This window comes from Dermacentor albipictus, chromosome 1 (genome assembly GCF_038994185.2).
Source record: "Dermacentor albipictus isolate Rhodes 1998 colony chromosome 1, USDA_Dalb.pri_finalv2, whole genome shotgun sequence".
Classification (NCBI taxonomy): domain Eukaryota; kingdom Metazoa; phylum Arthropoda; class Arachnida; order Ixodida; family Ixodidae; genus Dermacentor; species Dermacentor albipictus.
The window spans coordinates 478,392,515-478,509,544 of NC_091821.1; the positions used below are offsets into that span (position 1 = coordinate 478,392,515).

At 48.2% G+C, this 117,030-nt stretch overlaps 1 protein-coding gene across 2 annotated transcripts; it reads right to left on the reverse strand.

The window, feature by feature from the left end:
- Positions 1-5,940: 5,940 nt before the first annotated feature.
- Positions 5,941-95,362, reverse strand: LOC139059566 (uncharacterized). Of its 2 annotated transcripts, none has more exons than XM_070538005.1 (13): positions 95,237-95,362; positions 89,914-90,012; positions 80,678-80,852; positions 72,099-72,206; positions 70,212-70,421; positions 67,725-67,927; positions 63,114-63,228; positions 54,042-54,248; positions 37,126-37,368; positions 32,613-32,795; positions 28,678-28,887; positions 22,110-22,286; positions 5,941-7,245 (listed from the first exon to the last, which is right to left on the reverse strand). In XM_070538005.1, the coding sequence occupies exons 1-13, from the start codon at positions 95,332-95,334 to the stop codon at positions 6,937-6,939; spliced, it is 2,337 nt and encodes a 778-aa protein (XP_070394106.1). In that variant the 5' UTR covers positions 95,335-95,362; the 3' UTR covers positions 5,941-6,936. The 2 variants fall into 2 exon arrangements, 1 of the variants encoding a protein (XP_070394106.1); XR_011514199.1 differs by having other exon boundaries at positions 7,106-7,245; positions 28,688-28,887.
- Positions 95,363-117,030: the final 21,668 nt, after the last annotated feature.

Sequence of the window (117,030 nt, forward strand, 5' to 3'; positions counted from 1 at the left end):
GGCTTTCTGAGGGAAGTTATGTCCTTTTCTTTACTAAAAGCGCATTTTTCGAATGAATTTTTTACTTCTGTGACGCGTAAATAACTTTATAGTGGTCTGGTGGATGTTTTCTTGCCGCATCCTGTTTTCCGCACGATGTATAACTTAGGACCTGAACGCAATGTGCTGAAACGCTTAAAAAAATGCCGGTTAGATCTACAGCGAAAACTTTTTTTTCAACTGCATTCTGGCACTCTCCTTGTGAAGCCATGGCTACAAAGCAAGAGCTTCTTTGTTCCGTGGTCTGTTAACTGCATCATATGTAAGAAACCTGAAACAATTGAGTACATCTTGGATTGCCATGACTCCGTTTTCTTGTGGGATGTTCTCAAACGAACTCTGAAGAAAGAACTGCCGTTAAGTCCTTTCGCTATTTAATTCTTACCATGCGCAGACACAGGGGGAGTGCCGGCTGACTTGATAATGCTTTTGTGTATGAGCAGCGTGTGGAAAACGCGTGCAGATGTCAGGAATGCCCGCGTAGATGAAAGGTCTGCGAGGGAACACCTAAATGAAAGTCTTAGGTACACGCGTGATGCCCTCAAGCACATGACTGCACCACCAGAGTGGTTTCAGGAGCTTGGCAGTTTGGTGTCTGTGATATCCTCTTTGAGGGCCCTTTAAATATGTACAGTCTCTCCAAATGATGTAATATTTTTCTGCACCAAGTGACCTGCTTTGTACGCGTTTACGTGGTGTTGTAATGAAGGTAATAAAGAAAAAAAAAGGTGATCTGTACTTGTTTTGAGCTCTTTCAATAGTAACGGCGCTGGCCACATTGACCAGTAGCAACAGGGCGGCTCCCTAGCGGTTCCCACTTTTTCCGGCCAGCTTTTCCTCTGGAGTTCATTATATTAACTCTATGATGTACAGGGACACCAGCAGGCCTCTGACCGCAGCGCCACTCCTGCTGTCATGACGCGGAGAAGCAGTGAACTACGGTGGTCGGCACACGGCCTCGGAGACTTCAGCGCGCCGGCAACGCCGGTATGAGGCAACAACAGCACCGCAGAGCAGCGCTGTCGTGCCGGCGTGAGAGCGGCGCATGCGTGCTAAAGTTTCAACCAGCGGGTGTACAGGCACGGCCACTGCTAGCGGGAACACGGGAGTTCGTGGCAGCCCTCGGCGGTATGCCACCAACTGCGCCTGATGAAGTCTTGGCAGACGACTCAACATAGTACACAATTCGACGGGCTTTTCGCCAGTCGCTTTGATTGCGCATGCGCCGCAAGACTTCATGAGGCGCCCGTGGCGGGGCTCTCCGCAGAGCGATAACACGGCTCCCGTGTTCCCGTTAGCAATGGCCGCGACTGTACATTAATGTGTACTGTTGTACATGTCTCCAATCTCTCATTCACACTGCCTTGACTGCCTGCAGCACTGCACGTGTTTGTGCACGTTTCGTCCCGAGCGCGTGTATGCCTGTGTGTGGACGTTTCATTCGAAGGACATGTGCACGATGTACACGCTTCGATCTGCCTTCAAGAATATCTGTGTGGTTGACTACTATTCTACGTGGCTGCAATGTGGCGAAAGGGCAGCGTCTGCGCAGCCATGTAGGCTAGGTGGGGCAGCTAATCGGACACGACATCGTATGTGCCGCCGGAAAAATCGTCGGCACATGCTACGCGTGTCGGCAAAGTAATTTCTGCAGTTTTCCACAAAATACCTGCTACAAATTCGTATTGTGTCTGTTGGCGACCACGGACTTCTATCGGCACCATGCGGAAATATACAAAATATATCGTCGCATAGCACAAATACGAGATGCGTACACTCCTTTAACTAGTACGTCCCCTACAATATAGAATAAAGGCAGCGTCGTAAATAGCTTTGCAATTTTTTAAAAGTGGTCACTAGACAGAAGTTGAAAGCATTAGTAATTGTTTCTGCTACAGCAATGCCGGCGCGACCAAGACGTGGCCGTGTGTCTCCCTGTAACTCGATCGATCGATGCAGTCGGGATGCAGCAGCAAACTCCGGTCAAGTTCAATGCATCGCGAACATATTCAATTTCTTGGCACGCGTGAACTCCGACCACTGCTAGCGCGTGCAACAAAAGTTATTTACATTCTTGGGCAGCGCACACACAAAAGAAACACGAGAAAGAAGGCAGGACAAGCGCTGGTCTAACAAATGTTTTTATTTGAAGAAAAAGATTATATACCCCGTAATCATAAAATTCATGTACATTACATGTAAAAAATCATCATACACGCACGAGCGAACAAGGAACGAGATCTCTTCGTTTGCCAGTTGTTTACTTACTGTTCGGCGCAATGCGCGGTAATCCATGTCTGTCGTCTGCCTTTTTCGCATCATTTTCTTGGGAGTCGGCAGAATTTCACTGGTGGCACGAGTTCGACCAGAAGTTGACTCGGAAGTACCTGCAGTTCTTGGACAACTCTCGGCCCCTTTGACTCATGGAACATTAAATGTTAGAAGCGCTGGAATGGATTTCGCCCAGACGTGCTTCATAAATTTGGGCTGGAGCTAGCGATATAACACGTTGAAGTTAAAAATATAAATGCCAAATTTTATTAATTTCTTCCCTCGCACTACTCTCACTGAAAGAACACGCCGATGTAAAACTTATGTATTAGAGCCTGTTAGACAATTCGCAGAAAATACCTGGCGAGGCCATTTCTTCGTAATCGTTCCTTTTTTATTTAGCTGTGATCAAGACTCGCGTCAACAAGCAGATTCAGTTCAGTTCAGTTTATTTTCCTTGAAGACCCCCGATTTCAGGGGTATTACATAAGGTGTGGGTACAAGATTCCAATTTACACTCGTTCAAGTAACGTTCAAGTTCAAGCGCGCATATATATACACATGCATAGTATACATATTCAAGTATATTCACACATGTATACACACATATGAACGCCTATATATGTAGACATACATACACGCATGTAAATACAAACATATATAAAGAAAAATCATGTACAACGTTTGAAGATTGACGAACACTGCCGAACACTTTCCAGGCAGCAGTGGGACGAACTGTGTAACTCAGTCGACGGCCAGATGAGAACGGGGGCAAATGGAACCTCCTCAAGCATCTCCTCGACGAGACAAACACCAGGTCCAACCAACAAGGTAACTTGGCAAGAATGCTCCACGAGGCCACGAAAGCCTCAACAGGAGACGAGGTCATGGACAAACTGATCAGCAAATACCTTCCAACGAAGACGAGCGGCAACGTCGAGTACTCGGCGTGTCGCTGTCTCCACCCTTGGCGACCTTAATGGAAGGTCCACGCCAGGTACCGACGGGGTCACAAACAAGGCCCTTAGGAACCTCGAGGACGAGTCAATCGAATTCTTCACCGACGAAATCAATCGAGTATGGAAAGCGCGGTCCCGGAGCAGTGGAAGACTGTGCGAGTCATCCTCGTACCCAAACCTAGCAAACCCCTGAGCTTGGGCGACCTGCGGCCCATGTCTTTCAAGTCCTGCGTGTGGTAGGTTGCAGAGCACGCCATACACAACAGAATTTGATAATTCATCGAGGACAACGAACGATTCCCCTGCAACATGATGGGCTTCAGACACGGCCTCTCCACTCAGGAGGCCATGAAGCTCATCAAGAGCCAGACATTGGACAACAACACATGGGACACGAGAGCCACCCTCGGGCTTGATCTCGAAAAAGCAATTGACAACATACTACAGTCGTTCGTTCTCGACGCCATCTCGAACCTCGACCTGGGCTCGTCCTTCCACTCCTTCGTCAGGTCCTTCCTAGAAGGACGACACGCCCTGCTCAAGGTCGGAGAGATCGAATGAGATCAAATCGAACTGAGCCACAGGGGCACCCCGCAGGGGTCCGTCATATCTCCGCTATTATTCAACATGACAATAGTCGGACTGTCCGAGAATCTGACCATGGTTCACAACATCGGACACAGCATATATGCTGACGATATAACAATCTGTTGCACTGGGGGGCAGCAACGGGCAGGTCGAAACCCTCCTCCAGGAGGCCATCGATTGCACAGAATCTTTCCTAAAAGATACCGGCCTCAGATGTTCACCGAGCAAATCGGAGCTACTTCTAAGATACCGGCCTCAGATGTTCACCGAGCAAATCGGAGCTACTTCTGTACAGGCCCAACAGGCGGGGTCCCAAGCCAAAGGGCTGGAAACCGGTAGCAGAGAGCAGCATATCGCTACACAAAAAGAACGGTGACCCCCTTCCCAGGGTTGAGTCAATCCGCATCCTCGGCATGACCGTGGAGTCTTTTGGCTCCAACAACCAGACAGTCCTCCGGCTCATCAAGAGGACGGATAACGCCATCGGCCTGATCATAAGGGTAGCCAACAAATGTAACGGCCTGTGCGAAGACAACCTGTTCACGCTCATTCATGCTTTCCTACTCTGCCACTTTACATACGTCGCAGCAATGCATAACTGGCAAATACCAGAACGAGTTTAACTGAATGGCTTAATTCGGAAAGGCATTGAAAGTGCCCTGGGGCTCCCGCTCTATACGCATCTCACGATATGCACACGATCTCACGATAGCGATCTCACGATATGCACACCGAGCACACAGATCTGATTGCGGAGGCTCCAGAGAGGGTGCAGATCGCCAGAATCTCGGGGACGACGGCCAGTCGGCAATTTCTCGCTCATATGGACATTCAACCAATGACGATCGAGAGCAACTTCCGCGGCCTCCCCAGGAATCGACGAGAACAAATTACCGTCTCCCCTCTTCCGCGCAATGTACACCTACAGAGCAACGTCGCAAGAAGACGAGCCAGAGCCTTGGCCCTTCTTCGCAAGGTCAGAGAGTACCCTAAAGAGAACTGTTTTGTCGACGACGCCCGCTACGGAGATAGTCGAAAATACACGGCCGTCTCAATTGACCACGCGGGAATAATCACCAACGCGGCTTCGGTCGAATGCGCCTCCTCAGACGTGCCGAGCAAGTTGCCATAGCCATCGCTGTACTTGACGGACAACGTCCAAAGGTTTCTAGCGACTCCCGAGCTGCCGTCCGAGCCTTCGTCATCGGCTCCATGACCAAGGAAGCCCTCTATTCTCAAGGGCAAAGTGATCATCCCACATAGGCTAATGTGGTTTCCAGCACATATGGGGTCCTTTGTAGAGGGTATCAACAACCTAAATGATCTGGCCCACTCTACGGCACGAGGTCTAACGTTCCGTGCCCATGGAGAATCCCCACAGCCCACGACACCCTACAATAGAGGTTCTTCCACTACGTACTTAACACTTAACACTTAGTAGGAGGGTATATCCGCTCCCACACAAGGAACTGACGAAAGTGCAGAAAATCACCCTCAGACTTTTGCAGACGGGGATATAACCCAACCCATTTTTATTACACTCGATCTATCCAGACACGTATACTAGCATTACCTGCCCTCAGTGCGGCGATTCAGCCAACTTGGAACATATGCTCTAGCGATGCCCCTTGTTACGAGGCACAGATGAAACAGACCAGTCACTGCGAAGCCCCAACTACGGTGACCAAATCTGGGCCGTCCAGAGAGCCCACGACGCGGCGGCCAGGCTCGACCTGCCCGTCCCAACGTGGGAGCGGCCCGCTGCGCGATAATCGCATATCTCAGGACTGTCAATAAAGTTTTTTCATCCATCCATCCATCCATCCATCCATCCATCCATCCATCCATCCATCCATCCATCCATCCATCCATCCATCCATCCATCCATCCATCCGTCCGTCCGTCCATCCGTCCGTCCTTCAATCAATCAATCAATCAATCAATCAATCAATCAATCAATCAATCAATCAATCAATCAATCAATCAATCAATCAATCAACACTTGCCTTAAGGCATGATGTAGTATGTGTATTATATATGTGCTCTAGAACATGATCGCCATGCCCAGCGATCATAGCTGGGCATGGCACTCTAGCGCGGACAGCTTGCAGTAGGAGACTCGAGCGTTCCGCTCGCAAGCCAGGACAATTCCATACTATAAGTTGTAGGAATCTGAAGTTTATAACGCTCTTGCAAACTGTTTCTATTCTATTTCTGCAATCAGCCCGGCACGATTGGCTACACACTTCTCGGGCCACACCCCATTCGCCTGTGTCACGCGACTACACAAGAACCGCCAAAACTCCCTATCTGATATGACGTGTGGATACTGATGATGCATGACTGGACGAAACAAAAGATAAAAATAATTATTTCAATAATTATTTCATATTCTACACCACCTAGGGTGAAGAAAGAACACTTTCTCGCTGTTTCACACAATAAACGTTCATTCCTCCTCCTCCTCCTCATATTCTACACCTTTATTTGCAATCATCATCATCATCATCAGCCTATTTTTATCTCCTTTACACAGGACGAAGCCCTCACCGAGCGAACTCCCTGCCTTGCGCTAGCTTATTCCAACTTGAGCCTGCTAATTTTCTAACTTCATTACCCCATCTAATTTACTGCCGTCCTAGACTGAGCTTCCCATCCCTTGGCACCCATCCTGTAACTCTGATGGTCCACTGGTTACGTGCCCTAGCATCCATGACCTGCCCAGCTTTTTTTTAACCCAACGTCACCTAGAATGTCAGTTATCCCTGTTCGCTCTCTGATCCACGTATCTTCGATTTGTGATATTTTTTGCCATAACCTTCCGCTAATGGTGAAAAGATTTCGGGCGGCGCCCACTTGCCCAGTCCGTCCCACGGCGTCACAAAACCGCGAAAAACACACCAAAATGTTGTTTAAGTATAAAGATGCGTTATAATATGCCGAACAAAACTGAACGTTTTCGAAATAAACAGAGACTGCCCCGTTCCGAAAGGAATAGAGGATGGCAGCCCAGCCATCGCGCGTGGAGAGCTCCCGACGATCGCCGCCTGTGCCGGCCACGCTCTCGGAACGCGTCGTCTCACGCGAGCGGGCAGACCCCGGCCTGCGCCATGCGCGACGTGGGCTCGCAGCCGAACAGCCGGAAGAAGAGCGGCGCGTTGAGCACCGCCGCGTGGCACGTGGTCCGGTCGGCGTCCGCGCGCCGCCAGCCGCCGTCGCTGCCTTCCCGCACGGGAGGACGCCGCCCGGGTCGCTCGTCCTCGTGGCGCGACGGATGGGGCGACGACGAGCTGCAGATGCTGGCGCATGCCGTGCGGAACACGAGCCGTACGCGGTCGTGCTCGCGCGGCGTCGCCAGCCGGTTGCCGCTCAGCTGCAGCGCCGAGTCCTGCGAACGCCGTTTGCGGAACGGAGTTTCGTACGTTACAGTGGCGCGCAGAAGCTACAATTAAGCGACACGTGTTATCTCCAGCTGCTGTGCGTGATGCGCAAACCAGCGTGTCCCGTACACCGTTCCAACTAACGGAAAATTGAACCGTCTCGTCCGTCTGTATTTCTGGTCGTAGACATTATGACCGTACAAAAAAAAAAAACTATAAGATGTTTTTAGTGAGAAGTTAATTTTCATAATAATTAAATAATTAGTTATTGGCTTCCTAATCTATCCACAGCCGAAACTTCGCTCCAGCGTGCAGAAAGCGCTACTCTTCTTACCTGTGAGAGCGCATTCCGCAATCCTTGTCAGCTATAAACATAGTGCCGAGAGAGAAACAAGCTTTAACGATATGCTGTAGATGTTAGCCTGGCTGTTCGCCTGACATGCTACTCCAAGTGCTGGGTGATGATTATGATACATACAGCGATAAACACTGAACAGCACATACATTCACACACACACTTACATATGTGCACTATAGAGATATTTACAAAGTTTCGTTAAGGCTGGTGGCCCGCAAGAACGTTTTCAGCGCTTTCTAGGCGCGTAACGCACAGGCGGTGCTTTGCCCATGGGCCGAGAATCTGCCGTAGTGCCAAGCTCGAGTCCCGTTGAAGATGCAGTGCCGCCTTCAAAGACTCTCTATCTGACGCGTAGCGGTAGCAGTCGCACAGAACATGTGGCAGGTCTTCAGGGCCTTTACACTCGGAGCACATTGGCGGGTCCGTGACTGCCCCTGAAGTAGCCTTGTAGCTCAAGTTGAGTCTTATGCGGTCAAGGCATGCTTGGTATTGTCTATTGAGGCCTCGCGGCATGTAAAAGACACACGATGGATGGTTACTCGCTTACCATGCTGCAGGCCAGTGTCAGTTCCTAGCCGCGGACTAGATTTTCTGAATTCCCCTTTCACCCGGGCATCGTATAGTGAGGCAGACAGAAAGTGGGCGGGAGTAGGCAAACAATGGTGTGAAATCTAAACAAGTGAACGCGGTGAGTGCCTGAATTACTCGTGAGCCGACCTAGTAATCCGCAACAGCTAAATTATGAGTGCCACGTAGTAATGGGCGAAATTCCGCAAGTGTGCTTCTCGTGCACGCCTATCGAGTCCTTCAAAACGCTAACGATTCGCTTCACGGCAACAGCGCACGCTCTGGTGCTATGTGCGATCTCTGTCTGTCGCAATACCTTGTTACTATAGTAACAAGTAACAAGGGATTGCGACAGACAGCACATGACACTCAATAGCGTCAGCTGTGCAGCACTGTCGCGAACTCTGCCACCTTTCGTTGAGCGACTTGAAACCTGTGGCATAGTTGAATTTCGCGTATGCCCAATACAAGGCGATTTGACAGATGCGGACAGCGATATTGACGATGGTAAATGCCTCCTCGTGGGCTTTTTTTAAGTTTGAAGTTTATTCAAGTCTGATAAAATTTACAGATTTTCATAATAATTGAACCTATAGCCTTAAAGGCGGGTGCGTGTTCAAGGTTATAAACAAATCAATATAAGTATATGATAATTAAGCAATACTTTCACATCTCAACAGGAAAACAGCACAACAAAAGCATGCTGCAAATCATATGCGAACCTTATGCGGGATTAGTACTGATTCAAGGTTGTCAAAGTAAGCCATAAATACCAGGAAAACATCAAGAAAAAAGGAATAATTCAGCTTCTAAACGCTATTGTGCGAAAGGAGACCTAAGTGATTACCTCTGCTCATTGTCAGACTCCTTGTGCGTCTGTGTGCGCGCACATACACAGAATTAAAAGCTGGCACCGTGTCAGTGACTTCTAAAGATTGTCTCTCGGGTTTCTATAGCATAAGATGTTACGGCTTTGGTCTAGTTGGTGTTTCATGATTCATTGGGCGAGCCGTAGCGCGAAGCAAAAGATCTGGACGACGAGTCAAAACAAGGACGACCGCTTCTTCCAGCTTAGGTTCACTGCGGCAAAACACGGAAGCATGTAGTCTACAAAAGAACAAGAAAGCAACAGGCCTGTTTATCAAAAGAATGACAAAGGTGAGAAAACGCTTAAGAACAATGCCGTCGCCTTATGCGCGCACCGTGCTATCGGACAAATAATCGAGCTTCTGGGAAAGCACCGGCGCGCGCGCAAGGTGATAGCGCTGTTCTTGAGCGTTTTGTCACCTGAGTCATGTCTTTGATAAACAGGCCTGTTCGTGTTTGGTTTGTTTTTGTAGACTACTTATTTCGTACTCAACAAACACTCGACCTTGTTCTGCTTGGCCGTCCACTTGTCCAGTTGCTTCGCGCTGCCCTCTCCCCATTTCTAAAGCACTTGTCGTTGAGGGAGTTCGCTCAACTACTCGAGCTAAATGAGATTAATGCTATCTTCGGCTGGTCGTTTCTGAGCGCTCTATAGAGCGCTCTCGCGAGCGGCGTTGTCTTCGGCTGGTTGAAAGAGGGTGCGCGCCCTGCGTTCGGCTGGTTCATCTCGATTGCTCTCCTCCATCTTGGAGCGCTCTGAGGTGCTCCCAGCCCTGTCGGCAGAGCAGTCGTAGAGATTGAAACGTCATCACAGCGCCGCGTCGCTGCTGTTGGCGACGGCCCACCGCAACCTTGGCAACCTAGGCCACTGCATGCTGGCGTCTCGACGAACGCTCGTCCCGCCGGCACGTCCGCTGTTGTGCCATTACCACAAGCCCGGATTCCGAATCTGCAAGATGCGGAATCTATCCTGCGAGCGCCATAATTCTCCCTTCACAAGTCAAGATGCTGCGCCGTCGTGCGGGAGAAGCCTCGGCGAGCAGCGTGTTTGGACGTGTCCGCGTGTGCCAGACAGCCCGGCGCCGCACCTCCCTTTGCCTGGAGGTCACCGCGCGCGCGAACTTTGAACCGGGTGGCCAGCGCGGTCGCTGGTTGGACCCCTCGGACGACCGTCGTGTGCTGACTTTGTATTGGGCCGTTTGAGTGACAATGGTCCTCGGGGATTATAAAAGCAGCGACACGCCGCCTGAAAAACAGGATCCGCCGACCTCACCGGGAGAGAGTGTCGCTCCCGACTGGGGTGAGATGTGTCACGCGTTTTCGCCGGACGTCGTCGTGCGAGAACAGTCGCGTTTGTTGTGAGCACTCGGCCCCAGTGCCGACCCGTTCATGTCCTGTATGATAACCTGTATATAATGTATAAAGTCCCTTTTGTTATTCTCATCGACGCCAGGCTCGGAGTCTTCGCTACCAACGCTCTGTCACGAAACGGGTGACGAGCGCTACGGGACCACAAAGCCGTAATCGTGGTGCAGCGGTGCAAAGTTCGTAACACTGGCGGCACCGGTTGGATGTCGTAACACTGGTGGCACCGGGTACAAGTTCGTAACACTGGTGGCACCGGTTGGGTGACGTAACACTGGTGGCAGCGGTGGGATTGACCGGCATCAGCTACCTCGGCGCGGTGAGTGCCTGAAGTTTACCTCAAACACCAGACTTTCTTTGACACAGGTTATAGTAGCTTAAGGAAGGATTTGGTGTTGCATTGTGATAACCTTGTGTGTTTCAAGCCTAATAAGAGTGTTTTGAAAACCAGGGGATGCTGAGGGGGTAAACAAGGCAGTGTGTGAAATACTTGCATATGTCTTACTAGTAGTGTTATAGTAGCGTACGGCAGGTATATTCAAAAAGGGTAAACAGCAGGAGGACAGTGTGAACGATGGAGAAGTACAAGGTGAAGGAACTTCTCGAAATTTGTGAGGAGTTGGGCATTGAGTTGGGCTCAACCAAAAGAAAGAATGCGATCCTTGAGGTCATGAGGACTGGGGACGTAACGGCTGAGGAAGCCGCAGAGGCCTGGGCGGAAATCAATGAACGTCGGGAAAGGGAGGAAAGGAGAGAACAGGAACGTCGCGAAGAGGAAAAGGAGGAAAGGAGAGAACAGCAACGTCGCGAGGAGGAAAAGGAGGAAAGGAGAGAGAGGGAGCGACGTGAGCACGAGCTTAAAATGAAAGAGTTGGAGATCCGAAATAACTCGCCGGCGCCTAGTCTCACTTCTAATGTTCCCAGAATACGCGATCAACTTCCACCCTTTGTCGTCGGAGAGGATATGGCCAAATACCTCGTGAAATTTGAGCACGTGTGCGAACGGAATAGCATTGAGCGATCCCTTTGGGCACAGAATCTGTTAGCCTTGCTTCCTGGGGAGGCATCAGACGTAATAACTTGCTTATCGAAAGAGGCGTTTGAGAGCTACAGTGATGTGAAGGAAGCGCTACTGCGGAAGTACAAATTGTCGCCCGAAGCTTTCCGGCAGAGGTTCCGGTATGCAAAAAAGGGTAAGGAGTCGAATGTTGACTTCGCGTTTCGTCTAAAAGCCGACTTGGTGGAATGGCTGAAGGGCGAAGAGGTTTACGACGACCGCGACAAAATTGTCGAATGCATCGCGTTGGAGCAGTTCTACCGTTGCATTGATGAGGATGTCCGGCTCTGGCTGCAAGATAGGCTAAAGGAGGTTAAGCTAAACAAGGCAGCAGAGTTAGCGGAAGAGTATTACACCCGCCGCAGCTTGCACAGCAAGGCAGTGCGCGTAGAAAAAGCTGATAGGAGAGATTGGTTTTCCGGGAAGCCCGACGAACGGAAGCAAATCAGGCGTCGCGAGTTTCGGGACGACGAATCCCTTACCAAAGAAACTGTAAGGGAAGGACAGAATGCATCTCAGAATGATGACGATGGTCCGAAACAGCGAAACGAAATGACGCGTTCTTTTGAAAAACGGAAACCGTTAACCTGCTACAATTGCAAAAAGCAAGGGCACATCGCTGCAAGCTGCCCAGAGAGAATTGCTTTTGCAACGATACAGGAAACTCACAAGAACATACGTCTATTGGAGCCCTATGTGCAGGAAATTAAGGTAAACGGCAAGAAGTGCCGAGCACTGCGGGACTCTGCAGCAACTATGGACGTTGTTCACCCGTCTTTCGTCTCCTTGAGTGATTTTACGGGAGAGTGCGTTAGGATACGGCAAGTGGCCGAGAAGGAGAGTGTCTGTTTACCGATCGCAACGGTTATCATTGAAGGAGAGTTTGGAAAACTTAACACCGAAGCCGCTGTGTCAGCCGCCCTCCCGGAGCAATTTTCCTACCTCTTCTCAAATAGCTCGGAGCAGCTGCTGAGGGATCAGGGCAAATCATTCTTTGCCGACGTGGCGTACATGGCCCCCACGCGATCCAAAGCGCGCCCGCTGTCGAGGGAACTTGACTTAGCGTCGGTGAGCGAAAGGCGGTGCGGCACACGGACCGATCACGGTAACTTGAGTGGCGAGCAGTCACGGGAGAGGCAGAGCTCGGAGGCTGGCCTAGACGAGCGGGTCCTGGAAGTGAGTGGGAGTGACGCGTGCAGTGCTAGCCGCGATATAGACTCGACGCCGCAATTAGGCGACGCGGGCTCCACACTCGCTCCGGTTTCCGCCAGCTGGCAGGAGCAGGCTGCAGTTGAAAGGGAAACTCGGATTCGCGAGCAACAGGAAGATTGTTCACTAGCCGATCTGAGGAAGAGCGTCAAACGGGGAGTGAAAAAAAGGGGGTTTCATTTGGCAAAGAATCTGGCTTATCGTACCGCTGCTACACGGATAAGCAGGGTCGCAAATATAAGCAGCTTCAGATTCCGCGAAAATATCGCCGGCAAAAATGAATGACCTCATTTGCTTCCTCAGAAGTATGTTTTCGGTCCAAAGCGATTTCAAGGGGACCATTCTATTCGTCATTATTATTGCTGATTGTTAATTGTTTCTATTTTGGTGTGTTGTTAATTTGAAAACTGATTGTTTGAGCCTTGTGTGCTAGATCGTACACCTGCCTCTTGTTGCAGCGGGAGCAAAAGGGGATAGCGATTTAGTTAGGTTGATTTGAATTATGGCTTTGTCTGGTGTTTGACGGGAGACAGAGGGCACTTGTTCGTGTTGGGTGTTGCCTTTTGCCGGTCGGTTTTGCAAGCTGCAGAACGACCAAGCGGGACCAGTGGCGAGAAGCAAGGTCTTAGGAACGACCCGAGCGGAGCTGGTCAAGGTACCTTGGCGACGACGCGGTGAGCAGAGCTCCTGTCCTGGCGAGTCGGACCTGGGCACGTGAAGTTACCTGGCGTCCCGACACTGGACGTGAACTTGGACGAGCCTGACGAACGTGCGCGCCTGGCATCCGAGCCACGTGGAGGCAGCTCGTCTTCCCGGCGCCTTATCTGAGGGCGGGGATGCTGTTGTGCCATTACCACAAGCCCGGATTCCGAATCTGCAAGATGCGGAATCTATCCTGCGAGCGCCATAATTCTCCCTTCACAAGTCAAGATGCTGCGCCGTCGTGCGGGAGAAGCCTCGGCGAGCAGCGTGTTTGGACGTGTCCGCGTGTGCCAGACAGCCCGGCGCCGCACCTCCCTTTGCCTGGAGGTCACCGCGCGCGCGAACTTTGAACCGGGTGGCCAGCGCGGTCGCTGGTTGGACCCCTCGGACGACCGTCGTGTGCTGACTTTGTATTGGGCCGTTTGAGTGACAATGGTCCTCGGGGATTATAAAAGCAGCGACACGCCGCCTGAAAAACAGGATCCGCCGACCTCACCGGGAGAGAGTGTCGCTCCCGACTGGGGTGAGATGTGTCACGCGTTTTCGCCGGACGTCGTCGTGCGAGAACAGTCGCGTTTGTTGTGAGCACTCGGCCCCAGTGCCGACCCGTTCATGTCCTGTATGATAACCTGTATATAATGTATAAAGTCCCTTTTGTTATTCTCATCGACGCCAGGCTCGGAGTCTTCGCTACCAACGCTCTGTCACGAAACGGGTGACGAGCGCTACGGGACCACAAAGCCGTAATCGTGGTGCAGCGGTGCAAAGTTCGTAACACTGGCGGCACCGGTTGGATGTCGTAACACTGGTGGCACCGGGTACAAGTTCGTAACACTGGTGGCACCGGTTGGGTGACGTAACACCGCCGGTTTTTCCGGCAGCGCCGGGAGCTTTGGATAGGCGAATCATCGGACGTTGGCAGTAGTCACGTGGTTTCGCATCGGCAATTTCCTCCTCCGAAAGTGAGTCGCACGTTCGGCTTGCGCGCTTGTCCTCTACCCTTGGGCTCGGGAAACGCGCGATCTACCCGACTCTGCTTCGGGGCATACAGGCGACCAGTCGAAGATACCATAAGCATCCCAAATGCACGGCCTAACCAGGAACGAGAAGCCGGCTTCCCTTGTCCGCCTCAGCCACGCCTATGCGCAACGTCGGTAGAATGGCAGCAATGATTTTATGGCAGACACTTATGCGGGTGCTCCTTATTCTGAGTCTCGCACCCTGTTCTCGGTGCTTTTTGGCTGATGAAACCGGTCGCCTCTTTCGATGCATTGGAGGCTCAAGGTCTCGGCTGACACGCAAACTGTGCTCCTCGTGCGTTCTTCTCCGCAGTTCCCTCGTACCTTCTTCTAACAGAACGCGCTGTGCGGAGAGAGTGCTGACACATATTTTTCAGCTTGTGCAAGTTCTACCGCATGTTTCCCTTACTTAAGAGGAGCACGCTGCTTTGGAGGGCTGGAGTGGCTCTTGAACCGTATCCGTTGCTAGGCTTGGGAATCTACAAAAGTTAGCCGCAGAACATGCTCTGCTTCTGCTTTGGATTTTGACTGTGGCCGTGAACTCCGGCGATCAAGCCAAGGAGGTTTAACAACCAAAATAGAAACTCCTTGGATCAGACTTGAACAAAGGCTGGACTGAAGCCAGGTGTACCTGCAAACTCTACGCGTTGGGTGACCGAAAATGAGTTTGAACTTTGCAGAGACGTTGCTGCAGTTCCTGCACTATGCAAATGTACGAGCGGTTATTTGATTTTCTTTTTTCTCCCATATACCCCAGGGAAATTTTCCCGGATTAGAGAGACATAATAAAAATGGGAAAACACCCATATAATATTTCAACTGGATGCTAAACTTTTCTCAAAGTGCGGGACCAGGCATCATTGGCATTATCCTGACGTAATGACACAGCCAAATTTGCAAACAGCTTGATGCAATAAGCATGATGGTGTTGGTAATAAATGAATATAAATAAGCACACTGCGCACATTCCTTCCGGCGACTTTTGCGTGTGGCAGCCGCAGCCAGTCACAGGAACAGAGCGAGCCAGTGTGTCATGACGCCATGACACATCGATTTCCTGGGTGCCAAAGCCGAAAGTGGTTTCCGAAAACAAATATTATCCTAAATTACGTAGATAGCTTTGCCATGTGCCGTTATTTTTTTCTTAGCTTTAGGGCGTTTTGGCCTTTAGTAATAAGAAAAATGATTTGTCGAAAGTTTTGTGTCGTATACTTATAGGAAAAAAAACATTGCAAGCAATGGGACCGAAGGCGTACTTTCAAACTTTTTTTTCGCAACAGGCCACTTAAGCAGCCTGCCGGGCATGGCATCCTACAGGCATTGCGCATACGGGATGGGGTCACTATATCTAGCAATGGCAGACCGAGATTCCCCGTCCCCAACGACACACATAATGGCTGCGGCCGTAAGCTTGCGTGGAACCGACTGACAGGCCGGCTCCAGCCTTGGCGTTTGTGCCGAGAACCATTCGATCTAGGTTCAGCCTCAGGTTCTCACATTAGAGCGTGCGCAGCAATGTTGCCTCGTAGTTCTCAACTCGTCGTGACGCCGCCGCGCACAAGCCCGAAAAAGAAAACGGATGTGGAAAGAATTTCGTTCTGTGCCATTAAGCGTGCCATCGCGGTGGAAAGACAGAGGTGTATGATTTCATCGTTTCCCTAGAGAACCAAACGATGTGCATCAGAGACCAACAGGGATAAGAACCTAACGCACTAAGAAAAGGGGTCTGATACTATTCTGGTTCGTTCGAAACACTTCACTAGGGACGACTTCTTTATTCCCGGCGATTAAACTATTACTCACTCTTCGTGTGTTTTAAATATATTGCTGGCGTTTGAAATCGCATAATATACTTCATTTAGGCAAGCTCTTTAACAAATTAGTGATGTACGCTTAAGCTTCATTTGGTTTTGTTAGTTTAGTTTCCTTGCCCTGCATTATTGTTACTAATACCGTGAGCAGCAGGAATATTCTCGCTAATGTACTCTTGTCCGACGGCACCAGTAGCAGGAACGATGATAACTAGCTCGGAAGGTCTCAAAGTGATCACGACCGACACATGTTATGTCGTGAGGCGACATATCGTTCTGACAGCAAGCTTTAGTTTAGCAGTGTAAGCACAATACGCTGTTCTTTTTTTTTTTTCATTGAGCGCGGTGATTCGTCAGTTAGTTTGCTCGCAAGCAAGGAAGAAGCAACTTCAAACAACGCTCGTTCCAGATTTGGGGCATTCGACCTGGCCACAGAGACGCTAGTTTGCTTTCCGACTATGCGAACAGCTAAATTCCATTACAACTGGTTCGATTAGTTTCCAAGTCATGCATTTACACTATAATACAAGTGACATTGCTCAAAAGAAAACCCTCGCTGTATTTTGGAAGCCGCTTGAAAGAAACGCACCTCGGTCCGATCGGTTGTTATTTACTTTTCACGTTTCTCCGAGGTTTGAGGATTCCTTCGGGCAGCGGGTGTCTGCTGTATTCCCAAGCATAGGCCCCGCCTCGAACACCGAGTATAGCGAGCATCAGACGCAGACTACAAGTTTGTCACACGGATCAGCTAACTATAAAGAGAAGGGTGCATTCCGACTCACAAAGTGAACTCTTATTCGTTTTTTTTATCTTAAGACACACTGAGCAGGTGACCTAGCAGTTTTCAGCCTCGTTCAGTCAGTGCTCAATGTCCGTATTTAGCTTCTGAAGGCGCGACAGACGTTACTGTCCATATATTGTGAGATGCTATATGTGATATACTGCAACACGAATCGCAGTGCGGAGTTGCCTATGGAGGTCGAAAATAGTCAAGTACCGTACCTCAGCAGTGGAACAACGTAGCGGACAAGTGCTTGCACTTTTCGGAGAAGGAGAAGTTCGCCATAAGCACAAACACTTCCTTTTGCTAACCTCCGGTTCGCTTGAAAGGCTCTTTGTCCTTTAAAAAATCTGATACGTCTCCTTGGGCAGACCGGACGTTTGTACGCACAGCGCAACTTATTCCGCGATATCGTCGCTGAAATACTTGAGACGGATCTCAATAAAGCGATCGGCAGCAAGGACCCTTTCGGTTTTCCCGAAACACGTCGATTCGACGCCACACAAGAGAAACTTCAGCATAGCACGCACATCACCAAAGCGAAAGAGCCGGCGTGAACCTGGATGTCGTAGCCATCTTTGTTTATTTGGACAGTGTTGCCAGCACAGGTAACGGATTCTGGAGTTGCTAATAGATTGGGGCGATGGCCAGATGTTTCAGAAGCGCCGTCGCTCTTCCCGACTCAATTTTGGCCAAAATGATGGATGCTTATGTAAGAAGTCGCAGAGGCCAGCTGAAATACTCGTTCTGGGTGCACATTTCTATTTCAGACTGGTGAGTTAAATTTATCCCGAGGTTCAGTAATTTTTTGAAATCCCATGATACGAAGACTCACCTGGAGCAAGACCAAAGCTGCGCGTAACGGACTAAATTCGGCTTCCTTCCACAGTTGGTGTGTTTGCACCATTCCTTATTACAACGAACCTGTTAAGGTGAGAATCTGAACAATTATCGTGCGGTTTAAGCTCGGCGTGATCGGCGTCAGCCATCAAAGCAGCCAGTCATAGCCCCAAATTGCGTAGCATTCTTTGGCATTCTTTGACTGCGTAGCATTCTTTGGCAAGTACCCCAGCATTATTGGAATCAAAATCATGCCTAATGCAAAAAGCATGACGCCTTTCTCATAGGAATACATAGGGCTCCACAGGAAATACATGGGGCTGTTGGTGTGGGCAAACTTGAATTTGGGAATGCATCAACCGACATCTGGGAGTGATATGGGGGTGGCCCAACCTAAATTTGGGGGTGATATGGGGTCGGCAACCTAAATTTGAGGGTGATATGGGTGTACTGAATCCAAAATTTGGTGGTGATATGGGGAGGGCCAACTTAAGTATGGGTGTGATATGGCGGTGGGCCAACATGAATTTGGGGGTGGTATTAATTTCATTTTATTTTATTATACTGTCAGCCTCATTTGGGATATAACAGGGGAGGACAGGAGCATACATACTCAAAAATAAGCACTCCTTATACAAATAACTATAAACATATAACAATGATTGGCAAAGCATAGACAAAGCTCTTTACTCTCAAGCAAGAAACAATGCATAAAATACGCTATACATACTTAAACACTAAGTCATTTGGTTTTTTTACGAAAGAAGGTACACATTCAGATGAAACAGTGGAATTCGGTAGCCTGTTCCACCCATTGATCTCACGCGGAAAAGAACTGTACGTAAAACACTCGTTGTGGTGCCTCGGAGGAGGAATGTACATGTTGTTCCGGTGCCTTCATGTTTCCCCAGTTTTTATTTCTATGTACTTTGGTCGGTCAATTTTTACTTGATCTTTAATTATTAGAAAGAGTATTTAGGCCTTTCATACTCTGTCCTTTGTTCTAGTGGTTGAATGTGAGCTAGATTACAAAGCTGAGTTGGCGAGTGTGAACGCTGGTATTTGTTAAATATTAAACGTGAAGCCAGTCTTTGTATTCTATCTAGCTTACTGCAATTACTTTTTGTATACGGATCCCACACCACCTCTGCGTACTCCATGATTGGCCGTACGAGTGCCTTGTAAGCCAAACATTTGATTTCTGGGCTGGCATTGTGCAGATTTCTCTGAAGTCTCCACAGCGCTTTGTTATATTTTGCACAAACGGAGTCGATATGTAAATTTCATCGCAGATCTGAAGTTATCCATAAGCCCTAGTATTTGTGGTGTTCGACTCTGGCAAGCTCGTGATCACCTATGGAGTACGTCCATTCTAGGATTCCTTTTTTCCCTGCAAACGCTCCTTGCAATGGATTTTGCCACGTTTATATGCATCTGCCAAATAATGCACTAGTTATTTATCTTTTTGAGGTATAGATTTAGTTCCGATTGAACAGAAGGAGACTTAACTAGATTATAAATTACGCAATCATCTGCAAAAAAACCTCTGAGGGACCATAATATGTTTAGGTAAGTCGTTGATAAAGATCAAAAACAGCAGTGGGCCCAAGACGGTACCTTGGGGATCTCCAGAAATAACGTTAGTAAATGTATATGTTTTAGTGTTGACTTGAACGCACTGCTTGCGATTGGAGAAATAGGAGGAAAACCATTGCGTTATGTTTGGGTTTTTAAACATCGTTTTTATGTTTAACAGCAGTTTAGCATGGGACATCTTATCGAACGCTTTCGCGAAATACAAAAATGTTATATCAACCTGACCCCGGGAGTTTAGTTCAGAAGCGAGATCATGATCATATGGGGGTAGGCCAACCTGAATTTAGGGCTGATATGAGAGTGGGCCAACCTATAATTGGGAGCGACATGGGGGTGGGTCAAACTAAATATGGGGGTGATATGAGGTGGGCTAACCTGAATTTGAGGCTGATATGGTAGCGGTCCAACATAAATTTGAAGGTGATATGGGGATGGGCTGGCCTGAATTTCAAGGTGATATGGAGTGGCCAACCTGAATTTAGGGGTGGTATGGTGGTAGGCCAACTTGAATTAGGAGGTGATATGGGGGTGGGCCAATCTAAACTTCAGAGTGATATGGAGTGGCCAACCTGAATTTAGGGGTGGTGTGGTGCTAGGCCAACTTGAATGAGGAGGTGATATGGGGGTGGGCCAACCTAAATTTGGGAGTGATATGGGCATGGCCTCCCGCGTCTCGTTCGTTCCACGACAACAACCTCCCACCCCATTAACAACACGACTAGCGAGCCTGCTACTTCTCAGAACGACCACCTTGCGTCCACGCCCGACGGTGTAAAACGCCGGCGTACACTTCACCAGAGTTGCATGACGTTCCCAGTCCAAGCCGTACAGATGATACAGCCGCGAGCCGTGCCTTGACGGCTGACGAGACACATATCAATACGCCTGTTCCGAGAGAGATCCCGTGGCGACACTTCGGTGAGATTGGTCCGCCAGCTATCGCGGGCGCTGCACTTCCTAGCTATGCCAGTATCGTTCCCGTATAACCCAGGTTTTGTGCTTCCACTAACAATGCACGTTCAGTGTTTTGGCTTGCAACCTCCCAAAGACACTCCCAAAGATGCCTCCTCGACTTGCGGTACTCAGCATAGGAAAACTCGCGCCAGCGCAGTCAACAGCCCCGCTGGTTCCCCACTTTTCGTCGTAACATCCACCCAATTTTCCACAGGTGCCAGGCCAGACGCTGTGATCACGCACTTCAAAAGTACCTGACATCCACACCGAACCTTTGTTCACAAGTCCAACTAACATTCAGACGACGGCATGACGCTAATCTCGATCTAGCAAGCCGGGTCCCGTCGTCCCGAGCTTGCAACCTCGTTCGCAACATCAGCAGGTGCCGGATTCAACGCTGCTGTCGGGTGCGTCTGAAGGGCCAAGGTGCCCCGCCGCAATCTTCATCCCTTGATCAGCCCAAATTAAGGCGATATCATCGTGGTCGCCACGTTCCCCGCTCCACTCCGAAGTCAACCATCCATGCACACCGACCATGCAGCATTGGCAACGTAGAGCATGAATGACATCACCCCTACGCCCTACGCTGCGCAGCAATCAACGGGGCCACGTTTCTCAAGCTACCGCCACCAAAACAACGTCCACTAATGGAGTCCTAACCAAGAACACCGCAATGAATCGCGTGCATCTCGCCGTTCAGTATGAAAGGTGGGCCCTGTATAGCGGCCATTGACGCCACAACGCGGGGAGGCTAAGGTCGGTGCTCTCAGCCGGCGCCTAGGGGCCGGCTGCGAAAGACGAGGACAGTAAAGATGGGCGGCGGTGCTCGATGCACAAGCCCGGTACGCGCAGTTCCTTCCTTCAAGCCTGCTACGCTGGTCCTCTTTTCTGACGCTCCGCTGCGTCCCCTCGGTGCCCAAGCTGGCAACCAGTTTTTTTTTTTTTCATTGAGAGGAATACAGAACATATATTCTGATGGGTGAAAAAAAGGTTACATGGGAGATAAACAATGACAAAAGCTTGTGCTCCTCAAACCATTTGTCATGTTTCCCTTAATAGTTTTTCGTAATTGTTAATCTACCATGTGACGTTTTTCTATATTTGTCAGGATTGTGTACGTATGTTCTGTATTCATTTCAATAAAGAAACCGTTGCCAGTACGCACTCGTGTCTTCGGTTTTTCCTTTGTTTACCTGTCCCCTCCGCGCTCCCATTTAAACAGATAGCTTTAAAGGCCCTTTGGCGCAGGAGGTCCGGTGTCACCGGCGTTGTTCGTGAATTCACCGAGAGTTGAGCGTGAGCGAGTTTTCTACCAATCATAACGCAGCGCGCAGCGTTTCTGCCAAACATAGAGCGGTGCTCGGTTCCTTGCAGCAGCATGTAATGGCGGTCGCCTCTGCGCATCCGCGGCAGCGGCGGCACCGGCCGCGCGGGGGAGAGAAGAAAAAGAACCAGAAAGCTCGCCTTCGTGCATGCGTTCGCCGCAAGTTCTTCCCGGTAAATATTAGGGTTGCATAAGCTGCAGTTGCCGAGAAGCGTTGTATGCTCTTAAATGCTATCGTCTTGTGCTCTTAAAGGCGGAGTTTAAGCGTCTGACCAGCTTTTTGTTATTACGACTAAAGCGAACCTCTGTGCATCGCCTTCGTGGTCATTCGTGTCATCTTTCCACCGCTCATGCTGACTTCAACGATCGACGTCTGCCCAAACGCCTACCGCGTTTCGCTGGGCCCGGGCGGCTGTGCTCACCAGTGTCACCTTGAAGGCGAGCGCCGCGGTGAAGAGGGCGTCCTTCTCGCGCAGCGACAGGCCGGTCCCGGCCTGCGCCGACAGGCACGTCGCGAGGCCCCAGCCGGGAGTCACGTCCCGCTGCGCGCCGACGATGGCGCGGGCCACCCAGAACCCCAGCGTGGCGGCCAGCATGTCCTGCGTGAGGCCACATACTAGCACGATGACGTCCGCATAGTAGTATGAGATCACGCCGCAAAAAAAAAAAAGTTCAGGCAGAACCTGTCTCGCAATGAATGTCGACGTTAATGCGGTTAGCATGGAAGCAGTGTAGCGATACACCACGTTGCCAACGCCGAAATGCGTCATGTGCGAAGCATGTGCTGTAGCCGGACTCCTCTCTCGCGCTTCCCTCTGGACTCGCTGCGCCGCCTGGAGGCGCCGCGACGACGTCCGCGCAAACAACATTCGCCGAATGCATGTGACGCGTGTTCGACTCCGTCCAGCAGCAGCGAAATTTTAAAGTATTATGTTTGTCAATTAACAGGGTGACATGCTGTTGCACGTACACAGTGCCCCAAATTGGTTCGACGTCTCGTTTAGAACCCGGTTCTCTCAACACACCGGCCCATTGCTCTAACCATTACTCAGGGACCCAAGTTGGTAGGAAAATGGTGAGAGACACAAAGAGATAGAAAGACACCGGAAAAGGCGCGAGGTATCCTAATAACGCCAAACGCATTAAAGGAAGTTGTATCCAAACGCAGAACGAACTTTTTTTATCGGGGGAAACTGCGGCCAGAAAAACGAGTGACACTCAAAGCACAACAGCGACGAGGACAGTCGTCGAAGTCTGATCTCACGGGTGAAGTTAATCCGCTACTTATACAAGTACATTCCAGAAGAATCGCTAGTGCTCGCCTAAGTTCGAGAACGTGTATACAACAGCGTTCGCTTCGCGCATGTTTGACTACGGAATCCGTGACGTCATTCGGAAATTTTCGGACACACATACAGTACGCGTGCCTTGCCCCGCTCGACAGACTGACAACAGTGCCATCCAGGGAGAAAAACGTGACCCACAGAAAGCGGCACAACGTACGCGTGATAATAGGGTGGGAAGACGAACACACACAAAGGCACAATTCTAAATTCTCATTAAAAAAAAGCATAGTGGCGATTTCAATTAATGTAAAAACTTTCGCGATCCACCTTGAAACATACAGAAAAGTACAAATGAAAATGTGCGACGCGCGAACACGTTTTTCAGGAGGCTTGTTCCGTTGCCACAAGGAGGTTTTCTTTCCGACTTTTAGGGCACATGGGGCAATCGGAGAGATGAGACCACGGATAAGAAGTGAAATCATACTAACTTAGTAGAAATCGCGACACTTGCGCATTTTGCCTGAGATTTACCGCTCAATATCTGCGAAAAAACTGTTCCGGCTGTTCGGGTAGTTTCTTTTCGCGGTGCGCGAAGGAGGCTTGTGTAAGTGCGTGGTACACCACGAAAACTGTACGCTCGAGATTTCTGTTAGGCGGACGTGGTTTCGTCGTTACCCTGCTTCATCTCTTCGCTTCCAACAAGTGCTTAAAAATAATTGGTCATTATCAAAGCTCTGCTCATTAACGGAGTGAACAATTCAATATCTTGAACTATCATGTTTTTGCAAGCCACCCAAAGAGTACTGCGAGAATGTCACTATGAAAGTATAATCCATTATGTGTGAATTCACACGCATAGTCAAAAAGCCATACGCCAGTCAGTGTCTTGTTCTTTTTTTTTATTTTGAGGACTGACGAAAAGCAATACAGAAATTTACAGAAAAATTAAAATGGGTTGGAGTGCATACGGCAGGCATTGCCAGATCCTGACTGGAAGCTCATCAGCGTCATTGAAAAGAAAGCTGTGTAAATGCATTCTACCAGTGCTAACGTGTGGGGCAGAAACTTGGAGGTTGACAAAGAAGTTCGAGAACAAGCTGAGGACCGCGCAAGGAGCGATGGAACGAAGAATGTTAGGCGTAACGTTAAGAAGCCGGAAGAGAGGCGTGTGGATCAGAGAGAAAACGGGCATAGCCGATATTCTAAATGACATTAAGAGAAAGGAATGCAGTTGGGCAGGCCATGTAATGCGCAGATTAGATAACCGGTGGACGATTAGGGTTACAGAATGAGTGCCAAGAGAACGGAAGCGCAGTCGAGAACGGCAGAAAACTAGGTGGGGTGATGAAATTCGGAAATTCGCAGGCGAAAGGTTGGAATTGGTTGGCGCAGGAAAGGGGTAATTGGAGATCGCAGGGAGAGGCCTTCGTCCTGCAGTGTACACTATTATTAAATATTATTATGACGTTGATGACGATGATGATGATGATGATGTTGAAACAATACGTATGTAACCGTTAACAAGTAGTCCGTACTTCTCACTAGTGGCGACGGTAAATACGGTATACTGAATTGACAAGGATGTGTAAAACTTAACGCACAAATTGAATTTTTCGTACTAATTAGTACTCAAATGACGCGTTCTGCGTTGTTCATCTGCACTTCGCCACGTCAATATTATCCAAGCTCTCGCACACCAATTTTTCCCATGACAATCTTTCTAAGAAGATGAGTGGGGAGGGGGGTAAGGTTAGTAGATTATTAAGTGTGGACTCTATGGTGCGGGGGCCTCTTCTACTATATACATATTACACGCAGTCAAACGAATGGAGGAAGGAATCCGTTTTTAATTGCACGTACTGAAACGTTTTTGTTGTTCACTTAACGTCACCTAAATTTCCTAATCTGGTACCATTGATTTTGCCAAGCTAATCGAACATCAACGTAGAACTTTATTTTTTTCTGTATAATTCATTTGCTTAATTTCTACAGCTATTCTGGAAGTATTGTAACATATTTGTTCATGTGCAGTGGCCTTCCTGTAACAATCAATCGTGGGATAGACGGTATAAGTAAAATAAAACAAATAAGTAAATAAAGCGCTCACCAGGCCTAGCTCTCGTGACGTCGCTTTTCATCGTTTATGTGGAATGCCTGCGGGTTAACCAATTTGGTGCACGGTGACATGACGCACTCGAACCAGGCACGGCGTGCCCTCCCGCTTTGGAACGCGTCTCCATACTTTGCGGCAAGGAATGAGGCAGGCTCTTATCGTCAGCCCTCAAATACATGCGCAGCTTCGGCATTTTTGGCTCGATACGTTCCTCATAGCGGAAAGGCCGAGGTTCACCGGCACTGGTCCAGCGGCACAAGTCACTGCTCCTTTTCAGCCAATCGCTTCCGCTTCTCGTTCTCTGCCTGCAGCACAAGCCAGGTGCTCGCCCATACGACGTCTTCAACGCTAACTTTCTAGGCTCCCACCGTTTAACTTCTGCGAATGTATAAGCGTAATGCAGAAAACTCTCGTGCAGTTAGATTTAGTGTTGAAAATATAAACGACAATCTTATGGGCATCATTAAGGAGTGAGCAATAGAAGTCGGTGGTAACTCCGTTAGACAGGATACCAGTAATCTATCGCAGGAGACGAACGATCTGATCAAGAAACGCCAATGTATGAAAGCCTCTAACCTTACAGCTAGAATAGAACTGGCAGAACTTTCGAAGTTAATCAACAAGCGTAAGACAGCTGACATATGGAAGTATAATATGGATAGTATTGAACATGCTCTCAGGAACGGAGGAAGCCTAAAAGCAGCGAAGAAGAAACTAGGAATTGGCAAGAATCAGATGTATGCGTTAAGAGACAAAGCCGGCAATATCATTACTAATATAGATGATACAGTTCAAGTAGCTGAGGAGTTCTATAGAGATTTGTACTGTACCAGTGGCACCCACGACGATAATGGTAGAGAGAATAGTCTAGGGGAAATTTAAATCCCACAAGTAACGCCGAAAGAAGTAAAAGAAGTCTTGGGAGCTATGCAAAGGGGGAAGGCAGCTGGGAAGGATCAGGTAACAGCAGATTTGTTGAAGGATGGTGGGGAGATTGTTCTAGAAAAACTGGCCACCCTCTATACGCAATGCCTCATGACTTCGAGCGTACCGGAATCTTGGAAGAACGGTAACATAATCCTAATTAATAAGAAACGGGATGTCAATGACTTGAAAAATTAGAGACCGATCAGCTTACTGTCCGTTGCCTACAAAGTGTTTTCTAAGGTAATCGCAAATAGAATCAGGAACACCTTGGACTTTTGTCAACCGAAGGATCAGGCAGGATTCCGTAAAGGCTACTCAACAATAGACCATATTCGTACTATCAATGAGGCGATAGAGTAATGTGCGGACTATAATCAATCCTTATATATAGCTTTCATTGATTACGAGAAAGCGTTCGATTCAGTCGAAACCTCAGCAGTCATGGAGGCATTGCGGAATCAGGGTGTCAGGGTGCAGACGAGCCGCATGTAAAAATAGTGAAAGATATCTATAGCGGCTCCACAGCCACCGTAGTCGTCCATAAAGAAAGCAACAAAATCCCAATAAAGAAAGGCGTCAGGCAGGGAGATACAATCTCTCCAATGCTATTCACAGCGTATTTACAGGAGGTATTCAGAGACCTGGATTTGGAAGAATTGGGGATAAAAGTTAATGGAGAATACCTTAGTAACTTGCGATTCGCTGATGATATTGCCTTGCTTAGTAACTCAGGGGACCAATTGCAATGCAAGCTCACTGACCTGGAGAGGCAAAGCAGAAGGGTGGGTCTAAAAATTAATCTACAGAAAACTAAAGTAACAATTAACAGTCTCGGAAGAGAACAGCAGTTTACCATAGGTAGTGAGGCACTGGAAGTGGTAAGGGAATACATCTACTTAGGGCAGGTAGTGACTGCTGATCCGGAACATGAGATTGAAATAATCAGAAGAATAAGAATGGGCTGGTGTGCGTTTGGCAGGCATTCTCAGGTCATGAACAGCAGCTTGCCATTATCCCTCAAGAGAAAAGTGCATAACAGCTGCATCTTACCAGTACTCACGTATGGGGCAGAAATCTGGAGGCTTGCGAAAAGGGTTCTACTTAAATTGAGGACGACGCAACCAGCTATGGAAAGAAGAATGATAGGTGCAACGTTAAGGGATAAGAAAAGAGCAGATTGGGTGAGGGAACAAACGCGAGTTAATGACATCTTAGTTGAAATCAAGAAAAAGAAAGGGGCATGGGCCGGACTTGTAATGAGGAGGGAAGATAACCGATGGTCATTCAGGGTTACGGACTGGATTCCAATGGAATAAGGGAAGCGTAGCAGAGGATGACAGAAAGTTAGGTGGGCGGATTAGATTAAAAAGTTTGTAGGGACAACATGGCCACAATTAGTACATGACCGGGGTAGTTGGAGAAGTATGGGAGAGGCCTTTGCCCTGCAGTGGGCGTAACCAGGCTGACGATGATGATGATGAATTAGATTTGGGTGAACGTTAAAGAACACAGGAACTCCATGGAGGTCAGAGTTAATCCGGATCCATCAACTAACGAAGTTTCCCACAATACCTGTGTTGCTTTAGGACGTAAAGTCCAATCAGGCAATCAGTCAATCAGTCAATCAATCAATCAATCGGCGAACGTGCGCGACACTGCCGGTATGGATGGATGGATGGAGGGAAGGATGTTATGAGCGTCCCCTTTGGAACGGGGCGGTGGGTTGCGCCACCAAGCTATTGCTATTATACTGCCTAATGTCCTACTTAGGTTAAACAAAAAAAAAGATGCTATGAACTAAAACACCCAAATTTTCTGATCCCCTATTGCGAACTGTGGTTTTGTACGTTTTTTGTCGTTTCCCTACTTTTCTTCCACCAAACCTCCAATCGCCTCTTACTAATGCCTATTGCGGACATGTTTACTTTACCACCGCTCCCGCTGAACCCAAGGGCTTCAAGGAGGCCAGTGGTGCCTAAATCGACCGCTGGGTAGCCGTCTCCACATTCTAATAAAACATGCTCCATAGTTTCCCTAGCTTTACCGCAGCAAGCACATGCGTTTTCCTTCGTATATGTCGCTTTATAGGTGGGTGTTCTAAGGCATCCCGATCTCGCTTCGAAAAGTAATGAGCTTCCCTTTGAGTTATCGTAAATTGTTTCTTTCCTGATTTCGTTTTTTTCTCTTAAGTAGTTACTCATGGCAGGTTTCCTTTCCATTGCCGCCACCCATGAGATTATTTGAGCCCCTCGGACTTTCCGCTTGACCTTCTTTGTTGCTGTGTTGCCAACCCTACAAGTGGCATGCTTACTGGTAAGCTTTCTAGTTCTTTTCCTCCACTGCGAATAAATTTTTTTTCTGTACAGATACCTGAACACTCTCCCAGCCCATTTACTTTCTTCCATATTCCTCAGTCGTTCTTCATGCTCAATTTTACTGCGAGCTTCCCCCACTTAACAACTTATCCAGCCCATATCACCCTGCACAGCTCCATTTGTGGACTTCCCGTGAGCGCCCAATGCGAGGCGACCCGCTGACCTTTGGTTCCCGTCGAGTCCTGATTGCACCCCTGATTTAAAGCAAGCAACCGCATTTCCAAAAACGTAAATCCAAAGGGCAGGCCTCTGAAAGTGGCGCCCTCTGTCCGTCGCTGGTGGTACGTACTTTCGAGTACCTCTCGTCAAAGGACGGCGGAACGAGCACGCCCAGGGACAGGTGCAGGCGGCTCTCGGTGTAGTTGAAGGTGAGCTGGGGCAGCGCCGCGTCGGCGACATCGGTGCTCGAAGCGGCCTTGCGCGCCGCCAGCTGGTCCAGCATCGCGTAGTAGGACCACTTCCACTCACCGGTCGCGTTCCTCGCAGCTGGGTCCAGGTGCTGCGCGGTAGAACCCCGAATGCTCATCAACTCGCCCGAATGAACCTTACGCATGCCTTGCGCCTCTCCGGCTTTCAGACGTTTTGAAGTTGAAGAAATGCTGCGCTCTTTCTTTTTACTCGTATATTGCACATGAGCTATTACTTGTGCGTTAGATTCCAAGTAGCAGCTTATTTATAATATGCAGAGCGCACCTAGTAACGACAATATCAAGGACGACGACGAGAGTTTGTCGGCAGAAAAGGATGGACTGACAGTTTGTCGGCAGAATACACTCAAAGATTGCATTGAATTTCAAAGGTGCCAAGCACTAAATTTAACAAGTTCTAAGATTACTTTTCGCGCTCAAACCGGTCATGACTGTGCAAAATTACTTTGAAATGCATGAACTAACACGCGCATGACTTACTGGCGCTCTGGTGCTGGCGCCAAATTCTAAAGGAAAGTACGGCTGGCAGTAAGCTTTTTTAGCGAAGAACTGGCCTAAACTTTCATCTAGCTTCTCATACCAATCCTTTATGAATGCTCGTGCGTGTGTGTGCGTGACTCTACAAAAGACGCACCGATCACTGTCGGCTCCTTCACAAGCAACTCCGCTAACGAAGCCCGCTTCTGCGATTCCCGCAGTTTTACATTGGATACCGGCAAGGGCACGGACGCGAGGTCCACGTACCACTGGAAACGCCGGCGTTGCATTCTTCTTTTGTGTCGAAAGTGAGATTACGTGACATCCCTGTGCCACGGGGATATTATCCAGCAATTCAGAAGGTTTATGTTATTTCGATTGATCATAAACGTTGCCCCTATTGAATACAGTTGTTAGAACAGAAAAACAAATTGCTAAGCTAACCCTCGGGGACCTGGAATACCAACGACAACTCGTCGTCAGGGCCAAGAGGGCAGTCGAAGCCACAGGGTTCCTGGACTAAGGAGCCTTCCCACATTAGGGTGATACCCGTCCTCACTCGGGACACTGTTTCGTACAATAAATGTTTCTTTCTTCTCTCTCGGGGCCTTCGAATCCTTTCTTATATACGCTCAAAAAGTCAGCGGCGCAAATATAGACAGCCTTGACTACTACATATTGCGCTCACCTCACTTACAATAGCACTGCGTTTTATCTTCTTTCGGCATCTGCTACGTTACCAACCAAATATTACAGCAAGCTATTGTCTGGGTTATATTGCAGTGGCGTGCATGCGAACGAGACATGTCCACGGGGCGCAGATACGTTTCTTTATCCAAGAAAGTAATAAAGGGCACGAAAGGTTTCCAGCAGACGACACACGCTGTGTCGTCGTCCCTCAATGTCCTTGTCAGTGCTTTCTCTTGGGAACCTCTGGTGCTATTTACAAGCAACGAGCTGCCGGCAAACACTATTCTCACAAGCGGTACCTCAATCATGAAGGCCTTACAATTTACGATGAATAAAAACGATTGTTCAGCCAGCATGGAAATGATGGGAAGTGCATGGATCTGTCTGACCTTCCTATAGTTGTTGATTCAGACGTTCTTGTGGCTTTGTTTATTACGATTTATCTGTCATTATTGTCCAGAATTTTAAAGCGCTCTATACTTTTCTGAGTGCAGAATGCTCTGCGAACATGCTCAATCGCTGCTAATCACAGCGGCTCAGCCTGTCGAGGTGGCCAAAGTGAAACGTGCCAAGCGCCTCAACACGCTGGCTTGCCCGCAAGAAAAATTCATAAGGGCGTTCTATGGCACTTGTCGATGCATGCGTCCGTGGTGTAATAGAATATCGGACCTCTGGGACAGAGGTCCTGCGTTGGACTCCTGCCGTCGGACGATATTGAAAATGTTTATTTAATACACAGCACCTCGTTGAAAATCATTAATTTACGAAGTCGCGGAACCGTTGGAAGCTAGAAAGACGAGGTTTAGGCAAATCCAAGTGCCTCCCATAATTCGAATGCCGACTGAACCGCCTCGATTGCAGCTCCCGTAGACACAAGCGTCAGCGTTCCCTCTAGTAATTATTGTACGAAACTCTATGACCAAAGGCAACAAGCTAACTGAACCGAACAGTGCGATATACACGTGTCCGCACGCTGTTCACACACACAAAAAAAACTTCATGAAAATAACGTAGCACCAAGTCCTCAACATCCACAACACTCATGTATGTGTTCACACCAACTGTCTGTGCACACAGCCCCCCAAAAATCTACAGAAGCTCTGAGAATTGTCTATTAATGCGTAAGCATTGTTTGGCTCGGATGTGACTTCGTTTTCTGCTTAGTTTTACTCAACTGCTTTTCCTAGCCTATGCGCGTCTACCCATGGCCTTTCCGGTGGCAACAAATGCTCAGGCTTCAGTAGACAACTGTCCGACTTTCTCGCCGCATACACGCCCTTCAGCGCATCGTACCAGTTGAGCCGGAACGCCGGGCACGAGCGCGCCTCGACGGAGCAGAGCGGCCGAATGGGGACACCAGCTGCCGCAGTAGCGCGGGAGGCGTTGGGTGAACGGAGAGTGCGCCGCCGCGATGCCACGTCACCCTCACTGTCGCTCTCGCGAGCCCGTGTTAAATGACGTGGCCCAATCCACTTTGATCGCAGCGCCGCCACAGTATATTTAGTTGTCGGGCGTCTCACTCCAAAGCATGCGCCGCCCCGCGGCAGCTCGTCGCACTACATCTTATTCTAGTACACTCTAGTAAAACTACTAAAACCTCTATGACTAAAATCAAGAGAAATTTCGCGGCGGAACGACGAAAAACGAAGCCTGCGACGGCGCTGAAGCAGACGGTCGGGCACGTGATCTAACATTAAACGTCATTCAGGCGTTGGAGGCATGGTGACGTCACGATACACGAAAGGTTCTATCGGTTCTGTTGCCTCACGACGCAGCTGTGACATACGCGAACCACATGCTCACTTCTAAAGGTGACTGTAGAGTTGGCAGCAGTGAATACGTTGGTTAATCTCAGCCTTTGCAGTGAATCACGTATTCCTGCGCTCCTGAACATTATAAATGTGTTTGGTGAACTGCGTATACTAACCTGCGTTGCTGTGACAGCCACCAGTGAAGATTAAATTTAGTGAAAGGGGCTGGTACATTACGGCCAATGTTAAAGGGCGTCTATCGTCATAAGTTAAATGTGCGTCTATCAATTACAGTTCTAGAAAAACATTCCTCTAACAAGCGCTTGAATATATTGTACGCGGACAGTACCCCAAATGGGTGAGCCACATGTGGCGAGTCATATGGGGCGAGCCATATGTGGTTGAATTACATGCAATTGAAATTCTGAACGCAACTGCTTGAAAGAAACTTCTTCGGTGGAAGTTTGGGTGCGATTCTACAAGATCCCGCAAGTCTACTGGTTATCTTTCCTTTTTTTTCTTTTTACGGAAAATCTGAAATAAAAGGTCGATAGGTGACATGCGAAATGCCGGATGCAGACTTTTCCACACTATTCGGTTGCCTTACACAATATGGCCGACTTCTCGCTCACCGGTAAATCGCTCACCACTGGCGCGTTCTACGTGCCGGTGCTACGCTTGGACGCAGTGTAGTCAAAGTAAGCAAGAGATGGCGGCGTGGATAACGGCACCTGCTCGTGCGCTCCTGCTTTATTTCCACTTCTTGAGCGACGTGCGCCATATTGTGTCGGTCAAGCAAGATGTGCGGGGGAAGCGCACTTGCGCAATTTCGCGCATCCCCTATTACGCAATGCACATTTTTCTTGCGAAAGAGGCACCTTGGATAGCTGCCGTTCCTGTTCCAGGCCCAGGGACGACTCCTCCGGTTTCCGCACGCTGTCGTAGGCGAGCGAGAGATTCCTGAGGGCGTCGGTGACGTTCAACTTGAGCTCGAATGGTGCGCTGCTCTGGCCGACGTAGAGCACCAGCTGCTGCCGCACCGCGTGCACTTGCTCGCGGACCTGCACGGTGGTGACACCGCGCGGTCGCAAATGAAGTTACTGCATATGCTACCAAAGGTAGCTACCTTTGGTAGCATATGCAGTAGAAAATTTTAGAATAGCGGCCCCAAACGTTTTGGGGTTAAAAAGAAATAGCGTCGAAGCCACCGCGCATGCGCGAGACGCAAACTGCGTTTGGGTTTTGCGTTGGGAACGCTATTTCACTGATTTAGCGGGAGCCCAAATAGCGGCCCCAAAAGCTTTGCGCCAGCAAACATGGCGGCACCCATCGAAGCGACGGCTCTAACCTAGCACCAAACTGGTTTCGATTCGTGGTAACGCGTGAAGTTCGCGAGCTAGGAGAAGTGACTGCGGTTATAGCTTTCTCTCAACTAGCGTGTGTTATAAATATTGATTCATTACACGCCGATGATTCCGAATTCGATTGTGGATTTTCTGGCTCGTAGACCTAACACGGCTAAGCTTGGCTGGTGAAGGCACGTAAAGTTGGTTTGCTCAAAACTAAGCGTAACTAATTGTTTCCTGCTTACATAATAACCTCTAAGTTGTAAATAAATGCGAATACACGCCAGCCAAAATTACTCTTCCTATCATAAAATGATATATTGTATTTAATTATTTCTAACAGCTTATCTTTGACGCCGTAGTGGCGCTGTCAGCGCAAGACGCTATCCGCAAATGCAAAGCCCGTATTCTAAAGCTCTTCACTCCTGCGTGTCCCAACGCCAACACCCGCAAATCTGTTTGGGCCCCCAACTATTGGGGCGCCTCTTTTAAAACTCTCTACTAACTCTAGTCGCAGAGGCTCTGCAGACGAGGCAGTACTGTATAGCGGGAGCACACGGGCGACCCCGGCTGAGCCACCTTGTTTTGTTAAAAGGACTTATTATTTCGTTCATGGATGAATTAGGAATTAGGCTCGCGTTTAATTGGTTCATGACTTAAGAGAAAGATTTACATCGGCAGCTCCTAGCGAAATACAATGAAAAAAAGACAGTTTTTTGTAGCATTGAGTGCACCAATTCAGATTAGATTTGCATCATAAAAAAATGGGAATTTTAATATTAATTTGCTAAAAGTAGTACTAAGTGTTCCAAGTATTTGTTTGCTTGGTTGGCTGATTGTCTCTTTTTTTTCTTACCCGCGTGTTTATTTCACGTGGCCTTATTTTTGTTGCACCCGGCTGGTTTCTGCCGCGCATGCCTTTTCATCGTTGTCAAACTGGCGATAGCGTATATATTCTTGTCCTCATGAACAAACATTTAGTTGAGAGTCAGCGCTCCCGTTATGAGCCTTATTTCGTCGTCCTCGTCTGTGTTAGCGCAGCTGTATGTCAAGTGTGATCTACTGACTGCAGGTACCACATTTATATTTAGATTGCTGACATTTTTTGCTAACTTCTTCAAGTTCGCAATGTTAGAACAAAGAAATACAGAAAACTCGTGTGTGCAGCTCAAAACTCGGCAGTAAGAACTTGCAATATTGTAACCTATGCCTAATTATACATCTAAAGCATACACAATTTCACCATTATACGCCACTTTTGCACTCGAAACTAATTTGTGAGTAGGTACCTTTGAAAAACCCTCGTAATGTATTGGGAACAATTTCAATCAAGCTGCAAACATACATCACATTTGTCCGCTATAGATGCACTGGCAGATTCAGCTATAGAAATACAATTTCTGCTTATGATGCAAAGTTACATGAGTAAACTACTGCTTTTCGGTATTTTTTATGACGTCCCGACTTTCGAAAATTTTTGTAAATGCATTTGAGGCCCTTAATCAAAATTCTACCTCCCACATATAGTAGGATTCACCTTTTGCGTTTAAGTGCAACAAGTTTCATTAAAATCAGTGTTATAATGATAACATTTCTGCGATTCACGTGTGTTTGAAAAGGGAAATCTGCATACCCTGAGCCTCCTCTTAGCAAAATAATAATCATAATAATAATAATTATCCTGGCTCGTTAACCGGTTCGACTCACGTTAACCAAATAAAGAAACCGCATCTCCTTCCTCCGCACTCTTCCGGTATGCCAGATGGGCCTATCGGAGTTAATTGCTTGATAAGCCACAAAGCAGACAAACTCTTTGGAATGCATTCTGACCAGCGTTGCAATTTCAGTGATATGTCGCTAGATTTAGCGACATTTTGGTTCGTTTAACAACACATTTATTTCTGCTTAGTGACCGCACTTTTTTTAACGACATGGCGGAACAAATGACGTCATTTTGACCATGTCCAAGCCAAGAAATTTCCTCCGATATTGACTGTCGTGAAAGTGCTGCATTATTCAAAGAGCACACAGAGGATGCCGAAATTAGCAAGGCGTGGGCTACGTGACCATGATGAAACAACGGTTGTCTGCATTCAGGAATTGAAAACTCACTGCGATGAGTTGTGCCGAAGGACTACGACATCTTGCGCCAAAAAAATACACGTTTCTACTTTTTATTGCTACCTAGAAGGGAAACTTGGGCGAATTGGTGGGGATTCATGTTTTGGAAAGTAACAGCGCTAAACAGACAAGGACTTAGGCAAAAAAGAACACGACACTGGCACTGACTCACAATACAAGTTTATTTTGCGGTATATCCCATTTATAAACACGGTGCGACAGGGTAACAACTAAGGCTACTGTACATGCGCAGCAGGAGTCATCCTGGTGAAGTGTCGAACCACGTGCGATAAACCAGTACGTCATAACAAAAATGAAAACCAATAGAATACTTTTTTTTATCAAAGTTAACAATGTACAGTGATACACTTTCTCGCAAATATTTCAAATCTTTATTACTAAGAATGACAGATGGCTTGCTAACACATCTTTCCCCTTCCTCGTCAATATGAAAAGCTTCCATAAAATCTCTCATGGTTTAATCCTTATGCCAGAACAAAAAATAAGTTTTTTTCTGGTATCGGTCGGAGCCTACGCTCTCTACAATGCAAAGGCCGGTGCGAACCCCCCGCTCCTTTTAATGATGTCAAGTACGTGCTCCGTTAATCTAATGTGCACACAGAGGCGCGGTGTCATCGTTACGCGTTTCTTGCTGCCGACGCTGCCAGGCACGTTTTTCATGTTTCACCGCTTCCAACCGCGTGGCGCGTTGCTCGGACGACTTGGAAGCGTGCAGCCTTCTGTGTGACTCGGCCTTGTGAAGACATCCTTCAGCGGCAGCGGCGAAGAGATATATCCTCATCTGCTCACCTCCCCGACCGCATTTCTGATGGTGACGTTGGCGCTCGCTCTACCCAATCCCTGCGCTCCTTTCCTCTCCACGCGCTGCCACCGCCACCGAAGCAGAAGAAGCCGCCATTGCGTTAGCCGTGGCCTCAACAGACGCCTGTATAGTTAGGAGCGACTCCAAAACCGCCGTAACAAACTTTGCGCGAGGAATAGTGGCACAGACCACACTAAAGCTCCCACAGTCAGTGTACCACAGAGAAGAGCCACGCTCAATAGAATTGATATGGGTTCCGGCTCACGGGGGGAATCCGGGGAACGAAGCGGCCCACCAACATGCTCGAGGATTCGTCAGCCGAGAGGAGAGCCTGCCGGAACCGGATACCTCAAACGAACTCTTGCACTCATATCGCGACATTACCCAATATTACCGTCTTACACGACACACTAGGCCCGCACCACACAGTAAACTAAATAAGCGTCAGAAGATCACCTGGCGCAGGTTACAGACACTCTCATACCCTAACACCTACGCATACTCGAGATAGAGTAACACCGTACTGTCACCTGTGTGGCGAGCTAGCTATGCTCAGTCACATCATCTGGTTCTGTGAGGAGGACCACCCTCCCCACGATCTCTTGGCCTCTCTCTCACCTTCAACATGGCAACAAGTACTGCTTAGCTCCAGCCCGGACGAACAACTGTGAGCCGTAGAGCGAGCCGAAGAGGTTGCCCTCGCATCGCTTGGCGGCCACCTGGTTTTCCTGACGAGCCCATGAATTAGCTCCCCACTCTGACAAGCTTTCTCTCTCTCTCTCTCTCTCTCTGGCTTTATTTTCGCCTCTCCTTGCTGCCTTTCACCTTGTGTTTTCTCGTCCCTCCCAACCTGTCCTTTCTGAGGTTTTGAACAGCGCGTCTAGCCATGATGTTTCCCCAGCTAGTCCCCGTCACAGCGTCACTACCGTCACGTCTCTCTCCATCTTATTCGAAGGTGCACGACGTGCACCTTCGTTGAAGACCTGTGGCAATATGTAGCTTGCCCTCGCATCAAAGGAGCGTGCGTGCACCTTTACGCACGGGGGCTTAGAAACCATTCATTTGAATGTATATACCCTAAAGCTGCGATGGCGCCGTTACCTGGAGGTCCTTGTTCCAGGGCTTCACCACGAGCCATAGCAGCCGGTTCCAGAGCTGCACGCGGTGCACGCGACGTAGGTCGTCGACGCACGCACCTTCTGCCCAGAAGCCAGGCTCGAACTTGCGCAGCTCGCTGCGCAGCAGGCCCGCCGTGCAGCAGAGCAGCAGGTACAGGCGCAGCGACTGCAACGGAGCCGCCTCCAGGAGGCTCAGCTCGGCCGACACCGTGTCTGGCTCGGTCACCTGCTCGAGCACGTCATGTAGCGAATGGTTGTCAAAAAGGTGCCACTGAGTGCGATGCTACACTGTAGCGACGACGGTCATTAACACGGTTCTGAAATTGCAGCCGTGATCATCTAAAGCGGCGCACGTGTCGTTACAGCGGCACAAAAGAAAAGTCAAGTGTATGCTGATAAAATGTGAAGCAGGTGCGGTAGCGTATTTAAATGTTTGCGGAGCGTTCGATGGACCGCTCTCACTCTTTGTCCACCAAAATCGACTGCGGTTTCAGTCCCAGGACCTAGTTTGTGAATATGCATGCATGCAATCATAATACTCTGGAAGAGATCGCAGAGGCCCAGGAGCGCACACAGCTCTCTCGCCTTCGGAGCAAGGAAATCACGCATCACTTCATTTATTGGTTTCCCGCACATCAGGGTCAGATAGAGGGTGCTCCTCCCAACCTCTACGAGTCGGCTCATGGGGATGCGCGTGAACCTGCCCACCGCGCTGCCCCCGTACAATGGGAAGCCAACTCCCCAGAGAACAGGGACACGTACTCCACCTTTAACGAGATTACTAAACACTACTATCTCATCCGTATAACCTACTTCGTTCTTTATCCATGGCTCAATAGAGCTCAAGCACTACAAACGAATACGTATCCCAAACCATCGCTATTACATACAATCTATCCTGATACTTACACCGATGGCACTTGCCGCGATTGTAGAGAAATAGCCACGTTAGAACACATGCTCTGGTATTGCGACCGGTCACGCTCTATCATAGATAACAGCTCGGCCAGGTGGGAGGTGGTTATCCGCAGCTCTCATCTGGCTGACCAACTCAGGGCTGTCCAGCTGGCCCACGATGCGGCCGAGCAAAAAATTCAATAATGAAGTTTTACGTGCCAAAACCACTTTCCGATTATGAGGCACGCCGTAGTGGAGGACTCCGGAAATTTCGACCACCTGGGGACCTTTAACGTGCACCTAAATCTAAGTACACGGATGCTTTCGCATTTCACCCCCATCGAAATGCGGCCGCCGTGGCCGGGATTCGATCCCGTGACCTCGTGCTCAGCAGCCCAACACCATAGCCACTGAGCAACCACGGCGGGTATGCGGCCGAGAGGCTCGACCTTCCGTTTCCCATGCGGGAGCGGCCCGCTTCGTGATGACTCACGATCTGCAGGACCTCAATAAAGTTTTACTATACCACACCATATACGATTGTAACTGCTTTTTTGTTTTATTTTTTTTTTACCATGAAGTGCACCATCCTGCATAATGTCACTGCTCCTCTCCGGCTCTGCCGGATTTGCGCAGTCTATATACCATGTGTCCTACGTAACTTGTGTCAAAACGTAAAAATCTACAAGTATAGCGTAGCTGGACCGAATCAAGGTAATACTTCTTGTTTGACATTGCTTTGAGCAAGTTAGATTATTTCGGTCGTCTAATTACGCAATTAGTTATCTATAATGAATCAACTTCATTAAATATTATATTGAGAGCAAAAGTGCCAATGCGGAAATCGCCGACCATCTTGAAAGATTGTTGATCCATGGCTTTTTGTTGCTCAATACGTGCTATACAAAAGTTTTTTTGAAGCCTGAAAGACAGTCCGCTAAACATTACCTTGGTTATGTCTAGCTACGTGGCACTTGCATATCTTTAAATATTGGACTACGCACTTAAAAAAAAGTTGGCGTAGCATCCATGTTTTGTTTGATTGGCAGCGGTAATGCGGTTAGAAATCTACGTGTACCTTAACATTGGCGTGTAAGCGGCGATGATATATTTTACATGTCACGATGATTATTGCGAATAACGGCGCGTACCCAGTGACGCATGCGCAGTGACCCAACTTGAGTCAAAGATGCTTATTGAAGAGCGCTCAGTGACAGATGCCCTGTGGCCAAATTTGGAGACAGGGGCGTTCATTGAAGAAGGGCACTTACTTGGTGACCCAAGTGAATTGGCAGGAGAAATTGTTCAATAGAAATAAATTAGATAGGAAGTATTTAGGCGGTACATGTACAACTATCACAAACATTGGCCAAAATGGAGGCCGCTCAGCGTAAACAGAAGGCACGTCGCTGACTTCATCCAGTGGCCACTGTTTTCTTCGAGTGTCAAGTAGCACAACTCCGTGGTGGCAGAAGCGCCACTTTGGCGTGTCTAAGGAGCTGAAGCAGAGGAAGCGTAGTAAAGCTTGAGGCGCGGAACTTGGACTGCGTAAGGGGACAACGGGTCGGAAGACGTATAGCCGGACTTGCGAGTTCGATCTCGTAAATGAGGTCAGTAATTTGTCCAACTACGCGGTCATCATCATCATCAGCAGCAGCCTGTTTTATGTCCACTGCAGGACGAAGGTCTCTCCCTGTGATCTCCAATTACCGCTGTCCTGCGCCAACCGATTCCAACTAGCGCCCGCGAATTTCCTAATTTCATCGCACCACCTAAACTTCTGCCGTCCTCGACTGCGCTTCCCTTCTCTTGGCACTCATTCTGTAACCCTAATCGTCCACCGGTTATCTAATCTGCGCATTACATGACCTGCGCAGCTCCACTTCTTTCTCGTAATGTCAATTAGAATATCGGCTATTTGATCCAAACCACTCTCTTTCTGGGTCTTAACGTTATGCCTAGCATTTTTCGTTCCATCGCTCTTTGCGCGGTCCTTAACTTGTTCTCATGCTTCTTTGTCAGTCTCCAAGTTTCTGCCCCATATGTCAGCACAGGTAAAATGCAGTGATTGTGCACATTCCTTTTCAATGATGATGGTAAGCTTCCAGTCAGGAGCTGACAATGTCTGCCGTATGTGATCCAACCCATTTTTATTCTCCTGTGAATTTCCTTCTCATGGTCGGGGTTCCCTGTGATTAATTGAGAAAAGTAAACGTGCTCCTTCACAGACTCTAGAGGCTGACTGGCGATCTTGAACTCTTCTTCCTTTGTCCGGCTATTCATCATTGTCTTTATCTTCTGCATATTAATTTTCAACCCCACTCTTTGTTAAGGTCCTCAATAATTTGTTGTACCTCGTCTCCAGTGTTGCTGAACAGAACAATGTCACCTTCAAACCGGAGGTTGCTGGGATACTGGCCGTCGATGCTTACTCTTAAGCCTTCCCAGTTTAAGAGCTTGAATACTTCTTACAAGCACGCATTGAATAGCATTGAAGTCTCCTTGTCTGACACCTTTTTTTATAGGTGTCTTCATACTGACACGTGTAATTCTTTATCTTTACCGGGCGACCACTTCTCACCGCCTAACAAATGTTATCGCACAGCGAAGGACGCGCCTGCATGTAAAAGAAGTTCTGGAATGTTATCGATGGTTCCATCCGCTGTCTTTCACGGCAATTTGTGTAATCTGATTGCATGTATGCGCGACGCGAATAGTGTAGAACTTTGTAGAAGACACGCGGGTCCCAGCGGTTATTCTGGAACATTCGACCATTGATCTATAAAAGCCGACGCGCTTGACCCGCTGATCAGATTTTCGACGATCGCCGACTGTGTTCGCCGCTGTCGCCGTTCTTTGAGTGTAGCCTGTTTCTGAGGGCCACAAGTTCGCCCAATAAAACGCCAGTTTCGTCTTTCTCAGTTTGGCTGCTTTCTTCACAGTCACTACCACGTGACAATACTTTATTGTGTAGAATTAAGATAGCTGTGGAATTTCTGTAGATATTTTCCAAGATAGTTACGTAGGCGGCCTGCACTCCTTGATTACGTGATGCCTTTGTGACTGCTCGTATCTGTACTGAATCAAATGCCTTTTCGTAATCTATAGAAGCCATATGGAGAGCCTGATTGTAGTCGGTGTATTTCTCAATAACCTGAATAATGACATGGGTGTGACCCATTGTAGAGTATCTCTTCCTGAAGCCAGCCTGTTACCTTGGTTGAATAAAGTCCAGTGTTGCCCTTATTCTATTGGAGATTATCTTGGTGAATATTTTATAGAATGCCGAAAGTAAGCTAATGGAACTATATTTTTTCAATTCTTTAACTTCTCCCTTTTTGATGATTAGTTTAATGTTTGCATTCTTCCAGTTTTCTGGGACCCTTAAAGTCGATAGACACTTCGTATAGACAGCCGCCCGTTTTTCAATCATTATGACTTCTCCATCTTTGATTAAATCGACTGTTATTTCATCTGCTACTGCCACTTTTCCCCGTTCCATGTCTTGCAAGGCCCTTCTGACCTCATCGCTAGTTATAGGAGGAGTCTCTGCAAACTGTTCATTGCTGCTTCGAATGGAGTTATAGCGGCTCCTCTGGGTACTACACAGGTCAATATAGAATTCTTACAGTGCTTTTACTATACCCTCGGGATTGCTGATGATATTACCCTGCTTGTCTTTCAGTGCATACATCTTAGTTTGTCCTATGCCAAGGTTCCTTCTGACTGATTTCAGGCTGCGTCCATGTTTCACGGCTTCCTCAGTCTTTCTCGCGCTATAATTTCGAATATCCCTTATTTTCGCCTTCTTGATCAGTTTTGACAGTTCCACGAATTCTATCTTGTCTCTTGAGTTGGATACTTTAATTCTTTGTTGCTTCTTCATTAGATCCTTTGTTACTTGGGAGAGCTTGCCTACTAGTTGCCTTGGTGCCTTGAGTCTCACTTCAGTTGCTGCCTCTGAAGCTAGCCTAGTTACGGTTTCATTCATTACTTCTATGTCATCTTCATCTCTGTTCTAAGGCTGCATATTTGTTAGCAAGTACCAGCCTGAATTTGTCTGCTTGTACCCTTACTGCATCTAGGTTGGCCTGTTTCTTCTTGACCAATTTACTATTTTTCTCTTCAAATTGAGGTGAATCCTGGCCCTCACTAACTTATGTTCACTGCACTTTACCTTACCAAACACTTCTACATCCTGCACTATGCTGGGATCGGCAGAAAGTAGGAAATCAATTTAATTTCTTGTTTCACCATTGGGGCTTTTCTAGGTCCATTTTGCGTTGCTACGCTTCTTGAAGAAGGTGTTCATTATTCGCAGCTTATTCCTTTCTACGAATTCTACCAGCATCTCACCTCTAGCATTCCTAGAATCGACGCAGTAGTTGCCAATTGCTTGTTCCGCAGCCTGCTTTTGTCCCACTTTTGCATTGAAGTCGCCCATTACTACGCTATACTGAGTTAGCACTTTTCTTGTCGCTAATTCAACATCTCCATGAAACTCATCTACTTCATCATCATCGTGAGATGTTGTAGCGTTAGCTTGTAGTACCTTTAATCCATACCTCTAATTAAGTTTGATTACGACTACTGCTACCCTTTCACTAATGCTGCTGAATTCGTCAATGTTGCCCGGTATATCCTTATGGTCTAGGAATCCTAATTTGTATTGGTTCTTATCTGGGACACCTCTATAGCGGAGGACATTGCCGTTAGTCAGCACTGTATAAGTATCTCCAGTTGTTCTAATCGCACTAAGGCCGATGATACCCCACACAATGTCTGATAATTCTTAAAAGAGTCCTGCTAAGCTAGCCTCACTCGACAGAGTTCGGGTGTTAAAGGTTGACAGGGTCAGTTTCCATTGGCGGCCTGTCCGGACCTCGATATTTTTAGCACTCTTTGCTGCGTTACAGGTCTGACCACCGCCTTGGTCAGGAGCTCTTCAGCTGCTGGAGACTGAGGGCCATGGGTTAATTGCAGGAATCATGAGGGAGGTAGTGGCCGAATACTGCACCAGGGAGGCCAATTCCTCTTCTGATGAGGGAGCGTCTATGTTGAAGCTTAGTGGGCCTTCCTCACTTGGTTGTACCTTCATTAGTATAGCCCCACTAGCTCTCGGCATTTTTTGCCAGTGTCAGGCGCCACTCCAAGCCTGGAGATGTAGTATGGTCTCGTGTATCGAGAAAACAGTGTTTCTAAAGAAAGCCACACGCGACGGGATGGGTACCAAAGAATGACGAGGGTGTAGCTGGGGCAAAGCGCGCGTCGCAGCGGCGCTGGTCGTAACGGTGGATATGCGTGGTTTTCTTGAGAAGTAGAAAGGGCCGACTACGAGCAAGCTGCCGCGCGCTTCCAGGTCGCGCAGAAGCTTAGCGTGAATATTCACCGGTCGAGCTGTAGCGAAAGGAACGAACGTATCCAACGGCTAACTTGGCTCACGTCCACACAAAACATAAAAATTGCGGCAGGACCCATCTCAAGATGACTCGGCGATAATGCGTTAGCATTAAATCAACATAACGACGCAACGTATTGCCGCTGTCTAAAGTAGTTACGTATGAGGCGTGTACTGCAGCGGGAGTCCTCTTTCACGCTTCCCTAAGAACACTCGGCGCCATTTCGCTTGGTCTCCGAAATGAGTGGAGTGCCGGTGCGGGCGAACGCTGAGAAACGCGTGATGCAGCAACCGGGCTTCTCTCGCACTTCTTTCCTAGAGTTACTGTATATGCTACCAAGGCTACCTTTAGTAGCATATAAGTAACTCTATTCTTTCCGAATGCGCTGTGCCATCCAGTGGCACCCCCAACAGTACGCGCATGGCATACGAGACGAGAGGCGTGGTGCGCCGCTGCCTACGAACGCTGCGAATTGTTTCCTCGCCTCCCGCAACACTCAGTGGCACACACACAGTGACCCAAGTTGCCGAGTGCGCCCTTCAAGAGCGGCAAATATCCATTGCATTCATGGGGCAGCTCGCTATAGCATTAATTGAAAAGCGTCGCATACCTAGTGCACTTGAGGCCCAGTCGGCTAATGCATCTGGTTGCTCTCCTTGAGGAACCCTTTAGACGAGAGTTAGATTCCGCTCAACATTGGAGAAATCTAATGGATCTCTTTCATCATTGCAGAGCGGCACATTCCCAGCGGCAAATATTGAGCTACCCAGGTTGGCCTCAAGACCTTCATTGATGAGCGGTACATACCTACTGGCATATACGCGGGGACCCAAGCTGGCATCTAAATATCCAATTCCAACGGTGCCAATACGTTGTGTCACTGTATAGAGTCAATGCTAATGCATTACCGTCGACAGTCATCGTGAGATGGCTGCTGCCGCATTTCTTTTCTTGCTCAATGTGGTATACAGCGCGGGCCCGGCGCCATCTTACACGTCCACCATCTTCTCCGGCGTGTCTGCGCGGTGGCGCCACTCTCATGTCGAGTATATTGCGCCATAATTATGCTATTCCCGCCAATGGCTGCAGCCGTTGTGAATGCGAAGCTGCATTAAGCGCTTCGTACGGGTGTATACGGGTAACCCGAGAACCCGTTTCGTAATCTTCCTAAGCTGTGCATTCAATTTATCACGCTCTGCCCGTTTCCATCGATGCATAGCTGCCAGTTATGTAAAGTGGCACAGAATGAACGCAAGCAATCGTCGAATGATGGTTATTCTCCTTGAGTTCCCATGATGCCGATTTGATACCGCCCGAACTAAACGAACGGCACTTTCAGTTTTAGCAATTAGCTTGCCTATAGTCTTCCCATTTGTACCCCCTGATTCAACGATCATGCCCAAGACCTTGATTGAATCGACTCTGGGTAGGCGGCACCCGTTTCTAGTATATAGGCTGATGTCTCCGTCTTCCAACGATGTCCACCCTTTGGGCCTTGGACCACGTTTTTTGGGACTATGCAGCAGGAGTTCCGACTTCAAGGGGGCGCATCTGAGACCGATGGATTCGAGATAAGTTTCGATAGTGTCTATGGTCGCCTGTAAGGCTCCGTCAACCTGACCATCTATGACTCCTGTGCACCATATTGGTATGTCAGCAGCGTACATGGTGTGTTTGATGCCTTCAATCTCGAGAAGCTTTCTGCTAAAGTATCATCATCATCATCAGCCTGGTTACGCCCACGGCAGGGCAAAGGCCTCTCCCATACTTCTCCAACAACCCCGGTCATGTACTAATTGTGGCGATGCATACTTCTTAATCTCATCCACCCACCTAACTTTCTGCCGCCCCCTGCTACGCTCCCTTCCCTTGGGATCGAGTCCGTAACCCTTAATGACCATCGGTTATCCTCCCTCCTCATCACATGTCCTGCCCATGCCCATTTCTTTTTCTTGATTTCAACTAAGATGTCATTAACTCGCGTTTGTTCCCTCACCCAATCTGCTCTTTTCTTATCCCTTAACGTTACACCTATCATTCTTCTTTCCATAGCTCGTTGCGTCGTCCTCAATTTCAGTAGAACCCTTTTCGTAAGCCGCCAGGTTTCTGCCCCGTAGGTGAGTACTGGTAAGACGCAGCTATTATACACTTTCCTCTTGAGGGATAATGGCAACCTGCTGTTCGTGATCTGAGAATGCCTGCCAAACGCACCCCAGCCCATTCTTATTCTTCTGATTATTTCTGTCTCGTGATCCGGATCTGCCGTCACTACCTGCCCTAAGTAGATGTATTCCCTTACTACTTCCAGTGCCTCGCTGTCTATTGTAAATTGCTGTTCTCTTCCGAGACTGTTAAACATTACTTTAGTTTTCTGCAGATTAATTTTTAAACCCACTCTTCTGCTTTGCTTGTCCAGGTCAGTGAGCATGCATTGCAATTGGTCCCCTGAGTTACTAAGCAAGGCAATATCATCAGCGAATCGCAAGTTACTAAGGTATTCTCCATCAACTTTTATCCACAATTCTTCCCAATCCAGGTCTCTGAATACCTCCTGTAAACACGCTGTGAATAGCATTGGAGAGATCGTATCTCCCTGTCTGACGCCTTTCTTTATTGGGATTTTGTTGCTTTCTTTATGGAGGACTACGGTGGCTGTGGAGCCGCTATAGATATCTTTCAGTATTTTTACATACGGCTCGTCTACACCCTGATTCCGTAATGCCTCCATGACTGCTGAGGTTTCGACAGAATCAAACGCTTTCTCGTAATCAATGAAAGCTATATATAAGGGTTGGTTATATTCCGCACATTTCTCTATCACCTGATTGACTGTGTGCATATGATCTATTGTTGAGTAGCCTTTATGGAATCCTGCCTGCTCCTTTGCTTGACAGAAGTCTAAGGTGTTCCTTATTCTATTTGCGATTACCTTAGTAAATAGTTTGTAGGCAACGGACAGTAAGCTGATCGGTCTATAATTTTTCAAGTCTTTGGCGTCCCCTTTCTTATGGATTAGGATTATGTTAGCGTTCTTCCAAGATTCCGGTACGCTCGAGGTCATGAGGTATTGCGTATACAGGGTGGCCAGTTTCTCTAGAACAATCTGCCCACCATCCTTCAACAAATCTGCTGTTACCTGATCCTCCCCAGCTGCCTTCCCCCTTTGCATATCTTCTAAGGCTTTCTTTACTTCTTCCGGCGTTACCTTTGGGATTTCGAATTCTTCTTGACTACTTTCTCTTCCATTATCGTCGTGGGTGCCACTGGTACTGTATAAATCTCTATAGAACTCCTCAGCCACTTGAACTATCTCATTCATATTGGTAATGATATTGCCGGCTTTGTCTCTTAACGCATACATCTGATTCTTGCCAATTCCTAGCTTCTTCTTCACTGTTTTTAGGCTTCCTCCGTTCCTGAGAGCATGTTCAATTCTATCCATATTATATTTCCCGATGTCAGCTGTCTTACGCTTGTTGATTAACTTCGAAAGTTCTGCCAGTTCTATTCTAGCTGTAGGGTTAGAGGCTTTCATACATTGGCGTTCCTTGATCAGATCTTTCGTCTCCTGTGATAATTTACTGGTATCCTGCCTAACGGAGTTGCCACCGACTTCCATTGCACACTCCTTAATGATGCCCACAATATTGTCGTTCATTGCTTCAACACTAAGGTCCTCTTCCTGAGTTAAAGCCGAGTACCTGTTCTGTAGCTTGATCTGGAATTCCTCTATTTTCCCTCTTACCGCTAACTCATTGATCGGCTTCTTATGTACCAGGTTCTTCCGTTCCCTTCTCAGGTCTAGGCTAATTCGAGTTCTTACCATCCTGTGGTCACTGCAGCGCACCTTGCCGAGCACATCCACATCTTGTATGATGCCAGGGTTAGCGCAGAGTATGAAGTCTATTTCATTTCTAGTCTTGCCGTTCGTGCTCCTCCACGACCACTTTCGGCTATCCCGCTTGCGGAAGAAGGTATTCATTATCCTCATATTATTCTGTTCGGCAAACTCTACTAATAACTCTCCCCTGCTATTCCTAGTGCCTATGCCATATTCCCCCACTGCTTTGTCTCCAGCCTGCTTCTTGCCTACCTTGGCATTAAAGTCGCCCATTAGTATTGTGTATTTGGTTTTCACTCTACCCATCGCCGATTCCACGTCTTCATAGAAGCTTTCGACTTCCTGGTCATCATGACTGGATGTAGGGGCTTAGACCTGTACAATCTTCATTTTGTACCTCTTATTAAGTTTCACAACAAGACCTGCCACCCTCTCGTTAATGCTATAGAATTCCTGTATGTTACCAGCTATATTCTTATTAATCAGGAATCCGACTCCTAGTTCTCTTCTTTCCGCTAAGCCCCGGTAGCACAGGACGTGCCCGCTTTTTAGCACTGTATATGCTTCTTTTGGCCTCCTAACTTCACTGAGCCCTATTATATCCCATTTACAGCCCTCTAATTCCTCCAATAGCACTGCTAGACTCGCTTCACTAGATAACGTTCTAGCGTTAAACGTTGCCAGGTTCATATTCCAATGGCGGCCTGTCCGGAGCCAGTGATTCTTAGCACCCTCTGCTGAGTCGCAGGTCTGACCGCCGCCGTGGTCAGTTGCTGCGCAGCTGCTGGGGACTGAGGGCCGGGGTTTGATTGTTGTGTTCTGCTCGCGGACAAATTGGTGTGGCCATCAGGGGCCAAGCTTCTGCACTAGTGTTGCTGCGATAAGCAGTCCGGCAGGTTTGATTGTAGTTTTGGGTTCCTTGGAACAGATACTGAATGGGCGCCCCTTTTAAGTGCAGTGGTTTCGCATTTGCCAAAACGCGGATTGTTAAAAAAAAGCGAAGAAATGAATGAAATTGAACACGGAGTAGTGCATCTTGTATAAATTTAATATCAGTTCTCTCTTCAATAAGACGTTTCTTTTGGTTTTCTTGCTTAAGCCAACACCGATTAGATTTTGGAGCTATTTACAGGAGTGCGATTACCTGTGCGCGCATTGGCTTTGTAGCTGTCCCCTCACTTCCACAGAAAGTTATTTGTGGGTATAGCATATCAGTAACTCACTGGCCCTTACGTCGCTATAATTTCTTAGCATAACTAGTACAGGTAAGGATAGTCGAAATAACTGGTTCGACCAGCTTGTCGCATAAACAAGAATCTACAGTTCACTACAGACCCGTAGCACGTGTTAACTGCTCATGCTCTGTGCACATTTTTTATAAAAGAGTCGCCAATTCACGAGTGAATCACAATATATGATCATACTATTATTATGGTGAAGTGAAGAAAAGAACGACGGTGCCGAAGACGACGAAAAGTCGACACAGCCTGGCTGGGCTCTGTCCGTCTCCGCGAACGTTCTCTATTTGTAAATACACCTTGTAGATAGCTTTGTACGAGTGTGTCACAGAGTGCATGCCCGCGCCCCTCTCAAGATGGCCGCCATTGCCGCAGCAACAACAACGCCGCTTGCACAGCGATGGGGAAGAGAGCTTCCCATTGTCCCGAGCTCGCACGACCTGTTTGGTCACGTGTGTCGCCTGAGCGCGGCGGAGGGACGAGGCGGCTCGGCGAGCCGGCAGAGCGGCTTGGAAGACGGAGGAGGTTGGTCGGGCACCGGGGGTCAGCTGAAGATGTGGTCGGCAGGCTGAGATCTCCAGGCCGAAGCCTTCGCCGGTCGAGCGACAGACGGTGCAAGTCCGTCAGGATTTTCGGCAGCGAGGTTGCAGCAGCCCGACGCTCTTCAGATCGGGACCTCGGCAAGCACGCCCCAGATAAGCCTCGTGTTCCAGCCCGCTCTCAGAACTTTGCGCCGGACTCTCTTTTCTAATCGCGTTTGATCTTTCATTTGTTTATCCATCGCGTGTTAATTTTTGTATGTTCTGTTAGTGTAGTGTTTGCCGCATTTATTGTCGCGTATATTTTTCATTTGTGTCGCAGATTTTTTGTTATTTCGCGAGTGTTAATGGTTCCCACGTGGTGGGCTTAGTGTCGCGCGAGTGGCGTCAGGGCGTGTGTTGTGTGACCCGCACGCCTTCCGCGAGCTAGGACCCACTACTGGAAGTTGTATGTTCTTTTTCTTTCATTATGTCTCGCGCATGATTTTAATTTATTAAATTGAATGTGTGTGTCGTACGTCGCCTCCCGTCTCATGCCTCTGGTTCACGGTCGATCAGGCGTGGACCTTATCGCCGGTCAGCAGTCGAACCCTCACTAAACGCACGCGGGGTGGGTTTGTTGTCGCCCCATCCCCTCCGGTTCGGAGAGTGCGAATTACCCCACCACCAATCTTTGACAGAGTGTGAGTGAGTGAGCGAAAAACTTTATCAGCTCTAGATTCGCTGGTCTTCTGCGGTCTTCAGATGGAATCGTCCATCTTCTAGCACAACGGTCGGTTGCCCTTAGTCCAGGGCTCCGCTGGATGCTGCTGCCAGTTGTGCTCGCCGAATCAGACCTTCTTGGTCGACCTGGCGATCGCTGGAGAGCACTCCCTCCCATTGCTCCGCACTCGGGTTTGGTATAACGGGTACCACGTCTATCTTCTGGCATGCCCACGTTATGTGGTACAGCGTGGGTGTTTCGTGGCACCAGGGGCATTTGTCATTGTATTGTGTGGTATAAATTTTGCTGAGTACGTTTAGGTTCGGGTACGAGCCCGTTTGTAGCTGCCTCCACGCGAGAGAGTCCTCTCTGCTAAGGGAGTTGTGCGGTGGTGGATAGCGCTTTCTGCAGCCCTTGTAGTAATTTAGTATCGCCGAATAGTCTTGGGGTACAGGTTCGGTCTCCTCGTGGTCGCCTACGTTGGATGCTCGGTAATAAGTGCACCCTCGAGCTATCCTGTCCGTCTCTTGGTTCCCTGCCACTCCCGTGTGTCCCGGCGCCCATACTATCGTATGCCTAATTGGTTCTTATTTTGTTTGTCGTGGTGTTATGTGGTCTCCGGAGCGGAGTATGCGGAGCGCTCCGTGCCCTATTCTGCCGCGTAGGTAGCTGCGGCACGCTGTTTGCGAGTCTGTAAGGATTGTTAGAGACCGTTTAGACCGATATCCCTCCGCTGCCGCTAGAGCGACGGCCGCTTCTTCAGCCTCGACTATCGTACAGCCTTGTAGTGATGTCTCGCGTAGGTTCGAATCAATCACCGTTGCTACCGCGTTGCTGTTGCTCTGCCCAGCTGCTCTGGCGTATGTGGCTGCGTACACGTATACCGTCGTTTCTTGGGGTGCTAGTGTCTTTTGTAGGTAATCAGCCCTCGCTTCTCTGCGTGCTTTGTGTAGATTGGGATCCATGTTCCGGGGTATGGGTGCTACATTTAGTGTGTTGCGATACTCGTCCGGAATTGTTTAGGTCCTCTGTATCTCTTGAAGTTGATCGGCGCAGCCTAGTTTCTTCAGGAGCTCCCTGCCAGATGGGGTCTGCTGTAGTCTGCATTGTTGGGAGACTAGTTGCGCCTCTTTCAATTCATCGAAGGTGTTGTGTAGTCCTAAGGCTAGGAGCTCTTCGGTTGAGGTGTTGTAGGGAAGGTGGAGTGCGGTTTTGTAGGCTTTGCGTAGAATCGCGTCCGCCTGTTATACCTCACTCTTGATGGGATTGTAGAATGGAAGGTTGTATGCCACTCAGCTGACGACCAAGCTTCTGACCAGCTTGAGTGTGTCCTCCTCTCGCATGCCATGGCGTCTGTGTAAGACGCGCGTGATCATGCGGGCCACTTGTAGGGTGGATGCCTTGAGTAGGGCGAGGGTGTTGGTGCAGCGTTGTTTTGACTGTATCCACATCCCCAGGATTCTGATGAGCGTCTTTTCCGGTATCGGCTTCCCCTCGAGGTAGACGTTGAGCTTTAACTCGTCGCTGGTGGGGACTGTGCGGTTTTGCTTTCCTCTCCAAACTCTCAGGAGCTCGGACTTCTCAGTGGAGCAGGCTAGCCCTCTTGCTCTGACGCAGTCCTCTACGCAGGTGGCTGCCTCTTGTAACTTCTCTTCTTTCTGTCTGGGCGAGCCTGTGTTAACCCAAATGGTGATGTCGTTGGCATACACGGCGTGGTGTATGCCGTCGATTTCTTTTAACTGTTTTGTCAAGCCAATCATTGCTATGTTGAAAAGCGTGGGGGAGATGACCGACCCTTGAGGCGTCCCTTTGTTTGGAGTAAGGAACTTCTCTGATCGGAGCCCTCCGAGGCCAATAGTTGCCGTTCTGTTTGAAAGGGAGGCTTTGACGTAGCCGTAGACTCTCCTCCCGCAGTTCAGGTCGTTCATGCCCGTGAGGATAGCTTCGTGGCTTACATTGTCAAAAGCCCCCTTGATATCCAATGCCATTATTATATTCTCCCCGCTCCTGTGGACGTTCCCGAGTACTTCTTTGATTTGAAACAGAACGTCTTGGGTCGATAATTTTGCTCTAAATCCAAACATGCTGTGGGGATACAGTTCGTTGTCCTCCATGTACTGTTGTAGTCTCAGCGTCACCACTCGTTCGTGCAGTTTTCCCAGGCACGATGTGAGCGAGATCGGTCTGAGGTTCTCAATTTGCAGTTTCTTGCCCGGTTTAGGAATCATCACTACCTCCGCATGCTTCCACTCCTCGGGAACGGTCTCAGCTTCCCAGTGTTTGTTGAGAAAGTCGGTTAATTCTGCGACTAACTCTTCACTGAGGTTGCGGATGAGTGCGTTATTTATCTTGTCTGCACCCGCGGCCGTGTTTCTGGTTGTGTTTCGAATCGCTGCGTAGACATCTTCTCGCGTGATGGGTCTGTCCAGGTTAACGTTTTCTCTTCCTCGGTAGCGCTCTGCGTAAGCTGCTGGGTTTGTGTCCCCGAAGCATTTAACGCGTACCTTCTCTAGGAGTTCCGAGTCTGGTCCCTCGAACTGGTGGATGAACCGGTAGATGGTTTTGTTGTTTTCTGCCTTGGTCTTGGTCGGATCTATGAGAGCCTATGAAAGCAACGTCCCCAAGCCAGCTGAGCGTCCATACTTGCAGCTCCCGCTGACACTGGCGCTAGTTTCCTCTGGTGGTAGGAACTGTATGCACACGACGGCTGCCGAAGGGAAAGCGATACAGGGATTGTGAAAACTGTCTACTAATAACTATGCATTCTTTGTCTCGGCTGTTACTTCGCTTTTGCTTAATTACACTTCCTCGCTTATGCCTGTATAGCCACCGCTTTTCCGGTGCCAAAAAAATGAAGTCCGTGTCAAGATGAGTCGTGGAGATGAGTTGCCAGGAAGCTGGCATGGCCTCTTCATACCGATCGTATCATGTGAGCCGGAATGCCGTCACGGCCGGTTTCACTACAGCTGCTTACCCGTTTTTCCAACTTTATTTTCTTTTTTTCCTTTTTCTAGCATTGAGGCGGCGACGGCGACGTCACCAGTTTTATCCTTACCACCAACCATTGAATATTATTATTATCAATCTATTGCTATTATTATTATTATTATTATTAGTAGTAGTAGTAGTAGTAGTAGTAGTAGTACTAGTAGTAGTAGTAGTACATGTACCAATGAGTTATTTTTATACCCAGCAACCCCAAAGCAGGCTTCTCTGCACACACACTCATAATGCGGAAAAGCTTTCAATGCGGCCTGCCGAGAACAATTTTCTCTCGTCAAATTTTTCATCGGGTGGAGGGGTTTGAATTATTCCTTCTCGCTTATAAAACTACCTATCATCTACATCTACGGTATTATAACGATTAAATATCCTAGCTTTTCGAATTACGCATTTTGGTTCAGATACGAAGCATTACACTTTTCACATGACAGACCGATTTTTGCTGGAGCACTCGCCAAAGAATGCTTGCGTATTAAAAATGAAACGGCGCACGCAGGCCGATGGGTGTGCGGTGAGGTCGCGTGACCGAAAGTGAGCCCCGTCAAACGTTGCACGTTGAAGCGCCGCGGGGCGGGCAATCAAAGGTGACCAGTCGATTCTGCCCTAACTGAGCTCCACGTGGCCTGCCCGCGCTACTAGGAGGTTAACACTTTGTTAACACGTAGTCAAAGAGACACTAAAAATATTGGAACTGAAATTAGTATGTAATGCTTCCTCAATAAAAAAAAAGACGCTCTTACCGTGAGAAGAGGCTTGCTAAGACGGAAAACATGCAAAAACGAAATACGGGTGGCGGCGCCGCCCTGAAGTTCCCGCACCACCCCGCCTTGACGTCATTGATTTTGATTCCATCAGCTCGGAGCCTATAGTTATCTGGCTATCGCTAGCTGTCGAGTGCATTGAATTCGAAAAAAAAAAGCCAAACACTGAACTTAGCAATTTTCAAGAACTTTTATCGAACCGCGATGGCTCAGTACGAAAAAAGAAATACTTTGAAATCTGTGACATAACACGGACATACCAACCCTGAAATTTTAGCGCGATATTCACAAATGGTACTTTTACCTTCATTTTATCTTGAAGTCATCAAGCTATTGCAGCGAAATTAACGAAAGTTTAGTTTTTAAGGAATCCATATAAACTGTGTCCTTTAGTGTTTCTTAGCGGTCAAGACGTTTTTTACTCTCCCCCCGTCCTCTTTCTTTTTTTCAAAGAGCATATTATGACAAATCTCTCTAGTAAACCTGAGGGACACCGCTCTCGTTGAAAGCGCGCTCACCCGGCAGGCGAAATCTGCCGCCTCGAGAAAGGGGACGCTGTCGCTCAGGGCGGCCGCCCACAGCGGACTGTCCGAGAGCAGGACGCGCACGTCTGTCGCGGCCCCCGCCGTGGCCGCGCCGCCCTCCGAGCCGTCGTCCGTGCTGCGGTTGCCTCGGAGATCGGCGGCCTGCTCCATCTCCCCGGTTCTGATGGTCAGCTGGAGAGCCTGCGTGCAATGTAGGCCAGCCAGCTACATCACCATCGTGTACGTGTTGAAAAAGGACGAGAAAAAATTGGACGGCGCTTAAGCTTCGCTTTTAAGAGTGGAACGCGATAGCATTCAAAGATCCCTGACTGCTGCTCACGCTTCCCGGCAACTGCAGCGTATGTAAACGTAATCTTTACCGGGAAACGCTCGCTGCGAACGCTATGAACGAAGGCGGGCTTTCTGCATGGAGTAAGGAAAAAGACAGGAGGGTGCATTACGTCACACAGCCTTGGCATGCGAACACTCTGTGAAGCCACAGTGGCGGCCCAACACATCACCTCTCGCGTCGGGATCACGGAAGAAATTCGAGATTTGCGCAGACGTTTGGTCACCGGTATTTTTATTCGGTGCGCGCTCGGCCAGCAGCTGCTAGCTGCTCAGATGCAAGCCTCCGAGGCTGCTCAATTTCTGTGCTAGTATCTTGGGTCGAATTTTTCTCTGGATGCTTGTTTCGCCTCGGTCCTCCCGAAAGGAATGTGTTCCGCACCTTGGGCGAGTTGTGAGAGGTTCACAACTCGGCCAAGGTGCGAGTTGTGTAGCGCTCACAACGTCAGCGCTACAGGCTACAGGCTATATACTTCGGCCAAAGTGAACAGACCGTTGTGAGCAATAATAAGCGATATGTATTCATCACATTTTTGACCGAGGACTTGCCCATGTGGACTTTGCCCTGTTATACGAGCTTTATTGATTTGCATTGTCGCTGGATCAGTGGCGTCTTAAGCATGAGGGTTTGCCGGCATGCGATTGATCGCATTGCGGGAGCGGAGTCGTCCTTGCAGGGCAAACGCGGTGGAGCTTGTTGTTTCAGGTGACGCCAACTCCCACAAGAAGCGGTGAGTTCCATATGCTGCGTACGTGCTATGCTGCTCTCTCATGAAACGCGGTGCGTTTTCAATTTATCTGCTGCCAAGAAAAGCAGCAGCAACTGCAAACAGCACTTGTTCCAGCTTTTGGCGTTTGAGACCGATATACGACCGGGTCATGCGGTCTCCGCTATGTTAACAAGTACTCTCCCCGCTTCGAACATTGCGTACTGCGAACACTAACAAGCGGTAGGCCATCGGACGCATACGATCTTATTACAAAAATAAAATATGGGGTTTTACGTGCCTAAACCATGATCTCATTATGTGACACGTCGCAGTGGAAGACTCCGGAATAATTTGGGCCACCCGGAGTTCTGTAACGTGCACCTAAATGTAAGTATATGGGTACTTTCGCATTTCGCCCACGTCAAAGTGCGGCAGCCGTGGTCTGGATTCGATCCCGCGACCTCGTGCTTACCAGCCCGACACCATATCCACTAAGGAACCACGGCGGGTAAAGCATAACATGCATCGCGAACGAAAGAGAAATCTGCGCTCCAACTCGACTAAACTTCGCTTTATTCCTCACCCGAGAATTGACCAGCTTACAACAGTTTTTAGCCTCCCTTTATATGCATGCTTAGCTTCTCAAATGACGACAGACTTCACTATGCAATTTACTGTAACACAAACCGCAGTGCACACTTACCGCAAAAGCAGTCAGCAGTGTAGCAACGCCGCGCACCTTGCGGTGAGGCCTGCAACATTTGCCTTCAACTCCGGACACGCCTGAGAGGCATTCTCTTTCATGCGGCTCACCGAACGGACAAGCATAGCGCAAAACCGCGATTTAATGCCACAATCCAGAAACTTGAGCGCGGCATTAGGCGATAATGCCGTGGCGGTGGTCATGTTTTTGTTTGTTTGAAGAGCTTCAAATGATTTTGAATGTCTAGCGAAAAAGAAAATCCAACCGGGAATACTAAAACCCACCGCGCTCTGATGTTTTATCACGTGTTTCGCCGCCACAACGGATTCAATCACGTTGTCACATGCTCCCTCCTATCATTTCCTTCCTCCATGGTTTTTCTGGTCGAAACGCGACCTGTTCCATGAGCCGCGATGCGGTAATTTAAGCCCCTTAAACTTCGTAAAGTAACGGCACGCTTTGGAGAATGCCGCCTCCATCTCGCGCGCTGTGGCCGAGGCGGACGCCGCGTCGCTGTTGGCCTAATAGCATCACCTGCTAATAGCATCACGGCGCTCGCGCCGTGCATCAGCGCCATTTTCGCTCGAGAAGCGTCTACGGAGTGGCGAGGAGCGCATGTTGGCGCCGTTGCAACGCTCGAGCCATGGAGCAAGGAAACTGAGGAGAGGCCCTACCCCCTCCGCGCGCTAGGAGAAAAGTGTGGAGGAAATGACGCGTTAGATTCTCTTCTTTCTTGCTCTTTTTTTTATTTCTTTGCTGTAGCGGCCACGCCTTTCGGGCCACAATGGCGGCTTTGTTATGGTTCTGTGTGCTCACAGGGGTTGCTCCGTAGGTTTCGTACCGTGGCAAAAGCGCTGTGTTGGTAGGTTTGCGTTGGTCTCCGTGTTTTGTTGCGCTGCGTTATTTGGACCGTGCTCTACCGGATGTTGCTGTGGCCAGGTGGGACAGGAGGAACTAAAGTTCGTGAAATGAACGTGCATGCAACGCTGTGCGCAATGTACCGCGCCACGGCAATGGCTACTGACGAAGGAATATCCGCGTGAAATTTAGCCCTCTTTCGCGGAATCATGCTAACGTGCTAACGATTGCTTAGCATTGCTGCGGAGCGCGCGGGTCTGAGCAACATGGTTGCGCGCAGCGCGGCGTGGTTTCGCGAGAAACGTAAACAAGAGAGGAGAGCTCGCCCGACAGGCGGAGCAACGCCATGAGCAATGCCAACTTCCGGCTTCACTTTAGCTTCACAAAGTGTGACGTCAGGGCCTCTCCTTATTTCCTTCCTCCGTGGCTCGAGTGGTGTAAGCCGCATTATGGTCGAGGAGGGAGCGCGTAAGAGAGGGAAACGAGGAGGAGTGAAGGCGGAGGAGCAGAGTGTCGCTACTTTACGAAGTTTAAGGGGTTTTAGCGATGGATGGATGGATGGTACGAGCGTCCCCTTGGGAACGGTGCGGTGGGTTGCGCCATCGAGCTCTTGCTATTATACTGCCTAATGTACTACCTAGGTTAAAGAAGAAAAAAAATACAATATGAACTCCCATAACCAAAATTTCTGATCCCCTATTGCAAACTTTGCTTTTCTACGTCTCCGTTTTTTGTCGTTTCCATACTTTTCTTCCACCAATCCTCCAATCGCCCCTTACTAATCCCTATTGCTCGGACATGTTTACTTTTCCACCACTCTCGCTGAACCCAAGGGCTTCAAGGAGGCCAGGGGTGCCTAAATCGACCGCTGGGCAGGCGTCTTTACATTCTAATAAAACATGCTGCATAGTTTCCCTACCTTTACCGCAGCAAGCACCTGCTTCTTCTTTTTTCCTATATCTTGCTTTATAGGTGCGTTTTCTAAGGCATCCCGATCACACTTCGGAAAGTAATGAGCTTCCCTTTGAGTTATCATAAGTTGTTTTTTTCCTGATTTCGTTTTTTTTCCTTTTGATTAGTTACTCATGGCAGGTTTCTTTTCCACTGCCGCCACGCATGAAATTATTTCAGCCTCTCTGACTTTCCGCTTGACGTTCTTTGTTGCTGTGTTGCCCACCCTACAAGCCGCATACTTGCTGGCAAGCTTCCTGGTTCTTTTCCTCCACTGTGAATCAATGTTTCCCTGTACAGATACCTAAACACTCTCCCAGCCCATTTCCTTTTTTCCATATTCCTCAGTCGTTCTTCATACTCAATTTTACTGCGAGCTTCCCTCACTTCAAAACTGGTCCAGCCCGTATCACCCTGCACAGCTTCATTTGTAGTCTTCCCGTGAGCGCCAATGCGAGTCGTCCCACTGACCTCTGGTTCCCATCGAGTCCTGATTGTATCCTGATTTAAAGCAAACAACTGCATTTCCAAAAGCAAGTCCTGGAACCATTACACCTTTCCACATACCTCGGAACACCTCGTACCTGTTGTATCCCCATTGCGCTCTGTGCTTCATTCAGGCTGCATTTCTCTTCCGCTTCGCTGTTATTGTTTTTTCCTGTGTTTCCATATATCTATTGCCTTCGTTTATCCATAATCCAAGGTATTTACATTCTTTTACCCTAAGTATTTCCTGGCCCTGTATTGCCACTGTCTGTTCACTGTTTTCATTGAATACCATAACACCTGATTTTAACACTAAATTTCAAAGCTAAATTGTTGCCTTCCTGTCCTCGGATATTCGCCAGACGTTGCAAATCACTTTGCTTATTAGCTAGCAGCACAATGTCGTCGGCATAAAATAAACCTGGGCTCTGCTGCTCTATTACTGTACCCGCCTGTTTGTATGAAAGATTAAACCCGATATTACATCCTTCTAGCGCCCTCTCCATCCTCACCACGTACATCATAAACAGTAGTAGGGATAAAGCGCACCCCTGCCTCAGTCCCTTGTTGACATCAACTTTCTCCTCGCTCTTCATCCCTTCCCATATGCGACAGAGGAGAGCGCCATCTCGAAGTCTTTCATGGAAGCGAGGGCGCCGCTCCATGGACTCGGAGATATTTACGCGCCGACATGCGCAAATGCCGGACGCCGTCTCCGGTCTGTGCATTCTAGAAACACTGGAAAAGGGGTTTGTTTGAGTTCTCACGCAATGGAATTATGTTTTCTCGTATATTCAAATTACAATCCGAAAGCTATGATGTCTGTAGGTGTTGTGCAAGTCATAGTTTACGATTTTTCCACGTGTTCTAGCTTAAGAAATTTAATTATTTGAGTACATTTCTTGCTTAACTTGAATGGCCTGGGTGTGTGTGGTTCTATTGTTCTTTTGTGTGTGTGTGTGTGAAAACAGTGTCCGACGCCGGACGCCGACGCCGAATTCTCTTCTATACGGGCCCCTGAACGCTATAGCGCCAAAATGTCACCGGCGATTACGGTACTCCCTATAATGCGAAATTTGAGCGCAGCTGTCTAGGTGTTTTGAATTCGCAATATATTAAGGCAAAGAATTTGAATCTGAAAGGCCGGGTCCCTTCGCAGGCGGCGATGAGCCTCTGCTCGAGCAGCTCGTGCGGCAGCAGCGGCAGGCGAAGCACTTCCACCGGTTGCGTCGCTCATTGTTCAGAAAGATAGGGGGGACACGGGAACGCGCAGCTCACGCGGAGTGTATTCTCGAGCGGCGGCGGCAAGCCGAAGTAGCGCATGCGCAGTGAGTTCGAAGCTCACGTACGCCAGTGCTGTTAACTGTTGCAGACCGTAATATTCATCAAGGGGCCAAGGCCTCGTGAGGCTTTTTCGCCTTTAGTCTTTGCCTCCCGCAAGGAAATATTGTATTCGTATCGGTGGACGAGCTCGCCGCATGCTTTAGTAATGACCTCATCAGCGAATGGGTGACGAAGCACGCTACTATATGGCGCCATCTCGTAGAGGGTCGTCGCCGTGCAGCACGACTCGTGCGGCATACAGCTTTCCTCATCCTTTCGCCATGCTCTCTTCCACTTCCCCTCGTCCTCCGCTCTCCTCCTCGCGCTCTCTTCGCTATCGCCGTCTTTCGCCCTCCGCCGTTCGCTCTCTTTTTTTCGTACTTCGGTGGGCTCGTCCGTTCTCCCGGTTACAAAGACGCCGAGGCCGACCTCTCTATACCGTCGCTTCCACCGAAGGAACTCACACGGCGAGAGTCAGTCTTGCTTCGGAGAATTCAGACAAGCACCCTCCTTACTCCTCACTTGTTGAACCATTTCCACAGGGGTGGCACACCACCACCCGTAAGTGGGTTCTGTTCCATGTCCACATGTCGTGCTGATCTCAACCACCTTTGTTGGGATTGCCCCCTCTACATTCCACCAAGGCCTCGTGCCCTAGCCACCATATAGCGGTGACCCTGGCGTTCTTCTCTCCGGACTTGGGCCTGCCCGGATACCACGTCTCCGGACCATGCCATCGAGCTCTAGCGAGCACTGCTGCTGTTCCTCCAGGACCCTGCAGCACCACCCGTCGGCGATCGGCTCCGCGACAGCCACAAGCGTCATGCGGCCCCCGCTTAGCTGCCTCCAGGACGTTCGTTAATAAAACGGAGGCAGCCCCACCCTTCCCCTTTTGCAATAACACCCCTCCCCTTTCCACCGCAGCATCTTCGGCGTATTTTAATGTGGAATAAACGTGGTTTCATTCATTCATTCAAAGCAGGAATCACAATTTAATTCTTTTTATTGTTTTGTCGTACTTTGTGTTTGCTTACCGACTTAATCTCACTGCACTATCTGTATCTGTGCGTCCTCTAATAGCCCGACATTTTTTTCCCGTAATAATTACTTATTTACATATATCGCCGTGATACGCACGCAAAACACTTGCCAAGTGTTTACAGGTGTACGTACTACAGGTTCTATTATGCCAGCACTTGTTATGTCTACAGAGAGGGTTCAGCTCGAGTGACCGGAGTTGTCTGCACACCGTCAATTCGGGGTACGATTTCAACCACAATGCCCCAGCTATCAAGACACGAAATCACTAATGCTTCTCGCAAAGCAGATGCTTTTGTCGACAGGAACTTGTGTGGAGGTAATGTAGACTGGCCCTGTGGCATCATCCCTGGTCACGCGCGCAGTTTCAGCGGGCAGTGTTATGAGACGCCAAAATGATCGTAGGCTAAAAAAGTAGCAGCATTTTCGCCCAAGGCAAAGCATCGATTGCCGTGGCAAATTAGTAGACTGCCGTACGACGTGGGGATAGTAGTTTTACGGCCGTATAAATTTGTAAACGTTCGCTTAGTAAGTGAACAAGCATGTTGTCACGCGTGCGCAAGTAAACGTGAATACATCTCACTCGATGACCGCGCACATTCGCTGTCAAAACGCTGGGGTGAGAAAGCGCGTCAACAGCCGCGACCAAATTGACCTTTGTGCTGCCTCTCATTTAAACGCGAACTTCGCAGCGAAAACAGAGCTAGTAGAAGCTTGATGTGGGTGAGTTGGTTATGCATACTTGATGAAATGAGCGCTACGAATACGCGGACGAAAGAACACAAGTACGACAGACAAGGCGCTACTTCCAACTAAATGTTTAGTTGGAAGTAGCGCCTTGTCTGTCGTACTTGTGTTCTTTCGTCCGCGTATTCGTAGCGCTCATTTCATCAAGTAGGAAAACAGAGCGCACGCGAAGCTATCAGCCCTCGATGCCCCTTGACTATAGACTTATCGCAGATCGCTTTCAAGATAGGGCCCAGGTGGCTGCGCGCGGCCGCGCTATACACAGCCGTCCAAGTCGAACGCCGCCCGTCCTCCCGCCCCCCAACCCCCGGTGTCTTACGTGCGACGAAAGACGGCGCGCTTTCTCCCCGCTTTCCTCCATTGCACGCTCGAGATTAAGCCGACATTGTAGGCTCCCCCTCGACGCTTTCACTCGCACAAAGAGCGTACGGCGCGCGGCGACGATGTTATCGCCCCTAGACTATATTAGGGCGAGCTCCCCCACTGGAAAAGCTGGCGCCACCGTCGGCGTGACGTGGCATGAGGGATCACGCGGACACAGCGGCCGCGTCGGCTGCTTCGGAAGCGCCGAATCGAGCTGAAAACGAAAGTTTATAGACCCCCCTGCGCCGCGGTTCTGATTATTTGTGAGGCTTTGCCGTCTTGGGTGTCTGCTTGACAACACTTGAAAGTACTATAATAGGTAGTGGCTGACTTTGCAGGCGTGCAGCATGGTAGGCTCGGTGCCGCAGTGCCGGACGTACGCAATGGAGCCCGGTGTCAGCCTTATACGCGTAGTCGCAGGACAAGGAGCTGCGTGAAGCTCGGCTCGCGAAACTTAGAACCGGCAGACAGCCATCGGCTGCAACTCGGGTATGCAGCAAGCACACACGCGAGGAAAATTTCTGCTACGGCGCCGGGACTGCGATGTTCGGTGAGCAGCAGAAAACGCGTACTGTACGTATTCACTGTACTCACTGTTTTCACTGTACGCATTCGGTAAAGAGATGGCGTCCCTAAACGATTCTGTGCTGTCAGTTTGCCCAAGGTTATTATATCGACAATCAAAAACTTCCCTCGTTTTGAGAGTACTTATATAAATGTCCAGGAGGGCTACCGCGTGGTGTTTTTATTGAGCGCCGTAAGCAAAACCTATGACAAGCGCGCCGCGTGATCCCTCATACTACGCAAGGGAGGCGCTTCCGACAGATGGCGACTCCGTAAGTCCTCGCCCCCAATACTCATCGCAGATTACTTTTATGAAAGGACCCAGGTGGCCGCGCGCGGCCGCACAACACGCAGCCGCCGCAGTTGAACGCCCCTCCCCCCTCCCTCCTCCCGGTGCCTTGCGCGCGACTGAAGACGGCGCGCTTCGTCCGCGCTTTGCTCCACTGCGCGTACGAGACTGAGCTCTCACCGTCGGCTCACCCTCGACGCTTTCGCTCGCACATGCAGCATACGGCGGGCGGCAACGATGTTATGAACCTTGGACTTTGCACGGCACATGACGGCTGCGACGCAGGCGACGACGGCAGAAATGCGCCTGGAGTGTCCGTGCAACTGCTGTCGCAATAAAACGCCGAGTCTAACTAGCTAGTATTTATTCCCGGGAGACTTAGCAACCACATCAGCTGTCTCACTCACAAAATGAAACTCAAGAGCAACGCTGTCCCGTCTTACGTTCGGACTTTCTCATTCTGTGTGCGTCAGCTTTTGCGCTTCATAAATTATTCAGTGATGAGATCGAATGTGGGGACCGTGTGCGTCTCGCGGGAACCATGTCAGGCACGATGTGTTGTAATGCTGAAAACTTTAGCTGCTGTTTTTTTTTTTCGTTGAACAGATTAGGTAACGTTAGCTCGGACACCCCATATATTTGGCAATGCTTCCCGGCAATTATTGCACACATCTGGGTCGGCGTACCGTGGATAGCAGTGCTGCCACCTGGCCCGAGCGGATGGCAGCGTCGAGGATTGCCAACCGCGAGGGAGACCCCGGCTCCAGCCAGCATTCTTCCTCAATGCTGTTGTTGGTATTTCTGCGTTGTGAGAAGGGTAAACTTCACAAAAAACGGTACAGGTAGAACTTTAACCGGGGTCAGATATCAGCTAAACCATATAGTTTCTCCTTCAGAACGCCATTAACAACAACTTAAGAGGTTCTTAAATTCATAAGTTTGCCTAAGTCCGGTAATACTGCAGATAAAATAAGTTACAACAATATACAGAACTCTGATTCTTCTAGCATAGAAAATTCTTTCAGTGTCTACTTCTACATAACATATACAGCAGTCGTAAGATGACCTCTACTTATCCCATTCATTGCTACAATCAATCTTTTTTTTTCTCTCTTTCCCGTAGATCCAGATGAGGTACGCTGCGTGGTATTAGCGCTGAAGACTACTAGCCCTAGCTTAGATAACATTTCAGTATTTTATCTAAAACTTGTTGCACTACTAAGTTCAGAAACAGATTGTATTATAAATACTCATATTATTAAATGCGGTATTTTTCCAAGTTCACTTAAAAAGCTAATAATGCTCTTATACATAAGGTGATAAAACGGAGAATTTTAACTATCGTCCTATTTTTATTATCTCGTCAACTAGTGAAGTTGTTGAGTAGTAGTTTTGTGAGCTCCTAAACATTTGTTTTAAAACATTTAATTTGTTGAAATCCTGTCAATTAGGTTTTCGCGCGACGAAATTAGCTTTAATATCCCTACGCGGCTACATTCGTCACTCGATTGCCATTGGTAACTTGGTTGGTTCGGCATTTTTGGACTTTACTAATGCTTTCGATACGTTTAATCATAGCACGCTTTTACAGTGAAGGCGAAAGCAATAACCTTCAACAACGTAATACCGAGGCCGCATTGTGTAATTTTTCAGCACCATTATGATTTAATATGTAAGCTGGTTCTTTTGTACTGTAGTAGGATGTTCGCTGTTTCCGTTTTGTTTTCACGTGGCTTGTTTAACCACCAGTTTTTCTTGCTTTAAAATCAAAACGTTCTTATTTACCTACCAAACCAACTTTAGCCTCGCTCTTCTTTGTGGCATCATTTACCGCAGCGTTTTTTGTCATGTCACGTGCTTTTTGTCACGCGTGGCTCCGTGAAATATGTCGTTCCTTGGTTTATAGAAGAAGAAAAAACAGTGTTCAAATGAAATTAGCATTATATGTTGCTTGTTTTCTGAACCTAGTGCGCATAAGCAGTTCTATTAATATCCCTGCTTTCGTAGTTTTCTATCAAAGGCTCTTTCGATGTAAAATACAACAAAAAGTCGGTCTTTTTGTACAATGTCTTTAATTAAAAATTCTTTCTTACAGCCACCCAGAGAAAAAAGTGCTGACGATATTTAGCAGCAGCACACACACACACAAAAAATTGAGTAATGTCAGAAGAACGGAGACACCCACGAGCGCTACGTGTGACCTTTGTCTTTTGTGCTACAGTTAAATATTTTCAGCTTTTACCACATGGCCTAAATCTCATTTTGAGAGAAAATGCACGTTTACAGGACATTTTCTTATGTTTATTTGAGGCACGATAGAAAATTCAAACAGAACAGAAGTTCACAGGAAGACAGACGCTAGAAGTGACAGTGGTCCAACAAGGAACGCCGACTGCAGTCAATGTCCAAACAAGAGAGAGCCTTAGAATAGGGACCCCAATAGCTTGGCGCCCCAAAGAGCTTTGCGGGTGTTAGCGTTGGGGCACGCAGAAGTGAAGAGCTTTAGAATAGGGCTTTGAGTTTGCGGATAGCGTCTTGCGCTGACTACGGCGTCAAAGAAAAGCTATTAGAAATAATTAAATAAAATGTACGATTTTATGATAGCAATAGTAATTTTGACTTGCGTGTATTCGCATTTAATTACAATTTAGAGGTTATTCTGTAAGCAGCAAACAATTAGTTGCGCTTAGTTCTGAGCAAATCAACTTTACGTGCCTTCCCCAGCCAAGCTTAACCGTGTTAGGCCTACCAGCCATAATATCCACAATTGAATTAGGAATCAGCGGCGTCTAATGAATCAATTTTCATAACACACGCTAGTTGAGAGAAAGCGATAACCGCAGTCATTTCTCCTAGCTTGCGAACTTCACGCGTTATCACGAATCGAACCCAGTTTTGTGCAAGGTTAGAGCCGTCGCTTCGATGGGTGCCGCCATGTTTGCTGACGCAAAGCTCTTGGGGCCGCCATTTTGGGCTTCCGCTAAATCGGTGAAATAGCGTTCCCAACGCAAAAGCCAAGCGCATTTCGCGCCTCGGGCATGCGCAGTGGCTTCCACGCGATTTCTTTGGGGCGCCAAAACGTTTGGGGCCCGTATTCCAAAACTCTCTAAGTTCCCTTCGTCTGGGCGACAACTGTCTTCACGAAGAGAAATGTCCTCGCCAGAGCGTTGGCTTCAGCGACTTTCCTGATTCGCCCACTATTCGTCACGATAGGCAATTGTCTTTACACACCAAATTTCTGTACACTGGAACTGAAAAAAAAAGTGAAATAACAGAAAACACAAACAGAAAACAGAACTTTTTGGTGGCTCAAAGGCAAATGATTTTTTTACGCCTACATTTTCTATAAAATAAAACAGAAAATAATATCTAAATAACAGAAGAACTTAAAACAGAAACGAAAGCTTTACAGAAATTTGTTGGCAAGGCAGCTGCCAGAAAAAAATGTTCAAGGAAATATTCTTTACAGTATACTCTGGCCGAGGGAACGCTAATTACACATAAGTGTAGCGAAACAAAAATGATAATACACATACTGTAAAAACAATCAAACTGCATAGCTGCATTCCTATGTACGTACAAGTCCGACCTTTCACAGAAAAGAAAAACATTTTGCTAGAAAGGAGAACTGCATTGATGCCACATGAAAGAGTAAATTTGAGGTGCGATCAGTCATCCCGCACAATGAATGTGTGAGACGACTTGGAATACTTGTCTATAGATCTGTTAACGGAAAGCTCGCATTCCCTATAATTACTAACAGCCAGTATCCACATTCCACGTCTACCCGTTTCGCTTCTACAAACATATATTAATTACCAAGACCTTGAACAAATTATGGCAAATTTACTACTAATTTTTCAGCCACACTACTTTGGAACTCATTACCGTGTCATGTTAAGATACTCTGATTTTTACACATTGAAACCAAACCTTCGTAAACTTTTGCACTCAATATATTAATTTCATCGTTCACATTATATTAATAATTCCTTTGTGTCATTAAATATTTTACGGCGCTAGCTAGTGACTAACTTAATATGGTGTCTTGTGTGTTTGCACATAGCGTGTTTGTATTTACATATCCTACTCATTTGTAATGGGAGGTCCCCTGTACAGACTATGGGACCTCCCTCTGTATCTATGTATAATCGCCATTTGTGACCTTATTCTTATGCACAATTAGGAACTCTCAAACACTGCCTAACCGCACTAATAGAGAGAGAGAGAGAGATACTGTTGCTACCGTGTGCTCTCCTCCACTCACAGGTGAAATGCGCATCACCGGAATAGCGTTCCAATTTCGGACGCCAGGGGAAAGCGCCGAATGTGAGCGCTCTCGCACAGCAATTACCTCAATACACTCAAGAATGCGACACGCTCTATACTGTCGCACTCACGCATACGCGCCCCCTGGAGGTTTCTTAATCTGTTCACACCAGCCAAATCCTCTGCCGTCTTCAACTGCATTCGCCTTCCCCTCACAGACCACCGGTTATATGCCGAACGAGTTGCGTGACTCGTCAAACTCCACTACTTCTTATCGGCTACCGCGTATGATTTCCCTAATTCATTCCGCCATCACCCATCATTGTAGTATAGACGATAGACGATGAAAGCGAGGCGGACTAGGCGCTGTCAACTGGACCTTTATTTGAATAGATTAAGTGCATAAGACGGCCGCAAGCGCGATAACACGATCAGTGTCAAGTGAATGTTCATATTGTCTGTGACTTAGTTTGCCACCCTAGGCATATTACTTCATTAGAATCAACGCGAGTTGATAGCCAGCTCCTGTAATGTATCATGCACTTTGCGTTATCGCGTCTGTTGTAGCGTTACTGCGATGTTGCATTCGAACCAACTGGTCTATCTTCGCACAATGCAGCACATAGGTCCCGAACCAGAGATCAGGTCGAGTGGACTGAATTCTGAAAATTTGTGGACAAACCAAAAGCATTGAAGATTGCAATACGATCTGTAATTTATTCTTAAAATTGACGGATGACTTGGCGTTAAAGAGCTTAGGAAGCATAAAATTAGCAAGGTGGAGGCTTGAGGTTGTAAGCAGCAAGATGCATAGTCAAAGATAAGCGGGACAATGTCCCCGGCGATTTCTACGACACAAGGGAATGCAGAGCGATTTCCCACGATTAGGCCAGCTCTAGCTAGAATAAGGCAAGCGCAGCGCACTGTTTCACGGTATTATATAGTCCGGCTAGCGTGTCAGGCTATTGTAGAGCCCGTACTACAGACCGCTGGCGTTGATCAGTATACATGGTGACGCGTCCGCACACCTGGAGCGCGAGTCCAGAGCGGCGGTGCGGCGGACCCTGAGCGCCGGAACGAAGTCGCCCTGCGTGGCCAGCCGAGCCAGGTGCTCGATGACCACGGCACGATCGGCCAGCTCGAACACCTCGGCGCTCAGGTTGTAGTGCGCCAGCAAGGAGCGCACTTCAGCCGCTTCCACGGGCGGCGCCTTCATCACCTGGAGGCACCTCTGCGCACAGTCACGTGAGGTCCCTAGATGAGGCAGAGTCGTTAGAGAGTTTTAGCAGAGCGTTTACTGTCCGCTCCGTTCAGACCGGCCTATCATAACGATTTGCACACAGGCGCTGAGCAGAACGCCACCGGGAGCACTGACGCTCGTGCGCGCAGCGCACATAGCGGGCGCGGATCGTGGAGCGCTCACCACGTTTCCCTATATAGAACTCCATTCAGCGGAGCGTCAGGGCGCGTCTGGTTGCTTTCGTAATCGTTTTACAGCCAAGCTGAGAGCACGTCAATGGCGTCTCTGGGAGACGTGCTTGCTACAGATAAGCGAAATCAATTAATTGTATGCAACCATCGGTGCGCGTGATATGTGTGCGGAGCGAAGCGGACGGACCGAGCGGAGCGGAGCGGACCGAGCGCCATAACCGCACCCTTACTGACATGCTGTCCATGTATGTCTCCGCTGACCATCGCGACTGGGACGTTGCGCTGCCGTTCGTTACTTTCGCCTATAATTCGTCTCGCCATGATACCGCAGGCTTCTCTCCATTCTTCCTCTTATTTGGCCGTGACCCTACGCTACCTTTGGACACCGTTCTGCGTACCTGAATTCCACATCCGAGTACGCTCGTGAAGCCGTACTCAAAGCACAAGAACGCCATATCGCCCGACGTCGACTTGTGGAGTCGAAGGACAATCAGCGGCGCTTATATGACGCCCGCCACGTGACGTTCATTACACACCGGTCGCCCTGCATGGTTCTCCTTTGGTCGCCGTCGCGACGCGTTGGCCTCTCGGAGAAGTTACTTTCACGCTACTCTGGCTCTTACCGTGTCCGGCGTCAAGTAACTGACGTCCCGTACGAAATCGCCCCTCTTGAGTTAACCGGGCTCAGCATCGCTCCGACGTGGTCCAAGTCACGCGTCTTAAGTTGTATCACTCGCCCGCCTCCTAACCAGCACCGAGCCGGTGCTTCAGCCGCCGGGGGTCATGTGACACGCTGACGAAGAATATGTTTTCATCTTGGTCGGAATAAGACGACGCTCTGGACTCCACGCGCTGCCTACCATCTTGGCAGCTGCTACAATTATTGTAAATGTCCTGTAAATATATGTCTGACTGTTTTAACCCCGTAACAATATATAAGCGCGCCCGCGTTGGGCTATACGATATTCGATTCGATATTCGGTACGTACACTTCGTATTCGATTAGTACTCGAAGTTGATATTCACTCGCCTCAAGCCTTTCTTTTTTATTATGCACGGGGAACGGGGGCAGCCATATTGCGTCGCTGCGGTTGGCGCATCGGTGCTCTTGGACATCTGGGCAGTCATTGCACTTGTGGAGCGCAATGCCTACATACGCTCAGACGTACACCACCCTTTCTCCTGTTCGTCTAGCGATGATCACTGAGCATTGTTTGCCATACGACAGCGGAACAGCATACCCTAGACGAAGGACTATTTACTTCTTGAAACCGTGTCGAGTACATTAAGACGGAACGAATCACAATTACCAACTCGCGCATATCTTTTTTTTGTTCTACGCTGTCCAATGAAACCCGGAGACTTGCAGAAAGAGGAGGGCCACTACAGCCTACGTGCTGAATTATGCTCCAGACCATAACACTCTCTTCCCTTATAGACATTCCAGACTTCCCTAATTTTAAGTAAATAAAGAGGTATCATCTCGGAAGCCCAAACTATATCCGTATATAGGGCAGACCACAGCTCTTGAAGCTTACGAACGGGTTTCGATATATTCGTCAGCGGATGGGCTCATCAATCTGCTGGCTGATTTTCATGCCTGCAGCCAACGTTTGTTTTACGGTAGGAGCTCACGTAGACCACTGCGGATTGATTTTGGCCACCGCTCTGCGTTCTTCAAAGCGCGTCGCGAACCAAGATGGAGCGTGTCCTTAGTGGCACGCGACTTGCATTGAGATGCGGCCGTCGCGGCTAGCTCGCTGGCGATCTCATCACTTACGCTCGAACCAGAGCGCCAAAGCCGCTGAGCCGGCGGTAGGGCCAACGGACCGGGGGGAGCAAAAAATAAGACAAAATAAAGCACGAACAAAGCTTTAAAAGTGATTAAATAAAGCTGTAGTTAGTGACTTAGTGAGTGAATGAGGTGTAGTTAAAGGAAGTGGCAAGCAAGTGAGTAAGTGAAACGGTAATGAAGCAAGTAAAAGTAAAGGGGGCCAGAAAGGAAACAAAAGCCAACACTCGCGCAAACTTTCCAGTTTCGTGGCGTTTGCAAAGAGTTAACCGCCTTGAGCGGTGGGGGTCACCTTGTAGAAGTAGATGAGCGGCCGGACGTCCCCGGGGTAAGCGACCGGGTCGGTGCCGGACAGGGCGTTTCCCAGCAGCGCGTACAGCGAGTGCTGCTGAAGCACCCGGAACTCTCCACCGGGACGGTGGCCGCCGCACACGTGACCGTAGAAGTCGTCGCACGCGTCCACTGACGCATTCGACAGCTTCGCCAGAACGCGCTCGAGCTCCTGCACGGAACGCTTCTCAGTGAGGCACTCGCACCCGCAGCAACGTGCAGCCTCGCAGCGCGGCTAAAGGATTGAAATTAAAATGCCTCGCCCCCTGACAGGGACCCGAATCGCAGCCGCTACAGGGCACGCAGCAGTCCCGCGCATGCGCCTACTTTATTTCTACACAGGCGCAGGCGTAAGCACATTCTTAAGCGCACGCATTGACCACAAGTGCGCCCACGCACTGCGGCGCAATGGCTACTACGCTGTAGCACCGAGATCGGACACTGTTCGACCAAGACCCTTCCATCAGCGTTGTACGAGCGACGATATTCACAGCGTAGCACCCTGATCATCCCTGATGCGCCCCGCTTAGTTTCCGCGAACGTGGACGGGACTCGAGTCAGACTTTCATTCGCGTAACGATGGCGAAGTCAGTGAGCCTTAACCATTCCTTAACCCGTTCGCGTCTGCGGACGGCGCTGAGCCGGCCATGCCAGAAGAGGCCAAAGTGCATCGTGGCCGGCGCTGCGTCGGCCGCCTTTAAAGCGGATGTTTTGACAAGTTTTTGCTTTACATACAGCAGCACACGGCAGGCTGTTTTCAACTTCTTTTAGTTTTCACGCACTAGGGGGGGGGGGGGGTAGGGGGGGAAGGGGGGATGGACATACTTTTCTACACCTTCAGCAGGAGTTGTTAGCAAAACAATGGGAAACTTCCCGTTCGCCAGACTCCGTTCTATTGTTGTAGCCATTGTCACCAGAGTACCAGGCTAGGAAAACGCGTACAGGCTTCCGAATGGGCTCATATTTTTCAGCACATACCACCGAAGACTGCGTAGCATAACCATTAGAGTATGTGCTTAGTTTTCAAGGGCTAAGTCCAAAAGTCTAAGAAGCGTTCTGAGTTCAAAAAACGTAAAGGTGCACTCCATGTCTCTGCACGTTTTGAACTTTCTTTCACTGCATCTTACGCGCAAGACGTTTTTTTTTAATGAACGAGACATTATGTAAATGCGATATCTCTAGCAGATATTAGAGCGATTTTCATACAAACGCGAACATGCTGCACAAAGCAGGAAACTAATAGGAGGCAAGTCTAACATTGTGTCATCTAACATTCGCGAAAGGAGAGGCAAGCGGCGTTCGCCTTGATCAGCATGTGTACGATATCGTGAGTCTTTTCTTCATTTCGTATTCTACTTGGTCGAGTGTTCAAGACGTACGTACATTCTGCACAATTATGTTGACGGCCTCTAACTAATGGCGCGGTCATTACAACACTATTTGAATGGCAGTTCGCAAACATTTATTATTGATACGTGAACTTTCAGCGTACACGTGGGTACTAATAAAAAGCGTTTAACGTAACCTGTGCGAGCGTTCGCTGTGAATTTGCGGAGTTGTGAATTAGCAGACTTTCTGTGCGTGGCGGCTGCGGCTTGACGAAACTAGCGGATTGCGATGAGCTGATATCTTTTGCACTGGGTCTATGGGAAAACAGACCAAATGGTCACACGCTGTTCGTGATATCCGAAAATTCGTCTTAACGGGAGTCTACCGCGCATGCGGAACGCGTGCTCTCATAAAATACATTTCAGCCGATTTCAAATCGTTTTTGCCAGAGCCATAGCCCAGTGCCAAGTATAATGCTAAACGCTGCATCCTAAGCATTGCAGCTGACCTATGTGCTTACCATGCAACCGGAGTTGGTGCAGGACTGCAAAGGGCGCTCCGACGTTCTCCAGGGCTGGGAGTGGGCCAACAGCAGCGCCACCATCAAAACCAGGTAGATTGTGTACACCTGCGCTTAACATGAGGCATTCGCACGATGAACGTTACAAAGAAATCAACGCGGAGAATCGTTGCCACTTCGCTTCAAGCGTACTCTCTTTACAACTCGGCTATTCAAAGTTGCTCGCTTTCTTAGGGACTTGTCACTTGCGTGATAACAACCACACGCTGGGAAAGAAAAGCAATCTTACTTCGTCAGGAGAGCGATATGTGGCCGCTTCATCATCAGCCTAGTTACGCCCACTGCAGGGCAAAGGCCTCTCCCATACTTCTCCAACTACCCCGGTCATGTACTAATTGTGGCCATATTGTCCCTGCAAACGTCTTAATGTCATCCGCCCACCTAACTTTCTGCCGCCCCCTGCTACGCTTCCCTTCCCTTGGAATCTAGTCCGTAACCCTTAATGACCATAGGTTATCTTCCATCCTCATTACATGTCCTGCCCATGCCCATTTATGTTTCTTGATTTCCACTAAGATGTCATTTACCCGTGTTTGTTGCCTCACCCAATCTGCTCTTTTCTTATCCCTTAACGTTGCACCTATCATTCTTCTTTCCATAGCTCGTTGCGTCGTCCTCAATTTCAGCACAACCCTTTTCGTAAGCCTCCAGGTTTCTGCCCCGTACGTGAGTACTGGTAAGACACAGCTGTTATACACTTTCCTCTTGGGGGATAATGGCAGCCTCCTGTTCATGATTTGAGAATGCCTGCCAAACGCACCCCAGCCCATTCTTATTCTTCTGGTTATTTCAGTCTCATGATCCGGATCCGTGGTCTCTACCTGCCCTAAGTAGATGTATTCCCTTACCACTTCCAGTGCCTCACTACCTATCGTAAACTGCTGTTCTCTTCCGAGACTGTTAAACATTACTTTAGTTTTCTGCAGATTAATTTTCAGACCCACCCTACTGCTTTGCCTCTCCAGGTCAGTGAGCATGCATTGCAATTGGTCTCCTGAGTTACTAAACGAGGCAATACCATCAGCGAATCGCAAGTTGCTAAGGTATTCTCCATCAACTTTTATCCCCAATTCCCACTCCAGATCTCTGAATAGCTCCTGTAAACATGCTGTGAATAGCACTGGAGAGATCATATCTCCCTGTCTGACGCCTTTCTTTATTGGGATTTTGTTGCTTTCTTTGTGGAGGACTACAGTGGCTGTGGAGCCGCGATAGATATCTTCCAGTATTTTTACATATGGCTCATCTACACCCTGATTCCGTAATGCCTCCATGACTGCTGAGGTTCCGACTGAATCAAACGCTTTCTCGTAATCAATGAAAGCTATATATAAGGGTTGGTTATATTCTGCACATTTCTCTATCACTTGATAGGAATATGGAATATGGAATATGGAATATTCCATATGGAATATGGAATATGAGTAGCCTTTACGGAATCCTGCCTAATGCTTTGGTTGACAGAAGTCTAAGGTGTTCCTGATTCTATTTGCGATTATTTTACTAAATACTTTGTAGGCAACTGACAGTAAGCTGATCAGTCTATAATTTTTCAAGTCTTTGGCGTGCCCTCTCTTATGGATTAGGATTATGTTAGCGCTCTTCCAAGATTACGGTACGCTCGAGGTTATGAGGCATTGCGTATACAGGGTGGCCAGTTTCTCTAGAACAATATGACCACCATCCTTCAACAAATCTGCTGTTACCTGATCCTCCCCAGCTGCCTTCCCCCTTTGCATAGCTCCTCAGGCTTTCTTTACTTCTTCTGGCGTTACCTGTGGGATTTCGAATTCCTCTAGGCTATTCTCTCTTCCACTATCGTCGTGGGTGCCACTGGTACTGTATAAATCTCTATAGCACTCCTCGGCCACTTGAACTATCTCATCCATATTAGTAACGATATTTCCGGCTTTGTCTCTTAACGCACACATCTAATTCTTGCCTATTCCTAGTTTCTTCTTCACTGTTTTTAGGCTTCCTCCGTTCCTGAGAGCCTGTTCAATTCTATCCATATTATAGTTCCTGATGTCCGCTGTCTTACGCTTGTTGATTAACTTAGAAAGTTCTGCCAGTTCTATTCTAGCTGTAGGGTGGAAGGCTTTCATACATTGGCGTTTCTTGATCAGATCTTTCATCTCCTGCGATAGTTTACTGGTTTCCTGTCTAACGGCGTTACCACCGACTTCTGTTGCGCACTCCTTAATGATGCCCATGAGATTGTCGTTCATTGCTTCAACACTAAGCTCCTCTTCCTGAGTTAAAGCCGAATACCTGTTCTGTAGCTTGACCCGGAATTCCTCTAGTTTCCCTCTTACCGCTAACTCATTGATTGGCCTCTTGTGTACCAGTTTCTTCCGATCCCTCCTCAAGTCGAGGCTAATTCGAGTTCTTACCATCCTATGGCCGCTGCAGCATACCTTGCCGAGCACGTCTACATATTGTATGATGCCAGGGTTCGCGCAGAGTATGAAGTCGATTTCATTTCTAGTCTCACCATTCGGGCTCCTCCACGTCCACTTTCGGCTAACCCGCTTGCGGAAAAAGGTATTCATTATCCGCATATTATTCTGTTCTGCAAACTCTACTAATAACTCTCCCCTGTTATTTCTAGACCCTATGCCATACTCCCCCACTGACTTGTCTCCAGCCTGCTTCTTGCCTACCCTGGCATTGAAGTCGCCCATCAGTATAGTGTATTTTGTTTTGGCTTTACCCATCGCCGATTCCACGTCTTCATAAAAGCTTTCGACTTCCTGGTCATCATAACTGCATGTAGGGGCATAGACTTCTACCACCTTCAATTTGTACCTCTTATTAAGTTTCACAACAAGACCTGCCACCCTCTCGTTAATGCTATAGAATTCCTGTATGTTACCAGCTATATTCTTATTAATCAGGAATCCGACTCCTAGTTCTCGTCTCTCCGCTAAGCCCCGGTAGCACAGTACGTGCCCGCTTTTTAGCACTGTAGATGCTTCTTTTGTCCTCCTAACATCACTGAGCCCTATTATATCCCATATACTACCCTCTAATTCCTCCAATAACACTGCTAGACTCGCCTCACTAGATAACGTTCTAACGTTAAACGTTGCCAGGTTCAAATTCTAATGGCGGCCTGTCCGGAGACTTAGGAGACGATAGGAGCCGCTTAGGAGACGATAATTCTGACGTGAAGCGCAGGTTGTTAAAACAGCAGGCGCATATCACACATGACCTCCCATACCACCAGGCTGCACGTATATAGCGCGGTGCTCACACGACCCCATTAACAAATTCACATCAAAGACATCGAAGGCCCTGATAGTAGAATATGTCTCAAACAGGGCTTGCTAAACGTCCTAGCGATGCTGCACCGAGTTTTGTGCCTTTTTGCACGCGAGTTCCGGTCGCTCTCGGCCACTCCCCACCGCGATGCCCCACGTGAGGATGGCGAGCAATAAAGCCTCTCACTTCTTAGCTTGTCGTCGGCGACGCGCATTTAGTGATGAGATTTCAGGGAATCAGCGAACGGGAAAAAGCCAAGGCGCGGCGCAAGAAATGCAGGAACATGAGACTACGGTTCGCTTTCGAGGATTAATTATCTAGAAAAGATAATGAGAGCGGATGATTTCCTTTCTTTCGTCCTTTCTTTCTTCCGTTCTCTTTTCTTTCTTTCCTTCCTTCCTGTGTTTATTTCTGTTGTTGTTCCTCAATTTGATAGCCTCTATGATGAACTTTTGGCATCGACAACTTCTGCGTCGTATAAATTGTCAGTCGATCTCTAAGAGCCAGCTGAAGTTTCCGATCTGTCCAGCAGGTCCGCTCCTTCTTGTACTTAGTGTAGTTTTTTAGCTCCCAGTTGTCTCAACTGAAGATGTGCAGGATTCGAAAAGTTTGAGCAGAGCTTGCCGGGAGATATAATCTTTTTCTTCACGCTTACCGACTTGCCATGTTAATGCGCAAGAACTGTATGCGATTTATCACCTGGCCGCTTTTCCAGCGACACAGCCGGTTTTTCCATCATAATCCCGGCTGCCGGTTCGATCCCCACAGTGACATGCCGCCTGCCCCTTCTAAACTGGCACATTCGCAAACACTCTCTCGGGCGTTCCATAGATACCCGACAACCGAATATTTGCAAGGACTTCCATTCCTAATTCCTTAAACTCGATCTTCACTGGTTTGTTACGATGCTGAACTGCCCACCTCTCATTTTCTAAACCGATCCTCTGCTTCTCTCTTATACATTGTCTTTGCAATCACCCACAGATTGCGCTTATCGCAACAGCTGGCACGACCAATGTTGTGCGACATGAGCAAAGAGGGCGCACGCACTTTCTTCTCCAGTCCCCACATCGTCTGGGACTACGTAATCGACAATTTTCCAACTTTTATATAAAGCAGTCTAACAAATATTTAAAATAAACCTTTCCAAGAAAGTGTGGACCTACAGAGTGCCAGTAGGAAGTGCTACCTCCCGTTCCCTCCGCCGAGCTTCTTTTTTTTTTACTACTTCAAAAAGAAAAAGCACAGTAGCAGTTTACAAGCAATATGAGTTTTAGGTACGCACACAGTTAATACTCAGGCAGGCAAACGCATCTACCAAGCAAAGATATACACTCATGCTGCGGTTCTTGAGCCGTGTTTCCACAATGTACATATAGGCCATAGTATCCCGTAAAGACAACTTCGTTGATCCCGGGGTTGCTGATGCCCATCGCACATCCTACTTTTGCAGAGAGAGAGAGAAAAACTTTATTGGTTCTATCAAGGAGGTTAGCGGTGAGCCGTCTTGCGCTTGCTGCCTGGCTTCTCAGCATGGGTGTGCCCCTATGCCAGGGCTCCACTGAGCCTGGCCACTTCGCACGCGTGCTGCACGATCGCCCTTTGGGCGGTGAGCTCGCTGCTGGTGAGCAGGCCCTCCCATTGCTCCGCACTCGGGTTTTTATGTTTATGGAATGTGTAGTTATGCTTACATTCCCGTGTTATGTGGTAAAGAGTTGGTATTTCTCCGCACCATGGGCAGGAGTTTCTGTATTGTGTCGGGTACATTTTACTTAATATGTGTAGATTATAGAAAGTTCCGGTTTGTAGCCTTCTCCAGTCGGCTGCTTCCTGTTGTGTAAGCAGTGTGTGTGGCGAAACTACGCAGGTCAATCAGCAAGAACATTTAATTTCTGTCTCCCTCTTGATCAAGCCTAGTCTACTTTTCTGTGAAAATGCAGCTGGTCTCCGGCTTGTTTTTCCTGCGTGATGTTGAACCTCCGTTCCTGCGAGACATGCTGCAGCTTCGAACCGTCCAATACGTTCCCGACCTGGTTGTGACATCCACGTTTGCGCATGTACCAGATGCCTCTTGGGGTCTTCTTAAAGGTGTTGTTGAGACGTTCCGTTCTTGGAAAGTTCGTTTCAGCACGAAGTATATTTGTAGTGTCTCTAGAAAAGCACTGTTTGTCGCTATGGTAGATGCGCCGTTTCCGGCATCTCATTATCGCGTCCCCTATACATGAGATGTGGATACCATGAAGTGTTCAAACGCGTCCGCCGAACGTACTTGCAACCAGGCATTAAATCGTTTTTCTTCAAGTTGCGCTCAGCAACCCTCCCAGTAACGACATATGATTGCAGGCGAGAGGTCGCTATGTTCCATGGTCAACATATTGCAGCAGAGAGCACTGCACGTGCAAGTTACGAGCACTCTAGCGGGGCGCCCTTCGAAGCGCCTCATTGCAGCGCCGTTAGAAGAGCGCCAGCAGCACTGTCTCGCGCGTGGCGAGACAGCGCGCATCCCTCGTGCACGTGACAGCGCACGTGAAAGCGCCCGAGTGTACCCGTCCAATGAAAACTCAGGGCGTAGCTCCTGGTCATGGGGGCTCGAGAGAAGATTGTTTGGTGTAGAGACGTCTGCGTGCCCTGTTGAAAAGGCTCCGGTTGACTCTTCTTGCAAATTGTGTACAAGTGTTTAGCCTTTAGTTTCCGGGCATGAGTTCGCCCACAATAAACCAGTTTGCTTACTCTGCGTCGTTGAAGAGTGCAGCAATACAGCAGGCTATGTCCACGTGAAGAGAATATAGAACGTTGCTTCATAGACTGCAGGGATGCTATATTTTTCTGGGACGCCCTTAATAGAACCCTGAAGAAGGACGCTAATGTAACGCCATTCTCAATTCGGTTTTCGCCTTTCAATGATCCCGAAGATGTCCGTCCGCTCAGCCGACACAACCGTAGAGAATAATACCGCATTTTAAGAGTACACTAGCGCCTGTAGTTGTTCTGATAGGCTGACTCCACGCTTTCCATTGCTTCACTTTATCTATAAATCAGTACCGAGGCGAAACAATCGAAGCGAAGCTAGCAGTAAGATCTGAAAGGCAGGAAGGAGAGCAGAGGACAAAGTAGTCGTGTCTTTTCACTTTACGACCGGGCGTACCATCTCCGCAGTAAATTCTGCGCTCCTATCGGTAGTAGATCAATCTGTGTGCACTTGAGTATGTTTATTCTAACGCGTACTGCATGAAACAGCGCAACACTTATTGCGCATAATATTGCGTCGGTCCCGACGCTACACCAGAAAGCGCATGCACCTGAAGAACGATGATTAGCTGACGAGCTATGATCCTCTGGCGATTGGCAGCTGTTATATAAAATGACACCGAGGTCAAGAAATTCGGCGGAACTCATCCCACGAGGACGATGACTGTCGATGGTATTAATGCGCTTAGCATTGAAGGAATATAGCGACAACGTATTGCCAACATCGGAACTCTTTATGTATGAGGCGCGTACTGGAGCGGGCCTCCACAATGCACGGCGCACTGGTGCATGCGCTGAGAAATGCATCATACAGCAACCAGGCTCCTTTCTCGCGCTTCTTTCTGGACAGGCTGCGCCGCCTAGTAGCGCTGCCGAAAAGTACGCACATGGCTTCCTAGATGCGTGGCACGATGTTGCGTGCGAACATTATTGCCTCTCTAGCCACACATCCACAGGTACATGGTCAGTTGGCTCCCTTTTAGGTTTTTCACTTTTGGCTAAGCGAGGGCTGCCACAGCCAGCCAGAGCGCCTTCGTTTTTCTCGGCTTGCTCCTCCCACCACGCGTAGCACTTCCGCCGCGTGTTCATTTTATTCGGGCTAGACAATCCTGGCTACCCGCGGGCTGCCAGAACCAGCCAGGATGATTTTGGTCTGACTGCTCTCTTGAAGTTCCGTGGCTAGGAGACGACAAAAAGGTGCGACATGAGTGCTCGCCGCCATCTTTGTGGAGACGACGGATTGCAAGACGGGCGCTTGAGACTTTTGCCTTCCTCAGTTAGCTGGCTACGATGACCTTCAGATTTCATTACTTCTAGCGTTATCTTCTAGCGTTCTAAAGCACCGTTCCGCCTTGCGAGGCGGTGTGATACGAGCGGTGGCGAACCATTTGAACATGTTTTTGTGTACGAGAGGTTGTGTGTGTCGTGAACATCTGCCTCGTGTAGTATAAAAAATCACCGATGAATACGATACTCCTTAAATTAAAATTGGAGCCCTTGTGCCAAACACCCTAATACAATATATATTGACTGGCGTGGACAATCTTTCTCGTGCGGCACGTTGCAAACGAAGCGAAGTGTATCGCGACTGCCTCGCTAATCGGGACATCGCGAGAGGCAGCGCGTGGGTGATGTGTGGGCGCAATTCATAGCAGCCGCCGCAGACAGACCTCCGCTCATGCAACACTTTATTTTCATATGTCTGACGCACGCTACTCTGGCGCCATCTCGCAGCCATTGTTGCCGCAGAGCCGTCTGGCGCGGCACTACGCTTTCCTTCTTACGTTTTCGCCATACCCTCCTTCTCCGCTTTGCTGCTCGCGCTCTCTTCGCTATCGCCGTCTTTCATCAGCCACTGCGTTCCACGTTCGCTCTTTCATCCTTCGATGTGCTTCACTACGGGCTGCAAGAACAGGTTCATGGAAAAAAATAAAAGTGGAATAACCCATGTGTAGAGAAAAGACCCACCCGATGCGTCGTTCAAAAAAGCAAATATGGCAACAATGTAGCAGTAAGCTATTAGACACAATAAAAATTTAAGTGAAAAGGTCAAGGCAACTTAAAAGGAACCTCAGGTGATGTGGGCGGCAAAACTGGCAATAACGCTTTAGGTGGGGGGATGTAGGCTACGGCGTCGAGAGGGGGGGGGGGGCTGTAAAACTTCGATTGGGCTCGGGCCCCTGAGCGTGTAACGGACGAGATGACTTAGTCTCCACGTGACCTCCCTCTACGTCACTCTCTGTAAATCAGCCAGCGCTGACGTCACATGAGAGGTACCCTTATCTACAATAGGTGGCGCCCCTACGTTCTTTTCCTTTTCATTTCCCTGCTTACGAAACTTGTTATCGTTACGAATGACGAATTCATTACTACAGAAGCCTAATCTTTAAAGCTAGCTCGGACCAATCTCGACAGTTCGCGTATATTGATCCTTTGCCCCAGTGTCCTGCTCTCGTTCGGGTGTGAGTAGACGCGTGCCGGGAGCCCGCCACGGGACGTGTTCGTGCCTGCCAAAAGACGTGCCAGGACGGCTTGTACAGGCTGCAGGTGTCCCGCGGGTACGAGATGTCCCAGCTGGTGGGCAGCGAGGGGTTCACACGGCTGCTGCCCCCGCCTTCGTCGCCGCTCCAGAGCACGGCCAACCGCGGACTCGGCTGGGGCTCGCCGGGGGAAGGCCCGTGGCTGCAGTGTGGAAACCCCGTCTCATAAACAGAAGCACAAAAAAAGCATGTGACAGTTCCGCCCGAAGGGAAAGGGCGAAGCATTGACAGCGACAGCAAGGTTTAGCGTTGCGCTCAAACTTCTCGCACGGTGGTCCAATTAAACGCGAGAAATCAGTTCTGCGGAAGCCCGCAACGTGGAGGAAGGTTCGTGAATAGGGCAAATGAAGTTATGGAAATATTTTTCTTTTCCGTAGCTATTGACCGCTCATGATGATGACGATGATGATTTATTGCAAGCCCTTTGAACTGGGGCGCTGACCAAGAGTCTCTTAGCCTGCTTGAGTTAATCAGGTATGCTATACATACTTTCAATTCTAGTATTTTGTATACATCTCCGTAATATTTCTTATCTTCCTCAAAACGTCTCTATCTACCTTTTGCCGCTACCTATGGCTGTAACAGTTCCGGCAGAATCAATTTCTTCCCTACTTTTATTGCGATACTAATTGTATAGGCACTCCATGCGCACTTTTGCCGTCGTCGTGATGTTTCGTATAAAATCCAAGGGCGATAGCACCGTCGCCGCGCGTCGTACTGCATGTGCGAGTGAAAGCACGCGAGGAAGCCGACGTTCGTGGCTCAATCTCGCGCGCGAAGAAAGCGAAGACGAAACGCGCCGTTTACCGTCGCGCTAGCGCGAAATGCCGTGGGGGGATGGGAGGGGGGTCGGCGTTGCGCTCCGGCAGCAACTGCGGTTTTCGCCAGCGATCGATCTTGCGCGCCATATATGGAGGAAAGCGGAGAGGCAGCACAGGAGGGAGGGGGGGGGGGGGGGGGCTTCGACCTCCCAACAACCGCGTACTTTGCACGGCCGCGCGCGCCGTATCTTGCAATGGATCTGCAGACGCCTCATAGCTTTGTGCGCGGTGTGTTCTCGCTGCTCTTGTCTTGAAGCGATAGACCGCACGAAGCTCACTTCGCTCGCTGCAGCTGCCGCGCTTGCTCACACCAACGTTTTGAGCCGAGTGTCCACGCTTATCGATTGTGATGGGTTCATGTTTGCTTGAGCGCGCTGACACCATGCCTGTGAATACAGTTAGTAAACGAGCGTTTCCAAGTTTATACGGCCGATAAAACTACTATCCTTACTTCGTATAGATGTCTACTAATGCGCTATCGCAATCCACCCTTTCGGGCGAAACTGCGACTTTTTTTTGACCAACCCTCTAAACGTCTCTTGCTTATCTCGACCGCTGAACGGTTGATGCTTCCGTCCACTTGGGATCGAGCACAGCCGCCGCCTCGCGGGTGCTGGCTGAACCACGGATAGTTTGTGCCGCGCGTCGTCTGGCCCAGCGTGTTTACACTTGCGCGTAGCGCTCGCATATGTTTAGAGATAATTTCTTCCGTGGTTCTAGCGCGGCCGAAAAACTGGTTCGCGGTGTGGAGTTGTTAGCTGGACGAAAACAGCAGCCAATATTAGCTGAAGTAAAACAACTTAATGATATTAGCCTCTAAGATAAATACAACTTGGCGCGTAACCATGCAAGGGCAGTTTCGAATTATGCATTTTTAGTGTTACTGTGATAAAAATGTTCTCCTTTGAAGGAACGTGACTTTCCTGATTACGTACCATAACTCGCAGTGGCCTAGCTTGTTTGAATGAACTCATTAACGGTTTGTGTTTAACAGCGAAATAAAAAAATGGAGATGCATGCCTAAATATAGGCGATGTAAAGTGCGCATTACCTTGCTAATTCAAGTTCGTTGTGCAGGGATGATAGCTGTTTTCTATACCCAGTTCAAGATTCGTCGGTAATGCATAATGCAATAATAATTAACTTGCACAACAATTTTGCCAGAGCTGGCGCCACGGCCAACGAAGTACTGAAACACACACTGTTTGCCCAAGTGGATGACCGATCCCCACTAACGCGGAGACGGTGCTGCCACCTGTCGCGCGATGTCGCGGCGAGTGCGCGGGGTGCGACATATCGCGACGCGGCACGCAGGGCAACTCCTGCGGGGCAGAAGTAACAGCGCCCAGGCGGAAACCAGGCGTCTCACATGATGATGATGATATTTATGATTGTGCTGCTGCTGATGATGGCTTCTATTGACACCCCCTTCGAAAAGTGGCGTCAATTAGCCTGCTTGAGCCAATCTCATATTACGTACGTGCATATCAGTCCAGCATTTTTTAAAGCGAAGCTTTCTTTGCCTTCTCCGACTTTCCCACTGCTGCTGCTGCTGCTGCTGTGGCTGCTGCTGACTGGCACACCGCATCGGGGGGAGGTTCAGAGCGTGTATGTAGATGACAGGAGCGAGGTAGAGAAGAAAGGCGACGCGAAAAACTCGTTTGGACCCAACCGCGTTGAATGCACACTATGCCCTCTCAAGCTTCCCGGTTGTCGCCACATTAGCATCTTGACAGCTGTAATTATGCGCAACTCCCCGCAAGCACTTACCTTTCTACTAATGTGCGAGTCCAGAGGGAAGCTAGATAGAATGAAAGCAGGGGAGAGGAAACAGTTCTCATACAAGAGTGGGGGGAGGTGACGTGAGCAGGCAAGGAAACTCTACTACGACAGTGGTACGGTACAGTACGTTTCTGCTATTTCTGAAAAATTAACACCATGTAAATATGTCAAGCGGACAACTTACGCAGGGCGTGCAGAAGCAGTGCCGCATTAATTAGAGCGCAATGCAGTGTCCAGGCGACACTACGGAAGCGGTTGATCGTCAAATGAACACTTCTGTGCCCGCCGCGGTGAATTTCCGGCTATGGCAGTACTAGAGGTCGCGGACTTGATCCTGACTGCGGCAGCCACATTTCGACGGGTGCGAAATAGAAAAACGCACGCGCACTTATATTTTGGGACACCTTAAAGAACATCACGATGACAAAATTAAGCCAGAGTCCAGCGCCATGGCGTGCCTCATAAGCCGATTGTGGTTTTGGCACGCACAGCTCCATAATCAAATTCAAGTTTAATACTTTTGCCACGATGCGATGTGCCATGTGAGCCAATGACAATGCTCAACCCTCTCAGAGGTTATGAAATATGGCGCACAACAACGCCTCAAGCAAACATCTCTCACTGTGTGTTCTGTGTACTACACAAACAGCAGTGGTGCGCGCAAGATAACGATTAACAGCAACTCACCACTCTCGTCTTGGACTCTTTCCAGAGTGCATGTGATTTGCATAAATTTTCTATCTATCCCTAATCTTTTCTCTTTTCGTTGAGGCTCCTATTCTATATTGTATAATTATGTTTGTCACAACTTCGGTTGTATCAATCTCTTCCATGTTGCTGTTTTTTTTCTTTTATTGCGATCAGCGTTCTTTACGTACTTCAGACACTTCAAGTCTTATCTATATAGGTTCTTACACCGACCTAGTGCCCCAAGTTGTCTAACAGCTTGGGCCGCTAAGTAAGTGCTCGTGGTCGTTCGATAGTCGTCATTCCAGCTTCACCATCCGACTCTCGTTATGTCGTCTTCTCCGCGCCATCGTTCGTCATCCCGTTGTCCTCATGTCGGGGTCGTTATACCACCGTCATCAATTCGGAATCATCGTGTCACCTTCGTCATTCCATCGTCGCCGCTGCGTCTTCGTCACGCAGTCATGCTCATAACCGACCCCTGGCGAGCAAGTATCGTAGCATAGTGGGTCGATCCCGGGGACTGTGTAAGTCGCACATCGCTGAAAATGTATGAATGGCCACTACAGATTATAAATAAATGTGTATTCAACAATACCGTGTGTCGCTACATGCTTGAATGCATAGGCAGCTATCGTGAGATAGCTTTTGCAATTGTTTTTTTTTTTGCACGAATACCGTAAGCGCCTCTTGCTTATCCCGACTGCTGATCAGTTAATGCTGCCAACCACTTTGAATCCCTGTGTTTCCGAAACCTGGACGTTCCCTAGGGGTCTTGCTGGTTGCATATACTGGCATTCTATTATGATGTGCTGAGCCATTTCCGAACTTCTGTTGCAGCAGGCGCGCGTCCTCATCCTGTTGCTAATATTTGCTCCGCTATATCTTTTTATCCTCGGGCACCCAGCATGATCCTCACACAGGAAGGGCCTGGCCTTTTGTGTTAACACACAAATGTTCCCTCCTGATTTCTTTCTTGCCGTATTTGTAAATGAGCGCCACCACTGACGTTGCAGGCGTCGCGCCGGGAGTAGGAGAGGGAGGAGGAGATGAGACTGACGTGGTTCTGGCACATAAAACCCCATAATTTAACACAACCCTCCTGTGGTGAAAGTACTGATTCGGTGCTGGTGAACAGAGACGCCATAGATAAGTGGGACACATAGTATTAAGGGCTGTACACGATGCGCTTAGAGGCGGACAACGGTACAATGTCCGGGGGGGGGGGGATAATCAAATGGGAGTGAAGGCATCCGTGGAGCAAATTCAAAAGTGACATGAGTATCTTGGTGGCACACACAACATGGACCGTTGTATAGTGGAACAGAATTTTTTAGGAAAGCCCAACACGTCGTGCTGGGGACAGCAGGTTGATGAGCTATCCAAGAACGGAGTGGCTGGCTCTGTGGCGGCTGTTGTAGCTAGACTGCTCATGTATCCGGGACCCAAAAGATTGAGGGCGAACAACTTGACGTGCATGGTCGTCACTGGCAATAGTTTGTCGAGCATATTCAGTGGGCGGGCGTCCAGAAGAAGGTACCAGGCTGTCCACGGGCGATATAGGGTGGCGACCGCACAACAGAAAAAAAGGGCGAATCAAAATTGGTCTCATGCCTGGAAGTGTTGTACGCGAATCTCACAAATGGCAATGCAGTGGCCCAATACTGGTGATTACCCAACACGTACATTGCCAACATGTCGATAAGGGTGTGGTTGAGGCGTTCTGTCAAGCCTGCCTGTGAATGGTAGGCCACAGTCAACGTATGCTGCATATCGCAAGGCTTTAGAATGGCATCGATCACTCTCGACAGTAACTGTCTGCGCCAGTCAATTAGCAGATGCCGATGAGTCCTGTGGCGCATAATGACGTTATGCAAGAACAAGCCGTCTGCAACGTCGGTTGCACAGCTAGTGGAAAGTACACGCGTAATGGCAAACTGCGTAGCATAATCTGTAGCTATACGGCGACCTACATGTTTCCAGAGGCGGATCGGGGAATTCGACCAAGTAAATCAAGGACGACGCGGTGAAATGTCTCGTATGGAATATTCAGAGGCTGCAAATGGCCAGCAGGTTGAAGTGTCTGCTTTTCCCGGCGCTGACAAGCCTCACACGTGCCCACACAGCATCGCATTGAGCGGGACATCCTAGGCCAATAGACACGACGGCGTAGGTGGTCGTATGTACGTTTCACGCCGAGGTGAAACGTACAAACTTGCGCATACTGCGAAAGTGGAACGGAGGTGGGCCGGAATAACAAGCAACAGGTCAGGCCCGTCTGGGAGTAAACTGCGACAATATTAGGTGTCATTTTGGAGTAAAACATATACAGATCCGCCGCCACCGATCTGGCTCTCTGATTGCCACCGCACAGGCCGAACGGCAGCGGCAATTTCGGCTCGGGCGGTGCACATATACAGATCCGCCGCCACCGATCTGGCTCTCTGATTGCCACCGCACAGGGGTTGCATTGGAGGAGGAGCGAAGAAAGGAATTAAGTTCGAGCCGGCGCTTTGACAACCGGAGACTCGCAGGAAGAGGGGGGAGGGGGGCGGCGTGTACACCCAGCGGCAAACGATGGGGGCAGAAGCGCGCGCAGCAAGCGGACAACACGATAAAGGGAGGAGGGAAGAGATAGCAGCGACTGACTGATGCCGCTGACGCCGATAGTGAGTCAACCCCAGCTGCGGAGTTGGTTTCAGGGACAACGCCGCCGATGCCGACACAAACAATATGATACCCTCGCTTCCGCAGCGCTAAGAACCAGGTCTAGCCGTGGGAAGGTGGTCACGTATTCGTCGACGTGCCGGGGCCTACGTGAAATAACCGGCGCGTCGGCAACTGAAGAGCACCCTATCCGCCACACAAGAACAGGGGGGGAGGGGGGACCCTTTCCTCCTCTTTCTGCATGGCGGCGACGGTGTTCTATGCAGTCACGTTATCTTGACTCTCTAGCGGCGTCAGCGGCATCCAGCGGTTTCAGTCGGTCGCTGCTAGCGCTGGGGGATGAAAGGGGGGCGGAGCTGGTTACGAGGCCGACGACAACGCCGACGACGACGCGAAACCCAGGAACGGACGCCAAAGAGCTGCGCTCTAAAAAAGGCGGAAGGAAGGATCAGTAGCGTGGGAGTAGAAATTGTCGATAGTTTTGCATAGAGTCGCGTCACGGCGTTTGCAGTGGTGTTGAAGAGTTGTGGTATGGGGAGAACGCAAGGGCTGGGGTCGCGCAGGGCAGTCTGCGGTGAATATATAGGGTATCTGGACACACTCTTAAGCAAATCTGCACCCTTTGGGTCGGCCTGCAGCTCGCCTCTGTACTTGCTGGAATTCTCTACACGTTCACCATGCGCCAACTGGCCCAGCAAACCACACTAGTGAAGTAGCAAGTTATTGCGCACTCGACAACGCCAATTGATGCGCGCTCTAAAGCTCCTTTTCTTTTTCTTTCTTTCTTCGATGTGAAATGCAAACAGCTAATGAGCTAAATTAGGCAAGCTAGGCCACTCTGACAGTCCGTTAGTAGGATCATTAGGTTGCTTCAGACGAGATTATGTTTGTCACCCTTGCACGGTTACCCGCAGGACAGCGATGAGACAAAGTTGTAATTATTTGAGGAGCTAAAATCATTAGGTAATTATATTTCAGCTAATAGTGGTCGCTGCCTTGCATCAAGCTGAAAACAATGAAGAGCGAAAGGAAATTATAATAGCCGCCTTTAAACTCCGTGTTACGATGCTCTCCGTGTAGAGACTGTCGTGTGAGACATGATATGTGCATATTACCATATTTTAGCTTACCTTTTGTAGCAGCTAATCAAATTACACAAGCGCAAGACTTCATTGTGAGGCAAAATCAGTTCGTCGTAGTGGTATCAGAACCCCCACATATTAAAACAACACCGCTGGTTGCGTAACCACTAAGCGAGAGTCATGCGATTATCGCAATCATCATAATGCAGTTATCGTAATATAAAGTGCTTTACGCGATATGATTGAGTGCACGCTAACACTCTTTTTTTTTCTACTGCTGACTGATGTTCACACCATCCTGTTCATGTCTCGTGGTATAACAAAGTTGTCGGAGTGATCAACACACCGTGACGAGTCACTAACACATGGTATTCACGCGTCGCTGCTACCACTTCATTTATTTAAAACAAGGTAAAATGCTTTTTTGGATGTTCTCGACACAAGAAATGATAATAAAAGTGATATGATTGTGGCGACCGGTGGGGGCGACAATCGCACATCGCGCGCATGACATGGGCGTGTTAGTACAGCGCAAGGTTAAGAACGACAACGCAACGCTAAATGCTTTTGTACACCGTCAGAAAATGCAGAACAGCATTTATGACCTTGCTATAGCCACGGAAGAAGAAGCCTTTGAGGCTATTCACGCCGCACACGCACAGGTAAACACGTAGCGCCTAGCAGACGACGCGCAGCGCAATCAACACTATCTGTGGTTCAGCCAGTGCCCGCCAGGCGACGACGCTCTTCGATCTCGCGGCCAATACGCCGACGCCGTCGGACAACGCTCGCCGCAGGAACGGACATCAAAAAGCTTGATCATGAGAAGGAAACTTACAGAAGGAATAAAAATTTTTTTTACCAAATCCTGACCCGTAGCTCACCACTGTCGTTGAAAGGAAAAGTGTACACTCATTACATTCTACCGGTGCTAACATAGGGGGAGGAGATTGGAGGTTAACAAAGAAGCTCGAGAACAAGTTAGGGTGCATGCAAAGAGCAATAGTATGAAAAATGTTAGACGTAACGTTACGAAACAGGAATACAGCGGTGTGCGTCAGAGAGCAAGCGGGCATATCCAGTATCCTAGTCGACATTAAGAGAAAAAAGATGTAGCTGGGTAGGCCATATAATGCGCAGGATGGATAACTGGTGGGCCGTTACAGTTATAGAATGGGTGTCAAGAGAAGAGCAGCGCAGTCGAGGATGGCAGAAAATTAGGTGAAGTGATGAAATTAGGAAGCTTGTCGGCGTTGGAATCTGCTAGAGCGCTAGACAAGGGTAATAGATCGCTGGTGGAGGCCCACGTCCTGCATTTGACATAATTAAGCTAATGATGATTAGGATGGCGATAATGATGGTGATAATAATGATTACGTACACTTGAATGCTTCGCAAAGAAAGGAAAGCGCCGGGCCCCGTATATAGGACCAAAGTATTCACCGACGATTACAATCCTTCCTAATGCGAAATTTGAGCGCAGCGCTTTACGTGAAAGAAGTACTTGTGACAATATTTTGTATTATAATTACATGGGTACACCGTTTATATTAGCAAGAGCACGTTGTGAATAACGTGGCTGGTGCGGCCAATCTGTCTCGTGCGACATATTCCAAACGGAGCAAAGTGTGGCACGACTGCCTCACTAATCGGGAGACCGCGAGAAGCGGCGCGTGGGTGACGCGTGTGCGCGATTCACAGAAGCCGCCGCAGATACACCTCCGCTAATGCAGCGCTTTGCTTCCATATATGGTATCCGTGGACGTGCTCGCCGCATGCCTTATCGATGGCGTTGTTTGTGAACAGACGACGGCGCGCCACTCTGGAGCTACCGCGTAGCGGTCGTCGCAGAAGAGCCCGTCTTGCGCGGCACTACGCTTTTCTTCTCACGCTTTCGCCATACCCTCCTCCTCCGCTTTCCGCCTCATGGTTCCGCTTCACCCTCGTACACTTTCCTCCTCGCGCTCTCTTGGCCGTCGCCGTCTTTCATCCCGCGCTGTGCTCGCTCTCTCAGTTATGCCGAGGGACGCCGACGCTCAACGCATGAGCGGGCGCCTAAAAGCTGTGCTCTAAAAGCACAAATCCCGAAGCGTACATACTGGAGTATTGTTGTGCGAGAACAGTGCCCTACGAGTGGATACCGCAGCGTCTGGCGGCCACTCACTCTTGCACGGCTGTGGCGTAGTCCTCGTCGTCAGGCGTCGGCTCCAGGGCCGTCTCGGCGCTCTGGTCATCCTCCAACGAGATGGACGCGCGAGACCGCCTGCGTAGTCAACGTTAACGATTGGGCGTTAAAGCACGAACAACGATTGAATGCATTAGAACGGCAGAAATCTGAGCAAGCCTGTAAATATCCACGCTACAGAAAAGTGGGCATACAAAACACGGACATAAGAGTGAGAAGGACGACACAAATGCCGACTGTCGATTATCGCGCAATGGCGAAGAAGAAGACCTGCGCATGCTCAAGGGAAGGCAGCGCCAGCCCGTAAATTGTGGATGCGCATGGCCATTCGCGAGAGATATGTGTTTAGGCATGGCAATTTACGCAAGAGAATCGAGGGGTGGGAGACGGGTTCACTGACGCACGTATTACCGCTGTTGGTTATGTGCCACGCCTCGACCGTAAGGCGCGATTCGCCATTCCCCATATCTGAATCACTATCTGCAACCTTCGAAGTGCACTTGCAAATGGTGATAGTGCATCCAAAGACAAGACACCTTCAGACGTAATCATCGCCTACCGTGCCTCCGGTCATGGTAATTAGCCGGAATGAACAAGAAACGAAAGGGGCATGGCGACTCCCCTTAAAGTCCCTGCTCCAGCACACGTACTTCAGCACCTTTTTGATCTGGACCAGTTAAGCATTTATTGAACTAAAGGGAGCACCAGTGGTCCTTGAAGAGTGCCATAGCATCATTGATTCGTATTTAACGATCATCTATAAGCTTTCCCTTGAAACAGGCCTCATCCGCCAAGATTGGAAAACTGCAAGCGTGACACCAGTTTTTAAATCGGGCGATAGAAAACTCAGAGAAAACTACAGGCCGATTTCGCTAACGTCGATATGTTGCAAAATATTCGAACGCATTTTATGTAGTAACATATCTGCGTTTCTTGACTCAAACGCTTTCTTTACACCTTCCCAGCACGGATTCCGGAAAGGTTATTCCTGGAACACACAACTGATAGAATTTCAGCATTTTTTATCCGAAGCCACTGATAACAATAGTCAGGTAGCCGCAGTTTTTATTGATTTTCAAAAAGCTTTCCATGCTGCGCCCCATAAACTCTTAGCGTTAAAGCTTGCTGCATTAAATATAAACGAAAACGTTCAAACTTGGATACCAAACTGCCTATGCGGAAGAACACAGTCTGTCGTCTTAAACAGCGCCGCATCTTCACCAATAACTGTTTCTTTGGGCGTTCCTCAGGCAAGTGCACTGGACCCCTTGTTATTTTTAATCTACATAAACGACATTGTCTAACTAATTACATCAGCCATAAAACTATTTTCCGATGGCATTTGATTTACAGAGAAATTACTACTGAAAATGACATAGATACTTTGCAAGCAAACAAACTTAGATAAGCTAGCGAACTGGTGTAAAAAATGGAACATGAATTTAAATATGCAAAAGTGCAGTAGCGTAAGCTTTTCCAGAAAACTATCCAAATCTCAGCACCGATATAACATCAATGGCACGCTTATCGACGTACAGTCGGAATACAAGTATCTAGGAGTCTAATTCACCGAATCACTCCCTTGGCATAAACATACTGGCCCTGTCATAGCAAAAGCCAGTAGGATGCTGCATTTTATTCGCAGAAATTTCGAACAGGGAACACTCGAAGTTGAAGAAACTTTATACTTCTTACATATCAGAACAATACTTGATTATGGCTGTGTAATAGCGGATCCCTATCAAGATTACTTCATTACTAGACTTGAAAAACTACAAAACCAAGCAGTAAGGTTTGTTTGTAATAATTACAGCCAGTACTCTAGCGTTTCAGAAATGAAGGTCACTTTAGGATAGGATCTGCTACATATAGGTAGGCAGAAGCTAAGGCTCAAACTATTACACCAAATATATAACAGTCAGACAGGTATCCATCGCCATAACTATCTTCTGGAACCAGATTACATATCAACTCGCTGTGATAACAAAAAGATCTCAGCCTATAAGTGCAGAAAAAACAATTTTTACTACTCTTTTTTCCCCCAAATCTGTTAGAAAATGGAACAGTTTATCAAATGATATAGTAAATGTGTCAAATAACGAACTGTTCTATTCTATGCCGTGACGGTGCTCTTGCAAAACAGCTGTATGTGTAATATATCTTCAAAACCTGTTTTTCACCTTACTTGTATGTCTTTCTCTAAATGGTATTGTAGTGCTTCTGTTTGTGAGTATATTTGTGCAGAAGCCTTTCTGTTTTACTGGTTATGTTTTTTTCTCCCTACGTAATGCCTTTATGGCGATGTAGGTACTGTGTAAATAAATAAGTAAATTTCATCGTATGGGAGCCTGAAACTTGGTTGAGTAGCTTCTATGAACTCCTCCCTCCCAATTCGATTAACGAAATGGGCGAAGATACTAGACCCCGTATTTGTAACCGATCCACGATTTGAAGCATTCTCCGCTCCACCGAGTTGAGCTGAGTGCCGCCATTGGAATGAAGAAAGCCCTAAGCTTAGTAACAATTGCCGCGAACGTTCATGACCCGCAGGTACAATTTCTGTCGAGGGGTGGCGCTGCCATCCACTTTCTTGGAAAGAGACTTGCAACGTCTGGTTCATAGCTGTGGACAAGAAGGTCAGAATTTATTATTAAAATTTTGCGCTAACAATCACATTTTATGGTTTTCAATGAAAAGAGTGAACAGACAGTGTTAACACAGGACCAGGAAATACCACGGATAAAAGGATACAACTACCTTAGTATATGGATAAGCGAAGGCGAGAGATATATGGAGACAGTAAAAAGCCATAATAGCAAAAGGGAAGAGAAATGAGGTCATAATGAAACCAGGGTGCTATGGAGATAGAATTGGTACGAAGTGCTTCGGGGTATGTAGAAGGGTGCAATGGTTCCAGGACTTGCATGTGGAAATACGGTTATTTAGTTGAAGTCAGGGCTGTAATCAGGACTCGACGGTTTCCAAAGATCAGTGGGATGCTTTGAATTGGGCACAGGGGAACGCTAGTAATGAAGCTGTGCACAGTGATATCAGCTCGACAAGTTTTGAATTGAATGAAGCCCAGAGTAAAACTGATTTTGAAGAATGGCTGAGGAATGTGGAAGAAAATAATGGGCTTCGAGAGTGTTCAGATATTTTTACAAAAAAAAAATGTTGACTCACACTGGAGGAAAAGAACTAGGAAGCTCGCCAGCAAGTGTGCTACCGGAATGGTCAGCAACGTGACAACAAAGAACGTCAAAGGCAAAGTCAGAGAGGCTGAGACAATCCCATGGGTGGTGGCAAAAGAAAAGAAACCTGCTATGTGTAACTACCTCAAAGGAGAAAAAACGATATCAGGAAAGAAACAACTTATGATAACTCAAATGGAAGCCCCCTATATTTAAATTCGAGGTCAGGATGCCTTTGAACGCCTAGTTATAAAGCGAAGTACACCAATGACGAAGAAGCATGTGCTTGCTGTGGTAAAGCTAGGAAAGCGACGGAACACGTTTTATTAGAATGCGACGATATCTACCCAGCTGCCAATTCAGGCTGCTCTGAGCTTCTTGAAGCCCTTGGATTCATGGATAGCTGGTGAAAAGTAAACATGTCCGCAATAGGGATTAGTAAGAGGCGATTGGAGGTTTGGTGGCAGAAAAGTAGAGACCGCAAACAACGGAGACGTACAAAAATAAGGTTCCCAGTCATGGTTAAAAAAAAGTGTGATGCTGGGAATTCTTTGTGTGCTTTCGCAAAATAGAGGTAGGACATTAGGCAAAATAGGAACAAGAGCTTAGTGGCGCAGCCTACCGCACCGTTTGAAAAGGAACGCTCATGCCGTCCGTCCGTCCGTCCGTCCGTCCGTCCGTCCGTCCGTCCGTCCGTCCGTCCGTCCGTCCGTCCGTCCGTCCGTCCATCCATCCATCCATCCATCCATCCATCCATCCATCCGTCCGTCCGCCTCTCCGCCCGTCCGTCCGTCCGTCCGTCCATCCATCTATCCATCCATCCATCCATCCATCCATCCATCCGTCCATCCATCCATCGACTGAGTCCAGGTGGTATTTTGAGTGGAGCAACATTCTGGAATACGGGATTAAGAGGCCTAAATCATCACGCTGAATTCATCTGTTCTGCGTATTAGGCGCGAAAGAGAAAGAGAGAAAATGAAGCTCTGCTTTGATTTCTTGCGCTAATATTGAACATTTTACCAGAAAAAGTATACATACTGTTATCGAAAAAATTGCTGGCTTTCCCGTACGAAAGTAAATGTAAGCATGAAATGGCAACTGGCAAAGCAGACTGGTTAGAAATGATACCAGCCGCAATCTTAAGATCGGTGTAGTGATACTGCATGCAGTGCTGGGCAGTATCAAAGATACCATCTTAGATACTCTTTCAGCATCAGGGGACGTATTCCGCGACGATCCACTTCGGCGACACTATCGCCTTGGCCATGCCGTGGACGCCAGGCGCGAACTGATCGGCTGGTTGAGCACTACGTCATCCGATTTTGCTCAACGAGCCAATCAGCGCGTGCCTTACGGCGATACTATCGCCGAGGTGACACTGTAGCTGAAAGTGATCGTCGCAGAATACGTCCTGTGCTTGAGAAGCGGAGTTCAGTCCACGTTTATAGCTTCGCATGATGATGTTGCGATAGCGCTATCTTGTATCTAACATACACGGTACATTCTTTCATGTATCGGAAATACAGATACTGATACACGTCATGCCAGGCGTATCATGATACAGATACAAGATACTATCTTGTATCTGTATCAACTGTATCACTTATCCTCCGTACTTCAGAGTACTGATGCACACGTGTTCCAGCCATGAACCCTTCATTGCCCTCTTAATCAAGGCGCGCTGCTAAGTTACCTGGTCCCTGTTTCTCACTATCCTATTAACTTTCCTATTAACTTCGCCAGCTCCCTTGTATCTACAATATCACCTTGCGTCAAGCGAATCTCGGCAGTCATCGAACTGCGACCACGAAGTAACCGCCTGGCGTAACTTCAACTCACTGCAGCGGTTCCCTTCGCTCTGGGGCAGTGGCCCCAACTAGACGCAATGGTTGCTTGTTACTTTTGAATGTTGCGTTCTGCGTGCGAGTGGGTCATTGCGTGCGTCGCCTTTGTCATCTGGAGGTACGTTCTAGGCGTATGGCAAACATTTCCAGCCCACACTAAAGAAAACCTGTCTCTCACGACCTCCTATAGTCGTCCACTGTCGCAGGCACAGCTGCTAGCCGTATAAACTGCAACAATGAACGTGGAGGTATATGGAGGCCTACCCTTCTCCGGTGCTCGTACTGACGAACATCTGTTTTGTGCTGCCCATCTCGTGTTCTCGGAAGAGACGGACGGCCCCGTCCGTCGACTTGAGACTCATGATGCCAGCCGTCGTTGCGGTTCTTCTTCGTCTTCTTTGTTCCCTTGCTTTTCCGGCGCTGATATTTGCGAAGAAATGATGACGATGATAATCACGATGATGATGCTCAAACAACAGCACATGCCATTGTTTAATGAATTACTGAACTTTACGAAGAAATAGATTGGCGGTCCAGTTACTTTATTGCTTCAATGCAAAGACTGCATTTTGTTGCGAAAGTGAGTGGAACGACAGTGCATTTTTGCCGCAAGTTCGATGACGGATACCTGGAAAATGATGGCAACCACAGAATTATTTCAAGTGGATATGCCTTGCAGTCTCACAGGCTACAATTTCTAAATCGCTATATGTGCCGCATGGTAATTAAAAAAAACCTTAATTATTGATTTTTGTTAATTAGTGGATTATGCATTTCCATTTTTTTTAAGTAATGTTCCCCTCTTCGAGTAGACCATATTAAGTACTAGAATTGTGCCATTTGCCACCGGTGATTTTTCTTTAATTGCGTAAATTATTGGCATAAACGCGTCGTATACTGTAGGGAAAACACGGGCAAGGCGAGAGATGGAAATTCAAGACTATGAGCGAAGCGAGAACAAGGGGAAAGCCGGAGCCAACGTTTCGACACGTGGACTTGCCTTGAAAAAAACAAGTCCACTTGCCCAAACGATGGCTCTGGCTTTCACGTTGTTCTCGTTTTGCTCGTCGTCTGGTATACCGTACATATACATGCAGCAAATGTATTTTTGATAGCTTAGCTACGAGAACCAGGCTGGTCGGAGAACAAGCCGCTCGCGCCGACCAGCCACTGACAGGAAAACGCATCCCCAATGCCGAAGGAATCGCTTTTTCCCAAGAAAGAAGGGTTCGATCCTGGGGCAAAAACAATAACAGTCATGAGTATAGTCGTTCCAGAATTAGAAACATGGCACACCGATGGTGTCCTGCAGCAACTGTCTCACATCGGTCCCGCAGCAATTAAAAAACGCGCGAATCGATCACGTGAGTAGTTACCAGGTGTTATAACACAGCTAATTCCAATGCCACGGAAACCGGCATGCACGGCCCTCCAGAATATCCTAGCAGAGGCACACAGTTGTAGCACATGCTGGTTGGACTCTTCAAGGAGGCAGTTCGCGAGCATTGAAGTTAGGCTACGCCCCACCGCTCCGATCGACAACACGTTGAGAGCGCACCTCATCACAAACACCACATTACGTCGCGGTGGTGGCCACGCAAGAAACATGTCGTAAACGCACCCCGTGGGACAGCAGTGGAATGCGCGCGGCGTGCAGGGGGAAAGCAGCGGAAGCAGTACGGCTGTCATTGTGTTCACAGCGCGGCTATCCTGTTGTCGATGGTAGTTATCGTGCTGTAGTTTCAGCACTAATACGTGCCGACTCGCACAGGTCTCGGAGCGCAGTATAGCTGTGGCATTCCCATGACAAGTTCTCTCTGCGCACAATGCTGGCTTCGTATGGTCGTTACTTCAAGGTAATTCGAGGTTTTTTTTTTTTTTTTGATCTCGTGAATCATGACACATATCCACTCGAGTGATGGCCGACAATCACGGGGATTGGGAGGAATAAACCGAAGTATACCACTGAAGTTTAGACTTCAGAGATGAAATGAGATACGAATGGCTTAACGAGTGGTCTCAATGCACGGATGATATTGAAATTGTATGCCTTAAAGTAGAAAACTGTGTGTTTGTTGCAGTATACAGACCACCCGATGGCAGCATAAACAATTTTATTGTTTTTAGATAACATATTTTCCTTCGTTAATGACAATGGGTATAAGCTCGTGTTGGGAGGTGACTTGAATATTGATATGTTAGCAAGCACAAATAAGCAAAAGTATCTTTCGGCACTTCTTGGTTCCCACTTTTTATCGAATGTTATTGTCACTCCTACTCGTATTACTGACTCGAGTGCAACATTAATAGACCTGTTCATAACAAACTTTCCCTTTGATTCCGTACTTTCTGGCACTATTTGTACCGCTATCAGTGATCACCTACCTATCTATTTTATTGTACACCAATCCCACTGCACACCTAGACAGGTTGCTTCTGGTACATATAATAGAGCTGTAAATTTAAACTCCCTTTCGCGCTTTCGCGCTTTCGTGATGAAATTCCGCAAACAAAATGGGATGACTTATTTTCTTTCTCCTGTGCTGACTTAGCTTAAGACAACTTTATCCGAACGATCATGTTTACAATAAACATTTCCCAATTCAGGTTTTTAAAAAAAACCAAAGCGTGCCCGCAAACCTTGTATGACCACAGAGATCCTAAAAATCATGAAGGAAAAGGATAGGCTTTTTCATAAATTCCTAGTTAGCAGAAATCCAGATGCTTTGAGGATGTTTAAAAGATGTAGAAATTTGACCAATAAATTGCAACGGCAAGCAAAACGAAATTACTATTATAACATGTTCGAGGGCGTCACAGATATCAAACAAATGTGGAATAAATTACACTCCATCATATCTCCAGGTAGAGTAAGAAGTAGTTTAGAAGAACTTGTAGTTGATAAGGAAGTTATCAAAGGCGAGGAGTTAGCCGACAAATTTAATGAATACTTTACATATGTAACTGAGAGCTCACATCAAGATAGTGCCTTTGATTACTTACCCGTGCCGCTCAAGGAATCAATATTTTTTTTACCCAACTGATGAAAATGAAGTATTAAGAGTATTTAAAAACTTTAAGATGAGTAAGAGCGAGGACACAAATGTTCTAAAAATGGAGTCGATTAAATATGTTATTGATCTACTTAGCCCGTGTGTGACACATATTTATAACCTTTCCTTACAAACTGGCATTTTCCCAGAGAATATGAGGAATGCTAAGATGACGGTAATACACAAAAGTGGTGATAAAAACATACTCGGGAATTACAGACCTATTTCAATCCTTTCCCTATTCTCCAAAGGACTTGAAAAAATTATTCATCTTAGACTGTCAAATTTTGTTGACAAACATTGCGTCATAACTAAATCGCAATACGGATTTAGATCAGGTTTTTCAACAGAAAGTGATCTACTGTTTCAAAAGGAATTGATACTTAAAAATATTGAAGCAAAATAATTCACACTCGGCATATTTTTAGATATGTCCAAGGCCTTTGACAAAATCATCCATAAAACAATAATAGGAAAGCTGAAGTGTTATGGAGTTCATGGTGTTGCCCTAAATCTAATTCAAAACTACTTAGCAAACAGAAATCAATGTGTATCGATAAGCAGAACTCTGTCTTCTATGCAACCTGTTAAATATGGAGTTCCCCAAGGCAGCATATTGGGCCCGCTTTTGTTTAGTATATTTATTAATGATATTGTAAATGTTGACCATTCAGCCCAATACATAATCTATGCTGATGATACAAGTCTTTTCTTTTCAGTAACAAACATACATGATCTCGTGAATCTAGCTAACTAGACATTAGAAAAAAATATGCTGCTGGACACTTTGCAATTCTTTACAAGTTAACTGCTCAAAAACTAAAGCTATTCTTTTTCGCTCTAAATCTCCACTTTGTGCGCTCTCTCATTCTTACAATCACATGTTGAATAATAATAAAATTGAATTTTCTTCTACAGTAATATCTCTAGGTGTAATTTTTCACGAATGTATGAAATGGGATCACCATACGGAACATTTACAAAACAAACTTTGCAAGGTCTTGGGCATACTGAGAAGATGTCAGCGTGTATTGCCAGTTCCTCAAAAGCTTTCAATATTTAAGGCACTCTTCTCATCACATCTACGCTATTGTAACTTAATTTGGGGTAACGGAACACAGCAATCCATAATTAATCTTGTTATCCTACGAAAAAGGCCCTACGTTCTGTTGCAAACCTACCATTTAATGCACATACTTCAGAACTATTGGTCAAATATAATGTAATTAAATAAATGTGCTATATGAATACACTTTATTAGTTTCCTTTAGATCTGATACCGTAAGAAATCGCGCTTATATACACAGTGTAGCTAACTTGCAACTAAATCCTTCTTCGCGCCTAAACAGACACTCAGAAAAATGGTATGTGCCACGGCCGCGCACAAATTATGCATTTCAAACATTAAGTTATTGCTTGCCGAAGACACAAAATAAATTCCAGATTTCTTATGGAAACGTTCGCACACTCTCTAATGGCACATTCACACCGGCGACTTGAGGAGGTCGCGCGACCGTTTGCGACTCGCAATCAAAAAGCGACAGAAGGCGACTGATGTTCACACCGGCAAGCCCGGCTGAGCGCGACCCGCAAGTCGCAATCCCGGAGATTATCGTTCTCAGCGAGAACTCTCGGAATCGACGCGGAATTTGAATGCGACGCCGGAGGAGGCCGGATGTAGACACACGAAAGATCACTTCCGGTGCGCCGCTGATTGGTTTATCAGTTTTGCGACCACGGTCGCGCGACTGAAAAATCGCGCAGAGAGCGACTCGCCCAAAATGGTCGCTTTTCGAGGAAGGCGACCGTTTGCGACCATTTGCGACTGGTCGCAAAGCGACCAGCTTGGTCGCGCGACCTCCTCAAGTCGCCGGTGTGAATGTGCCCTAACACTTCTGTTTATGCTTTGTTGAATATGTACAGTTAAATCTCACTTTTTGTAAAATATGTCTTCTGTGCATATTATGTTTTCTCGTTAGACACCGACGTTGAAATGTATTTTTCTTTTATTGCCATGCTGCCTTAGCGAACCGGGGACGTGGGGCCAGTCAAGCTGTTTTATATGCAGCTTTTTTTTCCCCTCGTTCCGACCACTTATGTGGAACTCCATGTATGTGGTAAATAAATGAACTTGAACCGAAGAAATCTTGTGCCCAAACAATGCCTCCTACCCACTGTGGCGGATTGGCCAAAAAGCAATTGGTTTTAAATGCGTTTTGTTCAGATTATAACTGTAATAGAACTTAGCATGGGTCGAATTGTGAGTTAGTGGAAGATAAATGAAGAAATGAGAAGTAAGCTGTCAGTTTCCACTACTGCACCAGAACATTATTTGCCCTCTTGATGCTGTCTCGTTAACACAAGACTCTCGTGTTCTTAACTGCACTGCAATGATGGAAGACGAAGCTGCCGATTCGCGCGCTCACATTTTCGCGCTGACAGACGGTACTGCCAGCAGTGGACGCTTCCTGGAAATCTGGCGTCTACTTAACTTGATATACTCTTATTATCCGCGTGTGGGCCATTCGCCCGGTAAAATAATTTTTGCGTCCTTGTGCGCAGAGGAGACTATTCGATTCCCTAAGTGTGTAAGTTTCCATAGAGTGGCTGGGTCAGCCTGAGTTGCCCGCGGCACACCTGCAACAGAAAGCACGTGTGCCAGCATGGCCTCCACCTTCGGTGCAGTACCAGGGCGTGAAGAAGATTTTACCCCCCGGAAGCTTCCACGATAACTCGGGTCTTCCGGGGTAAGGGCGCGTTGCGGGCCATGCCGGTCACGGCGCAAGCAGCTCTGCGACGTGGCTCCACAACGTGCCCTGTAATCCAACAAAGAACAGATCGCGACTACAGAATGTACAAGTGTCAAATCTAGAACGTCACCCAGCAACGAGGATCTTTGACTGCGCTAAGTAGCTCCATGGCATGAAATCTAGGACATAATTATGTTAGTGCGTCGACCTCACAAACCATTGCTGCTGAGAGCGACGAGGGCACTTTTGCAGTTTTAATGCGATTGCCATTTTTTGTCTACTCCAGTCGTTTTATGTCCGTCCGTCCAACCGTCCGTCCGTCCGTCCGTCCGTCCGTCCGTCCGTCCGTCCGTCCGTCCGTCCGTCCGTCCGTCCGTCCGTCCGTCCGTCCGTGCGTCTGTCTGTCTGTCTGTCTGTCTGTCTGTCTGTCTGTCTGTCTGTCTGTCTGTCTGTCTGTCTGTCTGTCTGTCCTTCCGTCCGTTCGTCCGTCCGTCCGTCCGTCCGTCCGTCCGTCCGTCCGTCCGTCCGTCCGTCCGTCCGTCCTTTTACAGCGGCCCAGAGGCCTTAGATGTCTACCTGCTTGGGTATGTCCTCGTGATCGTGTCGTCGCCGTGGTCTTTGCATCGTGATTATTCCAGCTTTGCCACCAACCCTCGTGAGGTCGTTGTCGACAGGTTATGGTCGTCATACAGTCAACATGCATTCGTTGCCACAATGCCGACGTGATGCCGTCGTTGTCGTTCCATTGTCGTTAATCAGCTTCGTCATCCGAGCCTCGTCGTGCTCACACAGGTTTCGCGATAGAGCCATCATAACGCAGTTCTCGTCATACACTTTTCGTCATCTGATTGTCCTCATACCGTCGATGTACGTGCCCTTAAAGGAGGTGGATAATAAGTAAAGACGAGATACACATGCGCTTACCTATCGTCCCCGTTTTTTAAGCGCGTTTACATCATCATCGTGTTAAACCAACTCGCCCAGCTTGGTATACTGACCTCATCAAGGTCAGTATACCTGATGTCATCAAGCAGCCGCGGTCGTGGTGAATTTGTTGTCACGGCCTCTTCTGATGCCGTCACATTTGTTCCATTGTCATCACTCTAGCTTCGTCATCCCACTCACGTCATTCCGTCATAGTCAAGCCATCGTCGTCACAAAGTCGTCATAATATTATCGTCAAGCTGTCGTCGTTATCACCGTCGTTTTACCATCGTGATTACTTCAGTAAGGGCATCCCATTGTTATCATACCACCTTCGTCGTTCCATCTACTTCAATTCCCCTTTGTCATTCTATCGTAATTATGTTTTCGTCATTCAATTGCGTGAATATACCGCTGCGATTATGCCATCGTCGTCATTGCGTTGTCGTCGGACAGTTGCTATCAGGCATTCGTTGTCATGCTCTCATCGTCATGCCCTTCTGTCGAGCCATCGTCATCATTCCAGCTTCGTCATTCCGTGGTCGTCACACACTCGTCTTACCATTGTCCTCATGTCGTTGTCGTGAGGTTGTCGTTGTGATACTATCGCCATCTCATTGTCGTCATGCTTCCTCTTCAATCTATCATCGTCACTCTATCGGCGTCATACAGTTGTCATCATGCCGCCATTCTCATAAACGACCTTAACAAGCGAATGCCATATCAACATGAGAGAATGTCGCAGTATGTCGCATATAGCCGAAGCAACGGAAGTCTCAGAATTGGCATTGACGTTGTCGATGCTTTAGTCGTTGTTTTTCAATTACGACCTTTTTTGCTCGGTCCATCCTGTATTGTGGGCATGTGTCAAGTTTGAGGCGTCATCATCATTGTCATATACACCTCCTTTGAGCCGTCGACGCTGCTTTCGCGAGCATGACAGTGGATGGAACTGCACGCAAACACACCGCCATCTAGTGAAGAACAAGTTCTATGCGATGCACGTAATGCTATCCTTGTCAGTGATGCTCGTTCTGGCCTCCGAAATCGATACACAGACGTGGTAAGGTCCACTGCTTACCTGTTCAATCTGGGCGCACAATTGAAAAGACGAGAGTCGGGAATGCGCCTCGAAAGGCCAACGTCATCGGCGTGCCTGGCTCGAGCGAGTTGACCGGTTGACCCACGGGAGCCGCCGCCAGACTCATTTGTCGAGTAGCGAGTCGGTTTCACCGAAGGAGAGGGGACGCGGAAGCAAGCGCGAGAAAAGTGGCGTGTGGGTGCTCAACTTTAGTTTCGAGTGGGGACTGAGCGTCGCAGCAGAAGCCAGGCGAAGTGTTGCCGAAGCTAGCTGGACTCTAGAAAGCGACACCATTTGCCTTTCTGTACATAATATGTGAATGTTCTAAATATGTTCACTGCGCAAAAAAGAAGTGCCTCCTGGTCTCTCGCGGCGACGAAGATCCCCAGCTGCGGTGGGCACCAATCGGCGGAAGAAACCTGCTGATTTTACTGGCGTCAATGCTAGCAGAGCCTGTCCGAAGTGCAAACTCTTGCACTCATAGCCTAGCACTGTTGCTGCACGATAACTCGGTGGTTAGCTCACTCTGCTCCCAAGTGCGCATTTACTTATGTGGCTACAAATCCCGGTTGATGTGGGTTGTGGAGAAGTTTTCTTTTTCTTTACATTGTGGGCCTGTGGCAACGGCGAAGTTGAGGATGACGAGGTGCACTGACGACGACAAAAATCGCCTTTGTGTGTGGTTGATGACGACTTGTGTTCGAGAGCGCAGGATTATGGAGTGGAAGAGAAACATTTATTGAGGTGCTCGCGGCTGCACAGCCGCGAGCAGAATGTTCATGTAAAGAGGGCTCCTCGAGGGAAAAAGAGAGCCGTTACGTCACTCGTTGCTTACACTACGTGGTGAGGGCGGTTTCCTCAAAAAGGCGTGACTATACACGCGTGAGGAGTTGGCGGCTGCAGAAACATACCAACCACGCTCCGACGTAAACACAAAGGACGCGGGCTATATCATTCACACCCACCATGTTAAACACGTACAGGATTCAGGTTAGCCGTAGCTTATAGTATGTTTAGCTTTTGGATTCGCAACAATGACAACGGTCGTCGTAAGCCTAACGGAATGAACTAGCGGACTGACGGACAAGGCAAACCCGATTTCGCGCTCGTAACTGATATCGTAGTAACGTTACAACTCGATAGCGCCCCATCCACAAGGCACCTCCGCTTCGAGCGCGTCCACTTGATGCAAAGCCATTGCAACGAAGTTGCAGCCAGGATACTAGATACAGTGGTGGTTGCTACGGAGTTTCAACTGGTGTGCAGTGATTACAACAAGGTATATATCGCACCATGATTTCCTTTGGCATTGTGGTTGGCAGTACGATTCCCACTTGGTGTCCATGTTTGATGTGCCCATAAGGTTTCGCGATTCAAGGGTGGCATGGGATATGCGTCTGCTAAGCCCACACAAGCCTATGGCTGACGTTGACGATCACCTTCGATGGTGTTTGCCGTAATTTTTTGACGGCCATAGCTTGCTAAAAACGCGTTACTAGTATATCTTATTGTGTAGAAGAATACGCCTTTACTCGATCAAGCATGTGTCACGTGCCCAGATGACGCCGTCGACGCGTCACATTCAATGCAAAGGCAGCTAAATTTAGCCTCTCGCTCGCCATCCACATATGCGTAGCTTGCGAGTACGTGTATAGGAGTAATCCATTAAATTCGAACATTAGCAGAAATCTGTTCTTTGTTGGATTACAGGGCACGTTGTGGAGCCACGTCGCAGAGCTGCTTGCGCCGTGACCGGCATGGCCCGCAACGCGCCCTTACCCCGGAAGCCCCGAGTTATCGTCGAAGCTTCCGGGGGGTAAAATCTTCTTCACGCCCTGGCACTGCACCGAAGGCGGAGGCCATGCTGGCACACGTGCTTTCTGTTGCAGGTGTGCCGCGGGCAACTCAGGCTGACCCAGCCACTCTATGGAAACTTACACGCTTAGGGAATCGAATAGTCTCCTCTGCGCACAAGGACGCAAAAATTATTTTACCGGGCGAATGGCCCACACGCGGATAATAAGAGTATATCGAGTTAAGTAGACGCCAGATTTCCAGGAAGCGTCCACTGCTGGCAGTACCGTCTGTCAGCGCGAAAATGTGAGCGCGCGAATTGGCAGCTTCGTCTTCCATCATTGCAGTGCAGTTAAGAACACGAGATTTTTGTGTTAACGAGACAGCACGAATACGGGGGAACAATCTTACGATCGTGTAGTAAAGATTACTTGATTTCATTTTTTCTCATTTATTTTCCCTAATTTTTTTTATCATATGTGGGGCCAATCCCCTTCGTCTTTATCCGCCATGTTCAAACATAATCAACTTTAACGGTACAATGCGCTGTCTTTTCTTCCGATCCTCGCCTAACAACATAAATTGCACTGATGTAACAACACCACGAAGCCAGCTGGTGAGGGTAGAGGGAGAACTTGGTATGAGAATGACAGAGAAGCGGGCCATGTAGCTAGTATGCCCTGACCAGCTAATGTGCAAGAGAGAATGAGGAGAGGCGTTGATGAACTATGAGGAAAGATGATGAGAAGCAAAAGAAAAAGTCATACGTACATACAATAAGCAGATGAAGTAGTTTCCTTGGGAAATTTCCTTGTCCAATTCAACACGCAATATTCCAAGTAAACAACATCCATTTTTTAATGCCTTTCGCATTCTTTGTCTACTTCGGGCGTTTAGAGCTGTCTGTCTCTGTCTGTCTGTCTGTGTCCATCGACACTTGCGTCTCTGGTTAGTCCATGGTTGAATGGTCAGAGCGTCGGGCTGCTGCGCTGAGCGAACATGGTTCAAAACCAAGTCGTCGGACCAGCCTTGGCTCAGTGGGCATGTGGCCCTGCGTGCCTATGTTCCGCTCTTCAACGAACTTGCATGTTTGGCGCCGACATGGCTCACTGGGGTTGCGGTACTGGGTGTGTGGCATCTGTATGTACCGCTCTTGAATGAATCTCTTTCACGCCGACTCGGAGCACTAGGTATGTGTCACTCGGGTGGTGCTGGTCTTCAGTGAACCTCTTTGACGCCAGCTGGGGTCACTGGTAATGTGTCAGCATGTGCGTACGGCTCTTCGATGGACGTATTTGACGCCACTTTCGGTAACTAGCTAATTGTCACTGGGAATGTGCAGCTCTGTGAGGACAAAAAAAAGATCCTTCTTGTTTCCTTGGATACTCGGTGGAATCGAACCCGCGCCCAGCGCAGTCTTTACAGAGGCGCCGATAGGTGGCGCAGCGTTTGCAGTGGAAAGCAGCGTGCAGCTGTGCAATGGGAGAGGAGCCCGGCTGCATTTTTGACCAACCGATTTCGCTACGGGAGATTTCTGCCAGCTGAATATACCATTAAGAAGCCTTTGAAATTTATTCTGTGCTGGGCAGCATCGAGCCCACTTCATGCGGATTCCTCAAGGACAGCAGCTTGAGCAAGCTGCCCCGTAAATGCGCTGGATACGTGCCGCTTATTCAATGAACGTCTTAAATGAACGTCTTGAATGCCATGAATGCAATGGGTATGTGCCACTTTTCGTAGAACCTCTCGTCAACCTGGGTCACCTATTCTGTGCCTCTTGGTGTGTGCTCAAAGAGGGAACAACTCGCGACGTTCGCGCGCAACGACGCACCACGCATCTCGGAGACCATGCGCGGACTTCTTGGCAGCGCTGCTAGATGGCGTAGCGTGTCCAGAAGGAAGCGCGAGACAGTAGCCCGGATGTCGCATGATGCGGTTCTCAGCGCATGCAGCGGCGTGCCGGGCATTTCGGAGGCCTCGCGCAGCCTTCGCGTTGGCGCCGCAAGATGGCACGGAGTGTGGGTTCATATGGGGAAGCTCAAGAGAGGAGTCCCGTTGCAGCTCATGCCTTGTATACAAAAGGCGTTTCGGCGGTGTCAATACGTTGTGTCACTATACTGCTTCATTGCTAAGCGCATTACCGTTGACAATCATCGTGACACGGATTCTGTCGAATTTTTTTTTACGTATCTGGAACTTCCAGTAGACGGACGGGCCGTAATGGTGACGAAGTTACGTCACAAGATTTCGAAGAAAAGTAGACAAATTTATGGTGATGTGCCACTCTGCTGACACACCTAGGAAAATGAACTCGGTCATTTATACCGTACCACTAGCCATAAGAGCGACATGCTGCGAGGGACTCCTATCGGCCCTTGCACAACAGTCGGTTCGGCGTCCGCGTGAGAAACAAGGAATGCGATGAACACTCGACTTTTCATGCGGAGTTCTTTGCTCCTATCTCAAGCTGCGCACAAAGTTCAAGGACGGTATTTGACCAACGATGCAAAAATGTGGTATCACGTGACGAAAGCGGGCAATAACCTTGGCCAGATACCTCCTGTACTGCACGAAGTATTTTTTTTTCATCAGCGTTTCACATTTATTTCGAAACTGAAACATTGAAATTCCGAAGAATATTTTGGGCTTGTTAATAAAAAAAATAGCTGTGGCTTAGCTAACGTTAAGCCCAGGATGCGAAGCATACTAGCCTTTATTTTAGTTGTTGAACCACTGTTTAGCCTGGTGAACTGCTGTTGCTTGGCTATATTTGGTTCGGCTAGACGAAGAAACAACTCATGCGTTACTCTGCTTCGCCTTCAAGAGTGGAACGCGCCAGCGTTCCCGTCGACCCGCCAAGGGGTGTAGGACAATGGGCTACGGCGCAGCGACTACGCGCCCCGCATTGGACGCGGTGAGCGTCGAGCAACGCAGCGTTCGGCGCGGCAACGAAATGTGTGCCTGAGCAAGCGACGCACGCCTGAGCCTTAGAAACAGCTCGTTTCTAAGGCAACACCGCATTCACTAGAGGTGCTTTTGTACCGCTTTGAAGCATCGTACTCGTGGCTCAGTGGTAGCGTCTCCGTCTCACACTCCGGAGACCCTGGTTCGATTCCCACCCAGCCCATCTTGCACGAGTTGAGCCAAAGCCACCTAGAAACAAGCGCAGCTGCTTATATACCGCCGCGACGCCGCGAGCGACGCCGCGAGTTGGAGCACTGTTTCTCCTCTGTCGTGACGTCACGGTGTCACGCGGTATTGAAGGCGACACCGCCGCGCCTGAGGAGCTGGGTTAAGCTCTCGTAATATGCTTCGCATAAAAAATAACTACTGAAGCTCTAGTCAGGCAATGACTGGCAAGCGGGAAAGTAATACTCACCACCGCTGCCTTAAGGTTTTCCTGTGTTTATTTATTTTTATTTATTTATACCTCAACTGCCCCACTTAAGAAGTAATGCATCAGTGTGTAACTTTTATGAAAGGAAACATTCTTCAGTGCATTTATTGAAGGTGTTTGAATAATACCTTCAATTTAAATAACATATTTTTTTCCTTATGTTGAGAAAGTGATATTTTGCTATCGGTTTCATAAATGGGCATACAAACGAAATAGTTCCTACATGGTAATCAAAAATTACCTGTAATTGTCGCATTCAAAGAGTGTTAAAGCTATTCTTCGCTATAGTGCAAGTAATGCTTGAAAATTGGGATATATAATAAACCCTGGTAGAACTACTGTTCGGGTGTAACTGTTTTTAAGTGAAAATGCGACATTGTAAGTCTAAAACCCCCTCACACGGGCACATTCAAAGTCATTTCAACCAAAGATGCTTTACTTCAAGGGGAGACGCTCTTTGTTACACGGGCGCATCAATGGAGGTCTAGTTGAAAGGAGCTTCGAGTCAGGGGAGCCTGCGTTTGTCCTTTGAAATCTCAACGGAATACTCCTGAGCCAAGAGGGCGGCCGACAGAAGAAAACGAAACTCTGTGTAAATATGGAAGTTCACTTTTTACCTGTTTAACACAAGTTTCACTGTATCACAGAAGCACTAAACACTAATCATGGCACCCGCAATCTCGATCATAAATGCGCCAGTGCAGCAGCGCCGCCACGGCCTGTCGCCATCAGCAACATCGACGCACTTTCTTTTTCCGCATCGCTAGGATTTTTTTTTCTTTCCTCGTCACTTTTGCGGTTTATGATACGTTGCGGTTTTTGTTAAACGCTTCAGCGGAGAGCACCTCGAACCCATGTAGCACTGGCACATATACCCTGAACTAATGTTCGTTTGAAAGCTCTATGCTCCTTAACTTCCAAGGACCTTTGGTATGCGCGTGTGACTGGCATATAATAGCTTTAATTGTGTAAAACGAAGTGAATGCTATTTTGGGTGAAATATTAGATTTTTTGTTTGACCTCACTGCGGCTTAGTCGGCGTGCCATTTCGCCAATTTTGGCCGCCATTCCATGGATATTTCACGAATAAGTATTATGAACATTTCCGCCTTTGTGTGATGCAAATAATTTTGTATGCGAATTTTCTTACGTATTTCTGAAGCGTCCATACAGGTAATGTTTAAAATGAATTCTGTGCGTCTTGACTAATGAAACTAGCATAACTCAGAAAATTTTGGGATTTCTTAGCTTCGGCGGTAGCACTTTTTTCATTTTAAGGTTGGCAATTGAGTCTAGCATTTGTTACATTTTTGCAAGTTTTGCATTTAGTTTTGTTTCATAATCCGCTCTGCCGAAATTCCCATTGGAGATTGCAACATCAGTAAATGAATGAATGAATGAATAAACTTATATAAAGGTCATGTACACTCTGTTGGTACATTCACTGTTTATCAGTAACCTGCATGGACACTACACAAGCCTGAAACGTCTAGGTAACTGATTCACCTCACGTTGGCTTGTAATACAGTGTTCTAAAACGCCTGCGTTATTTAAGATTCAATGAAGTTCACTAAACTTCGCGAAAACTTAGTTGGAATGTTAGCGATCTTTCTGTCTCACTTCAGCGACACGCTTCGAATTTTTTTTGGAACACAGCATTGTAAGGGTTGGTTATGTGTGATTGATCAAGTCTGTCAATGATAAAAATAACCCTCACGGAGGCATTTTAACGCGAAAGCATTAAGGGCTCCGTGTCGCACAAAATGGACAAAAAACCGTACCGCGTCCGGCGTCCATCGTCCTTTCAACAAAAATCACGTCGCAGCACGCATACCCAACCACTCTTTCATCACCAAAGTTGTTCTTACCTTGTCTTTCATTCTTTACAAAGTTATTCTTCGGATTTCGAGAATGACAGCCCACAAACTAATGTCATGTACAAAAGAAACACTGACAAGCGCTTGCGTTTTATGCTATATCTTCTGAGACTGAAATATTAAAAGTGCGAAGCAGCAACAGGAGATCCGCCCACACCAGAGGCCGCGTTTCTACCAGAAAGCTCGCCTTAGGGCGTAGCGCTCGCCAAGGACCGCCACCCACCGGCAGCAGCGTTTCCCGGTAAACATTACGGGCACATAAGCTGCAGTTGCCGGGAAGCGTGAAAAGCAGTCAGGGATGTTTGACTGCTATCGCGTTCCAGTCTTAAACGTGAAGCTTAAGCGTCCCCCACATATTTTTCAGCCTCAGTGAGAGTTGTATATGACCATTGTACATATATGTGTGTATATGTATAAACGAGTAGAAGGGGAACCGAAGGGCCCGATTTTTACTATTCATATTATAACAAAGAGAACCAACAAGGACATCAAGGAAAACATAGGAGAAATTACTTGTATTGACTAATTCAGCTCAAGAAATGATAAATATAATGTAAGTAGGTGAAAAAACAACTGGCGAAAGGTGGGATACGAACCGACGTCTTCGCATTAGGCGTGCGATGCTCTTACCAATTGAGCTACCGCGGCGCCGTTTTGCCATCTACTTTCCGAGGTACTTTGTTTTATGCGAAGCATATTACGAGAGCTCAACCCAGCTCCTCAGGCGCGGCGGTGTCGCCTTCAATGACCTTTGACCCCATGCCATACCACGTGACACCGTGACGTCACGACAGAGGAGAAACGGTGCTCCAACTCGCGGCGTTGGGGAACCAGCGCTGGAGTTTTCACGGCGCCTGCAGCGCCGCCCTGGCGGTCAGAACGTGCACAATGCAGCCTCCCCCGCGGACGAAAATTGCGTTGCGTGCCCTTAAATTCGAAGGAAAACAAAAGGGCGCCGACGATACTGTTGCGTATACAAGTGCCACAACTAAGTCGGGATGAGGGAGGATGTATCCTTCTGCGTCTTTCCATCTAAACCCTACGAACAAGAACGGAGGCGGCGTTGGATCCAAGCAGTCAGGCGAGCGGAGTAAGCTCTCGTCTTGAAGCCCTGTCAAGCGGTGTCGGGCTGGTTTCTAAATCAAATTTCGCGTGTATCCCTGGTTTATTCGATAGTGAAGATGGTCAGCCATGGCAGACAGTACCAAACAGCAGAATCTGCAGTCGGTATTTCGTCGGAAACAAAATGAGCAATAGCTGCACCATCCGGCATATGTACCATTTTTCCTTCGCAATGCCACCGCTAAGCCCCTTCCAACGCCACCGCACCAAGTGAACGATACGAAAGGTAAAAATTATCCATTCATTGCCAAGAATTATGTGGGAGGGAAACTGCCTTGTAATACGAGTTGTATGCTCATAGTGCCGGCGCACGCGCGACTAAGCCACCTATGTGTTTATAGAAATGCGCATGCGGATGAGGACTCGGCGCTGAGATGCATCCGGCAAATTTATGTAATTAGTGCTAAATGTAGCCAGGATTGTTAGGATCAAGCAGCGGAGCACTCAAACCTTTGCTTGCGCGAGTCAGCTGATGCGATAAAGCTTTCTTCTCAATTGACTGCTGTGGTGAAGTAACATCAGAATTTTTTATGTCTAGCCAAAGAAATATGGAATATCTTCAGGCCAACTAATACTTACGAAACCATAGCGCAGCACGACCGTAGCCATAACTGCTAGATTTGCGAGGCAGGTAGCCACGCAAGCATGGCATCGATACACGACGCAACCGTTAAAGAAACACACGTGCTCGCCGCGACGCACTGTGAAAAATATTTAAAGCTTAAAAAGCTTCTTTCGTCATTTCTTCACTTGATGGCGCTAGCTTCTTTACAAAAACTCCACTTCAAGCGGCGCGAAAACGGAAACATACGAACTATAATACGGCTGCGTATGTGTGCGTCGTCTGGTTGTGTGGCTGAAATATGCCGCGCTTCGTCGCCAGGGCGGCGTGCAACGCACTCTTTTCGACGCGCCGCCTATCCAGCGCTGGTTCCCCATATAAGCAGCTAGCTGCGCTTGTTTCTAGGTGGCTTTGGCTCAACTCTTGCAAGATGGGCTGGGTGGGAATCGAACCAGGGTCTCCGGAGTGTGAGACGGAGACGCTACCACTGAGCCACGAGTACGATGCTTCAAAGCTTTACAAAAGCGCCTCTAGTGAATGCGGTGTTGCCAGCTGTTTCTAAGGCTCAGGCGTGCGTCGCTTGCTCAGGCGCACATTTCGTTGCCGCGCCGAACGCTGCGTTGCTCGACGCTCACCGCGTCCAATGCGGGGCGCGTAGTCGCTGCGCCGTAGCCCTTTGTCTTACACCCCTTGGTGGGTTGACGGGAACGCTGTCGCGTTCCACTCTTGAAGGCGAAGCAGAGTAACCCATGAGTTGTTTCTTCGTCTAGCCGAACCAAATATAGCCAAGCAACAGTAGTTCACCAGGCTAAACAGTGGTTCAACAACTAAAATAAAGGCTAGTATGCTTCGCATCCTGGGCTTAACCTTAGCTATGCCACAGCCATTTTTTTACTACTAGAACTAAACCTGGGAGTGTTCGCCAGCGCCGCCACTCACAAACCTTGGCGGCGAATGTGGAATATCCTTTCCGCCGCAGGCGTCACGAGTACGTTATCTATTTCGGTGACGGAAACTGGTCAATAAACAAAGACATGCTACCTGAAGGCACCAATGCTGCCGGATTCAGGAGCCTCGTAATGTAATGAACGAGAAGAAAGGGAACCGAGGGGCCCGATTTTTATTAATCATATCATAACAAGCCAACAAGCAAAGGCACCAAGGACAATATAGGAGAAATTACGTGTGCTTACTAATTGAGTTAAAGAAATTAATCTATATATATATATATATATATATATATATATATATATATATATATATATATATATATATATATATATATGAGAGAAGCTTGCCCCCCGCCCCACTCGAAAAATAGTTCCTACGCCACTAGGCTCAAGGCCACCGTGGCACCTTGCGCACTTTGTTCTTTCTTTCGAACCAGTCTCCGCTCCCGAGCCTTTTTTCAAGGCGCTGCTGCTGCTCCCTTCCAGTGCCTTGAACCCAAGCGTTCGGCGCCTTGCCTTCTCGATGTTTTGGCATCCTCAGTCTGCATTCTTTCACGGGTTGTCCTAACACTTTACGCCGGCGACCAAGACGACTGCTTTCTTCGAAAGTTTTGACGGCATTTCGCCGAGTTCCGAATGTAAATTTTCGCTTGCTAATTAATAGCCTTCTGTCGCTTCTCGTGGTGCCTCTGCCTTGCCTTTCCCGCGGTTCGCTGTATGACTGTATGCCGAAGCAGAGCAGACATACCACTTGACGCTACGGCTATTATAGCGTGTCCTGCCTTGCGCGCGCTGTTCAAAATTGCGGTGTGTTTCAAATCAGTGCCGGTCCCTTTCGATAGCGGTGGCATTTCTGCTTTCACCTTGGTTTGTTAAAGTTCATCCAGTGTAAGTTTCTTTAGCGCAATGGTTGAAACGTGCAGCAACAAGTGAGTGTATTGCGCGGACTATCTGAAACTGCACATAAAGAAAATCAAGTATCACAGGAATTTCCGTAGCCTGAAAAGCCTAGACATTATTGTGCTGAAGAATAAGAACAGAAACAAATCTTGACTGCCATGACTGCTTTCGTCGCATCCATTTGAAGAACCTACTTCTCTTAGCGACAGATGGGTGAGCAGATTGTGCGCCCAGGCATAGCATCTGCCTAGTCCCGCCAAGTACCTACAAGGACCTAGGGCACTCGCCGTGGCGCTTCGCGGCAAAAGTACCTAGAAACGTGGTACACGCGAGCGGCGCATATGGTGGCGCAGTGGTCGAGCACTGGGTCATAGGAGGAGGTGTTGGCTATGACTGGGCTTGGGCGTAAATAGAAACACGCGGCCGGGCAGGGCTCGTTTTTGTAAGTGGCTAGCCCATTTGTCAGCATCGGGCCGATGTCATGACTGCCGGCTAAGTAACGGTGGCCGCGTTCGGCCCACACAGGGGCCGGCGACTTCCCCGCGACAGCAACAGCGTGGCTTGTCCGCGGCCAGCGTTCTTTTGCCGGTATTTACATTTAGGCTTTTTTGTTTATTTCACAGCGAAGCTGTATATGGCTAGGTTCTGAAAATTTTGCGTCCGTACAGACAGAAAATAAAACGTTGTAGTCTACCCACCAATAGTTGAGCCTCGTTGACGCAGTCGTCGCCCTATCGACATTATCAGCAGTTGTACTTTGGACTTGCAATGTGCAAAAAAAAAAATATTATGGGGTTTCAAGTGCCAAAACCACTTTTTGATTATGAGGCACGCCGTAGTGGAGGACTCCGGAAATTTCGACCACCCGGGGATCTTTAACGTGCACCTGAATCTAAGTACACGGGTGTTTTCGCATTTCACCCCCATCCAAATGCGGCCGCCGTGGCCGGGATTCGATCCCGCGACCTCGTGCTCAGCAGCCTAACACCATAGCCACTGAGCAACCGCGGCGGGTGGCTGGCCCGAAAGGCGGAGCAACGCCATGAGCAGCGCCAACTTCCGGCTTCACTTAAGCTTCACAAAGAGTGACGTCAGGGCCTCTCCTGAGTTTCCTTCCTCCGTGCACCTCTAGAATGCACCGCAGTCGGCGGCGGCGAGGGCGACGCATGCGCAGTATGGCAGGCGCACACGCACGCGAAGCTCGGCACCAACACGCGTAGTGCGCTACAAAACAATTTGCCGCAGGTGGGGAATGATCCCACGTCTTCGCATGCATTACGCGTTCGATGTGTGTTGCTTACGCCGGCAAAACGCGCGAAAGATAGCGCCGAGGAACTCAAACACCAGGAACTTGTAACTCGAAAATTCTGTCTTCTGAACGACTAAAACAGGGTTTACACCCATGCATTCATCTCGAGTGTGAGTGGAAGGAATTCTGCGAGCGTCTTGAGAGCCTGTGTTGTGGCCCCCTCTGTGTATATATACGTAGCGTACCAGGGACGTACCCAGGATTTTTTTTCAAGGGGGGGGGGGGGCACCACTTCCATCATCATCATCATCATCATCATCATCATCAGCCTGTTTTATGTCCACTGCAGGACGAAGGCCTCTCCCTGCGATCTCCAATTACCCCTGTCCTGCGCCAACCGATTCCAACTAGCGCCAGCGAATTTCCTAATTTCATCGCTCCACCTAGTGTTTTGTCGTCCTCGATTGCGTTTCCCTTCTCTTGGTACCCATTCTGTAACCCTAATGGTCCAACGGTTATCTAACCGGCGCATTACATGACCTGCCCAGCTACATTTTTTCCTCTTGATGTCAATTAGAATATCGTCTATAGCCGTTCGATCTCTGATCCAAACCACTCTCTTGCTCTCTTAACGTTATGCCTAGCAATCTTCGTTCGATCGCTCTTTGCGTGGTCCTTAACTTGCTCTCAACTCTCTGCCCCATATGCACTGGCAAAATGCACTGGGAAATGCACTGGCAAATGCATTGGCACTGGACATATTGCACTGGCAAAATGCACTGATTGCACACCATCCTGATCTCTTGTTCCTTTGCCCGGCTATTTATCATTATCTTCATCTTCTGCATAATAATATTCAACCCCACTCTTACACTCTCTCTGTTAAGGTGTCCAATCATTTGTTGTAACTCGTCTGCATTGTTGTTGAATAGAACAATGTCATCGGCAAACCGAAGGTTGCTCACATATTTGCCGTCGATCTTTACTCCTAAGCCTTCCCAGTTTAATAGTTTGAATTCTTCTAAGCACGCAGAATATAGCTTTGGAGAAGTTGTGTCTCCCTGTCTGACCACTTTCTCTATAGCTATGTCCCTGCTTTTCTTGTGTAGAATTAAGGTAGCTGTAGAACCTCGTAGATATTCTAACGCAAAAGACGAGTCAGTAAGACTAGAAACTATTTACAGATTATATTTACAACAACGGTTGCAGCACTGACCGGTTAGATTCACAGCGCGAGCCCAGTTCGTTCTTCCTTCTCTTTTCTGGAGTGATGGCGCCTACGCGCCTCGTTCAAACAAACAGATACCTCACGCATGCAGCAATATTTTCCAAGCTTTCTACGTAAGCGTTCTGTACTCCTTGATTACGTAGTGTCTCTATGATTGCTGGTATCTCTACTGAATCAAATGCCTTTTCGTAACCTATATAAGCCACATAGAGAGGCTTATTGTACTCTGCAGATTTCGCGATAACCTGTTTGATGACATGGATGTGATCCATTGTAATGTATCTCTTCCTGAAGCCAGGCTGTTCCCTTGGTTGACAAAATCCAGTGTTAACCCTATTCTATTGGAGATTATTTTGGTAAATATTTTATATAATACTGGGAGCAAGGTAATGGTCCCATAATTGTTCAATTCTTGAACGTCACCTTTTTTTTGTGGATTAGTATAATGTCTGCATTCTTCCAGTTTTCTGGGACCCTTGCAGTCGATAGACACTTCATGTAAAGAGCCGCCAGTTTTCCAAGCATAATGTCTCCTCCATCTTTGAATAAATCGACTGTTCCTCCTTATCCTGCCGCTCTTCATCGTTTCATGTCTTGCCGGGCCCTTCTGACATCATCACTAGATATAGGAGAGTTTCTGTATCCTGTTCATTACTGTTTCTAAGTGAACTATCGTGACTCCTCTGGGTACTGTATACAGGTCAGCTTAGAATTTTTCTGCTGTTTTTACTATATCTTCGAGATTGCTGATGATATTATCCTTCTTATCTTTTAGTGCATACATCATGGTTTGTCCTATTCCAGGTTTCTTTTTTACTTATTTCAGGCTGCGTTCATTTTTTACGGCTTCTTCAGTCTTTCTCATGTTATAGTTTCGAATATCAGTTATTTTCGCCTTGTTGATCAGTTTTGACAGTTCCGCGAATTGCGTAACGCTGTGTAGCCGCCATTCCCATACAACCGCGTAGAGCGCAGGACTCTGCGATTCTAGACGTACTGCGCTCACCGCGAAAGGTTAAAAAACACCCACATAAGCACAGCAGAGAAGTGGCTACGTGAGGCGGTTCGACCGATAACTGTAGAAGCGTCATTCACAACAAGTAATTGAAGAAATAAAACGAAGGACACCGACCAACAGAGAAGTGCTAAAAAAAATGAAAAAATCTAAAAG

Bases quoted from the DNA above. Each gene is read 5' to 3' on its own strand.
- LOC139059566 (XM_070538005.1), bottom strand. From the start codon at position 95,334: ATGAGTCTCAAGTCGACGGACGGGGCCGTCCGTCTCTTCCGAGAACAC. The intron at 70,422-72,098 runs GTAAGCACATAG...CGTTCCGTGCAG, and splicing joins GCACCAACTCCGGTTGCATG to GAGCTCGAGCGCGTTCTGGC. The intron at 67,928-70,211 runs GTGACCCCCACC...GACTGTGCGCAG, and splicing joins CGCTCATCTACTTCTACAAG to AGGTGCCTCCAGGTGATGAA.